Consider the following 144179-nt stretch of genomic DNA (forward strand, 5'->3'; position numbering starts at 1 on the left):
CACATATAAAGCAACCGAAAAATGCAGATAGGTATTTCGATGTCTTAACAACCAGGCAGTGGAAACACCTTCTGCCATTTCACTGTAAAATATCAGTGGTGTTAATGAATGTTTTTATTAAAATTATGCTGTAGTTAAGAGTATTAATACATTGGGTAGGGTTTTTTTTTTGATACAGCAACAGAAGACTCAAAGTCATCTGTCAGATGGCATCCCCCCCCTCAGCTCCTGGGGGAATTCAGGGTCTGTATTCTTCCTGAACCTCCCTCTGTTCCAAGCTGGGTAGAAACAGGATGGGAAGCAGGAGATACTAAGGAGATGTTGTCTCTCGCCTCTGTCATGTAGGGGTAACACTGAACGGAGGAGTGGGGGCTGTCAGAAGAAGACTCCTCCCTGGCTCTCCTTTGAGGAAGGGGAGAGGCAGTAGGCAGATGGAGTAGGCCATTCAAGGAATGGTGTACTAGAATGGACCATGGAGATGCTGGGAGGGCTGGAGCTCCTCAGCTGTGAGGACAGGCTGAGAGACCTGGGAGAGTCCAGCCTGGAGAAGAGAAGGCTCCGGGGAGACCTTAGAGCCCCTTCCAGTCCCTCAAGGGGCTCCAGGAAAGCTGGGGAGGGACTCTTGATCAGGCAGGGGAGCAGTTTTACACTGAAAGAGGGGAGATTGAGATGAAACCTCAGGAAGAACTTCTTTGCTATGAGGGTGGTGAGAGCCTGGCCCAGGTTGCCCAGAGAAGCTGTGGCTGCCCCATCCCTGGAGGGGTTCAAGGCCAGGTTGGAGGGGGCTTGGAGCAACCTGGTCTGGTGGGAGGTGTCCCTGCCCAGGGCAGGGGGTGGCACTGGATGATCTTTAAGGTCCCTTCTAACCCAAACCGTTCTATGATTCTATGGTGTAGGGTGTAGGGATGCTGCTAACCTTGATGTGTTATCTGGTATCACTTGAGAGCATGAAGTGGGTAAATTGTCCCAAGCAGAATAAATATAATCCAAGGGCATTAGGACATTTCAACCTTAAGCAAACGAGCAGATTGACTAAGTATTTTTAGGTATGAAGGAACAGATAGTTTTATCCACTAAGACCTCTAATACTTCATCAGTGGTTTATACAACTTGGCTCAGTCACATTCCTGAAAATTAGGAGTTTATTGTGCATCCACCTAGTGGGTAGAGTTTGTCTCTGAGTAGTGGCTTGTAAAGCCCAGAAGACTTTATGACAGTGTGAGAACTCTTTCCACCACTGCAACACCCCCGAAATAATGACCAAAAAGAAGATAAGCAATTAGATTTAGGCAGACAACTCACCTTTTGGAAGTGTTTTGCAGCTCTTGGTGAAGAACCTTTTAAAGCTACATCTTGTCATTGCTACCAAAGATTTGGCAAAAGATCAGACTAATTCTTCAGGCAAACTTAAAGCATAACTCGAGCCCATGTGCCCTCATCAATCTCCCTTTCAATTAGCCTGATTCAAGCCATTCAGACAATGGTGACCTGCACCAGTGATGTGAAATGAGCACATCTGTGAGGGCAGAATTGTTTCCACGAATGCCTAGAGAGCACAGAGGTGATCCGATCAGGTTCTCTGATCAGGTTCTCTGGAAACTGCATGGATTGATACCTCCCTGAGACAGCAGCAACTTATACCCTTCAATATTCTTGAAAGTGATGAAAACTCATGAATATGTGGACAAGGGCTTGTCTGTATCTATCTATATCTATCCTGAGTCTCAGATTCACTAGTTGGTTAGTGATTGAACCATGACACGAAGATGTGAAATACATAAAAGACATCACACATACGAGGGTCATAGACGTCGGAGGAGCTATTTCATATAGAAAAAAATAGGAGAAGTCAGAACGACTCCAGAGCCCTTTCCCAAGCCCCAGCCGCCTTCTGTGTACAACCACATGAAGTTCCATCTGGATCAGACCCAAGCCGACTTAGTTCAAGCCTTCTGCCAGCTTAAGGTGTTCTCTTGACTGCAGGAAAAGAGCTGATACCTCATCCAGCATAAAGACTGCTGGGAAAAGTTACTTTTTTACCAGTTTTTGAAGGCACTTTTGCTGACAAAAGTTTGTTCAAAAACATGCTGTAGCACATTGCCAAAATATATCTGATCTAGCACAAGGAGCCCTAAAATCGGATGTACCCTCTCCTACATCCATCCGTCAACCCTTGCTGACTGGGAGAGAAATGTGGATTTTTTTACTTAAGTGCTAAGATTTGGCTTATCTGCATTTTTGCCAGTGTATTCAAACCAAGCTGTACTCCGGTTTTCAGGGTGGCTTTTGTTTTGTTTTGTTTTGTTTTTAAGAACGTACTAGAGCCATTGAAAAGTTCTATAGCATCATCTAGTGGTCATATCGAAATTTACAGCAGCCTCCTGTTTCACCGGTCTTACTCAGGTTTCCTGGCACCAGCGCTGACTCCAAGGGAAAATGTCAGATAAATTCCTTATTTCCAGCTGTCAGCCTGGGGGCTCTAAGGAAAGAAAAAGAAGATCCTTGGATTGGAAGTTGTGTTACGCACACACAGCTGGCATTCACAGTTCAGCTGTGGAACAAGAACATAAAATACCTTATTGCAAGTTTTTTTGCCCATTAGGTTACCCCAAAGAATTCTGACGTCGGAGTTTAGTATAAAGTAAAAGCCCAGGATCAGAGCCTGAATTTAATTCTGATGTACTCAGATGAAATAAACTGTAGTACTTGACTTTTTTATTACTTGTCCAAAGGCAGAGAATCAGAACAGGAATCCAAATCAGCTCCAAGGCTGAGCTTTTAAAATTAGACTAATTAGAAGAAAATGAAACAAAAATCCAGGAGGAAGGCACAGACTTCAGAAACCTGCCTTCTGCAGAGCTTGGCTGTTTGCGTTCCCTGTTCTGGAGGGGCTTGTCTTCTGCTGCCTTCTTGGATGCTTAAGATTTCAAGATTTCAAGATTGGTTGTGCTTAATTGTGTATCACATTAATACGTGTAAATTAGCCTGCAGTGAGGTCTATGCTAAGGCAAAAAAAAATTACCCCATGGCTTTTATTTAACTCTAGGCTACAGTTTAAGGCTTTTTTATACCCGTGTCACATCTAACGGCTCTCATCACTCTCCAGGAAAGACCACCCCTATTCCTAGGGAGAGCAGTAGCTCCCTTCACCACCCAAATGGCAGGAAAAATTCCGATCATCGCTCCCCAGGCTCTTCTGCTGGATGGTTTCCCATGATCTGCCGTCCCCTATGAGGAAGCACCCTCTTGACGCTCCCCACAAAGTCCATGGAGCATGACCTGAGCAGCGGTGCGGACAGGGACAGGATGAACTCAGGTTATGTGGGAATTCAAGGTGGCAACAGGACAGAGAGCTGGGTGGGAAGCTGAAGGAGGCATGCTTTTTGTCAACAAAGATTATTCTTATCTTCCCGGTGAGAACGAAATACAACAATTAGATGATGGAGGGACTGGAACACCTCTCTGATGAGGAAAGGCTGAGAGACCTGGGGCCGTTCAGCCTGGAGAAGGGAAGACTGAGAGGGGATCTCATCGATGCTGAGCAATATCTAAAGGGTGGGTATCAGGAGGATGGGGACAGACTCTTCTCAGTGGTGCCCAGTGACAGGACAAGGGGCAACGGACACAAACTGGAACACGGGAAGTTCCATGTAAACCCGAGGAGAAACTTCTTTCCTGTGAGGGTGGCAGAGCCCTGGAAGAGGCTGCCCAGAGAGGTGGTGGAGTCTCCGTCTCTGGAGACATTCAAACCCCCCTGGACACGTTCCTGTGGGACCTGCTCTGGGTGACCCTGCTCTGGCAGGGGGTTGGAGTGGATGATCTCCAGAGGTCCCTGCCAGCCCCACATCATTCTGTGATTCTGTGAAATGACTCGAGCTGAGTAAGATCATGTGCCACATTCATTTGAGGAAATGACTCTTTGGAGGAAGCCAGGAATATTTGGGAAGCTGAACATTTTTCCCAGTCAAATCAGTGAGTCCTCAGAGGTTCTCATTTGTCAGGAATTCCTGGGGACTAAAATGAATTCCTTTCAAACCCATTTAAAACAAAACATCTGTTTGTCTTGCATCCCTTTGATAATCCAAGGCCTAATTTTTTGGCAACTTGGGGCGGTGGACTAGAAAGCCCTGTCCAACAACAGTTGCCGCAGGCTTTTCACTATGGAAATATCTACCATGTTTTCCAGGAAAATATTCTGTTTTAAATAATATGGTTTCCGTCGTCTCTCAGCTTGGTGATGTGACGTCTCTCCGTACACCATCACTAGGTCTCATTTCAAAATAACACTAGCTTTGCTGTGCAAGTATCTGCCAATACCAGGCATTTCTCTCTTCTAGTACCTGTCCGTGCCTATGTTTGCTCTCCTCATGCCTTTCCTAGGTCTATAGCACCAGGGCTACGTTGCAGAAGTGACTGATTTGGTGAAGGAAGTATACGTTAAATACACACCTTAATTTAATCAAATAGGTTTGGAATTTGTTTCTAGCGAGTTATTCACATTTCTCTAAACAAGACTGAAATCTGTTTTTCTTGAAAATCACCCTTATTTCCTCCGTTATTGCGAATGAAACAGCAGAACCAAATTACTGTGTTGTATACCAACACGGAATATCAATTAGAAACAACAAGAGTGTTATTCTTTCCCATGACAGAGGCAAAATTAGGCAATAAATGTAAGGATGATTTATACCTCCTGTCTTTTATTTTACTACATTCCTTTCCAGTTGTCTTGTACCACAATTTATTTTTCCTGCTTACCAATAAAGACTAATTTATTTCTTTGAGAAACATTTTTGCTGGCTCTCCTTTCCTTCCTTGCAAGGAACCTTCTCCCCTCCCCCTTCCCTTTCCCCTCCCTTTTATTTTTTCAGCCTCAGGAAAATGGCTGCAGCTGGAAGAAGATGGATCACAGCCCTCTGAAAATTCTCTCTGCAGTCTCTGTGTTTCAAGAGGTGAAGATATCTCCTGATTTCAATTTCTGAATTAATTGTTTACTCCTTCCAAATGGCAAAAAAGCTGTTTTGGTCCAAGTTTCTAATTGATGCTGTCATTTTACATACTCCACATCAGCTAATCTGGGCGCTAGCATCTAGCAACAGATTTACTGCTTTGGATGTTTGTGCCTTTCTTTTAATGAATCTTTGCCATTATGCTGATTTTTTCTAATTAGTTATTCCCACTTATTCTCATTTTCATCTAATTAAAATGCCATGCTAAAAATATAAGTGAAGATTTAGTTAATTTGTCTTATAAATGGATGCATAATTAATGAAAGATTGAAAAAAAGCCAACTCACGATGTGATTCTGGTGCTTTTTTTTCCCTGCAGTTTGCTCTTTCCCTCGTGATGTACAAACAAACAGCCAAGAAATTTCCTTGAATTGATAAGCAGACTCAGGGCTGTATTTCAGTAACTATCTCTGAGACCAAATAGAGATTATATTAAAAATTTACTATCGTCTTCCTACATTAGACAATTGTTTACAACCCTGATGCTCTCAGGAATATATTTATCTATTTTGCTTTCACCAGATTTTAAATATGTGTTTCAGTGAGCGGGGGTTTGTGTGGTCTGCCTCAGAGGAAGGAATTCCATTGCCTTAGGAAAATAAGGTTGTTGCCTTTGGCAGTGAGTGTTGTTGAAGAGGTGATGATGAAGACAATGTGTCTGTAGGTGCTGAGTACTAGAGACATCTGACTCCATCATCAGCTTAACCTTCACCCTCTGAGCTGAAGATAACAGGAAGATGTGAAGATCTGAAGACCTGAACTAACCTATGAGGTAGCTACACCTCCATAATATCACTATGAAAATGAAAAATGTAAGTTAATTCAAATTTCCCTGTTTCAGGTCTGATGGAGGGGGGTTGTTTGTTTGTTTATATATATATATATACACACCTTAGCATTGGTCCTGTAAGCAAGCCTGCCTGGGAAATTAAAGTATTGTCTGTGGTCCTCCTCTGGAGAGCTCTGATCTGAAAGGGTACATCTGGGACAGCATCAGGTACCCATTTACACATCTGATGTGTGGGCTTGCTCCTAAATCAGTATTTGCACCTTGCTGGTAGTTCATCTTCTTTTAATATTAGGAATTGGAAGTCTGGAAACATTGGATTTACACTTGCCTTTGTAGCCATTCACCCAGGTGGGCGTTCACGGAGCCAGCCTCATGGAAAAATGACTGCTTCACCTGGGGAAGAAAAACTGCGTATGGTAAATAGCCCACCTCAGCTACGAATCTGGTAGTTCCTAAAAGAGAAGCCATTGGAATTTATTTGGAATATTATTCATTATCAGTTTATTTAAATTTAAATTTTTTTTATTTTTTTTTTGGTGCTGTGTATGCCCAATGCAGTAGATTGCTCCTGTCTGGTGAATAGAATAGCGATGCTGACATTGCTAATAGTCTTCCTTAATCTTATTTAAAATGTTGACGTGCCTGGAGGGCTGCTGTGACTCCAGGCCTGACACTGACACCACCGAAGTGCAGTTGGCATCACACAAATCCTCCCCTCGCCCTGCTCAGGGCAGCAGACCAACAGGACTGGATTCCAAGCTGGAAACACCAGCACAGCGATTTCTCAAAGGAAAGCTGTTGTCCTTAAAGTCTTCCAAAAACTTCAGAAACTTTTCTTGTTTTACATTATTTACCATTTAGTGTATAGCACATATGTCTTTTTTTTTTAAATCAAATAGCTCAAAAATTGATATGAAGCAAGCATTATGTCATTAATTTTCTTAATTCTTTATTATAAGTCTTTTGAGAAAGCATGTTTTGCATCCACACTAGTAATTCATATTTTTATGACTGCCCAGACCAAGCTTTGCTCTAGATGGCAAAGCAGGAGGACAGTTTTTTCAGGCACGATAAAGTTCTACACAAACATCGAACCAGTCAGTTTGCTACATGTGACCTGCCATGAGAATGTAAATATATGGTATCTCTGTGAATAATGAAGAAGTTTATTCACATCTCGTTACCTTGGGCACCTAGAATGAAGTCACTGATGCAGGATGAATGACTGGTATTTCCCATTAGGAGAATTCAGAGTCTCCTCCTTGACTACAGAAAAGCAGAGAGAGTTTAAACTCCCATATTGGACACTTACTTCAGTGATGGTAAAAATAGCCCCCACTGTTACTCACTCCTTCATGTCCCCAACCAAAAATTCTGCCCTAGTGTAATTACGACTGTTGTGTCATTTGTTTCATAGAATCCCAGGTTTCCTCCATGTATCTTGTTCCCTAGTTAATGCCTTCAGCAGCCTTGCTTTTCAGGTGAGCTTCGCTGCCCATTACCTCAATTAGAGCCTTATATATATATATATGTATATAAAAACAACACAGTTCTTGGCATTTGCCCTCAGGATTATTTTATATAATGTTTTCTTTCAAGAAAAAACAAGTACCAGTGAGAACATTTCTGAAATTACTATATAAAAATTGCTAAAAACAATATTGATTTTATTTAATGTAGAAGTATTTTTCTATGCCTAAAGCTAAACTTACAATTTCAACTCCCTCTATAGTCAGTCAAGAGCAATACCTCTCAGTGGCGTATTTTAAATGAGTTACTTTCTGGATGTACCTGATTCTCTGCTTTGGCTGTCGAGGGAATCTGCGTAGAGAGAGGCTAATGTTTGAATGTCCACAATTAGGTTAGATAAATCCAATCCGTAGAAACTTAGTGAAAGAACAACTTAATTATTTGAAACCTCTGTGAGGCAACATGATTAGAAAAAGTGTCCTCAGATCTGTGCTAATCTCTGATGAACACTGATTGTTTTTCAAAAGCCTTTGGGTTCCTTTCTCAGTAGTGGAGCCAGAAATGTGACCATTGAAAAATTATGCTGAAAGACTAGAAAGTCTCCTTAATAAATAGACAAGATGGAAAAAATTTGAATTGAACTGATACATTTCTTTTAAATTTACTGTCAAAAGTTTGCAGCCCATTTTGACTTGCTCTCATCCAGGGTTTAAGGTACTTTAAGCACACAAAGACCAACCAAAACTCTCAGAATTACTTCAAAGGAAATGGGCATTTGTGATTTTTCTCATGCGAAAGAAAGACTAGAGAGATAAGAAATGATGTGTTTGTTTGCCGAGTGCCCTTTTGTAACCACTGCTTATCTGAGAAAAAGCAGCTGAAGATTGTGGAGCCCTAGAAGTAGGTGAGGTGAAGGTAACCAGGCTGTTTCCTTTTGTTGGAGTGTAACTTAGTCAGACATGGATTTTATCAGTGGAGGGGTGGCCTTTGTGTTCCCTCTGGAGTCTACAAGATCATGGAGGTTTAGTAGGAGACTTTAGGTCTTTATAATGGCTGTTTCCATGCAGGACAAACAGACACTAAAAATACAGCTAACCAGGCATTGCGTGGCCTGCGACCAGGCTGATTTGGCTACCTCCAATGCTTTTAGGACCTGAAGGCTGCAAGCGATTGTCCCAAGGCCAAAAGAAAAAGGTGCAAATGGCAGGTATGTCACTGCTGCTCCTTGGTGGGCAGCTGGAGCTCTTCTCCAAGCACCTCAGCACTAACCTAACCCTGCCCGTGCCTCTTCTGGGGTGAGCTCTATGACATTGCTGTCCCGTCTTTACGTGAAGGAAAGGGAAGGTGACAGCTTGTATGAAACACAGGGACAAAAAGTTGATAACGTGGCTGTGCAATCATAGAATCAATCATAGAATGGTTTGGGTTGGAGGGGACCTTAAAGCCCATCCAGTGCCACCCCCTGCCCTGGGCAGGGACACCTCCCACCAGACCAGGTTGCTCCAAGCCCCCTCCAACCTGGCCTTGAACCCCTCCAGGGATGGGGCAGCCACAGCTTCTCTGGGCAACCTGGGCCAGGCTCTCACCACCCTCACACCAAAGAAGTTCTTCCCCAGATCTCATCTCAATCTCCCCTCTTTCAGTGTCAAACCCTTCCCCCTCCTCCTATGGCTCCCCTCCCTGATCCAGAGTCCCTCCCCAGCTTTCCTGGAGCCCCTTTAGGGACTGGAAGGGGCTCTAAGGTCTCCCCTGAGCCTTCTCTTCTCCAGGCTGAACCCCCCCAACTCTCTCAGCCTGTACTGTAGCACCTCAGCCCTTTGGGAGGGTGGGTTTATATCATGGACAGCACAGATTTGGCCATTTTCTGGTCAGACTGATCCCTTTTAAACATGCTGCTGCTGCTCCCCAGGCCCCACGGGGAGGACAGAACATTACTCATGGTTTGTTAATCTGGCAGCTCCATGTCAGGGTCACTGGAGAGAGGGAAGGACCTCTGCGTCTGAGTCACCCTGTTTTACCCAGCCCTCACCTTTCATGATAAAAGCCCCGCAGCCACCAACACCTGGGTCACAAACCTTCATGATGCGGCCCTACTGTGGCATATGTGCTCTTCTTATAGTGACTCTTTCCCTGAGTCCAGCAGCCGCCGCAGCGCAGAGTGGAAACGATGCCACTGGGGAAGATGTCTATCCCCCTCTGTGGGACCTCGCCCCTGAAAACCTGCTGGATTTCCCAGTAAAGGACAACAAAATTGTCATCAATGCTTGGAACTATCGAGAGCGACTGGGAGTGTACAAGAACTTGCTGAGCTCTTCAGCCAAATATTTTACCTCCTTTGGACCCCACAATTTCGGCAATATTCTCTGGGGATTACCATTGCAGCATGGGTGGCAATTTCGTACAGGTATGAGTTATGGCCTTCAGCTGCTGGAACACCTAAGTGTTTACTAGACCCACGTTAGGTCATTCTTCCCAAGGTTTCTGCCTCGCAAGCCCAGTATAGCCTCAGACCGGGGAAATTTTGATGTACTGAGCTAAACTGCCAATTTGAAAAAGAAATCCTGGATGAAGGGAACACCCTTACCTTGTTGAGCAATAGCGATTAAACTTCCCAATAGGAAAAGGTACTGCCACACACAGGACCGGTCAGAATCCAGAAGATCTGTGCTTTAGACGGCCAATATTTCAGTCAGCTGAAAATCTTTGAAAAGACTTTCCCAGTTGCTCTGGCTTACAGCAGGCAGATTTCAGGGCCTGCACTCTGCAGTGCTGGGCTTAAATTGTTAACTAATGTTAACCAATAGGCTTTTTTTGGGGGGGTTGTTAATGTTGTGAACCTCTATTGGTGGTCTGAGTTTCGTTTCTAATACAGGTAGTTGAAAGTCCACCTCTCCCTCTGAGAATTTCTTTCCATTTGCCCTTTTTGATCAGTTTAGGAGTAGCCTCATTACTTTCTAAAGACGTTTTTTACAAAAGTTAAAGTTTTTTCTGTTTGTTGGTTTGGGTTTTTTTGTGTCTCATTTTATTTTTTAAATTATGACCAACTTCTATTGGCTCATCCCCCAAAAGCTGGGTGTTATCTGGGGCAGTCGTTCTCATTTGCTTGTTGGCCGTGCCAGGGAGGCAGAGACAGAAACCTGTGCGAAAGGTCCCTTGAGGTTAAGGCTGCAATATCATATCGAGGGCTTTACCAGAGAACCTGTTCTCCCACACACTGCTTGGCTTACAGCAGGCAGAGAAGCTCTCCATTCAAAGCCGGAGTTGACCTGCCTTGTTCTAACAACCAGGAGAGGTGGGAAGTAGGGAATAAGAGTCAGTGATGTTCTCAAGAACTTGTGCCGGGTGGTAACCAGGCGTAAGCAAATGCATCTCTCTGCCTGGTGTTTTCTTTATTGGCTGTAATCCGTAGTTTTGTGAGGTGGTGGCTTGGCTGAAGCTGTGTGTTTGGCAGAAGACAGGGATGCTGCAGCTGGTGGTGAAGGAAGGCTGCCAGCATTTAGTCACACCAAATGGAAAATTTACTGCTAAGTCAAAATGAGGAAAAGGAGGTAGAGTAAACAAAATCCAAGCAGGCGACTAGCTGGCAAACAGACAGAAGCAAGAAGAACTTGGTTGGAGTTTAGGCAAGCTTTTTCCTCTTTCCCTTCTTTTTGTATAGGAGAGGAAAGAGGAGATAAAGAGGGAGGTTGATGCAGCAGCAGAGTTGACCCAATGTGTGGCAGAGGCAGAGATGACTGGATGCAGAAGCTACCCTCGGGTGGTGACCTGCTGGAAAGGATCTAGTTGTGTAGTGTGGCCTCATCCACAAAGTGAAGGTGTGCCTGGTTGCAGTGACACTTCCCAGATAGAGATGAGGGACACGGTAGGTGAGAGGAAGATCTGCACCTGGTTGCACAGACAGGTAAAGACCTGCTGTCACCTGCCAAAAAGTCATAGGACTGTGTATTTTTGAAATTACGTGATCAGAAGGTTAAAAATCTAGTGGAAGGAGAAGTATCATGTGTCTGGGAAGAGTTTTACAGAAAAAAAACCAAAACAAAACATGAGAATTTGAAAGATAAATAGGTAAGGGGGAAAGAAAGCCGTAATTTTGGTGCATACAGCAGCGAGGTCAGCAACTGGCTTAACCTAATCCAGACAGGCAGCTGGGCTATATCAGAGAGGAATGACAGAAACATTTGTATATTGACATAATAAGCTTGGGCAAACAAAAGCAGGATTTGAGTTTGTGGTGCAAGACAGCAGATCCTTGAAAATACTACAAAAATTGTTGAAATAACAGTTCTCTCTGGTCGTGAAAATTATGTTGCTGAGAAAATATTTTTATGGATTTGATCCCGTATAAACCATAAAAAGCAAGTGAAGCTGTTACTTAATGAGAGTGGCACAAAGATTTGCAATAATCTACTCATGGACGTAAAACGAAACCTGTAAGTTGCCTAAATTTACAGCGGGGACAATGATGTTGAGGCAGCAGAGCCGATAGGAATGAGACTGTGGAAACAGAAATTGTCACTCGGGAGATGGAGCTAAACTGAGAGTCCTGCCCACACAGACTGAGGAAACTGGATGGTCTCTGCACCCGCTTGGAAGAACTGACATATAGAACAACAAATCCAGGAGCAAGAACCTTAAGAAAGATTCAGGTGGTATTGTACATCTGAAGAGTAGGAAAGGATGTACCTATATTTAAGAAGAAGGGAAAATGGGATAAGGAGACAAAAATATTTATTGCTCTTACATCAGTAGTAGATAAGACATTAGAGTAAGTATAGAGGAAAGAAAATTTAAAGATATGGAGCTAAATAGAAAAAGGGATAAAGCGCAGCTTATGTGAATCAAGGGTAGATTGCGTCAGACTAACTTGATATCTTCTTTTATGATATAAGTGGTGTTTTACCAAAGTTCAGAAATGAGTTTCCTCCCTTTGTAAAATCAAAGCATAGAATGAAAGCTTTTAATGACACTTCACAAAATAAGAATGAAACAGGGAGTTCTGGTAAAAGAACACCTGAAGGAGAAATTAGTGATGAGCGTTGCTAAGGGAAGTTCACAGCTAAATGGCGGATTTGCTCAGGGTTCTTGAATTATTCCTGAGAACAACTGCATTTAGCTTTTTCATTAACAACCTTGCCACAAAAAAAAAGCAGAGAGATCTTGCTGATGAGGCTGCACAGACTTGTTAGTGACATGCAGCTGGGCGGCACTGTCAGTACACAGAGCTTGGGTAGACCTGATGGCTGAAATAACAGCCCTGTTAAGTGCAGGGAATAAAAGGGAGCAGAGAGAACAAATCTGCAGTGTAGTGGGGTTAATGCTTCCAGCTCCAAGTAATTTATACATATCTTATCATTATCACCGCTACATTTTCCCAAAGCACCAAGGCTAACAATCTTTGGTAAATCTCATGTACAACTTTGCCTTCTTTTTCTTCTTTTTCTTTATCCTTCTCATTCATCGCCTTTGCATGTCAGTGAACTACTGCTGCCTACTTCTGATGTCCTGGGTGGAAGCAGAACCTTGGGAAAAAATCTTTCTGTAAATATCAAAAAGACCATTTTTCATAAAAAAAAAAAAATAAAAAAAATCCTGTTGAGCTGCATTCCTCACCGCTGCAAGTTCACGCTCTCAGTGCTGTTACCTAAAGCCAGAGGCTTGAGCAGCCAGCGTGCCCCGAAGCATGAGCTCCATCTGGTCAACTGGAGGGGATAATTAGGGTACTCTGTATGCACACGGTTCATGATCTTTTCTTCTCCAGTAAAAAGTATCAGAAAATTTGGGTTTGTTTTTAAAGAATGTAACGAGGTTTAGTTCTAATCCGAGAGAAACGAGGCTGTTGCTATTCAGGTGACTTGTCAGAGGGTAGGTGCTCTGCGGGGTAGGTTTGGAAGCTTCTGGAACAGCTCAGGTCATCGGACCTGACCATGGCAATTTCATGCCGTGCACTTAAAGCACCTTCCTGACTCACTGCACGACTCCTTACCACATAATGGATACGTGCATTATGCTGCCAGGATTTAGGCTGTTTCTCCATGTCACGTGCTTACAGTACAACATTCCTTACGGGCTGTTGCCAATAATTGCGGAATGCCTTGCGTGTTTGCCACAGCGCGGATGCTTAGAAACCCTGCTAATCAGCTACAACAACGTAGCTTCACAGTAAGGCCGTGTTTGTACACATCATTAAACCGGAAGGGATTCTGTATCACCCAAGCCAATTAGTTGAGACAATTACTAGCATATTTAATTTGTGCTATTCTGCTCGTTGAGCAGCTCCCCCGACACCCGCAGCCCTGCATCTACTGAGAGTGACACATCAGCCATGCACGTGGTTATATCCCCATGTGCATGGACGTTTATCTCTCCATAAAAATACCACTCTGATGTCCTACTTCCAGACAGTTCTGTAAATTCCCAGAATACATTTACAGTGAGGAACAAATCGAACCGTAAACCACAATCAAATTACTATGCACTGCGTGAAGTATTGATGGAGAAATTTGGCTAGTCTTGGAACAGCAGTTCATGAAGCAAAACAACAGCAATTGTTCTGCTTCTCTGAGGAAAATTCTGCATGAGTTACAACTCTATGGTTTTTTTTTCATCTCTGTGGGAATTCTGGTGTGAAAAAGATTGAGAAGTATTTGGTGTATTATTTCATTTGATTCAGGCAGATTATCAGATCCTTCCAGGGTGACCTCCTGTGGCTATGAAGATGGAGACGTCCTGTGCATATCTGTGCGGAGCTGGTGGTCCTGTAAGTATGTGCTATTACGCTGTTCTTCTCCAAAATATGTGTCCCACAAGGCAATTTAGAATCTTTCTTCCCCTTAGGCTTCTATATTACAAAGTAATTTCAGTGCTATGTAATTCTCCATTGAAAGGAGGCCATTAAGGCCAGGCTGGATGGGGCTTGGAGCAACCTGCTCTAGTGGAGGTGTCCCTGCCCATGGCGGGGGGGTTGGAACTCGATGATCTTTAAGGTCCCTTCCAACTCTAACCATTCTATAATTCTATTTTATGAAAACTTGCAGCCAGGAACTTAAGTGTGAGGGAGTAAATGCAAGTTAATTGACTTTGATAACTTATTTGAGGAAGGAAAAAAATGCAAATTTGTGGCCTTAAAAATGTTTACACTGCAAAAAATGAATGTAAAAATGTGGGGGAAACAGCATGATGGGTATCTATATTTGTAGGCATTTGTAGAAATTATAGTTTCCAGTTACTCCAGAGCAGATTTGTTCAGTTAGGATGCTAGTGCTTCAAACTAAATCTCAGCATGAGAATGTCAAGCAGGAATCTTTGTGGTCCTTGCACGACCCTCGGTAATACAGGGTTTTGATACCTTCGATTGCAGCTGCACGACTTCCCTGTGGTCAGTAGGCTCCAGGAAATGGAATAAAGGTAAACCTTGTGCCCATGACATCCAAATAACATTATCTTCATACACTGACATTTAACCAGCAGACTTTCAAGTATTCAGTTAAAACTTGGCTAATACTTTGACCTGGTGTACATGAACTATGAGGCAATTTCTATTCACTTTAGTATTGGCTTTCAACTTCTAGTAGGCTGAAATTCTGTTAAATGTTTTTCATTATTCCAGTAAGTAGCAACAAACTGAAGACAGTGACAGAGAGAGAGAGAGAATTGTAAAGATCTGAATTTCCAGTGTCAATGACCCTGACATTTTCAGTGTTTTCCTCAATATCTCATTATTTCCTCAGTATTTTATCCTCAATACACACCCAGATAAATCAATCTTCCCGAAAATGGAAGCGGGTGGCCAGCAGTAGGTGCTCTCTGGGAGGGTGTCCCATGCAGTGACAAGTCACTGGGGTCATTGCACAGCCCGGTGCAAGCAGGGGACCTTCCTGGAATAGAAACCACCACCTTCACTTTCTCAGCGTTTACATTCCTGCTTCTCACCTACTTCTAAGCGCTGCACGTTTGCTTGATACCAATTTTGTTGCCTCCGGAAAAGGGATAAACTCAGCCTTGATTTACCCTGTTGCAGCAGGAACGTGCACGAAGTCTTTCAGGCTGCGCAGAAATGGCTCTCGTTGTTCTGGGGATGTGGGTGGTTTCGGCTGGCCTTCAGGCATGAGTGCTCATGTCAAGCCAGGAATGAGCTTAAACCAGAAACTCACATTTAATACACCCCAAGGTGTATGAGACACGCCCTGCTAAAGAACTTCAGCCCTTTTTGCCTAGAATAATATCCAGTATAGTCCTTTCCTGCGTTGTTTTCTGCCCTCTCGGTCACCCAGGCAGGTACAAATAGGTCATATATGCAAGCCCGCTTCAAAGAATGTGAGTACTTTCTGATGTGGAATCCCGGTTACACCATTTCTCATGAAAATAGAGAACAAGAAACAAGACCCAGCTTAGCAATGACTCCCAGTGCGACACTGTCTTCTCCTCACTTGGGATTTTTCCTTGCTCTTCTTCATACATTTCCATACATTCCCAGCCAGGCCCACATACCGCAGGTGGAACAATGGTTTCCCATGAGTAGGACAGGGATACGTGGTAGGTGGCCAGGTTTTGATGATTTTGGTCCTCAGTGCTGGGACTGTGTACAAAATACCTGGGCACTTCGTGGCCCTGAGACCAAGCACAACCAAGTGACTCCTCATGGTGATGGCTCTGGAGTACCCTCCCAAGAGGGAGAACAGGTTGCTCTCCAGCCTCTTCTTTACTCAAAGTTATTAAACTTTGTTCCTAGAAAGAGGACACAATTAAGAGGAGAATTTAAAATCCTCCTTTCAAATGAGGAATATCAAATAGCCCTACGGGCACTTTCACTGGAGATGTGGTCCAGCACCGGTGAGAACCGAACCTGGGTTTCCTACATGCTGGGTCTGACTGCTCCAACTTCTGGATCAGACCCGAGGAAGCCATCGTCCTAAAATAAATCTAAACAAACAAACTGAGGTCATTTCCAAGAAGCTTTCAGTGAGGGAAATCTTTTTTAAAAGCAAAATTATTAGTTTCCAGTAAAATATCACTCATATTTTATTTGCCTTTTCCTTTCTTCTATGGCTAGGATGCATAGAAAAGGTTTTTTAATGAAAACAATACTCACGGAATAAACCTTAGACTTTATGTACTTAGTTTGCAGCTGATATTTGAGAGACTTTTGATGTCCTGTCTGTGACAACCTATGAAGATCTAACTTTTTTTCAGTTGTTCGTGCTTTCCTGCAAAGTATAGCACACTGCCAGCTCATGCAAGGCTATTAAAGGACAATATTTAAATGAATATTAGAAAACACATCTAAACAATACAGATATCATCACTAGTGCATCTCTGTACGTACGTCCAGCAGCTGAACAGAGTTGTTTCAGTGGGAATTTGAAAGGGCTGCGTTTGGTATGGGACAGCGTTCATTTTTCTTACGTGGGGATTTATCATTGGCTTGTGGTTAAAACCTCCTCCTTTTAAATTATAGGTATGAACTACTACCTGGCTGTCATCCCCTTCCTGGGGGCGGTGGAGGCTGGTCTCTTTGGGCAGCTGCAGCACGAGATAGAAATATTGCCACCCGAGGAGCGAAGCGCTGATTTCTGTTATAGCGTTGCCGACTGCCGGTCCCGCATCCCCGAGCTCATGGATGAGTGGAAAGCCTATTTTGAAGTAAATCACTTTAGTGGTTTTTTTTTCATATTTTGTAGGAAATTATACCAGAATATTACTTTTAAAAATTATTACTGTTTTTTGTAAGATTCAGAGAGCTTGGTTTGCTTTCAGTAACAGCTTGGTATAAAAGTAACAAGAAACAGAAAAATTGAAAAGCACAACATAAAGGGAGTCAGAGATAAAAAGGCCAGTTATTTGTACAGATTATGGATTTTTTTTCCTTCCTTTAAGATAATTCTGTGTTATTGGGAGTTTGTCCCAAGAGACTGTTTTGATAACAGTTATATTTGTATTCTTGCTATGCTGCTTGTGTTAGCAATGCAAAATCAGCATGTGAGATGGAACATTACCCTCGAGAAACGGCCTTGCGTTGGCTTTATATGGTTCATTTATTCCTTTGAACATCTAAAAAACTGAAAATGCTGAAACTTCATTCAGGACATTCATTTATGCAAGTGGATATTCTCTTTCCTCCTCATTCAGCTGTTCCCTAATCCCAAAGACGATGATATTTCTTACTTAATAGACTCAATAACTGCTTTTATAGGTAGACTTCTATATTCAACATTTTGTGGGTAGTCAAATAATTGATAATGAACAGAAAATTTGCACCGTAAGTCCTTCTTGGCAACTGTGAATGAAGGTAGAGGTTTTAGGAGCAAGACTGGATTTGTTTTCTTACAATTATTTTTCCTAAGAAGTATGTTTCAGGAGTTGTTATAAAAGATCTACTCCTCAAATAGCCATAGTGACAACCATCAAGAATCATTTCCTTATTTTCTGAAAATCTTCAGAAAGTTGTGGCTGAAAGAGTATAAACAGGTTTCAAGGGACTCAATATTGCAGCAGGGAAGCTTCCGTGGCACTCAGATACAAAAGTCCACTGAATTATTGTGTCAGAATACCCAGATTATGTGGGTAAACCCCTCACTGTTGAAGTCAAAGAACGGGAACTCCAGTCAGCTTCAGTGGGGACATGTATTCACTTTATAAATCTACATTGATCATCTTTTTCTCCCTATGTCAGACATTATAGTTACTTAGAAAGCAACACATCCTAAGTACCTAAAGCAATTTCCCTTAGCTTGCAAACTTTGTATTTTGTGAAGTGTGTGTGGAAGTCTGAAAAATTCGTTTGGTTTAAACCACCACCCTGTTTCTCTGCCTTTTTTCTCCCCCTGTTGCTGCAGTATCTGTTGTCTGTGGAACACAAAGCTGGGAGCCCCGCAACCTTCTCCTCCTTCGAACTGGACAATGCCCTCCGTCTGATGTGGAGAGCGCACGTTGCCTCCATTGCATACGCGCTGCCCAAGTTCCAGGACAGGTACTGGGATGAGAGAGGTGGCTAAAGGGGAATCTTCCCACCTGCATAGCCCTTTGGAAGGATGGTTTCCCAACAAAGTTGGCATGAGTCTTCTTACTTTAGACCTCTACTCTTTAGGTTCTCCTCTTCCTTTGGCTCTCTCGGAGCATGGGATGACCAGTAAGAGGTGGTTGTCCCAGCTGCGATGCGTGGGCTGGCTCTGGGCTTAACAGGAGATGCTGGTTCCTCTCTGGGAGCTGCAGCCAGAGTCAGGAGCTGTGACTAGTCTGGGCAGAGGCAGCCACACCAAGAAAAATTAGATGTAAAATGCTGAAGTAGGCTTTAAGTCTCTGAGACCTCTCAGGATTTTATACTGAACAAAACGCATTGGGGATAAATGACAGACTAATGTGTTCTACAGTGGATTTCAATTATCTGTTATGTTTTTCTTCTTATCCCTTTCAGCTTAAAATATCTCTCTGATCCAGAAGCAAATTTTGGAGAAGACTGGGCTAATGCTGTAGATTTCATTGCAGCCACACACTTCTCTACGGACTTACAGACCACAAACCAGTTCCAGACCTTCCTGCCCCAGCGGATGCTCGTTGAAGGGGATGTCCTCCCATCCATTAGTGGCTTCAGCCCACAGCAAAACAGAGTCCTGCTTTCACTGAGAGCCCTTCACAGAGCAAATCAATTAACAGGTATGAGCCTGACATACAAATGTCTGTAGTCCATAGATATTTAATATATTGTCTCTTTCTATACCTTTCTCCATATGAACACAGTGATTTTTTGATATACAATAGTATAAGCACTTCCTAAAGACTAGCAATAAAACAGTACAGCTGAAAATACAGCCATAAGTAAACAAGGCACCAGAGAGCAGATGCAGTGATGGGGTAACGCTGACGATACGCAGCGAGGATTTCACAGGAGACAAACACATCCTTTGTTGGAACAGAAAACCCTACTTTTCTCCCTCCATTTTTCATAAGAACTTTGAAAACACAAAGACTAGTTTGTATTTCACTAATTACATCTGAAATCATTAAAGCTGTAAATGAAGTTATTCAATCAGCGGAGGTTTAAAAAAAAAATGGGCAAATGATCATGAACAACAGTTTCTGTGCCCACAAGTGTTCTGGTTTTGGGTTTTGTCTCAATCTTTGGTCTAAGAGAGAATATTCAGACTATCCCAGCATAATACCTGTCCCAGCAAAACTGGATCCTTAGACAATGTCGGAGTTTTGCTAAAGTAAGTTGTGCATCCCCATCCAGCGGCGAGACACAGAATTGCACGCTTCTGAGGTTTCAGCTCATTCGTAGGTATTGCTGGGTTGGATATTTTTGCTTGTCCTTTGTGAAGGAAAGTTATTTTGAATCTTAAAACGAAAATGCAGGATAAAAATACACTGAAAAACTAGTATCCAGAGCTACGGCATGTGCTTTTCACTGAATTTCACTGAATTTTTAGAGTTGGAAGGGACCATAAAGATCATCTAGTCCAACTCCCCTGCCGAAGCAGGATTGCCCAGAGCATGTCAGAGCATGTTACTCAGGGCTGCATCCAGGCGGGTCTTGAAAATCTCCAAAGAAGGGGACTCCACACCCTCCCTGGGCAGCCTGTTCCAGGGCTCTGGCACCCTCACAGGAAAGAAGTTTCTTCTCTTTGTGATCGTTGTCTTTTGTCCATACATTCCAGTGAAAATTCTCTCACTAGTTGTATGTGTAGCTGAAAAAGAGGTGCGATGAAGCTGTTCAGTGTTACAAAAGAGCATCCTTGCATCGCTGAGTTCTTCCCTCACACCTCCCACACAGCATGATTCCTCGGAGCCTGAATAAGGATTTTAGCAGCTCCATCCCATGACTGGTAGCCTGTGCCACAGCTCAGGGTTTCTTGACCTACGACCAGGAGGGGAGGGGGACACAGCAAGGAAAGCACCACCAGCAGAGCAGCGAGGAGGGAGCAGAGCAGATGAGGGCAGCAAGGAGGAAGAGAGGAAAAGAGGTGTGGATGATGAAGATGATACAGGGAAGGAAAGAGACGGATGAAGAAGTTTCATGCAGGTGCAGCCTTCATGAGGTCCGTAGCTGAAATCCCTTGCCTTGCAGATGAGAGACCTTCCTGACCCTGAAGGGAAGAGCTTTGCATTCAGCTGAGCACCAAACGCCAGCTAACTCAACCCAATGACTGCTTTGCAGATCAGAAAAGGAGCTTTAAACTAAATTTGACTTGGGTCTGGAGCCACAGCCTCAGCGGGGACCTGAAACACCAGATCCTATTGCTACAAAACTCAGATGGCAAAATGTGACATGCTGTTTTTGTAGAATCGGATTCCTCAAACTTTTAAAGACATCCCATGTGGTGTGGAGTCCTCTTCTGGTGCTGCAAACTTCAACAGCAGGTAGAGGGTCTCAGTACCTCTTAGGATGAGACCCTGTCCAACCCAGAGTGAGATCTGATCTCTTAATTCAGTTTGATTACTCTGCTAGTCCCGCAGGGACCTGTACTAAGAGAGTGCTGTGCTGCCTCTAAAGCTTCTTGGCTTTAGAGCAGTTTTGTGGGCAGTCAGAAGCTTCCCTTTTTATGCTCTACCCCTCAGCAATATTTACAGGCAGATGCCTTGTTATTCAAGACCTTTCCTGCAGTCCTCCTGTGGCCCTCCTAGGCAAGAGGAGCATTTGCTGCCTTCTCCTCTTAACTCCTCATCTCCCTCCTACAATACTGTGCAAACTCAGTTCTTCACTGGTGAGGCCTCACCTCGAGGGCTGGCTCCCGTTTTGGGCCCCTCACCACAAAAAAGACATTGAGGGGCTGGAGCGGGTCCAGAGAAGGGCAACGGAGCTGGTGAGGGGTCTGGAGCACGTGTCTTGTGAGGAGAGGCTGAGGGAGCTGGGGGTGTTCAGCCTGGAGACAAGGAGGCTGAGGGGAGACCTTCTCACTCTCTCCAACTCCCTGAAAGGAGGGTGTAGCCAGGGGGGGTCGGTCTCTTCTCCCAAGGAACAGGCGATGGGACAAGAGGAAACAGCCTCAAGTTGCACCAGGGGAGGTTCAGATTGGATATTAGGAAAGATTTCTCCACTGAAAGGGTTATGAAGCCTTGGCAGAGGCTGCCCAGGGCAGTGGCTGAGGCACCATCCCTGGAGGTATTTAAAAGCTGGGCAGACGTGGTGCTGAGGGACATGGGTTAGCGATGGTTTTTATCAGAGTTAGGTTGATGATTGGACTAGATGATCTGAAAGGTCCCTTCCAACCTAGACAATTCTATGATTCTATGATTCTAAGTATCAGCATAATTTGCTGCTTCAGCTTGAGGCCTTAACTGGCAGAAGTGTAAATTCTTGGTCGCTTTAGAGTAAAAGCAAAGATGTGCATGATTGTGACTACCTGGCCAAGCCGTGAAGCTGCGTGCAACTGGAGAACAAGACCTTAACGCGCCTCTTCAATCATTCTGACTTGCAACACTGGTGACAAGGAAACAAGCCCGGTTGTCTATCGATAGCAAAAGGATCCTGGGCTGAATGAATGGCCCGTGTCTCCCTGCACAGTCGTAGGCAATTATTACCCCATCAGCACGCTCCGGCTGTGCCTACATTGCCCTGGCCCCAGGAGAGCGGTGGGGGTTTGTTGCCAAAGGAGCGCTCCGTCCCTCCTGTGCCGCGAGCTGCGTGCGCTCCACGCTACTCTGACACTGTCCCGTTGTGTTTCTTCCCAAGGAGGACTGCTGCTGAAGCTCTGGCGAAGGGCTATGTCTACCGAGGCAGGAAGAAAAATGGGCCGAAAACTGATTGAAGACTTGGCTTCCAGCCAGAAGTTTGACCCGTTGGAAATGTATGACGATTCCAAAGGAGTGGATTTGACAGCATTCAGTTTCTTAGATAAAAAGCAGTTCCAACATTAATTGATTTAATCTTTCAGCAGATATGTGTCTGGTAATCTGGTCTTGGTAATTTCTTACAGCAGGATTTCCTGGGTAGCCATGTGTGCATCCCTCTCATATTGAATCGATTTTTTTATCCTTAATTTTCCTAATTAGCTCATTTGTTTAACTCATTTTCTTATAAATAAAAACTCTCACAGAAAAACTTATTTTATTACTTTTTCAGACTTTATAAATAATGCATCATTATTGCAGACAAAATTAAATAAAGGCGGACACTGTCTGAAAAATATGCCATAAATCTCAGGGAGTGCAGTTAGTTAGAAGAGACTTAGCTGAAATGTAAAATTACCAAAATGAAAATTGGTTCTGTTTTACCTTAAACAAGGACAATTCTGTTTGAGACTGTTTTTTCCCCCCCCCCCATATACAGGGATCCCACCAGAGATGTAGTTACACAGGTCCTTGATGGTCTAACGGATGATCATCCAAAACTTTTCCTTTGAAGTCCTGATCCAAACCCAATGCCTCAACTGTTTCCCACCAAAGTTGTTATTTTGAAGACCAGCTGCAATCAGAGGGACTCTTGATCAGGGAGTGTAGTGATAGGATGAGGGGTAATGGCTTTAAATTGAAGGAGGGGAGATTGAGATGAGATCTGGGGAAGAACTTCTTTGCTGTGAGGGTGGTGAGAGCCTGGCCCAGGTTGCCCAGAGAAGCTGTGGCTGCCCCATCCCTGGAGGGGTTCAAGGCCAGGTTGGAGGGGGCTTGGAGCAACCTGGTCTGGTGGGAGGTGTCCCTGACCAGGGCACGGGGGCTGGAACTTGGTGATCTTTAAGGTCCCTTCCAACTCAAACCATTCTATGATTCTATGATTCTGATTCTAATTTGAAGCTCTCAGGCTTTTCAGATTAAATCCTTGAGTACAGATGGATCCCCTCGATAGGCTGCTTTCCAACAAGTGTGTGCCTCACGGGGCACTTTGGAGCCCATCCTGAGAGGTCCTGAAGCAAATGAGCTTGTTCTTTAGCAGCCCTTATGTGACCAACAGAGATTTCTGGTATTTGATTCATTTCATTTGACTCTTACCTCAAGAAAACATTGATCCATCTATCGATGTGTGTGGTTACGTAGTCTGTAGAGCCACAGGAGGCTTTTCCATCCCCCCATGTCTAACCCTTCTCATTGCAGCTCGTCACACGTTAGATGTGATTATGGCACATCTGCACTGTGCATCCTCCCAGCACCTGCCACGCTCAGAGCCAAGGGCTGATCCCAGGCATCTGGGTGAGAACGTGTCTTGGGAATTAATTACAACTTGGTGTCAGAGGTTGTTGGGAAGTGGGACAAGGCACCCGCAGGCAATCAGAGGTTAAAGTTCCTTAGGAAATTTGCTGATTTGGATCCCTTTCCCAATTTGATTGGTCCTTTCTCCCCAAACTTGCATAATATTTGCACTGCAAATTAAGAAATAATTATCAAGACATTGAGCGGTTAAACACTATTCTGTCCTTTAATGTCTCAGGACAAGGGTTTCAGTTATTCATTGTCATTTTATGGATAAACTCTTAATGTACCATCATTAGCTAACAATTTTCAAAGGAAATGCATTAATGAGGCCTAAGAAAATGTGGGAGTTTTTACCTTAATTACCTGGTTCATAGATCAGAGTAATTAGATTCCAACAGACTTTAGGTATAATCCAAAAATAATTACCACAGCAGCCAGCTGTTAAAATATTAAGTTAATTGTGTTCCAGAAAAGTTTGAAAAAATTTTTGACCTTTTCTGTGGTCAACTTAGATTTAACCTAAGATGTGCTTGGAGAAAACAAAAAGAGCCATTAATACAAACAGGGAAAACAAATTTACAAATTGTAAACTGCTAGAGTTGAGGGGATATTTTTAGAATGCATTTTTTGAGTTTATGATGACATTAGGAAATACTTTGGTATTTTGAAAATGAGCCATCTTTCTTAATATAGCAGTGGGTATTTGTGCATTTCAGACATTTTTTCCCAGGCCAGCGTGCCAGCCAGTCAGGTAAAGGCTTTAGAAATTGGCCAGCAATTGCCCTTGGGAGGTTGAAGCACATGAGAAAGTTTAGACAAAACCCGGGATGGTGGATTCTTCCAAGCAGAGCAGGGTCAGATATCTTGGAACAGAAGAGATGAATCCCAGTAAGAAAACATACAGGTTCCAGAAGACAAGCGGAGAGGAAAGTGCCGAGAGATGGCAGCTGCGGTATGGTTAGGGGTCTCTGGAGATGGATCTGGTCTGGTGGGAGGTGTCCCTGCCCAGGGCAGGGGGTTGGAACTTGATGATCTTTAAGGTCCCTTCCAACCCAAACCATTCTGTGATTCTATGGGGGAGCACTGGGGCACTCTGATTGCTAGTTAGTTCTGGTAAAAGCTGCCAACTACCACAGCGGGGGCTTGGCCAGCAAGGAGGACTTGCAAAGCAGAGGGGGTTTTTCTTACTCAGCGTGACTCTGGGGTTTGCAGCCCCATTTTCATGCCTTTTACATGCGGCATCTCTTTGCTGAGGGCTGCTCGGCGTCAAGCAGGGCCGGATTCTGTTCCACAGAGGGGCAGTGATAAGAAAGCCTAAACACAGCTGGATGCAGAGGTGCTGTGAGAAGAAAGCTTTGGCTGCAGCTCCAGAAAGCCAGAAGTCAAACCCCTGTACACGCTTGCAAATGAAGAGCCTAAGGGGATAGAAGCAAACAACGTTCAGAGGGAAGGTTAGAAATGGACACACGATAAAGGAAGAACTTGGGAGAATAACAAATGCACCAGGAAAGAGCCTGACCATCCTCAAAGCTTGGGCAATAGGGCTGAGCCCTGTGGCCCATGGGCAACCACTGCCCTCCTCCCCTGAGTCTGCTTTACCCTCCATGGTCCCTAATCTGCACAAAATTATTTGGGTTCTCTTCCTTTCCAGCCTGTGCTCTCTAATGCATAATTAAGCGCTTTGTGCTGCTGGAAAAAAAAGCACTCTCCTCTACTCCTGCCAGGTACGGAGGGAGAGCAAAGAGGCTCTTGTCCAGGGCGGCCTGTAACCTGGCAGGGAGGAGGCTTTACTGGGAAGCAGAAGGTGTAGCTTTGGACCCTCTCAGAGAGAAAACAGAGCTGAACTTAGTGTAAGTACTTGGGCTGTTGGTGCATAATATGAAAAAAACCCCAACGTTTCCCAAAACCAAACTGCTCGCTTCCACTTTCAGACGCTGCCCACCCCTCGGTGGGGTGTTGTGAGCTGTGGACCCCCAGGTCCAACTACCGAAGGCGGTGAGATGCAAGATAACACGCTGTCTTTCCAACATTTCCCTCACTCGAATCTCGGTGGCTCCAGGAGGAGCACGTTGCCTTTCTCAGATCTCATGTTGAGCCTTCGTATACGGAGTACAAGCGGCTGGCACCTGAAAAAGGCCTGATATTTCCTTCAGTTTAATTTTCAGAAGAAAAAAATCCCAGTTTGGTATCACCTCTCCCACTGCTGTTTCATTTTTGCGGTGATGCTGGACATCAGAGCACTTGCTGGGCTCTGTTCTGTTTTAAGTTTGAAGCGCTTCCAGCCCAGCTCCACAGAGGCATTTGGGCTCCTGACACCCAATGGGATGTTTTCGATACGTTTAAGATGTTGAATACGCTTGTAGATCTCAACCTGAACTCATTTGGGGTCTAACCTTCTGGACTACAGATGAGACGAAATGGGTCATGAGGCATCTTAAGAACAACTTGGGTGGGGTGAAGGGCAGTTCTGCCCCAGGCGGGGGCTGGTGGGGATCCCCAGGAGAGCCCAGGGGAGCCCAGGGCTGCAGCGCTGCCAGACTCCACCGGCTGGAAAAGGCTGCTCCGGCTGGGAAAGCACAACCAGTTACTCAAAATGGAGCTCAGAGGATGAGGAGTGGAGGCGGAATACCATAAAGATTTGTTACAAGGCATTTATACCTACTTTAAAAAAGTCAGTCTACTGATGTAACATGTTTATCTAGAAAAAAACATGATAATTTTGTAATGGTTTTTAACTCCTTCATGCTTAACTAAACTCTCCAGGACAGAAAATGCAATGAAATAAAATCCTTAATGTATCTCACTTCCCTCTGCAAACCGTTTGCAGCTGTGGGAAGGAGCTGCAGGACCCGTCAGCATGCATTTTTGCAGGCAAGGGCTGCAGCAGGTTCGGCGGGACAGACAGCGGCAGCATAAAGCAGCCCCGAGGACTGGAGAAAAGCGTCATTTTAGAAAGAAGGTTATGAGGTCCATTGCTTCATGTGCGCGTGCTCCAGCACCAGGGTGGGGGGTAGTCTAATCTGGTCCCCAGTTGAGTTGGTGGTTGCCATCTCCCACGGCCACCTTTACCTTTCCCCCAATTACTGCAAAATTTTGGTGACTTCATGCCTTATCCAGCAGCTCTTGGGTTTTCATTTGGTTTCGGCACCTCCTGTGGTGGGGCGTTCCTTATTATCAGCCTTCTGTTCTTCTTCAAGGGTATATTCATTAGCAAGGCATTTATTTATACCAAATGTCTAGTTTCACAGTGCCTTTTGGCCTTTTTACAGCTCTTTGTTCTTAGTGAGAGATTCTACCTTCTAAAATATATTTTACCTTTTCAAAAGTACATTCTACCTTCTTAAAGTACATCACAGGTACAGCACATGAGGACAAGGCACTTTAGAATCATAGAATCATAGAATTGTCTGGGTTGGAAGGGACCTTTAAGATCATTGAGTCCAACCATCAACCCAACACTGACAAAACCCACCACTAACCCATGTCCCTCAGCACCACGTCTGCCCGGCTTTTAAATACCTTCAGGGATGGGGACTCCACCACTGCCCTGGGCAGCCCATTCCAAGGCTTAATAACCCTTTCAGTGGAAAATTCTTAAATTCTTAATTTTCTTTCTCAAATTCTGGAGGCATCAGGCCCTAAAGACACCATGTAACCATTTCCACATAGTCACATTTCTTAACACACAGGCATGCTAAAAAAAGAACAGAAGAAAATTTAAAAAAAAAACCCCAACAGCAACAACCTGCCACTAATACATGAAGTAGAAGCAAGAAAACTCTTTCTCTTCAGAGACTATTGGTTTTAATATGGTGTCAAGGAATTGAAAGTTAACATGGTACAGGCGCATCAAAGTGAAAAAATGTTCGGAAAGCACCTGTGCTGTCTTAGGAGAGGTAGGAAAAGTATCAAACGTGTTAAGTGAAGAGATACCCAGAATAAACAGAGGCTCCTTAAGGGGAGGAACGTGGTAGATAAGTGTTTGTTTGACACCTTGTATTTAAACAAAAGAGCTTTTGGCATTTAAAGAAGAATGCAGGGAGAAGATCCTTCTTATCTTCTCAGGCACAAAGGCTGGATATATAAAATATGTGCATGTTGATCACCCAAACAGAAAATGCCATCTCACTAAGGGCTTACGCACACATTGAGTGCTCCTGAGCAGGCCTTCGGTGAGAAAGCGCTGAAAATACTTCTCAGCATTAAGAGAGATAAGCCTTTAAGCTAACAGGTCTGTGCAAAAGCTTATGCCAATCTTTTGCAAAGCAAATAGCTTATTATTTAAATACATGTGTATTCTCCTCAGGCACAGCGATTGTGGTCTGTGTTCGACTGAAAATGGCTTTTCCCTCTCGAATGCAGCCTCCTTGAGCAGTAATGTCTGGGAACGATAACCAGGTCCCTCAAGGATCCCGGTGACATTATAGGTCTGTCAAACAGGTACTAGCAAACCATACGGAATCACTGTGGTCATCTGTAGGGAAGGGAATCGCAATACTTACTGAGTCTTAAACATCCAACATGAGCCTTTTACTAGGACTTTACTTCGTGCCTCCTCCCCAGCTCCGCTTTCCCCACAGAATCACAGAATGGTTTGGGTTGGAAGGGACCTTAAAGCCCATCCAGTGCCACCCCCTGCCCTGGGCAGGGACATCTCCCACCAGACCAGGTTGCTCAAAGCCCCATCCAACCTGGCCCTGAACCCCTCCAGGGACAGGGCAGCCACAGCTCCTCTGAGCAACCTCTCCCCAGCGAGGCGAGAGGTCCTCTCCTCGCAGCACGACACCGTGGCCTCTCTGCCATGCCAAGGACTCAATGCAGATGCCACTGCGTCACGTAAATCAAGCGGCCAGCCTAGTTCTTGTTTCTGTGACAGGACATGGGGTTGGCTCATGTGCCTGAGGAAAAGATACTGGAGACATCTCTGCCACTAATATATTTACAAGGTTCATAAAATTTGCCACCTTTACTCACGTGAATAAAATTAATTGAACTCAGTGAGGTTGAAAACACAAGACAGGATCATTGCATGTGACAGGGGCGGCAGAACCAGACTCCTTATGTCACGGGATCTATGCAAGGAAGAGAAATTTCTTCTTTGGAAGTATTTTCAAGGGGAAAACTTGCAAAAAGAACTGAAAAGTCTTGGTTTTACTCACAAAAAAATTCCCAGATGCTTTTATAGAGTGTCTGAAAGCAGCTCAGGTTTGTCGGGAAAGTAACTGCATCCCACCCTGTTCACATCCCTCCTAACACCTTGGGCATCTAACAAGAGCCTTGGTTTTTCAGCTCTCACAGCCTCTGCTTGTATGTCAGATGCTCCAAGTCCTCAACCATCTTCATGACCCTTTATTGGGCTTGCACCAGTATGTCCACATCCTTCTTGTACTGGGGAGCCCAGAACTCAACGCAGTGGTCCATGTGTGGCCCCACCAGTGTTGAGCAGAGGAGAAGAGCCACCTCCCTCCATCTTCTGGCACTGCTGTCGTGCAGCCCAGGGGGCTGTTGGCTCTTCTCTCCTGCTTTCTACCTGCAGAAGTCAGGCTTCTGGTACTTCAGTGAAGGAAAATTGTGATAGTAACATACATCTTTCAGACATCCAGCAGAGGACAACATCGCATTCAGTAAGAAAAGAAAAAAAACAAGTCAGTAAAATACACAACAAATTCCTTTTATTTAAATACCAGACTGCATTTGCTGGCATAACAAACTGGGCTGTTTTGAGCTGCTACAAAGAGAAATACAGATTTTTGTAAAAAATGCTTAAAATGTATTTCAAATACCCACAAGTGATGTGTCAGCCAGTTACGAATTTTGTACACACCTGCAAGCCTCCGTATGAACTAGTGATATGCAAAACGCTGGATGCTACATATGCATGGAATCAAAGCACTCTGAGCGATATTCTTAATACTTAAATTGTAATTGATTTTAATGAGGGTGAACATTTATCTTGAATAAATTAATGTGAGACAATATTGAGAAATTCTAAATTAATTTGCATTAGTGAAAATTAATAATTCAGTAGAATTTTAATAGGCAATTCTGAAGATACTATACTGTCTGCTTGAAAAGACTTTTTCTTTAAAGTATATTGAGGCATTTTTTTGTGAGCCTTTGCTTTTTAACTCCTCAGTAGGACTGAAAATACGGTATGTCAAGGCTTTCTAAACACGTTCCCTCTCTCCACCCTGCTGTCTGGGATTTCTGAATGTGCCACTCTGATGGAGCTGCTGTTGAGTCTGGAAACTCCTGGCACATCAACTGTGTATTTACACATCAGTCCTCAATAGCTTTCCTTGAGAGTCAGAGCGCTGCCAGTGGGGGTTTCATGTGCCCTAGATCTGGACACACGACACCACCCTCACAGCAAAGAAGTTCTTCCCCAGATCTCATCTCAATCTCCCCTCTTTCAGTGTCAAACCCTTCCCCCTCCTCCTATGGCTCCCCTCCCTCATCCAGAGTCCCTCCCCAGCTTTCCTGGAGTACCCGCCTTGAGGGACTGGAAGGGGCACAAAGGTCTCCCCGGAGCCTTCTCTTCTCCAGGCTGAACCCCCCCAACTCTCTCAGCCCCCCCTCACAGCAGAGGGGCTCCAGGCATCGCAGCATCTCTGTCGTGGCCTCCTCTGGACCAAAGTAGATGGGACAGGAATACGACAGCTCTAATATCAACACCAATTAGGTACTCGCTGCCAAGCCCACTGCGATGCTGGTCTGTGCAAGGAGAGGCTCTCCCTGCCACTGCTCGGCGTTCCCAGGGTAGGGCAGGGTGTTCTAGGCCAAGGACGTCTTGTATCTTTTCAGATACCATGTCACCATTTAGAATCATAGAATCATAGAATCATTTGGCTCTCATTTTTCATTTTCAGAAGTATACAGTAAAAAGAAATCCTTCAAAGCAAACATTTGTTTTGTTTAAAAGAGAAGAGAAAGTGCTGCTCTTGCTGTGCCCTCTCTCCAGCAGGGCAGTGTTGACCATTTACGCATGATACAGGGGTACCACAAGGTGCAGGTGAAGCTTTTCAGAACTGCTTTTCCCTTCTTAAATGTGCCTTTTTCTCTGTTGGGAGGGCTGGCACTAACACTACTCTTTCTGCTCCAGCTTCTGTCCTTCCTTCCTGGTTGTGTTTTCATCAAATTGCTGAACCTAATAACAAAATACACTGCTCTAGTGTGATTCTGGACAACCTAAGCTGTGCAAGGGGTCATGGAGATGGCACCCCGGGTCCCCCTGAGCAGCACTTCCCTCCAGGAGGAGTGGCCTTGCTTTCCAGGGTGAGTTAATTGTGGTGCAATAGTACCCCTTGTGCAATAAAGCATTGCTCACCTGTCTGAAAGAGTGGTAGAACCTGTCTGTTTGCAGTTTTGAGCCTTAACCTGAAGCATATGTAACTGGCTAAAGAGATGGATGTTCACCTTGGACAACCCTTCATTCCCCTCTCTGCCCTTCCCTTCTCCAAAAACCAAAGGAAACAGCCACATGGCTGATCCAGTGAGGGATGGTCCCTTTGCGTATGCCCTACTGCGGTTCAGAAAATCAACTAGTATTTCAGGTGCAACGAAGGACTGGACTTGGCATCACTCTCTGAATTCGTGAATAAATATGTACAGAAGAACTTTGTCCCTTCAAAGGGTCATGACACATTAGCTGGTTTCACTTCTTATTTAGGACGAGTAAGCAGTTTAGTTTCTCAGGGGATTATTATAGTCAAATTACAGCCTCTTATGCTCTTCATGAGACAAGAAGGACACTTTCATGAGCAGCTTTTTTATACAGTTGCGGTCGATCTTAATATGTGAAGGGCACAGCTTCCTATTTGTTCCCAGTTAGTTCCAGAATTATTTTGCTTCAGATGTCTCTGAAAACAAACAAAACAAAATGACAGGGTGAAACAGGAAACCTTTACATTTGGATTTAAAAATTACACAGAGAGTGCAGGTGAACGAGCTCTTGAGTCAAATTAATGGCTGCAAGTCAGGGCTCATCTGTGCCGTAAAATGGTTTGTCAATACAATTATACCAGCGATGCCAAGACTACAGCAAAAGTAAAGCTAATATATGACTCCTGCCCAGCTGTGCTGGCAACTTTGCCTAAGCGTGTGAAACTTCTACCAGTGAGTTTTTCTTTTACTAGTTTAGCTCATGCAGTTTAGGGACTTGTTTGACCCATATGGGGCGAAAGGGCGCCTTTAGCCAGTGTACGCTGTGACGCCAGCAAAAGGTTTTCCCGGTGTTTCTCCGGTGTGACTGCACCCGTGATGCCTGTGTCATGTTGTTGGTCTGGCGAGATGCAGGCCTGGAGGGTAGTTAATTAATAATTTAATTTCTATTTAATATGCCAGAATGCTAAGACTTCACTGGTGCGCTCTGTTCCCAGCTCTGCCACGCTACAAAACCACATGTTTTAATGTGTCCTCTAAGGGGATGGCAAGACCTCTGCAGATAGAAGAACACCTAGATAATAAAGATGGTCTTTTAGTCTTCCCTGCCCTTAGGGAGGGAACTGCTTCGAGACAGGCTGCTTGAGGTCCTGCCTGTGTCAAAGCGAGGAACCGAATTGCAGCTCTCAGAGCAGCACGCTATTTATTTGCTCCCTCTTGACTCTTCCCTTCCTTTGTAATCACCAATGATTGTACCCTGGAAAAGAAAGCTTCGGTTTGCATTTTAAGGAGTAGTGAGAACAGCTGGCAGTAGAATAATTACATAACAATGAAAATTAGCAAAGTATGTGATGACCCCAAATCTGCATTGAAAACTACTTAAAAAGGAGAGGGATTTTCAAAGGTTCTGAGAACGTACAACTCCAGTCACAGATTTGGGTTCCTCACCTCAATATCCCCGAGGCTGCAAAGTTGGCCTCAGCCTTTCAGCCAGAGGCAAGGGGGGCTACGAAAGAAACAGCTATCTTAAAGTTAAAGGGTCGGTGGTATGAAAGCTCAGGACAAATGTCTCAGAAAAACAATACAAAAGGATTAATGAAGATGTGGTGGGCTCAGAGAGGTTGGGTTTCAATTGTAGCACTGTCTGTAGCCTTCGCTTGTGCAGGAACCAACATCCTGTCACAGCCAAGGTAAACAAACAAGTTCCACCTCAGTCTGTTTCATACAATTACTTTTTAAAAAATCAGTACAAATTGAAAATATAGAAAAGTACTTCACTCAAACAAAGCTGCCTCAACTGTTGAGCTCACAACAGCAGGAAAACACAGCTCTGTAGCTTTTGCATTCCCTATTGCATCTCTACTTTTCCTTTTTTGGCTCCTATTTACTAAGCACCCAGGCTTAGTCAGCTGAGACCCTTCCTTTTTCCAGCACTTGTGTGAAGCTCAAGTCCAGAGAGCAACCTCCTGAACCAGCTTGACACCAGTAGCTGTTTTCAGCTCTCTGGGTAGTTGGACCGTGTTGCTTCTGTCCTTTTCCAATGAGGATGCTACAAGCAGTTATCAGCGCTGGAGGCAGAAGCTGCCTTCTCTGGCTTTGCTGTTGTTGGTTGTTGTTGGGGCTCCTGCACGCCTCCACCTCATTTTTGATGGGATGAGACATTACAACAGCATCAGAGCTACCCCACTTCGTTGCAATCAACATTTTCTCTCCCCATTTTTCTTGCACTCAAGAAAAACTGCTATTGACATCTTTAATGCCTTCTAAAAGACTGTCAAACTGAGGGCTTTCCCTATTAAACCCCCCCCCCCCCAAAAAAAAACCCAAACCGAAACCAAAACCCAAAAACCCAACCAATAACAACAACTACAAAAAAAACCCAACCAAAAAACCCCAACCAACTCATGGCAGTAGAAGGAAAGAAATTGTGTTGCTGAAAAGAAAGTCACACATTTCAAATGTGTTCAGGGTTTTTTCCTACTTTCTCTTGAATCTTTCATGAAAGGGTAAAATATGTTAATGGTGGTTGTTGCTATAGCAAGCTCAGGCATCTGTAGCCAAGTCCCTTGTTCATTGCTTATTGTTCTGGAGTGATGAGGTCATGTTAACATCGTTGACCCTCTGGGCACATTTATTCTATCAAAATTAACATAGCAATGACCTGAGGCAAATCTCTCTTCTCTCTTTCTCCCTCCTGCTTGGGGTGAGGACGGTATCACCCTGGCATGCTTTGGCCCTGACTGTGGAAAGATTTTTTGGGGGCACTGATGAAACACTGCAAATAATACATAGCGATGTTCTGAAAGTACACCTGACTGTTGAGGTTTACTGCTGTATTTCATTAAAACAATTTTTCCCTCTAATGACTCCATTTTAAAGTAATTTGGATCAATAGATTTCATTTTGATAGATCATACATACCAAATAATTAAAAGTAGATATTAATAAATAGCATAAACGTCCTGAGGAAGGGAGGGACCGTGGCTGGAACATGGATGACTGATGAGTTCTTGAGGTAGAACCAACATGACCAGATGTTGGACATTTGGCACAGATGAAAGGAACAACTCATTTTTCTGCATTATTTGCCTATAAGTAAGCCTAAACCAGCTAATTTCATTATTTTTAACAGCCCCTTTAACTAGTTGTGTAGCGTACATGCTCAAAAGCTGATTTTTAAAGCCCATCAGTCATTTTACCTGTCTAGATATTTTATGGGACTTTTGGTCTCGTTAAAGTTTAATTTCATATGCCCATAACAACTCTATATTTCTGAAAATGCTCACAAGTGCAAGCACAGAAGCCTGATAGACATTTTAAGTGCTGGATAAAAGCCATAATGGAGGTTTTTGTGATGGTCGGGGGTAGACCAGGAGTCTGGAGGAGCTACATGCTCCTTGGGTAGCTAACGATTTCAGAGGGTGGATACTTCTGTCATCCACCGAGGACGATAATTTATGGGATTGCTTCATAATCCAAGACAGACAGTGATCTCCCTCAAGGCAGCAAAGGTCCCTTCTTTCATGTTTTGCTGGAGCCCTCAAAGAAGACAAGTAATAAAGTGAAAACTTGCCTCTATTGATAGGGAGTTCAAAGGGCAGGTGGATAACAAATTAAAGGAGCTAATGCCACGACAGTAAGTAATGTAATTAGAGGCTGATCCTCTGGGCTGGCATTGCTTCTTGAAATTGTGCTTTTCCCTTAATGTCCACAGTCAAAGGACTATTTTGGTCAAAAGAGAGTCCCATCCTCTTTCTTGACTTCTTTATGTGAACGAGCAAGTCCCCATCCTCAGCGACATGCAGACTGAGGAAGTAAAGCGTTGTGTGAAACACCCTACTTTCTTGCATTTTTCAGTCTTTGCTGTAACTTTGGAGTTTCTGTGGCTGTGAGCAGGGGAAGAGATGGCTGCACAGACACCAGACACATGCCCTGTCATGTTTCTGAGGGGTTTGAGCACTTCAGAAAAAAAAATAAAAGCTTATTTTAGATTCAGTACTCAACTGGAATAGAAATGTTGTGGTTTTTAAACATTATATTTTAAATTTTTTTAAATTATTTTAAAATAAATACAAAATACATTTTGAAATAAAATACCATTTCATAATAAAATCATTTTTTAAATCCCTGAAAGACAACATTTCACTTTTTGCTGGGTTTTCAGGGGTTTCTCTTAACGAGAGAAGCTATTCAGCTGAATCAAGTGAAGTTCATAGAAGGTTCAGCTATGAGTGAAAAGAGCTGGGGCTACACAGCTTCACTCACATCCAGAAAAAAAAGTCTAATCTGTGTTTAGCTGGAAACGGTGCTTGGAGCTTTGCAGAAAGAAATGCCCTCTTCACTAGCTCTTTATGTCTCTGCAGACTGACAAAGCAGAACCTCAAGGATTTAGTGAAAACAGAGATAATCCCTGAAAGCTTTTTAAGAGACAAACCTTAGTTATGCACGACAAGGCTTTCGCTTCCAAAAAGAGAAAAGGATTGCATTTAGAGCACTATCATTTGTCACAGCAAACTGGCACAAATCAGAACAATTAGACAGGCTTCCTGAGACAAAGCCTTTCTCTGGGTTTCTGTGTGGTTTTGGAAGGAGAACTGTTGGTCTAATTAAGGTTTTGTCTCCACCTGCAAAGCTGGTCTTGCCCATGCATTTCTACCATCGGAACAACTGTAGGTACCACTGTGACAAAAGTGACATCGCCAAGAGGACAGGACAAGGGGAAATGGTTTTAAATTGGAAGAGGGGAGATTTAGATTAGATATTAGGAAGAAATTCTTTACTGTGAGGGTGGTGAAGCACTGGAACAGGTTGCCCAGAGAAGGTGTAGATGCCCCATCCCTGGAAGTGTTTAAGGCCAGGCTGGATGGGGCTTTGAGCAACCTGCTCTAGTGGAGGTGTCCCTGCCCAGGGCAGGGGGGTTGGAACTGGATGATCTTTAAGGTCCCTTCCAACTCTAACCATTCTAAGATTCTATGAAGAAGGACAGGGGTCACAGGTGGCAGCTCAGAGGTGTCCTTCATGCCTTGTTCACAGAACATTTAGGGTAGTGGCAGCTTCCAGGGGAAACCCTCCCTCCTTTTGGGCAGCGAAGGTTATGGGCCAGTCTGAAAAATCCCCCTGCCCTCACTGGTTTGCGTCTGGAAGTCATCACAGGTCACACTCACCTTCTTCCTTCAGAGAGAGCCTGCTTATTTCTGACTGTGGCATCTTGAAATATTTTTCTTATGTTTTCAATTACATTTTCATCCACATAGTCGTAGTTGTGCTCTTCTTCCTCTTCCTTTTCCGCCTCACAGCTTCCAAGTCCCTGATCTGTTAGATCTGAGTAATTAGCAAAAAATAACTGTAAGGAAATTGAAGACTCTGCCCTTGCCCCGAAAAATGTACAATTTCTACAGACAACCACAAAGGCAAAAAACAAAGGGATCAATGTTCTCCTCACTTTTCTGACTTTCACAGAGGTCTTAAATGACTTGCTCAAGTTCCTGAACAATATCTGTGGCAGATCAAGAATGAAACCCAGTTGAGCATTTAATAAAAAGAGTCTTCACTCTTAAGAATTCCTCTTTCAGTTTTCACATCATACTTGTGCCTCCAAGTCTGTGGTGAAACCAGGTAACCTGCTGTCCACAGATCACTCTAAGGCTGGATAAAATGGTTAAAAAGTGTGATTGCTGACAGTGTAAAAGCAGGCAGTGAAAATTGTCTGACCATACCAAGAGAAGAGCGTCCCCCTGCCCTGTGCAGCACCCACCATCCCTCCTGCAGATTTGCTCCCATGCACTTGTGTTTCATTGCCTGGAGAGACGAGCCTCTGCAGCTAGGAAACCGTGGTGTTACTTTGGGATTTCCAAGAGCCATAACCCCTAGTTTCTTCTTACTCAGAAGGTGAAATAACGGAGATGCAGGCTTGAAAGTGGTTTTGAGGTTAAACTGAAAAGTTTTGAAGTACCTTTCTTCCTGGCCACCTAGACCAACCTGGGCAATACTGAGGAAAAACCTTCCAAAAAATGGTGGCCTTTTCCCACAAGGGCAGAGACCCTCATGGGAGGCCTCTTTGCAGCTTTAGAGCCAGGGTGGGCTCTGCTCTGAATCTTGGCACAGCAACAGCTTCTCACTACAGCTCCGATCGAGAGCTAGAGGTCCCAGGGTCTCCTCCTCCCCTGCTGGGTGGTCCTACTGCTCCCCTGGGGCTAGAGGGAGCTCCACAAGATACACAGGACCACTGGTCATGTGGACCAGGACCTGCAAGGCTTGGTGGAAACATGAGTGCCTCACGTCCCCCTTCTGGAGCCACCACATCCCTTGGCCCAGGCTTGTGGTGGGCAAGAGCCACTGGCAGTAGGACCAGCAGAAGTACAGAGGTTGCCCTGCTGGGAGCAGGTCACCCTTGGGGTTTATTAGGAAGCCTCACATTCAGTGGAACTGAGAGGATATCGTGTTTCTAAAGCAAAAAGTTTCACCCGAAATGGCAAAAGTGTGAAACGCTCCCTTTGTTACAGCGGTTTTGGTTCCTGTTTGGTTAATTAGCTGTGAGGCAATCTGAAACAACCTGCAAACGTGCACAAGGCCATGCTTGTCAAACAGGCCCTTATTCATGGAACTGGGCTTCTAAGACAAGAATCCTCCCAAGCTTACTCTTGCGACCACTGTGTGCCCCTTCACCAAGAAAATAGCTGTATACTCTCTCGGCAGTCTCCAAACCCCACCTGTGTTCTCCCTGAGACTCTCCATGGATTATTCTCCCCCTGAAAAACTGGGTAGGACTCATTTCTTTCTGAAGTTGTGATCCTCTCCTTTATAGATTTTTTTTTTTAAGGTCAGAAATAACCATTAAGTTAATGAAGCCGCTGTCTGGCCACAGCAGAGCAGAGTTCATCATAGACCAATTTACCTACAAGGCTACCTGCTACTTTTGAGGAATGAATAAATTAGCAAAGTATTTCCAAATCTAGGCATCAAAATGACAAAAAATAAGCCCAAACCCCAAACCTATGATGAGAAATTTAATGAGGATCCCGCACACACGTGGCCACTATCTTGTTAATAAGAATTTCCAGGTTTGTAGTTCATTTGCAAGTTGGCTGTGTTTGACATCAGTAAAAGTAAACTAATGAATAAAACAGTCACTGAAAGAATAGGCTAATCCCTGTGATTCAGCAGGGGAAATATTGTTTGTGCGCTTAGACTTGCTAATATGGATATAAAGTACAGATTGCTCAAGGATGGCAGAGCTAGACTTTCCTCTTTCCCAAACACATGCAAACAAAATGATACGCTTCTAAGCAAGACAGCTCAAGGAGAGAGGAAATTAATGTCATCAGGCCAGAATAAATCACAGCTGTCCCCAGTCCCAAACCTGTGTAGGATGTCTTCTGAAATGTATATATTTACACTTCAATAAAGCATTAAGCAATGAATGGGACAAGCTGAACGATCCCAAGGGAGCTCTGAACAGTGAAATCAATGCAACCTGCTTCCCTGTTTGAAAAAAAAAATCTATTAGCCTCAACACTGAATTACTGAATCAGTTATGTTGTCTCAGCCCACTCGGAAAACAAGGCTTATGTCATCGTGCTGTCTATCCATCCATCTGTCAGTCTCTTCAGTACTTTTAAAAGTTGGGTTTTTTTGCCAATTTCAGTCAGATTTGAAAAGGGGGCAGAAGTCTCAACGTGGTTACAAAAGCAAGAGTGGAATTAGTTCCTCTATTGAGAGAAAAGCATGCAGAACACAGCTGTCATACGCTGAGTTTGGCTGCAGGCAGCAGGATAAATCAGCCGGTGCATATTGGTTGGCCACTCAACACACACATAGCTCCAGACCTGCTCTTTTTCATTTTGTGGGGGTGCCATAAGGAGAGTTTTGGTTATTGTCAGGGAGGGAGGAGAGGAGCAGGAGGGGACAACAGACCTGAATATTTATTAAACCAAATTTCATTAATTCTGCTCTTCCTGGAACAATTTGTGTAATTATGTTTGCCTTTATAGTGGAAGGGTAGTGCTCTGCAGACAAAAAATTTCCCTTTATCTCACTTGTATCATCGAGAGGGTAGGATTTGTTTTTTTTTTTCCCTCGGAATATTCTTGCTGTTTTTTCACGAATTTCAAGGTCACAAACAGTTGTCATAATTGTCCATTCTGCAATGGGCATTTTCAAAATGTAGGGGACAGAAGTAACGCACCCCGTCGGGACCCCTGCTTGAATGCAACCAGTGATAGAAACCCCGGCTCACGTACACGCAAGGCTGCACACCTCAACGCCCCTGGCTGTGACCACAACGCGGTTTTATACCTTTGGTAAATATCTCCATTCAGGATTTATGCTGCATAAATTAACGTTCAACCACATAATAACATTTAGTGTTTATTTATGCCTAGCTTGAAAACAAGAGTTGTGAATTATTATGTGCAATAATATTCTGGACTAAACACGGCAGAACCACATCCTTATTTCTGCACATCACCTAAGTGAAAATACTGAGAACTCAAGGCATTTGCATAAGAGAAATCTATGAACAGTAGCATTTTATTTGCTCTGGGCCTGGTCCTGATGCTCCTCAGTGCTAATGAGGACTAATTCCTGTGGGAGTGCTGCTGAAAGCTATTGAGTGATAGCAGAATCAGAGCCATTAAAACTAATGGACTGTTCCTTGAGCTGGTATCCATCAACCAGTCCTTCTCATGATGAGGTAGCATATCTTTAAAAACTGTTAAGTGCCACAATCAAAATATTTCATTTGCACTGTAGGGTTGCAATTCATATATGGGAAATGTTGATCTCCCTCTGGAATCTACTAATGCGTTGTTTGGAAAAGTTTACTCTTAGATTTAATTTCTTAAAAAAATTTAAATTTCCTGAAAGCACATACATTGACCTCTTTCATTGTCCTTTCATTCTTTAATTTTCTTCTTTGTCACTTATTTTCTGGTCTATCTTGCTGCTTCTACTGAATTCATAGAGGCTCTAATTTCCACTGTTGCACTACTGGACTGGGCACTGGTGAGGCCTCACCTCGAGGGCTGGCTCCTGTTTTAGGCCCCTCACCACAAAGAAGACATTGAGGTGCTGGAGGGGGTCCAGAGAAGGGCAACGGAGCTGGTGAGGGGTCTGGAGCACAAGTCTTGTGAGGAGCGGCTGAGGGAGCTGGGGGTGTTCAGCCTGGAGAAAAGGAGGCTGAGGGGAGACCTTCTCGCTCTCTACAACTCCCTGAAAGGAGGGTGTAGCCAGGGGGGGTCGGTCTCTTCTCCCAAGGAACAGGCGATGGGACAAGAGGAAACGGCCTCAAGTCGTGCCAGGGGAGGTTCAGATTGGATATTAGGAAAGATTTCTCCACTGAAAGGGTTATGAAGCCTTGGCAGAGGCTGCCCAGGGCAGTGGTGGAGTCCCCATCCCTGGAGGGATTTAAAAGATGAGCAGACGTGGTGCTGAGGGACATGGGTCAGTGATGGGTTTTGTCAGTGTTGGGTTGATGATTGGACTGGATGATCTGAAAGGTCCCTTCCAACCCAGGCAGGTTTTCTATGAAAATGAGGGAAATCTGTAAGGATTCAGAGCCTATGCTTTCTTTCCCCTGCTGCACAACAAGTTAGAGTATAGTTAAAAAGAAAGGCGATTGAAAATGTTTAAATATAGTTTACTAACTTGCCATCCTATGAAATCATGTGATCTCCTTTTTTTAAGTCATTTAACCTTTTTTAAAAACTTATTTCAGAATACGTGTCAGCCAAGAACAACTTTTGTGTTCACAGCACAAAAACCGGGAAAACAAGTCCAACTATTATTTTAAAGATAGTTCCAGGACCATAGGAGCCAAAGGATCTAATAACAGCCTTGCCCTAATCAAAGACTGGCCTGAAGTGCAAAGATGGGAAAAGCTGCCATACATGCATACATTAAGGATTCCTAACTCATGTTCCTTATCCCTATGCACCTAATTCAGGGCACTGGTGTGAGATCCCTGTCTCATCACCAAATAAAGAAGATTTTTTTTCAAAATAATTCAGCATTCTATGTTTTCCTTTAAGGTTCTGGGGATATTATGTTTAATTAATTTTAATATTTGGGTTAAAGCACAGCCCCATAACCAAATGTATTGTCCTAACTGCTGGCACAGCAACCTACAGCACAAGGGCGGAAATTTTGTAAACCATCTTCATTGCCAAATTTAGTAGAATTTCTATATGCACCTTAAACTGCAATCAGAAGGCCCCTTCCCTTTTTTCTTTCTCCAGCCTCCTAAATCAAATGCCTAAAGTCAGAATATATAAATATCTTCCCTAAAACATCCTGACATCAATAAACAAAACCAACATAAACACTTTTTTATTGCAGTCTGTAACAATTCCAGAAGCAATAAGCAAGAAGATCAGGTAATGTTTCAGAAACTCCACTTAGAATAAATTTCAAGGTTAAAGAAAAACTGATACAGCAGATTTCCGATGAGAGTTCTTATGCTGCAGATATTGCTATTATTTCTAATGAATTCAAATTCAGTCAAATATAAGAAAATAAGATAATATCTTTAGTGGCCAATTCAGGTTTAATTGCAACAAAGGAAAAAGGTTCAATTTCTTAGAAACAGAGATAACGAATCCTATTTTTATTAACATGAGCTCTGCAAGGAAACACAATGGAGGCCTTAAAACTGAAAGAAAAACTTGTTGCTTTTCTTTTCGGAATGATCTGGCCTTTGGTAAGAAATAGTAATTGTGTCTGCAACTGTTTTTTTTGAGAGCACAGATTCAACATCCTTATTAGGAATTTGAAACAGGTTGGTGCTCTGGAGGGTGGCTTAACATCCACCAGCAGAAGTTTAAAGATTAGTCAGTGAATGGTGCATTTCCTCCCACTCAAAACCCACAGGAGTGTGTCTGTGTTATTAGTTTTGACATATTTTCTAATCCATTATCTCGCGAATTAGCAGAGCAGAGTACAGTCTCTGGAACAGGCGAGCTCGCTGCACGCAGCAGTGTGCTCATGGGGATCCCTTGGCTGCCCAGGAAGAACTGCTGTATCACCTAATCCAATCTCTTGTATAATTCTACAGTTATCTTTGAATTAAACCCAATAATTTTGGGCTACACTAACACACATCTTTCAGAAAAGCCTTTAGCTTTGATTTGGGTATGTCAGCATACAATCCATCACTTCTCTTTGGTCTAGGTTAAATATGCCAAGCTCAAACTCACTCTGCACCCAAATTTAGACAAAGTTTGTACAGGGATATACTCCAAGGCAATTAAACAAGCAATTTCTTAGCCATGCAAAAGAAGAAACATAATGATGCTACCAGTTGATTTTGTGTGTACTAAACAGAGGTATTAAGAGTTTGTTTGAAAACCCTCAGTCACAAAGGCTACTCTTTATCCAGTCTTCTGTGTGTGAGTAGTCTAAGCTAATAAGGTATATAGTGTGAACTTAAAATTAACTAGTTGCAGCTTTCATGAGGAACGAGGCAGGAGACATACATTTTGAAATCAAGACCATGGCTGAGAACTGGGCCAGCTGAGAAGAGTTAGTGCTGAGAGTCTTTGCAGGTCCAGCGGGAAGCAAACCTTCACCAGCCCTAACACCCCTTTTTCTCTCATACTTTTGGCCCTACACCCAGGGCTACCAGCAAAGCACAGGTCTCTAGTCATAAACTCAGGGAAATAGATAGGAAAAATCAAACCAATTGATAACTAAAGTTTAAATGAAAGGAGTCTACTGGAAGCAGGAAGACCTAAGTCAGAGATCTGCCGTTATGATTGATGCGTGGTTCACAACCAGCGGATAAGAAAATTCTGCTTTCACAGAAGGGATACCACAACAAAGGTTGGGATCTTAATGGAATGAAGGCCAAAGGAAATAGAGCAAGAACAGCTAAGAGAAGATAATTTAAAACTTGAAAAAGTCCCTAGAAAAGGCTTTCTTCTCAACTAAGCTGAGAATTCGCCTTCCAGAACTGAAAACAAATGAAGAATTGGATAAGAAAAATCGACTTGTGCTAGAATGTGAAAAAAAGTTTGAAAAAGAATCAAGTGCTTTTGGAGATTCTGAAAAAGGTTTACCAAAGACATATAAATAAGGCTCATTTAGCACTACAGACTCGAATCAAATCGTTAAGCAGTGACAAAATGGAGCCTGTAAAGAGATTTTTTCAAAGCCACAAATAAAAAATTTGGAATTATCTTTCAAAGCAGCCAGGTACCAAAATACCTTTCAAAAACTAATCCCCAAATAATCGACTTCCACAGCAATAAGGATTAGTGAATATTCAACACACCACAGTAATTCTTCACTACAAAAGTTGTTTATGTTGTCTTTGGAAGCTTCAATATGTGTAGTTTCAAATAGATAGTCCTTTTCAGGAGTCTCATGCTGAATGACAAGACAAAAAAGAGAAACTTTAAGGGGAAGTTCTTGTATTGATATGAACGATCCGCTAACAAATGCTGTGAGGATGAGTATTTGTGCCTTAGTCTTCCAAATTTTCCAGTGTTGTAATTAATGGGATGCGTTCTTATTTCAGAAATAACCTGTGGCCAACAGATTAATGAAATCAATTTAATTCTTTGTATTAACTGCAAAGTCTTTGGGATTTGTCCCTTATTGTCTAGCTTCTCAACTTCAGTACATTCTGAAAATGGAAAAACTTGAAAGATAAGTAGAAAAACCAACCAACTATCAAAAATGGTTGGGAAATTCAAGCAAATGGTGACTTTAAAAACAATTATCAATCAAGTAATTTGCTCAATATTAATTTTTTCTTCAAAATACAAAAGCGTGAGTTGAAGATGTCCAATATATCTCCATCTCCAATATAAACTGCTTGCTCGTCTAATACCTGTTGGAATTGGCATTTTTTATAACAGATGATGTGTAAGCATCATCCTAAAGCAAAAGCAAAGCACATCTTTTCAACACGTCTGTTCCTAAAAACTACTGAATATTCATGCTGCAGTGTCAAACAGAGTTTAATACCATGCTGCTGTTGAGAGCTTGGATTAATTTGCCTTACGGCATTTATGGAGAAAGGACAGAAAGGTTCACTTTTCATCTCTTTTTGACTAAGCCACAGATTCCGAGTGAAATCACGCAAGATAATCCTGCATGTAAATAATTTGTCAGGGCCAGGGTTAAGTTTTGTTATATGAATGACTCAAACCATAGAGTTTAACTGACCTTTAATCACACCGGTATCCACTACTGTAGCTTTCCCAGTCGTGATGTTCTTATTCTCATGATGCACCGAATCGTTTTGACAACTAACTTGTAATTCTGAAACACCGGCACCTTGACTTGAGCACAATTTCTTGGCGGTGTCTACACAGAAATTCTGAAATGACATAGAAGAGCGCATTGGCCTCACATGTAAATTGTTACTCCAGACTGGATGCTTTCAGACACATAACACGTAAGAGCAACGTTCTTTGGGTTACCTCGGTGAATTTTAACCACAAATCTTCTATTTGTCAAAGTCAGTCATCAATCACCAGAATGCTTGTCTCTGGGGCACGTACATCACAAAATAAGATGAGCAGAAGGCACTCTAGGGGAAGAAATTACCTTTAAAACACATCTCCCGTCTCTCTTTTCTTTGTTTAGGTGTACGGGCTCACGTAAACACGAGGAGGCAGGTTTACGTGTGCCTTTCGGTTGATAGAGGTTTCTTTCTGATTAACTATTTTTATTGTATCAATTGTTCATTTAATGAGTTCTGTTATATATTACATCACAGATTCATATAAAGTCTGACATTTCAATTACATCTATCCAGTAGCATTTATAGCATGGAGAGTATAGTTAGATGATAGGAACAGGCAATTATGGAGCAACTAATTATAGTGTTATTACATCGCAGAAAGTAAGTTACGTGGCTGCAATACTTCCAGCCCTTGAATTTCATGCTTGATACATACATTTTCGTAATTCTGGGGTTTTTTTGAACTGTGAGGTATTTGTGTCACAAATACTTTCAGTCAAATACATATTTTTCACCTGTGTAAATCAGAGTCAATTAAAAGTGTCACAAAGTATATCTTCAAGTGAAGCACTATAGTAGCTGCAGCGGAGTTATAGTCCAATTGCAATCACTACACCAGAAAGCATATACTTTAAAAAATAATCAGTACAGGTTTTGCATTCAAAATCAAATGTAGGTTTCTCTCAGCCGTCCTAGTCAGAGAGAGAAGGTCGTGTCGGTAAAACTGGCAGCAGTTACACAGCGACAGTGCCTGATCGTTCCAGAATCAGCCCACAGTTTGCAAAAGCGCAACGCGAGCCCACATTTTATGATAATCTGCCCCTTTTGCAAAAGGTGTCAGCCAGCAATGTCACTGGGGATTGAAAGAGAAAATCTGAGGGAGTATATTAAGCGGAACAGCCGAGGATGAAATCCTTGAAACGTATGGACAATTTTCCTCGGTGGGTGGGTCAGGATGTGACATAGGTGGAAGACCCTCATTTTTCAGTTAGAGGAACCTGCAGTAGTTTTATCCGTTTTCTAAAATAAAGAGTGTAAGCTCAATGTGCAGGGGCTGGCTGAGTTACAGGATGTGATGCAGGTCTGTGCAGTACAGGCTGCACGATGCTGGCCAGAGCTCTCCTTGATGGCAAAAAGCCTCCGAGGTCAAGCAAAGCTTCAGGCAGTGCTGTAAATCACAAAAAACCTCTGGGATCTATGCTAAAAGAAACACAGCTGAGAAATATTTCGCAAACAGGGCAGAAATGGCAGAAGAAGTTCTTCACAGCAGAGAATTAAAACAAACCAGTGGAAAAGGCACTCTTGGCAGTAGGAGGGTGGTGTGTGGTGGAATAACTTCACCGGGGTTCCAGGGCCTTTGCCTCTCATTCACCAGCACAGCATGGACCTTCTTTAATCTCCAGTCCTTTTCTTGACCAGCAGCACCCAAACATGCCTGTGTCCACCACCCCTTTGCTGCACAGTAATATGAACACACACTTTGCATTGAGATTTGTCCAGCTTTGGCTCAGGGGAAAATGCATGCTTAAATAACCATTTTTCAAAGCTGCCATGAAACTTGTCCTCTCCCCAATATCAGTCACACCTGTTTATCACAAATGAAAGGTCTTGGGAAACATTATTATTCATAGGCAGATTCTTCCTGCGTTGGAGTTACTGGGCATCCTTAGCACACAGCTTTCACTTGAGAGTCAGCTTTCAGGTAACGAGGGAACTTTAATTGTATTCAGACATAAATAATGAATTCTCTTATTTTCTAGTCAGCTCCTTATTTAACATATAAACCCTAGCAATCGATAACATCAATGAGTATGTTCAGATTATTTGTTTTGCATTGCTTTAGCTAACTAAAAACAGTCCTTGGTATCAAACCAGAAAGATCCCCTCGTTAGGAAGAATGTAACTGAAGTTTGTGCTAATCTTATCAGCCACCAGCAAAACCACCTGCTGGGATACAACGCTTACCTGGGGCACCCTGCAAGCAAATTGAAATATGCAGAACTCAGACATTTAAAAAAACCAAGAAGATTACACAAACTGGATTGTCACTTAATCATATGCTGAAATCTGATGTTGCTTTAACATTCTTAATAGCACTACGGATAACAATTATACTAGAGACCAACAGGGATAAAATGCTTTTCTTAAACTCTACAAGAGCGAAGTCTTACAGTTGTCTTTCAAGCGCTAAGCAGGCTTAACAGCACAGGGTTGCCAGCTACGTGGAGTCATTGTTCCACCGATTTAAAGAAGTCAGGATATCAGCTGTGGTTTTCGGTACTGTTACTGCCAGAAGAAACACTTAACTCGGTTAAAAACTCGTGATCTGAAACACAGCCATTTGTTGTAATGAGGAGGAAGTGAGGAAACCCTGAATCTCAGCATTTGGAAAGTCCAGCCGACAGCTACAGGCGCGTGAACTAGAAACGTTTCCCCATTTAGGGCTGAGCAGTGCCCATCACACCTCCAGCTTTGCCCGTTGCCCAGAAATAGCTCAGGAGCCGAAGCAGGAAGCCGCGGAGGGGAGGAGGTGTCAGCCTGCGGGTCCCTCTCAGGAAGCAGGAGGTGTTGTATTGAACAGGGTACCGACCCCGTGGGAACTCCAGGGCTGGAGACGCACCCCTTCAGTAAGAACAGGAGTTTCGGCATTCTGCAGAAGCTGGGAGTGACCGCAGGGTTTATCCGAGATGCACGAACTGAAAACAACACCGTGGCAAACTGGGTTTCAGAGCAAACGGTTTGAATTAATTTCCTTTGACTACCTGAAGGGCGCAGAACCAGCATCTGTGTGCGTGTGGGCACGAGCTCCCCTCGGCGAGCAAGGCTTCCCTCCACCTCCAGGAGCAGTTCTGATGCTCACGCATGGCACAGCACAAATAGTAACGCTTTGCCTACCTACAGCCCCGCTCACACAAAATCTGTTCCAAAAATGCCAATTTCCCCTGCAATTTCCCCTGCAATTTCCCCTGCAATTTGAGCATCCCCTTCTCACAGCCCCAGGGTGCGTTCTCTTCTGACTTAAAAAATTCAGGCTACGGGCAGTTGCCTCCCTGTGACTATTTCTTTCATTACTGTGTCTAATTGCCTTTTGAGCATAATTTTGAATCTTAACTTACATTTCTGATAGCAACATCATGTGGCAATGAGTTCCAGAATTTACTTCTGCGTTGTGTAACATTTCATTTGGGTTGGTTTTTTTTTGTACTGTCCTACCTCCCCATTTCATGCTGCTGCTGTAATCCCTCTCTACTCATTTTCTCCCTGCATTCAGGTTTTTACTCTTTTTTCCTGAGTCACCTCTTCTTCAGGCTGGAGAGTTTCTTGTCTATTTAATCTTTCCTCTTATGGCAGCCAAATTGCAACCCACTTGCAAGGTACAACCTAAAACTATTGGAGGCAGTCCGTACACCAACGTACTTCAGACAGCAGCATTTGGTCACAACTACTCAGTAAGACAAGAAAATAGCACAGGAGTTCTTACAATTGAAAAAAAAAAAAAATTCAGAGGGGCCCAGCAACCTTTGAGACAGAATAGCAGAAAGAGAAGCTCTTAGAGCAAGTAAGAAAAAAAAAAAAGGCTGTTAAATATGTTTACAAAAAAAAAGGAAATAATACATGTGTTCATAATACACGTTATTGTTTTGGTTGCTTTTCTTCTTCTTTTTTTTTTTTTTTTTTTAATGAAAGAAAGCCTCAACAGCATCTAGAACATTCAGAGTAAGGAAGGAGAAACAACATTTGTTTAAAGTACAGAAAAATGTGGGAGTAAATATAAAACGAGCAGCTGTCACAGTCTCTGAAAATGCTGTGAGAGATGTAGTGGCATAAACCAATCTGACAAAACTATGCTTTTCCAGACAGAAAGTCAAGCTGTTCTATGATTACAAATGGCTGCGGTGAAGAGGAGTACTCATTTGTCGGAGCAATCAGTGCTGGACATGGCACTACACCTTTGGAGTACATTTATTACGAGTCACCCGTGCTACTAGATACAGATCATAAACCTTTTACTGCAATCTTTAAAGACAGCCTGGAGTGGTACTCACTGCTGCCTTCAGAAACTCAAGCCAAAACTCTAGATATATATCTTCGCTTTGGCATATACTGCACCGGTATATTTATCTCTAAAATGCTTAATTGCCACACGCACCTTTCCACCAGAAAAAAAAAAAAAGCGCTGTATACGTAGAATGAAAGTGTGATAAATGTTTTTGCAGTCCCAACGCATTTCACTGTTTCCAGAGAAAAAAGGCCATTTATCCCCACAAGCTACAAATGAAGATTCCGTAAGGCAGCGCTGCATGGACGGGGAAGCCCAAACCAGGCTGAATGAAGCTTTAGCTCATAATATTTTTGAGCATATTTTAAGGAAATTATGAGAAGGGGGTAGAGAGAAGCATATCAGGCTGAGCGGGACAGGGTGTTCATAGTTGTTGATTTAAAGAGAAGACTTCCTGAGTTTCAGAGCAACCTACAGAACGACCCCCTGCCTGTATCATTTTGCTCCAACCTTCATGATACCCACATGACTTTCTCCAGGGACAGCTTAGACAGCAGTGAATCAGAGAAGAATCCCAGGTTTTGATTCCCGTATTGTACCAATACAGAACCAGGGTAAGTGCTACCACAATCAGAGCCTTAGACCATCCTGAAACACAGATTTCCAATATTTTCCAGTTTGCAAGAGCAGGGGCTGGGGTAACTATTCTGATTCCTGATTTGCACCAGTGTTGGTCAAAATAAAATTTCACCCACTGTTTGACTAGAAGTAGGAGTGGGTACTTCCACCTAACAGACAGGAAACACAAATTCAAATAATGGGAATACACACATGGAAACTGCTGACACCTCTTAGGAAATTTGCGTTATTACAGCAGAGAGTTAGGACTGATTTATTCCACTTGAAAGGAAACAATTACCTTTGGATTATTGCTGATTTCTATCCCAAGGTAGTCTTCCTGCACGATCTATTGGCAAGGCAACTTACCTCGCACTTCAGGGTAATTTTTGCAAGGGCAGAGTGTACCCACAGTTAAGGGACCTGACAAGGGCCTATGATTTTGTAGTGAAGAATTTTAACAGTCATCCCCATTGCACTGATTCCGGTACATGATATCAAGCCTTCATTTTCCACAGTCCATTGGAGTGTGAAAAGGAGAAGAGCGAGTTAGAAGATGCTTCAGAAAGGCCATGGGCAATAAAGAGGCTCCTCATTTAGCCTCATTAACATACAGGATGGGAACACTTTGGAGAATTATTATTTGCCTGCAGAACTCATAAGGTACTATAAACTAGAGATGAACTATTTTTGCCAAAGAAAGGGTTATATCATTTCAAAGACAGGAACAAAATTTCATTAGTTCATGAGTTTTCTCTGCCTAAAAGGGACGTGAAACATCTGATCAAATTAAATTTTTTTGATCAGGGTTCGAGCTCTAACAGGTTTCTCCCTCACAAGGTACTTTCTGTACGTGCCTACAAAATCACAATTAATTCGACTTTCATTGTCAGTAGTCTGGGTTTTCCCAAGGATTAAAAAGGGGGAGGTGATGTCATAAAGTCATGATAGGTTGTAGGCAGATGCCACTGTGGGCTCATTCTTAGGGTTCAAACAATATATTTAAAAAGTGGTATTTTTCCCTACAGTAGGGACAGAATTAGCTAATCCTTGTTCAGAGCTTGAATAAGAATATTCGGATTCAAAAAACAAAACAGAAACAGAAATACGACAGAAAGTCGTGTTCTATCTATATCCATTTCTACAAAGCTAAAGCAAATAAGGCACCAGACGGAATGGTCTGGGAGAAACCAGCGGCACGGGGACGGCTCCGCGCTTTGCCCAACCTGTCGTTTATCTGTGAGCTCGAACACATGTTCCGGAGACACAGGGACTGAAAAAGGGTAACGGGCGATGGAAGGAGCCGGTGTGTTTCAGGGGGCAGCGGGTACCACTAGATGGCTGCATCCCCCGCCTCATCCACACAGCATCCCTGCCGGAAACCTGCCGCTGTTTCGCAGTTGTATCTGGCACCAGGCAGAAAGAAAATGTTCTCCATCAGATTTGACAATTCCTTGGGGCAGTGATATGTGGTGAAATGTTAAAATCTGATAATTAAACAGGGTGAGGTTTAATAATTGCGGGGGGGGAATAGCAAGTGGGGGACAAAAAGGGATCCAGCCAACAGTATGACCTTTAAAGAAGGGCTGTTGCATGTGCACAGTACATGCTTTTCAAGGAAATTTCATGAGGGCTTTTAAGGAGGTAATTAAATACTGCCACTCTTCACTGACAGTTCCCACAGTTCAGGTAAATTTTCTACAGCTGACTGAGGCAAAACAAGTTGCATTATGTTATCAATAAAAAACACGCAAGAGTGTACTGCTGTTACATTCTACTAAAATTCTTTGCTTGCTCCAGAAATTCAGAGCCCCAAGCTTTTTGTTCTTAATCCAATGACCTTCATGTACTGATTCACTGCTCACAGTACTCATTGAATCATTTATTGCTGAATGAGATCTTTCCCTTTTCCAAAACCTGCCCCAGAACAGTACAGAGTACATCTCAAGAGACTTTAAAATGAAGCTTTGCTACCAAAGGGTCTTTTATGTCCATGGGTAACTAGAGCTGTCAGCCTCTTTTCCCAGGCATTTTCCTCCTGCTCTGTGTGGAGCAAACGAGAACAGAAAACGATGCTGGGCACCCCTGAGTGGCCTGGGATGAAACAATGCTGTATGAGCCAGCACAAAATCACTGGGCTCACACATTCACCAGTAAAAAAGAGTATTTTAGCATTTTTTTTAACAATAGTTCAAGTGCAAAATACAGAACTGCATAACACCCTCCCAGCTGCATCTCTTCCCTCTCCTCTCCCTGCTAAATACATAAAGGGGTGTGTGTTTGATCCCCAGAGCCTCAGAGCAGAGAACAGATTTTTCACCTTTAATGTATGTGATGTTTGCATTACCTTTATTTTTGCAGATATGTCTTTCCCCTAAGGCCGGTCTCCAAAAGCCTGCCTTGGCTGCCAGGCACTGCCCAGCGATTGAGCCGCCCCCGTGGGCACTCGGCTACAGAAATCAGGCCTGGGCTGCCTCAGACTGGGCAAGGCAAGGCAGTTAGTAGCCACCTGTGAAAATCCTGGTTTCCATGGCACTGGCGGCAGGAGAAGGCAACCGTGAAGGGAAGCGAGGAGAGGACCCCGTTGCTGGATGGAGAGTGCCGTGCCTTAACCCCAAGGCTGGCTCTGCTCCTCTCCTGGACTACTCACCCTCCCAGCGCTGGAGCACTTGGGAGAAAAAAAAGAGAAAATTTACATCAGAAGATGTAAATTATTAAGCTCTGGTTGTGTATTACCAATGCACCTCACCTGGGCAAGTGGAAGTGCTTGTTTGTTCAAAGACTATGAAATGTTGCATTTTGTGAAATCACCACTTAAGCAGAAGATGTGAATTCTTCTCATTTATCTTAATGGGACATTAACTGGAAATTTAATTACAAGGGAGAGCTAATTATCTGCAGGTTTGCCAAACTGCAGATGGAATCTACTGAATAGAATGAAATCTGAGTGCTGAAGCCAACATGAACGTAAGTGCAGTTTAGCGAGGGGAAAATTTGAACTGAAACCAAATGAAAAGAACAAAATTTCCTGTAGCTCCTGACACAGCACCTCAGCCGAGGCACCTCTCGCTGCACCGTCCCCCGGCTCAGACTTCGGATCTTCTCTGCCCCTCAAAAATGAAGTCACAGCCGCAGAGGTTCAGGTCACAACACTTCTCACTCCAGACTTTTCCTTTGCCCTTCCCCTAAGGGGGGACCGAGGAAGAGTGAGGACAGAGCAAGGTGATCCGCTCCCTCCGAATGCACTCTCAGCCTCTTGCTATTTTCAGCTCAGGGAATTTCCTGCGTTTGACGTAGTTTGTCTATTACTGACCCTCAAAGGGTCTCTCTTCCAAGTTTTTTGTCCAGTCTCCCCTTGAACTCCTGATCCGCTTCCAGCCTTGTTCTGGCTGCCCTTGATCTGAATGCATCCCGCTGCATTTCCCTTAATTGTGGCCCTGCAGGGAGGTGTGGGGGGAGAAGATTTTTTTAAAATAAATTGTTTTCAAGTCCTTACTGCTGCGCTGCCCTTCCCAGCCCCGGTCTGCAGAGCTCATGCTGTGCTTCCTCTTACTGCCTGACAGAACCCGCCGAGCCTGGCAGACAGCATCCTCGGGAAGGCGGCAGGACATAGCCCGGGGAGGAATTAAATACTTGGGACCGGATTTGGACCTCAGAAACCGGGTGTAAATCCGGGGTCACGCAGCCCCAGTTCGGAAGCGTTGCTCTGGATTTGCTCAGTCATGGCTGAAATCAGCATCAGGCTTCTGGTTTTTCAAAATCATCTGGTTTCCAGACCACAGTGGGGGTCGTAACAGAAGAAGCAGACGGAAAAATGGGTTATTTTATTAGTAAAGTGCATTCCTATTCTAACAAGTATTTCTGCAACGTTTCGATCTCTCTTTTCAAGAATTTTGCCTCCTCACACACATATAAAGGTACTCAGAGGTATGAGTATATCAATATTTCAGCTTGCCCACTAGGAGCTACTCTGTTTCAGCAGAAAAAAACTACTCTGCCCCATTTTTCACTTCCCTCTTTGTTCTTTATTCTCTGACGTAATTTTGAAGCTCTGACACTGAATTCACTCGCAGCTGTGTTACCCTGCTCACTGGTGCTGGGCAAACCCAGCCAAGTCACAGAGGGGTTGGGTCAGTGGCAATACTGAAAAATGCCCTGGGGAGGAGCTGGGTTCTTCCTCATGGGAAAGGACATTCACATCCTGGAACTTCTGGCAAACGGGGAAGTGCCTGCCCCCCCAGAAAAGGTTCACTTCGAATTGCAAGTACCTATCAAAACTATTTGCGTGGTGAATCCCATGGTGAATATAAGGTCTGTGTTTGATGATCTTGTTAATGTTCTCACACTGTCCTTGGGGAACATCAGTCTTCAAGCTTCCTGGAAGGACCAAAAGATCCCTTTCCTTCTCAGTCCCTGAGGCAATCTCTTTCTTGTGTTCTCAGCACATGCCGTTATCCTGATCCACCTTGTCTCCTGGTGAACGCCTGGCACTGATGATGAAGCTGACAAAACCGTGTTCAAATCAAACAGATCTCAGCAAACCGGTTGTCACTGCCTGTTTGACCTGTTCCCAGCCACCTGTCTGGAGCGGTTCCCTTGTAGGCCCCCTTCCAGTGACAATGTCCTTACCACTGCTATGGTAGGTGGGATGTGAACAGTCCATTAAGTAAATACGGACACTTTGCAAGTATAATTAAGAAAACCGTGCTTCTACAGGAGCCAACAGCTGTGGTTTATTTTTGTTGGACACAGAAAGGCCTGTGATAAAACCTTTTAAGGTATTTAAACATTTAAGTAATTTTTAGACCTTTAAGGCAGATTTTATTCTCAGTCACAAGACAAATAGGTCTTCTTTCACTGTTTGTCTCTTTCTGATATTGGACAATTTCTTCATTGTGGAACAATACTCCGGTTATAGTAATGGTTGTCTTGCTTGGGTTAAAAAGATAATTGGGATTTCATTAATCTCACTGAAGACTTTTTGTCACATCTGTTCGTTGAGTGCAGCAGCTCAAAAGGAGAGCAGGAAGTTTTAGCTGTGTTAAGTATGCATTGGTCTTAAAAAGTAACGATACCCTGATAAAACCTCGGTTGATAGTTCCACCATTCTGCAGATGACACTATTGACTGTGTAGCCCTGGAAGTGAATGTTGCTTCCCCCCAGTTCACATTCATTTGTGTTCTGAATCTGTCCAACTTCATGAAATATTGCCCAAACTTTGCATACAGTCTCAATGTACTAAACCAGGCCTTTTAAACCACGTGTTTAATACTTTTCTGGAAGACCCCATGCGCAGAATACATTCTAAATGATAGGTATCTGCATTTCCTAACCAAAATAATGAAGGAAATAATTCCTGTACTATGTTTACAAAGCCCAAGAAGATCTCCACATTGGTGGTTTTTTAAGCACCATTGCAGCTGGCCAACGCATTAAACAGCCATTGGCACGGACAGTCCTGCTCTGTCCCCTCTCCAGGCACAGACACGGCTGTTAAATCCTGAGCTCCCGGGACAACCACATACATCTTCAGAGGGCTTTGCCACAATGATCACAGATACACGCCAGACAGAAGATTCTTTGAGCAAGTAAATAATTGCTTGGTGAGCAACGCTCCAAACTCTTGACAAGAAAGCACTTTTCAGCTTGCTCTGAGGACAAAGAGCTGTGTAACTCTCATGAGTCAGATCACACAGGACCACTTTGGTTTTCTCAGTGCACTGAATTACCTTGGGAATTCAGAAAAGGCTTTATTTCTGCAGTCTAAAATTTGATCTCATTCAGTCTTTGAACCAAACTTAATTGTTCCTTTGCTTTTCAGCTCAGCAGCCAGCTGAAAATGCAATGCTGTCTTCTCCTGAGGCCTCACGCTCCACATTCAGATGGTCAGCCAGGTCTATTTTTCTGGTGTGGATACTTTCTTCTCAGGAGATAGAAACTGAGATGTCCCCAAGCAAGTTCACAGAAGGTTTTAAAAGAGATTATTATGACATCAATATTGTGCCAGTCTTGAAAGGTAATACTTGTAATCCTATTACCTGCACAAGAAAGACAACTTTCTCACTCTGGCCAACAGCAGGTAGTTCAAACACACAGACTAGATCCCCTCAACGGTCTGTGTCACACATCAGATTAGCAGTAGATCTCCCATGCCCCACGTCACAGAGGAGCTCGTAGGCAGCATCACAGGCTCGTCTCCCAGATCTACCAACTCAGCTCTTGTGCTTCAGCTCCAGGAGCAAAACCACACTGTGTCTGACCAAACTGGCAGCGCTGTCAGCAGCAGGATTTTAATTTTTTCTCAGCTGAAACGACTGCTGTTCTCCAGCCTCCCCTCATTTCCTTCATCTGGTTTGTTGGTGGCAGGCAGGAGGGGACGAGGTCAGTCTCTGGGATGAAGCGGCAGGAGTTAGTCATTGCTGCCCTGGGAAAATGCCCAGCCACGAGCCTGGGGCTTGGGCAAGAAAGACTCACCACAACCAGCTGTGAGAAGTGATGTCTTTCTCCAGAGCTGCTCTTTTCTGTGTCCTTCACCAAAAACATAAATGAGAAGTTTGATGCTGTAGAGGAGCACAGTATTGAGCAGATGCAAAAGTCATAGAATTACCTGGGTGGGAAGGGACCTTTCAGATCATCCAGTCCAACCATCAACCCAACACTGACAAAAGCCACACTAACCCATGTCCCTCAGCACCACGTCTGCCTGGCTTTTAAATCCCTCCAGGGATGGGGACTCCACCTGGGCAGCCTCTTCCAAGGCTTGATAACCCTTTCAGTGAAAAGATTTTTACTAATAACCATCCTAAACCTCCCCTGGCGCAACTTGAGGCCACTTCCTCTTGTCCTATCTAAATGTTCCAGCACCAGAGAGACTGGGCTGTCTCCCAGTTGTGCCTTCAGCCAACTGCCGTGAGCGGATTGGGGCTGCTGTAGATCATGCAAACAAAGAGGCAAGTGGCAGCAGAGGAGTGATCTGAGCTGAAACCAAACAGCAAACCTGAAGTGACCCCTGCCAAGTCGAGGAAAGATGAGGTGGCCAGTGTTTGTTTCAAGCTGGTTGAAAAACGGCTTGCTGAGAGTTTTATGAAAGCAACACAAATTCTCACAAGCAGTTGGCTGCTTTTGGCTATTGTTGTCTTCCTGCCCCAGTGAGAAGCAGATTAATGCCAGAAAAATCTCTAATCAGCTGGAGTGAATTAAACTCAGTGTGCATCCTTGGGTGAGCACAGCCCTGCACAAGTGTCGGTGTTTACGGGAGCAGAGCCTGAGGGGCTCTGACCCTGCCAACACCTTCACACGTATCTAAGTTTACTGTGGCAAACAATCCCATTTGGCACATGGAAAATCTCACCGTGGTATCGTACAAGCCTGAGAGCTGGCAAGACAAGGACCTTGGACTCAATGTTTCCTACAGCAAAGCATATTTGTGGCACTAAGGAAATGATAGAACCTAGCCGAATAATCCATCACATACACAAACTTTGTATGTCTTAAATCAAAAAGTGTTCAGGGAAGGAACTATATTTTCCCACAGATGGAGTTAGTGTTTAACATACTGTGGGTGCTACCAAAATTCAAATAATAAGTAGAGAAAATAACCTGACATCATTTATTTATTTGCTTCTTTCTGGATTTATGAGATAGCTAACAAGAATAAAAGAAGGTACAGTTTGTTATCATTAATTCTGTGGTTTAATAGTCTTTTTTTTTTACTTAGATGCAGAAAACTTCAAAGCCAACAGACCCATCTATGTTTTCTAGGTGCTTGAAAAAGCATTTGAAAGCTTATTGAAATAATGCAGATCTCAGGTTAGCCTCACCCTCCAACACTGATTTCCAATTCTTGGCTAACAAATAAGCTCAACAGCAGGCAACACTGCATGTGACAATGGCTCCTGGGAGAAAATTCTCTAATCTACCCAGAGCTGGACTAAAATCTCTCATTAATTTCATATGGATCACCAGAGATCATCTGTGGGGCAACAACAGTTTGTGGATGACAACCCCGATTGTCCGCAGAAGCCTTCCCTTCGGCACTACTCGTTTCCTAAGACACACAGCCCCAGATTCTGCATTCTTGACCGAAATTATGGAAACAAAGCTCTGTGAATCAAAAAGCTGTGTCATAGGCAACCTGAGGATACCCCCGATGCCTCCTTTTGAGCCAGAACTTATCGGGTCAGCAGCTTCCGACTCCTCCTAGCCCATTTGGCTACCTCTATAACCAGCATGTTAGCAACAGAGAAACACCCCCCTCCGGTGACAGTAACTGGCTCCTTTTTGAGGCCCCATTTGACATTGTCACAGAAAAAAAGAGGCTTTGATGCAAGCACAAGCGAGAGCCAGGGAGGAACAAGAAGCCCCACTTGCTCTTTTAGAGCTCTTTGAAGCCACTGAGTTTCACCATGCTCTGGCTTGAGCAAACATTTGCAGGAGGTGGTCTGTGTGGGTTTGTGACCCAAAAGTTTCATTTTAGGTTTGGAAGGGTCTGGGCGAAAGAAGACGTTTGGGAAAAAAAGGAGTGAAAGATTTACCCACATCTTTGGAAGGTTCAGGAAGTCTTCACTCAGCTGCCTGAGTTTCTAGTCCGAAGTAGGATTTCACTGGAATTTTCCAGTAAAATTTCTAAGAGGTTGAATTTTGATCTATCGTACGTATGTTTGAGATTAAAATAAAGCAGAAAGAAAAGATCTTGTATTTTAAACCAAGTTGTTCCAATACTTTTAGTAGTTTATCAGTTTTGCAGATTAATTTAGTAAATGTTGCATAAACATTTTCTAATGTCTTAGAGCTCAATATTAGTAAGACTGCAGTTGCAAACTTTCCTTTTTTTTTTTTTTTTTTTTTTTTTTCAGAGAGATGGTTTGCAACATTCATGTAGTGAGAGGAAGAAAGCAGAGGCTATAAAATACTCTGCTGATAAAAGCAGTATTACTGCTAGAAATTTCTAGGTTTAAATAGTCCTCATCACATTTCTCTTACAAACTTAAGAATATTCTTTATAGCAATTTCGTAATGTAGCTATCTAAAGCTTCTATATTAAGCCCTGGATTCAAGCAGGTATTCATTTTTTGTGACTTTACAGGTACAATTGGTACATCGCTCCTGGCAGACTGGCAAGATAGCACACAGGAATTATCTCATTTAACTGTAGATCAATGCCATGACTGCAACTATAAAATTGTAGGCAAATTGTACAGTAACTACAAGGTTATTATCAATCACTTTTAGCTCTGCAGTGGTGCAGGAGAGAGAACAGATACTGTAATAGGCTCTCTGCTGAGCACATTTCATTAATATACTCTGTTTTCTTCCTGAGTCTTGCACATCTCTTTCCTCCCCATGGCTACTTTTCTCTTGCTGGTGGTAAAAGTAGGGAAATTAGCCCAGGTTCAAGTACGTACGTCAGGATCAGTGATGCTTTTCTTCTTGGGTGGGGAACTGGCTGACCCGCTGGGAAGCCTGGCATGTGAGGAAAGGCTGAGAGAAGTGGGTTTGTGCACCCTAGAGAAAAGAAGGCTTAAGGGAGCCCTTATCACCATGTTCTGGTATTTAAAGCGTGGCTACAAAGATGGAGACTCCCTTTTGACAGAGTCACATGGATAATATATTGGTCGAGGAACCATCCCTGGAGGTATTTAAAAGATGGGTTGACATAGCGCTTAGTGACATGGTTTAATGATGGTTTTTATCAGAGTTAGGTTGATGACAGGACTTGATGATCTTAAAGATCCCTTCCAACCCAGACAATTCTATGATTCTATGATTCTAAAAGATGAGGGGTGATGGGTACAACTTACTCCAGGGGAGATTCCAACTGGACACAAAAGGAAAATTTTTCACAGTGAGAACAATCAGCCACTGGAATAACCTTCCCAGGGAAGTGATGGATTGCCCATCATTGGACACTTTTAAGATTCAGCTGGATGGGGAGCTGGGCCATCTTGTCCAGACTGTGCTTTTGCCAAGAAAGGTTGGACCAGATGATCCTTGAGGTCCCTCAATGTGGGCATCATTCAAGAAAGAACTGTCTGGTGATGATCTCTAACTACTTCAGAATCATTTTGCAAAAATAATATCTAATAGTATTTCATGAGGCTATTCTAACACAGAACTTTTCACTAGGCTTTGATGTAAATGTATAGGGACACATTACATCCTCCTGATAAGTGCATCCTTCCAAGGACAGCATTAATTCAACCTGAACAACAAACCGTTGACTTAAAAAATACTATAGTTGCTGCGAATGCAGTTTGTAGGCTGATGGTTCAGGAAACTCTGTGTCTGGGATCTGAGTCTATTTTTCTCCCGAAAAAAACTGCAGAGAAAAATTGCTGTCCGGAGATTTAGTTCAGGACAAAACAGGTCTGCCAGCCAAGAAACCAACCTGCTGAGTGACTGCGGGCAAGTCATCTGCTCTCTCTTCCCTCTCCATCTACTTAGAGCGTGAGGATGTCTCCTGGAGCTGCAGCTCGCTCTATGTTTCTGCAGGGCTCAAAGACCCCCAGACCCTCCTGCCACACAGGCCCATGGGTGTTCCAATGACTGTCAGTATCAAGAGGTCTTCACCATCACACCGTTTCTTGGAGGAATTTCATTTCACCCAAACATCCCACTGCTATTTTCCAGTGATTGGCCCAAGTGAGTCCCCAGGTGTGTGAAGCCCTCCAGCTGCCTAGAAACTGAAGCTACAGACAGCTGCAAGAGCATGAAATACCTCCCAGGATCTCATAGATAGTCCTTCCCTTCTCTTTTTGTGTTATCCTTATACAATCTTCTTGTGTAGCCAATACAAAACCAATGTGGAAAAAAAACCCCCTTGCCTTAGTTCATTTGTCGTGATAGAATAGACAAATGCACACACAGATACAGTTATATGCTTATAAAATATACATATTTTGAATATGGAATGCTGGAAACTTTCTAAATGAAGCAGGAGTCTGAGGTCAGGAAAATTCCACTGAGTTACGGCTAAGGGCGCAAAGATGAGTTGATTTAAATATAGTCTGCCAATAAAGAAACCTGTTTTTATCTCCAAACATACTATTGAAAGAATCCTGTCTTCAGCAACCAACTTCTCTATCATCAAACAATGGTGGCCTTGCTGAAATGTGTTTATAAGAACCCCAATATATTAAAACCCCTGAGAAAAATGTGAAATTGGTTCCTCAAGACAAAGAGTTGCCTATTTTGACGGTTCACCGTATATTCTGGTCACCATGACAATAATTTCCACGCGGCTCAGGGTGTTACCTGGGACACTGCGGGGACCTGATTTACAGGAAAGAGAAAGCAGAATGCAGTGCCCTGTATTCCACTGGGCTGCCGGGCAGGTAAGCACCGCAGAATATCGAGATTAAATGACAGGCACAGAATCAAACTCTAATAAGCAATAGGATCAGTTCATGGCTTTCCCTACTGCCCGTGTTCCACATCAGCTTTCCATTTCAGCTACATCAACTATAACACCAGCCTTAACCTCGATACGCTTTTTTTTCTGCAGATTTTTTTTTTTTTCAGATTTTTTTTTTCTCTCTTTCAGCCAGAATCATCTCTTCTTCGCTGTTTGCAAACCAGGCAGCCCTCTCTCACTTTTAGCAGCATTTACATGCCTACACAGCCGTCCTTCTGACTCCACGTTATTTTATCAGAAGGAAAGGCTAATAATGTGTAACAATTAGCATCCGAGCTGGATCAGGGCTACGTGGAAACATGCCTCAGGTACGGCTAAGGCAAATGCACCAACAATTAATGCCAAGGAGAAAACTGACCACTGAACGCGGAACAGTCTTCACGAAATTACTAACACGAGACCTGGAAAGTAGAAGCACATCAGCTGGCTTAATTGCATGGCTCCTCTGAGATGAAGTGCCCCATTAATGGCTACGTGTCTGGTGTGCAGGCAAGACTGTTGCCAAATCCATCACTGTTCAGTCGAAAACCCGAGGGTGAAATTCTCCGCTGCCCAACAAAAAACTTACGGCTGAGAGGGAGGGAGCTTTAGTGGCTTAAAACAGTCTTCTTATCATCCAAGTCTTAGCTGCCCCAGGAGCTATTGCTGACATCGACCACTTTTATGCCCTGATACCTTGTTTTTTACCCAGACCCTTCAGAACCGAGGGAACATTGCAATGAAGTACAGGAGCTACCGTCCAAGGACGGATTTATTTCCGTCAGGCGTAGGGAACAAGACATGCTCAGCGGAGGAGCGGCAGGAGAGAAGAGAGAGAACAAAATTAGGGAAGTGAAGAGGAGCCATTCAAATTAACTCATTGCATCTGTCTGAAGCCATACAAAAAGACATAATTTCACCCAAGAGCAAGCCTTCCAAGCGGCAATTTATTTTCTAGAAACTATTTAGTGGCACACCACTACTTGAGAGCCTGGTACTTTACATACAAATAAAAATGGCAAGTCCCTGCACTTCAGCGTTGTCATCTAAATTAGACTTTTGAGACCAAGTCCTCTGTGGGTATAAATCAGCATAGCTCTACTGATGCTGGAGGAATTATTTATGCACCAGAAGGGGAAATAGTATGGGGAAAAGACATCTTTTGACCGTAAATGGTATGGGAAAAAAACATTTCCTGATTGTAAAACACCAACCTGGTCCTAATTGTTTTTATTTAAATTATTAATCCTCTGGGCTTCTCCAGTGACTCAATGATTTTATAACATTTGCCGATCTGGAGAACCCATATATAGATTCATAAAGTGATAGGAACAGACCTTTCAGCGCTCAAGCAGAGGGAACAGAGGGATGAACCACATAAAACAAGGGAAATCTATAACCAAGGCTTCTGGGCTCCTTTTATAAAACTCCTGCAATTCTGGCTTTAAAGGCCACAAACGCCAGCAGGGAAAATGGTCATAAAAATTAGATATGCTCCCATTTAAACCAAAAAAATTCCTTTAACTACTAATTATTGTCGGAGCCGGTGTATTCTCTGAGCTTTCAGGTCCCTTGGTGGAGATTGTAAATCTTTCTAAAGAGAAGCAGCAGCAGCAGAGAAGGCACGAGCACGCCCCTCACCCCACCACCATATGCTGTTAGTGTCCACACACGGGATGTAATCTCCTGCCTGAGTGCGGATCGGTCACAAAAGAGTGCTAAAAAATTAATTTTTGCTGTAATGGAACTTAAAGCCTTGTCAAAAAAAAAAAAAAAATTAAAGTGGTACAAATTGCAGCCAGAAGGAGTCGTACCTCTAAACTCTTAGAGAAGAGCATCTGAGATGTTATCCATCAGGATCCCTGGACTCATGGCTGCCCACGTCCAACGTTGCCTTGGAGCCAAAGCATTTCTACTTTATTGCAGCCGGTTATGATCCCTTCAAACAGAGGGACTGCAACTGGGCTATTCATCTTTCAATAATACATTGGTGGTCCTTCAAAGGTGATACAATATTGCTTGGGCTTTTTCCCTTTTTCTTCTCAGGAAACATTAGGTAATGGTACTTTTACCTGCAGACATGCATCAAGGCAGTTCACTCATGAAACATTCCTTGGGAATGTCGGAAAGCCAACAGCTTATGCTCCCATTTTCTTACCACCAATTCCTTTTATTTAAAAATACCACTGGCGCATTCTCTGTTCTCAAAAAAAAAAAAAAAAAAAAGAAAAAAAAATCTAAATAGGTCCACAAAAAGTAAATCAAAAAAGCAAGACACGTGATGTTAAAAATAAACATTTAAATATTTAAAGAGAAAAAGATTTGCAGTGGTAAGAGGCGAGGTAGCACTCTGAACAGAGGCATCAGCAAACACTTCGTCCTCTGGAATTCTACCAAATATGGTTTCTGAGGAACTTTTTGCTACTCATCAGTCATGTTCTACAAGTTGAGTGACGGTGATGCTTCCCTAGATTGCTCAATTTATTAAATGGGGATTTTATATCACCCCATTTATTGCAAGGTATAAAACACAGGCTAAGTGGCTAAAAACCTTTTGGCAGATGTACTGCATTTATTATTAGACTGGGCAGAAGTGAATCAAATTCAGTGGTGAAAAAGTGTGCTCTTTCTGGTTTTGGTTTCTTTCTCCAAAAAGTGTTGTTTGAAATAATGGAGATGGCATCTTTCCTTAACTGAGCAAGCTGTTAAATGAAATGCAATGATGGGTGCACAAAAATGCTCTCGGTGGTTGTATATCAGTAGATAATCCTATCAGCTTTGAAAAAAAGTCTTATTCAAGGCTATCTCAGTCTGTGATCTATGAGCATTTCAGCTCAATTAATAGAAAACTCTAACTTACTAGGTCTTTGGTGAGGGTTCCCAATACAGTGTTGTGTTTTGTAAATCATAATTCTCTATAAATTAAACCTATTCACATGCATCTTGCAGATGAAAGAGAAATGTTAGTGAAGGAAAGATCAGAAGGTAACATGAAAGAGAAATAAATTTACTTTATTGCACTTATTAATGAAATATGGACCCTGTGCGATTAGTAGCTGGGGACACATTTATTAAATACTGAAGAAAGAAAGAAATTCAGTACAAAATTATTCTGTGGATCATTTCATCTACCATTGAAAATTATCTGGGACAGAAGTTCAATACAGTGAGATGCTTGTGTAATAAGCATAAATGAAATAGATTGATAATGTTCAAAAATAAAAGGAAAGCTCTAAAATTTTGTACTTCTGCCGTGCTACATTTGGCAATATCCAGTGAGGAAGGAGAGGGAGAGGGAGAGGGAGAGGGAGAGGGAGAGGGAGAGGGAGAGGGAGAGGGAGAGGGAGAGGGAGAGGGAGAGGGAGAGGGAGAGGGAGAGGGAGAGGGAGAGGGAGAGGGAGAGGGAGAGGGAGAGGGAGAGGGAGAGGGAGAGGGAGAGGGAGAGGGAGAGGGAGAGGACCCATTCAATTCTACAACCCTATACGTGTGGGGCAGAATTTTAGCAAATTGTTAAAATTTATTTACCAATGAGGAAAACCATGACACGTGGATGCTCTCTTATAGTTGAAATAGAAGCTGAACAGACATGCTGACATGAGCGATGTTTCTCTGTATAGATATATATATTATAGGTATCTATATAGATATATAAATATTCAAAATTTATGATTATTTTATAGATATATCAAAATTTATGGCAGGAATACAAGCCAAATGCATTTATTGAAATGCAAATGGATTTTTCAAATGCAAATTAATGTAATTAAAGTTTTCTTTGTCACAACAGAGGTATTAAAAACTTACTGGAATTGTTTTTTAATTCAAGCTCATACTTTACACCTTCACCTGGAGTGAAGATGAAGTGTTCAGAAATCCTTATTATTAGTCTTGTTGTGGGAAAAGCACAGGGCACGCTATAGGGTTTGACTGCAAAAAAGTAAACACTTTTTTATCTTTTCTGACTTTTTGTGTGTGTGCATGTTTGCAGAGGGCAAAGGATATTCTTCAAGAATTTCAAGACTTCAAGGAAAGATTGAATCACTACCCAAACACAACCTGTTTTAAGTAAGAATTCGAAAAAAAATAATAAAAAAAAAAGCCAGAGCTGTCACTTGTGAGTGGTCAGTGTTTCTTATGCCTTTGAAACATACGTGGATCATCCCATCTGTGCCCCTACCTCCTGTTATAAAAAAAGCTATAAAAAGCAGAGTGTTGGGTGAAAACAAGGATCTGTTTTCAGACATCGTACCACCCAGCGCGCCCTTCAATTTCTGGCACTGCAAGAGCTGCGGAAACAGGAGGATGAGCTTACAGCTGAATTCTTACCTTACATCTTTGTCGAGAGAGAATTAGCATAACAATATTCAGTTTTAGTTAAGAAAAAGTTAATTTGAGAAACACAAAGATTTCCCAGCCCTACTAAATAATTCCGTTAAATGCTTATTTACACATTTTCCCTGAACATCTTCTCACTTCAGTAGGAATGAAATGCGCACAGCAGGAAAGCACAGATCCTCAAACCTCTCTTGAGGGTCTACGTGTAAATTAAATTATGTTTATACCTGTTTCTGTGCAGGAATGGACTCCATCCTTGATATGAATATGGCCAAACTTCCAGACCCTGTAAGACTCCCAAACAAGGCCGAGAAACTAATGCCACATACCTGGGAGAGCCCAAAGGCTCTGGAGGAGCTCATGGGCTGGGGATGAATGCAGTCCTCTGAGAGTGTGATTTTTCCGCTGTGGGTGGGTGCATTGTACGTTCCAGGATGACACAGGGACACTTGAGCCTCAGCTTTCCCTGCCAAAGCCGTTCTTCCTGAACCAGTGCCTCAGGTCCCTCAGACCTTGTACCTGGACAACCCTGCAGTGCCCTGATCACACAGCCATGGCATCAGGGCTTTGCCTGAACCGCTGATGGGCCTCCTGGGTACCAGGCAGGCACGACATGGTGACCCTTTCCCTATGCAAAGGCACTAATCACAGCTCTGTCATGAAAAAGAGATGCCTATTACTCAGTTTGGGTTAATTACTATGCCATGGGTGGATTTCAGCTCCAGATCAAGGCTCAAAAATATACATAACTACAGGTACCTCTCTACATGTCCCACATGTCCCACAGTCAGGAAACCTCATCAATGCAGTTAAAAACATGATTCAGCTAACCACAGAGCGTCTCCTTAGCTCTCTGCTGACAGCACAGGCCATAGCAGAGGCTTAGAGCCACAGCAGGCACGTAGCCACCTCACCAAAGGCGCCTTCCTCTGGAGCTGGGATGTCCCAGCCCATGGGTCATGGCAGCATGTTGGCCCAGCTGGGAAGAAAACACACTCGCTATCGTCTTCTCCCAAAACAAATCTTCCAAATTCACACCTCTTGGAAGAAGTTTCAATTCCATAAAAATGAATGGATGCTGTGTTTCCTTAAACCGAGTCTGCGCGTGTCCCGGGAGGGCCATCTATCTGAGCACAGAGAGGACATGGGCACCAAAACGCAGTCACAGCCGAGCAGCTAGACCCACTGCAGAGCAGCCAAAAGAGCGCTCGTAGTCCGGGTTTCGGAAAGGAAACCATTTGGCACTGCCTAATGAAGAGTATCAGCTAAAAACCCAAACCCTCCGACAGGCATTTTCACATCAGAGCGTTTGGTTTCTCTGTGGTTGCATCTGAACGACGCTACAGGTTGAGAGAAACCCAAGCACGACACTCTGGTGGGGGGTGCACGCTGCGTGTGAGCACGTCCAACATTCGTAAAGGCTTTTTTAAATCTACAAATTAGTGTCACAGACTGTCATTCTATTACAACCGTGCTGTACCTGCAGTCAGGGTGAAAAGTTGTATTTACAATTTGAAAATTGCAAATACAAATTACATTTGTACATTTTAAAACGCCTTTACACTTGAAGAAGTTATGAGAAATATGATGGCAGTGCTCGGCAATGTGTCTTTTGAAATAAGCTGGAGGTACCCATTAATTTGAAATTGTTAGCATAATATTTTATGCCATTAGGTATCAAATCTCTTTTTGCAATTACATGAGAGATCACAACCAACAAATAAAGAAAATGTGTTTAGGTGCTCAGGAAAAACAAATTCATTTAATCTACAGTCCATAGAAATTCTAGAGTCATATATTACTGTTGCTGTTGTTATTTTTGAAAGCTGCTATGACTTATTACTCTAAACATATAGCCACAAATTGAAAACATGGATTAAAATGTCTCCTACTTGACCTTTTCACAGATACTCCATGAATATAAATATTAATTTTATGCATTCAACAGCTGCTGATCAAGCTATGTATTGCGAAAAGTATTGTTTGAAATATTATTCCACCATACGAGTTACACAGTTCCACGGCAAACCTTATGGGGGTTTTATGCTAATAGGCACTTCACAAACCATTGCATAAACTCCACAAATTTACACTCCGTGAGTGGCTGTGATGACTTCTGGTCTGTGGCTGGATGATTTTTGCACTTCATCCATACAAGAAATCCTCTTTGACACTACCTCATCACCCGAAACAAATCTTGACTTTTATTTATCCATCCAGAGACGAGAAGTCAGTCAGCTACTCAGGCATAAAACTTTAACAAATGAATCCACAGCAACAAAACCAAAGCAAGTCCTTTCCACTTGCTCTTGGAATTTTATTCCTGTTCACATTTCCAGCACTTTCACTCTCAGCCTTGTCCCTATTTCTCCCAGACACCGCAATCTCAGCGGAGACTAAGCTGTCTCTGCGTGGCACAAAGCAAAGTGAAAGATGGTGCTGAGCTGCAGTGACTGAAGGCAAATAATGGCAGCACGGATATTGTCTCAAGATGGCTACTAAATTCTGGCACGGGTTTCAGCCTGTCCTCCCTTCTGCGACTCGTCTGGTTGAGGCACTGAGGGAGACAAGATTGCTCACGCTCTTCTTCCCAGGGTGCAGATCTGCCACGGGCGCAGATCAAGCACACAAACGGTCAGCCCTTACGCTCGTGCAATGAATTCCATTAAACTTACATGGGCCTTGCAAGACACAGTTCACGGGTGCTCCGAAAGATAGGTATCTCACGTATCGCTCCACATGAAGGTCCCAGAATGGTGAATGAATTAATGAAATACTAGATATTCCTAAACTTTGGCTAGGTTTGGGTGAAAACTGAGAAATAAATAATTAAAATAATTTTATGATTTCTTTTTCACACCCAACACCTACTAGATGCTAACAGCATCACTGAATGTTTAGTTTATCACAAAATCATTTTCATCCTGCATCAGGACACTACCACTTCTCATCATCTGGTTTCTTAGGAAGACCTTCCTCTGCACGTATATCGAGGAAGACTGGCTTTGTTGCAGCTAGGACTACTTGTCCTCTAGCCCTACTGGACTTGTGGGTCATCTCACAAATAAAAAGCTCTTGGGACCTAATAAGAAAATGTTCACTGCCATGACTGCAAAGACTCGAATGGCTCTGATATCCCAGCACACTGGTGACCCTAAACTGTGTGTTCTGAAGGAGGGTTGGGGGCTGCTTGAAGTTGCCATAAACTTGCTTGCCCATCAGTTAATCAATCAGGCACACTCATGTCCAAACTGGGAGCTGCGAAAGGACACACCATACCCTTTACAGTAGCTGCAACAGCTTCCCAGCAGCTGCTTTGCCGCTCTTCATCTTCTGCCAGAGCAGACTGGTGATTTTTCCCAACTTCTATTTTCCTCAAAACAAGTTGCATCAAAATTACATCCTCAGGTCCCCCCATGATTTCTTGTAGGGAGTGCTGACTATTCATATCTATAAATGACAGGTTTCTTTCCTAGTTTATAACCATAAAATTCATTGGCCTGATGTTATCGGATTATTTGCTACTCGTCCCACAAGGCAGTGAAAACAACTTTGTACCTCCATGTTTGCTGGCATTGAACTACTCATTAGAAAGTTTTTTAAGTTTTTAAGAAACTAAGTTTTTAAGAAACTAATTTAAGTTCCTATTCATTGCAACAACATTAGTGTGTCAGTGAACATGAACACTTTCTGAGAATTATCATTTCAGCTGCCCTAGAAAAATGCTACCTGTACAAACTTCATTTTTTAATTTGAATCTAAGTCATACTTACCCTGATGAAGTATATCGTAGTGAACCGTGGCCTGCATGGAAACACACCACCTCCCTCTGCTCCTCCCATGGAATCGGGGCCTCCAATAAGCAATTTGTAGATTTTTACCCATCAAACTCTTCTAAATGGCATTTATTTGAGATGCATTTCCAAGTGCTTTCAATCTCAGCTTGATTATTCGTCTGCCTTTATAACCCTCTCAGCTGTTTTTCTTGTCTCTGGCTTTGCTTATAAAGCCACTGTCTTTAAGCACAGTAAGTTAGGGTATGAATTTTATGGTTCCTTGCCAGTAACTCTCTTTGCAAACACTTCTACAGCGCAGTGATTGCCTTGGTTTGAAGCAACTTAATCCCCTCTCGATGCCACCTGAAATACCAAATCCTTTCCACATACTGAGTGACCACAAAAAAGACCACACAGAAAACCAAATGAGCTGTAAGCAAATTCACAGCCTAGCACGCTTCTTGATGTAGACAAGCCACCTATTTCAGTTAATTATTCGCAACTAGGTGGGGGTGATGATATACCACCATCCCCGAGAAGAAGTTTCATTTACTCTTCCTGCTTTCGCTTTCGCTGTCACGGCTCTGCGGCTGGTGTCAAGGCAGTGAGAGCATCTTATTACAGCAACGGCCAAATGTGACACGCAGCAAGGATTAAAGTGTTATCCAACTTGTACATGCATAAGCAGGCTCCCTGGAAACAGAATTCAGACTGATATTTTCATTTTCAAACCTGCATTTTCCTCCATCTGAGCAGTCAATGGAGCATCTTCCTTTCTAAGTAAGATCCAATTATAATGAGAGCTTGGATTGACAGGAAACATTATTATAACTGAATGAGCTGTCAAATCCATGATTAATAAGGTTTTTCATTTACGTTCAACAATAGCAGCATCAGACCACTGGCATATTATTATTCAATAACTCATAACATTCATAAGAAGGCTTACTTTCCTTTTTGTAGGGTAGAGGGAGATCTCTCACATTCAGATGCTCATATGGGGCAGAAGTGGTTTCAATATTTCATGAGAGGATTTTATCTCTGTGTTTTCTGACGACACAAACTAACAAAAAGCCTTATGCAAAATCTAAGCCTGCAATTTAAGGACTTGGTTTCTGTTTTCCCCCTCACTTCCATAAGTTTGTGTCCACACTCTTATTGCTCGAACCATGAGGACAGAGAAGGAATATCAGTAAGACGTTTGTAGCCTGGGTGTCCACATCATCAGGTGTTGACAGTACGGAGTATAAGGAGGAGACAAACCTAGACCTCTGCGATCCGTCTCTATTCAATGAGGTGCAAAACAGCAGATCAGCAGCAGATATTTCATGTTAAGCACCATATATTTATGCATTTTAAAATCATTGTGTGTGGTTCAAGCAGAGCAGATTTTTTTTACTGTGCACTGCTTTTTATTTTTTGTGTGAGAGACCATGAGGTCAGCATAGTTATGAATTAGGATATTAATAAGAGGAAAAGAGCACATGTAGAAAGAAAAATCTTCCCCCTTCTAAAAGCTTTTTCATAACAAAAACGCAATTCCTTCCATCCTACATAAATTCTGCTTTCCTGTCCCGTTTCACAGTTTTATAGAAGACAACTGGATATCCCATTTTTCTCTTTCACTAGTTCTCAGTTTCCCTTTCCTGGCTTACCTCCATAATCCGTTCTTCCATCCAAATGGTGGTGTTGCTCCATCACTGCAAGTAATATAAATGATTTGGCTGTAAAAGCTGTGTGCTGGGGCTGACTTCAAAAAATGGCCTTTCAGTCCAGCATTCATTTATACCTCATCAGTTACATCCCACTACTTTTTATCCAAATATGATCTATCAATAAAAAAATATACATAACCCATACTGTAGCAGTTTCTTTCCTCATTTTCCCCCTCGCTGACACCTTGCATGCTTGCACAAACTAACCTTTAATGTACAACTTTCAATTTAATGTTGTCATTTGTCAAAAAGTCCCACAAACTGGGGAAATTTATGGAGGCATTCCAAGAAGCGTCTGAGTTTCCATCCATAAGACTTCATGTCTCGAAATGAACTGCCACATTCTGTAAGCCACCAGGTGAAGACAAGGCTTAAGACACTGAATATAGCACAGCAGATCATAGAATCATAGAATCATGAAATGGTTTGGGTTGGAAGGGACCTTAAAGATCATGGAATTCCAACCCCCCTGCCCTGGGCAGGGACACCTCCCACCAGACCAGGTTGCTCCAAGCCCCCTCCAACCTGGCCTTGAACCCCTCCAGGGATGGGGCAGCCACAGGTTCTCTGGGCAATCCGGGCCATGGTCTTCAGCACCCTCACAGCAAAGAGTTTCTTCCTAATATCTCACCTAAATCTCCCTTCTTTCAATGTAAAACCATTACCCCTTGTCCTATGGCTCCACTCCCTGATCAAGAGTCCCTCCCCATCTCTCCTGTAGGCCATGCAGAAGGTAAGAACAAAGGCTGATATCTACTGTAAGAATAATCTATGAAGTGGTTAACAAAAGGCCAAGCTTACAAAGGTGACAGTGAACCTCAAGTTTAACACCTTGCAATGTTAAATGGGGCAAGTTCACACCTCTCTTCTCTCGCTTCTTCCTCTTTCAAATATCCCTGCTTCAGAATCCAGCTCTCCTAGACAACTAGCCTGCTTTTTGGACATCCTCTGTAAATTAACATCCAGTTGGAAATTCTTAAGCAAGGTTAAAATGTACCAGTGTCCGGGAATCTCATTGTTGTTGTTATTTTTATGTTGTTACTGTTGTTCCTATCGTGGTAGCCAATGCACAAAATGCTGCATTCATGCAAAACTGACGCTTGTCTGTATAAATATCCAAGGTGGGAAAATGAAGCTTTGTGTCCCATTTCATAGACAGAGGAGACAGCTACATGAACAAGGTGCCACCAAGTAAATGAGCATGGGTTTACAGCTCATTAACTACTCCATGGCAACTGTCTGAGTGGTTATTGCTCCAGAGTAATTGTGAGGTAGCTCTGACCCTTACCGAAAGCCAGGCAATGTATCTTGCATTTACCTGAGATTTAAGCATCCATATAAAGTAACTAATGAGCTGTAAAACCACACTCTCACCTCACGCACCGCAGTTTCTTCATGTATCTTGCGGCCACGATATTTATGTGATTTGTCTGGTGTCACCGAAGCAGCGTGTGACAGAAGAGGGAATGTGAAACAGACCCACTGAGCTCCTGCAAAGCTCACTCCTCCTGTGGCCAGAATTGTCTTGTAGAGCTGCTGTTCAGCTGCTTGGCACATCTCCCTTCACATGAGACTCTCTTGCCCAGAGAAGCTGTAGCTGCCCCATCCCTGGAGGGGTTCAAGGCCAGGTTGGATGGGGCTTGGAGCAACCTGGTCTGGTGGGAGGTGTCCCTGCCCAGGGCAGGGGGGTTGGAACTCGATGATTTTTGAGGTCCCTTCCAACCCAAACCCTTCTATCTATGATTCTATGACATGAGATCAATCCACAAGCAACCTCAGCCACTCATTTCCTCACTAATACTGGAGAACATGCATATTCCACTTATGCAAAACAGATGGATCTGCAAAAGGAGCTTCCAGATACAGTTTCTTCATTTCACACATAAAACATTATTTACTTCTTTTTCCTAAATTCAAAGTTTGTTGGTTTTTTTTTTTTTTTTTTTAAAAAGCGATGAATTGGGAATAGATTTATCCTTTTTTGTTAATCAGACTTCAACCCCAACTAATCTAGACTCCAATTTACTGCAGAGTCTAGGCAGCTTGTAGCCCCTGTGTTGCCTGTCAGGGTGGTGCATGGCTTGCCCCAAACTAGCAAGGAGGTTTCTTTCTTTTCCTTTTTTTCTTTGGTGACTCCTATCAACCGATATTCTATTAAGACCCCATCACACCCCTTCTGGTGGACTGTTGGTACAAGCCACCGCCTACAGTCATTGCAAGCCTGAGATCCTTGCTCTGATATTTCCAGTGGCACCACGGAAATCACAGCAGAACAGAACACCCTGTGCCTTCTCAAACCCCTTGTTACTTGCTATTTAAAAAAATAAAAAAGAAAAAAAAGAGAAGAAGAAACCCATGGGAGGAAAATCTGAACCACAGCATCACACCGTATTGCCATTTAAAATATTTACCAGTAAAATTAGTTCGTGTCCTGAGGTAGAACAAGAACATAATGCTGTTAAATACCTCGACAAAGTTCACTATAAATTATACACCTCTATCCATAAAGAAGGGAAATTAATTTTCTCAGTACAGACATTAAGTACATTGTTTTTCAGCCTTTAAAAGCTCCCTCATATAATAATTGATAAACCTCGCTATTCATTTTATTATCAACATGCTTTTTATGTCATGTCTGTGGACTAACACATTCAAAACGCAGAGAGGAAAAGCCCAGGACTTGGACTGTCTTGGCAAATTTTAAAGGATTTGATGAGTCTCTCCACATCACTCTCTGTTTCCTGATAATCACTCAATTCCTCCCTGCCAGAACTCTCTGGAAAATGTGAGTTGTGCCTACAGATCCCTTGGGATTTGACCCTGCTGTCACACTGACAGCAACTTTCTCATTTCATTTCACGGGGCAATATATTTCAAAGCATAATCCCAGCCCTCTGGGATGCTTCCAGTTCTGGGATGCCCAGCTCTGGCAGTACTGCAAAAGCTTGAATTTCATGAAGGAAGGCATAATATAAATGGGAAATATAGGTGTTTTCTTTTGCATTGACCACATATAACACTTTAGTGATGCTGATGAGCATCCTTCATGGCTCTTGGTTCTGTAACCATCCCTGGGATCAGTTTCAACCTGGGCTGACCAGTGCTTTCCCAAGCAGTTCCCGGGCATGATTTGGGGGTTAGAGCACCCCAAGACCCACTCCCAGTGCGCAGTTTGCAAGCAACCACTCAAATCTGAAAATGGAAAGAGTTGCTTTGGAATCCCAGCTGAAAAAAAAAACCCAAACATTTCAGATACCCCTCAAATTAAATTTTTGGAGAGTTATTCTGCTGCAGTGCTCCCTAGAATTTTGGATTTATCTCTTTACTTTTTTGTCCTGCTTCAAAATTATACATAATTATGTGATTTTTGTTATGTTATGTACTTTCTGCAAGAGAAAAAAAAATGTGCCAGCCAATTCTCCCCTTACTGACATCAATGGCTTTTGGCTCAAACTCCTGTGTGGGATTTTCCTTCTTCTTATCAAGAGTTCCATATTTTTATGTGGTCCAATTTTTTATTTCTTCTGGGTATCCTTTTTATTTTGGTATTTCCTTTCTTTTTGTTCTCCAAGTAATTCATTTTTAGCTCTAAATTAAGCAATTTGCTTTTAACCAGTTGGCATTTTCATCAGTCAGCATATCCAAATGTTCATCTGTACCTTCCTTAATTTCATGTACTATATCAGCATTTCCTGTAGCAGTAATGGCTCTCTGCAATGAGACTCACACCTCAGATTGCCCTGCTAGTTTTTCAGGCAATTATCTACTGCCTGTCCTTCTGGCAGGCACAGTGCTATCTTCCCCACTCTATTTTTGTTTTGAGAGTGACATCAATCCACAGTAAGTGCCTACTACAGACTCAATGCTTCTCTGTGCAAATTTTAAGCTTTTAGTATTGTTTAAAACAGAGAGAGGTCTTAGTGCCAGCTCTCCATACTGAAAATATCAGGCAAGCTCCAGTCATTTGTTAACTGGGGCGTTAGGGTTTCCTGCTTCTCTAAGTCCTTCCTGTTGGTTCATAGAGAATCCATAGGGTACCCGGCAATCCTGGTCCCCCATCATCCAGAGGAGAGAGCTTCTCCAGCCCCATAGAATCATAGAATCACAGAATGGTTTGGGTTGGAAGGGATCTTAAAAACCGTTTAGTTCCAACCCCGTGCCCTGGGCAGGGACACCTCCCACCAGACCAGGTTGCTCCAAGCCCCATCCAACCTGGCCTTGAACCCCTCCAGGGATGGGGCAGCCACAGCTTCTGGGCAACCTGGGCCAGTGCCTCACCACCCTGGAAGCATTTCTTGGTTTCTTTTGCAGAAAACCCCACAACATGAGGTGGGATGGCACATGCACAGGCTTCAACCCAGCCTGGCAGCAGAATGCATACAGGGTTCCCAGAAAATGGTCATGGACCCTGGGTATGGACATTAGCTGTAAGGATCTGTGCAACAGAGTACCAAAGTCCTTCAACTCGGACTGTCCAACCTACAGCAGAATTAAGTGGCTTGACATTTGTCAGCATCTACAGCCTGCTCTGGTTTTTCTCCTAAAAGCCTAGCTGAGGAGCAATGTTCTGCTGAGGTATGGAAGGGGTGTTGCTGGGGAGGGAGACCAAAACCCATGTGTGACTTGGGATGTCTCCTCAACTCCTACCTGAAAATGCCTGTGGCCTCGGCTTCAGCTCACTGCATGAGAGAAGAGCAAGTGGGGGAGATGTGTTGGGAAGAAACAAGGGAGGAGAAAAGACAAGCCTGTCTGAAAGCAGTAGAGATGACTGGGGAACTAAGATATACATTGTGGAGGGGTTGAAAGGTACATGGTAAGTGCAGTGGGTCTGGGTGAAATCAGGCGTACACATGGCACAGGAGGGGTGTTAGGAGGAAACAGCCCCCATGGCACAGTGTGGACTTGGAGGAGCGAGAAGCTGCAGCGCAAGGAGTTGGGGGGATTTGGGGCCTGGCTCATTGGCTGGGGTCGGGATTTTGAGGGGCTTCAAGAACTTGGCCACAATGACAACGTGGGGTGGTCATTATTCTGTAGGGGCTGAGCTTCCAACCTTCCCATGGCTTACACGGGATTTATTAGGGACTTACAAAGCTACTGGAAAACATCGGGGAGAAACAGCTAGTGGGATGTGGGGAAGGAGGGGGAGGAAGGGAAGCGGAGGCTCCAGGGAGAGGGAAACCCCCTCTTCCATAAGGCAGAGAGAAAAAGGAGAGGAAGAGGAAGCACGTCTGCAGCCCAGCAGCCTCAATGCTGCACCTGCCAGAGAGAAACCCTCTTTCTTACATTTGCATATGCACATTTTTGCATCTGCTAATGAACCACGCTTACCTCCCCCATCTCCATCCAGTGCCAAAAGATTATTAACTCCTGAAGTCTGTTCCTACCTACTCCTTCCTGGCTGCCCTGCACGCATTTTCTAATACATATCTATGTAGGAAGGCTGGTTTCTTGCTACATGGCAGAAATATTTGTGTTAAATCTACTCCATAAGGGCCCTAAAACCATGAAAAATGCTCTGGAAGCAGAAAAGAAATAGTTATGAGGAAGGAAAGGAGGCGCTGCAGGAAAACTCATTTGCTGAAAAAATGTAGCTTATGTCTTATCAATTTAATTCCAGATAAGTCTTCATTTTGCTGTGAAGACAGATGCGATAAATATGTTAATGGCAGATTTCGATAGTTCAGTTTGTAGAACTGCAAAACCAGATGGAAAGTGATAATTTTTCTTTCATTTTAATTTTGAAATAAAAAGCAAGAAAGCAAGAAAGTTCCTGATATCGTAACACTGTAATGACTTTTTGAAGGATAATGGACCTTAGCACAGAATGATGATTAACTATCATGCCCTGATACTTCCAGTTTCCCTGGCTGGAATGCTCTCGGCTTTCTATCCGGAGCCAAGCAGATTACTGCCTGTGACGGACTTTCCCAGTTCCTCGTTCATAAAGGGATTCAGCAGCAATTCTAACATGATGCTTGTGTGCATTTCACCCATTCTGCTGTTGCTCAGGCTAGATCCATGCCTGAGCAGACCACCGAAAATAGCCTCGGATGGAGATAACCTCTCTTACTGTGTATCAGGAGCCAAATACCGCCTTTCTTAACTCCTTAAGCAGGGCACTTGTTGCCCCCAGGGTATTAGGAGTATTGGGACTAAACTGTGGCCTTCCATGCCTTGATTATGGTTCCCCGTAACTGATTGTTTCAATAAAAAAGAAAGCCATTGAGGGACATATACTAACACCTTCTTAAATCCGTAGGATATTTACTGCTTGAACTGATAGGCAAAAAGAAAGCTAGAAATCTTCTTGCTGCTTGGATCCCCTTGAAGGGGAGAAAATGGTAGGTAGGAGGTAAAAAGCCCAAGGAAATTTCAAGGAAACAATTTCCAAGCCTCTTCTCTTCAGGGTCCTACCTGAAACATTTCTCTGGGATTACTTGTTTTGTTATATTCGCCATGGTGGTTCTAACTGTGGACAGAACAAGCACATCTGGCTTGTTCTTTTTAAACAAATTTTAATTTCAAGAAGGTGGTGTCCTGACTGGTTCCTCCCACAGGAACCTCTCTCCAGGAACAACTTGGCAAGAGCAAGAGGTGCTCCATTCTCAAATCAGTAGCATTCACTTCTAGGGTTTTAGTAGGTTGCTCTCATTTTCTAGCTAAGGTCACAAATCAGAAGCTGAATGACTTAAACTATTTAATTCAACACAGAATTTAAAGTCCCCCGAGGACCTTATTCCAATGATTCCAGTGAGGAAAATGTGGATTTCTTGTGAATGACTGCTTGTATCTTAAGTTTTACCATTAGACAAAGGGTACAATTGCTGTTTGACCATCACCACCCTCAGCTGGGGGTGCCAAGTTGATAGGGTGTGTGGTTACAGGTGATATTTGGTTGTTAGATAGATATCTGATATTTATATTGCATAGATATCTGACACCTGAAATATTAGGTTAATTTTATCATTCGATACTTGCTATTTTGTTTCATTTATTTAGTTTGCATATGTTTTCTTGAGGGTTTCCTTTCTTTATTCCAAGAACGATGAATGCAGAATTGCACACATAAGTGGTCTAGATGTTTCTTATCCAAATAAAATGATCAGCAGAGAGGGAAAGGGAAAGTCCACACTGCACGGTGGAGGGGAGAGGAGAGGTCCCCAGGCTCTGCAAGCGAAAGCTGTGTCAGCAGGATCCAAGCCAACTTAATTAGCCCTGTGAAGAGACTGGGCAGAGGGCTCGGTTAATGCAGCAATATCATGTTTGAGAATTCACCTGATGTCTCTGGGCTTTGCTGAATTGTGCAAACGGACGTGTCTCCGCAGCATCGCACCTTGCACACAAGCAGAGGCATCAGCTGAGGTTCCAGCCCACGATGGCTGCTAATCTCATATAATTCAGTCATTAACATGCCTAGAAGTACACAGTGAAGCACACGCTGCCTGGTGCCTCTCCTGGCCCTGCTGTTCCCTTGCCAAGGTCAGGGGAACAGCAGGCAGGGACAGCTGGAGCCTCTCTGCCCCCGCAGCCTGGCTGTGGGCTAGGAAGCCATCAAAGCACAAGCCGTGGCTAGAGGTGACCCACCCTTGCAGAGCATCCTCAGGTGCTGGCATTAAAACAGCCGGATCTTAGTTCTCTGTGGCCTTGTGCAGCAGCAGCATTTAATCCTGGAGCACGAAAGCCAAGCAGAGCTTCCCAGCTGGTGGGCACGGAAGTCATTGACCACCCTCCAGCAAGAGGCCAGATGACCCTCAGCGCCTGGCAGGGAGCCGCCAGTGGGAGGACCACGGCAATTCGTGCAGCACTAAGGCTTATTCTAGGCTGCCACCTTGTCAGGCTCAAGTTCAGCTCGTTAGGACATTCGTCTGTTATTTATGCAAATAAGTCTATGCATAGTCACAAAATACACAGAGGGGCCATTTCTCAGTTTGGCACAGCCTCCAGCTTTCCAAAACCTCAGACATCCCTGATAGATGTAGAAGACAAAGTGGTCTTCCCTGCTCGGCAGAGAGGCCGAGGCAGAACTTCTCCGCTACCATCCACGTCTTCTCAAAGGATTCGTGGTGCTTGGGATAGAGAAGATCATGCGTTCCATATGACTTTAAACCTGTTATGTAACAACTCAGGGTGTTTGATCTTATGAATAAGGGATCTCGACTTGTTTCACCTTTCCAGGGAAGGAGATTTACGAATCTGCATAGCTCAAAACATTCCGACTGCAGCTTATTATTTATTTATAACAAGCACATGACAAAAAAGGTCTCTCTCACTCATGAATGTGCATCAGAACCTCAGCTCAGCCCCCTCCTGAGCTTTCTGCTCTCTCCTCACTTTAGGAAATTATCTTCTGCACAAGTCTAGTCTAGAGTCAGCATCTACCTCTTGCTCTCCACACACAGCTGGAGGAGGTCTGAGTCCTCCTGACAAGGGTACAGGTCTACCAGAAACACAACTTTAGGGAATTCTTCCCCAGTTCTGTACTCCAGGCCAGTACCAGGTGGACGGCTTTGCCTGACAGCTCCAGGGACCAGTTTCTCATGTATGGTCCCCAACATGATGGCTTATTTAAGCTGCCACAATCACACACAGAATCACAAAATGGCAGGGGTTGGAAGGGACCTCTGGAGATCATCCAGTCCAAACCCCCCATCCAGACCAGGGTCACACAGAGCAGGTTGCACCGGAACATGTCCAGGTGGGTTTGGAATGTCTCCAGAGACGGAGACTCCACCACCTCTCTGGGCAGCCTCTTCCAGGGCTCTGCCACCCTCACAGGAAAGAAGTTCCTCCTCATGTTTAGATGGAGCTTCCTGTTCAAGTTTGTGCCCATTCCCTCTTGTCCTGTCCCTGGGCACCACTGAAAAAAGACTGGCCCCATCCTCCTGACACCCACCCTTTCAGTATTTATAGGCGTTGATCAGATCCCCCCTCAGTCTTCTCTTCTCCAGACTAAAAAGACCCAAGTCCCTCAGCCTTTCCTCATCAGAGAGATGTTCTAGGCCCCTCATCAACTTCGTAGCCCTATACAAGGTTCGCTGTAGAAACTAGCAGAAAAGAAGTTTCCATAATACAAGTAAAGATGGAAGAAAATGACACAGCTTTTTGCTGTATTACCCTTATCTGAGGGACCTGCCTTACCCCTTCACTTCTCCTATGGTTTGTTGTAGCCATCTCCCAGGACCTCTGTGGAGCTGGGAACCTGCATGTGGTCCTGGAATTGGCCCCGAGGGGAGGAACTCTTCCAGCAGGCAAGGAGAGGTACTCACAAAGGCTCCCCCTCCCGGGTGGCTATAGTTGGACCCTAATGTGACAGTAACACAAAAAATAACTTTCCCTAAACACCCCAAAATCTAATTCCACTTAAAATTGCATTTTAAGTGCAGCACAATTGCAATGCAGAAGCCTGAATGTGTTTCCATTTTTTTTCCTTATTCCTCTGTAGGCGATTTGTATTTGCACAGGAGAGCAACTGCAATGTAAATTAAAAATCTTCTGGACAGTCTCTCTCACCTCCATCAAGGTGCCTTTCTTTGATTCTTTCAATATAGGCAAGGAAATTGGGGTGGGTTGACCCCAGCCAGCAGCTGAGCACCCACCCATGTGCTCACTCACCCCCCCGACACCAGGATGATGAGCTCATCAGGAGAGGGAATAGTGACAGAAAAAGCAAGAAAACTCATGGGTTGAGCCTGGGAAACAGAGAAAGCCCCGATGCTGTGGGTGCGCTGATGGGCAATCGCCAAAAAACTGGTGTGTTATCAACGCTGGCTTATTCACAAATCCAAACCACAACGTCTTAAAGGCTGCTGTGAAGAAAACAAACTACATCTCAGCGAGACTCAACACAAAAAAAATTAATGAACAAATGCATTGCCTTAGGCTAACCACAAAGCAAATTGTCCTAGAAGGGGCACATCTTTCCTAACGTCAAGTGCTCTTCTACAATGGCTGCTTTTTTTATGCCAAATCTGTTCGCCACTCGGGTAAGTGCAAAATCACACGGTCAAAAATATCTATACAACCTGCCTTCCAGTGAATTTAATTCTGCCATTTCCAGCTGAGCAAAATTACTTTACATCATGAAAACATATGCTTCCCCTTAATAAAGGTTTAAATACAGCCACTTCGAGCCTCTCCCTTCACTTTAGCATTGGTGCAGTAAAGGATTATCCATGCAAAATTGTACGGCCAAGCTTTCTGCTGTGAGCCGGCATGGTTCCGTTGTTTTTCAAGGATCAATTAGCACACACTGGAGATTTTAGCCATTGTTGTCTGCAATGGCTAATTTGCCTATTAGAGGGAGCTGAGAGCCATCTGTGTACATGCCATAAGGATGCACCAGTGAAAGGGAGACTGCAAACTGGCAGAACGTGACCTGTGGTGGTAAGAGACTCAAAGAGAGGGTGGGACAGCTTACCTTTGGAGCCTGCGGCACATCAGACACAGCATCCTTAGGTACTGCAAAACCAGGGTTTGCTGCAAGTGTTGCTGGCTTTTTGGGAGGCCTGGGCGGGGGATGAAGGGTTTGGTTTTCATATCTTCGCACCATGTAGTACTGCTCTTCGCTGATCTCCTCCACCGTTGTCTTAGTTGCAGGAGGTACAACTGCCTGGATGTCTTTGCTGAGCAGATGGACAGACATGTTTAAGCGATACACGGGGATCTCCCAGCTCTCCACCGGGCTGCTGGGGCTACTGACCAGCAGATAAGAGTCTGTGATTTCTTCTTCAAGCTGCAGACCAGGCACGGCAGCCAAGACATCTTCCTCAACAGAGAGGTCCCTCACGGACACTTTGACGTTAAAAGGCAAACGGAATTCTTTGCAAACCTCCGAAAGCTGGTGCTGTTTCTTGTCATGAATCACTTCCACAAAGCCACCTTCCAGGTACATAGGGAGGAGCACTTTCTTATAGGTATCGCTTAGTATTTGTTCACAAGCTAAAACATCTATGACTTTCTTTCTTCCCTCGTACAGGACTTCACTAGTCTGGCATTGCTGAACTAGAAACTGATCTCCAACCGACACAGAGAAAAGCTCTTTATGAGGGGAATCAAAGGCTTTAGTTGCTACAACATGAAGCTGTTCCTTTTCACTTCTTGCTATCTCTAAGTCATAGGCAGTTGGAAACTCCCGAGGTCTCCTCTTGAACTTTCCTTTGTAGCTCAGAGGGATTAAAAAATATCTTTTGGGGGAATCGCTTCTGATCTCAGAGGCTAGGACTCTTGTTGCCTGGTACTTTTTGTAGATGACGATCTCTTTCCCTGTATGCAATAAGTTATAAGGTTTTTGGCTTCCTGAAGGCCCTTCCATTATCTCAGCAGCCATAGGAAATTCCTTGCTTGTTCTCTCAAATACGTCTTCCAGAGACAGTGGCTGAACGAAAGAGCTAGTATCGTAACAGTCTGTTATATCCTTGACCTCCACATCTAGATCTGAGAGGATATGAACTATGTCCTTTCGAACTGAAAAGAAAAACACATACATTAATTTTTGTTCTCAAACCGACATTGGAATAAAATACACACATCCTGTTGGCCAGATACTAAAAGTACCTTCCGTGAAGTGTGCAGCTCTACGTGTTAACATGCACAGTTAATAGGACCAGTCAAAGTCTGTTTTAGGTTGAGATATGCAGTTATCAGATATGTAAGAGACCTCACAAAGAAAGAGAGAAACAAGAGGAGATGAGAATGAAGTGTGCAAGTGAAAAAAGTTTAAGAAAAAGGAAAGTGAAAAATAAGTACAGTTCGCTGTTTTTCTCACAGCACTTCTAAGTTTAATCAGCTCCTTATCTTATCAATCTTTTTTTCTTGAGTACAAAATGTATTCATATTATTTTATTTCACAGTAACATGGTTTCTCCAAAGAAATGGGCGGGGGGAACATTCTTAATGAATAAATAACATTTGAACCCATCACCACATGTTGTTGCTGTGGCCAGTCTGGGATAAATAAGATATTTTGATATTATAAGAATAATTAAAATGTTTATAATTATTAGAAAATAATACCACTTGGAAAAAAAGGCAAAACTTTTGTATAACAAAGTCTACATTTATTGTTAATGAATGAAAGAATTTCTAGTATAATAGTCCTCTGTGGAATTCCTGCATCCTTTTCTGCAGCATCTGGTTTTATTCACTATCAGACCTGAGCCATTGTGTTTAGCAGTCTGACAGGGAACAACTCTTTTATCACAGCTGAACTTGCAAAATTTTGGATGCAAAACTTCCAAGCACAAAGCTGACCATGCAATTAAGGCTTGTTAATGAATTTGGCTCCAGACCAGTGACACCACAGATCACTGACCAGGGCAGTAAAATTTAACAAGCAAATAATATTTAATGACTCTCTTCAGCAAGACCTATTCTGCACAGGCCTGCACACAGGCCATTATATCCTGGATTCACACTTCCTTGGAGCAGGACATACCAATATTTTGTGCTTAAAAGTTGGTATCAGGTGCATTTTATATGATAGAATTTTATGACAGTGACTTGGGATCTTTTATTCCATCTTTGTTTTTGTCACATTGACACCTCCAGGTGATAAACATCCCAAGTACCACCAGGGAAAGTCAATGAAGGAGGAATGACTAGTAAAAATGAAAGTTTTCTATGAGCATTTGGGGGAGTTCCACACACATAATTTGTTCATTACTGAGAACAAGAAGTGTAGAGAATTCCTGCCCACAGCCTGTGAAAATATAATCTGCCATCCCTCTTATCAGGAATCATTTTATTGAATTGTGGATAGTATTTCTCATACTTTATCTTGTGTCTATTTATAGTTCTTCTATAAATGGTGAAAATCCATTTTTCATGGTCCACAAGAAAGTAGTTAATTGTGTACCATGAAGCCTACTTTTCAAGTTTGTATTAAATAGTTTTTTAGGACAAATCTAATGCTTCTTAAATGTAGAGCACACTATGAAACATAAATGGGCATGGAATAAAATCAACAAATATAACTATCACTGGAATGTCTGATTGGAAGACAACTGAACACCGAACATTTCTGAATCTTCTGAAAGCTTTTTAGAAATATTAAATTCTTATTGATTCTGCACATATATCTAAGGGGATATAGGAATACACCTAAGTGAATCTGGCTTTGGGAGATGGGCTGGATTCCTGAATCTAGCTAGAGCTGTAGAAAATGAAGCATTTTATCTCCTGAAGATATACTTTCCAAACTCTCACATTAAATCACACTGCAAGCACAGCTGAACATCTCACGATAAGCATTTAAGAACTACAGTATATCGTGCTAACAGTCTCTGTCCACTTTCATTCCTTTCTCTTTTACCCATTTACTTACATCATTCACCCGAGAAAGCTCAATCGTGTAAAGATTTCCTGCTTAATATCCCCAAGAATGACATATTTCTGTTTGGCTTTCGTTTCTGTGGAGCTCACTGGTTTGTTTCTAGTAAACGCAACAGGCAGCAAAACCTTCCCAAAATCTAAACACCTGCCCTTTAGACTTTAACAGGGTGGACAGTGCACCAGCAAGTAGAGTGGCAGCAGGTTTCCATCTGCTGCCTGGGTTGTCCTCAAGCAAGGTCAAGCATTTCAGCTTAAGCTGTTTTTTTGCTTAGGTGGGTATCTCAGCTCAGGGAGGGACACTACGCAGGCACACGTGGGCTGTTGCTGTGGCTCGGCTATTCCAGCCACCAAAACTCAGGAGAATGTCACTGTGTGCTCATCCCCTTGTGCACCTTCTAATTTTTTTCCCACGATTAATTTCACTCATGGGTTTAAAGTCGGGCATAGATATAGACATTGGTAAGAACAGAGCCCAGCAGTTTCAGAGTTTTGGTGAAACAACTTGAACACGGATAATGTGTAAAATGGACAAAATAATAATTTTTAAAAAAAATAAAAACTTGCAACACAAATTACAGCTTTTAAGGTTACTGGTTTTCTAATACCTTCCTGCTTCCTCAAACCTAGCGGTTACAGAAATTGTCTGTGAGTCCTTTCTGTTTCTATTCTGTTGACATTTATTTCTGCAATAGAGTAAAATAATATGGTTTTGCTTTCTGCTGCACCCTCATTCTGAAAATAAACAATAGTGGAATGTGTTACACCATGTATATCTATATGCTTTTTCTACCCCCCAGCCATAGCCATGAACAATCAAAGCCCAATCTCCATGGCCAAAGTCTGAGACACAAAGAAAGAGAATCTGAGAACTGAACAGAATTCCTAAACTCCGCTTTTTCACTATGGAGTATATTTTCTCTGAAATGAGGATTTAATTGTATTAATCAATAAAATGGCAATGGAAAGAATCATAGAATCATAGAACGGTTAGAGTTGGAAGGGACCTCAGAGACCATCGAGTTCCAACCCCCCTGCCATGGGCAGGGACACCTCCCACCAGACCAGGTTGCTCAAAACCCCATCCAGCCTGGCCTTAAACACTTCCAGGGATGGGGCAGCCACAGCTTCTCTGGGCAACCTGTTCTAGTGCTTCAATACCCTCACAGGAAAGAATTTCCTCCTAATATCTAATCTAAATCTCCCCTCTTCCAATTTAAAACCATTACCCCTTGTCCTGTCACTACATCTCCTGACAAAGAGTCCCTCTCCGGCTCTCCTGTAGGCTCCCTTCAGATATTGGAAGGCTGAAATACAAGGTGACTTCCTGAATTAACAGCTAATAAATTAATAAAAAATGCAGTATTATTTTTGTTTTCCTTCAACTTGGAACTAGCATCAGTGGCAAATATGGGTCAGGAATTCTTGACCAAACTGAATCCTTCCTGCCTATTTTTAGCAACTTTTGTGTGTTTAAGGGTACTTTGCTATACCAAGATGAACAGAACATTGACTTTGCTACTCACATTTCATTACTGCCTGTACTTCATAGACAGGCGTGAGAACCAAGCAGCCATCAAAGTTCTCCGGCAGTGGATTAGAGCAGTCCCACATATGTAAAGTGTTGGAAAGTTTGACGATCCGGTTTCTGCACTTCGGGATTTTCCATTCTGCAATCTCTTTGAGGGTGTAGATCTGGTCATCTTCACACTCATAGAACTTTCCTTCTTGTGAAAGGGGCAAAGTAAAGGAATGAGACTGGTTGTTTCTGACCACGCCACAGTTCACGGCCATCATTCCATCCACCTCTTCCACTGAGTTGAAGGTGATCTGCTCACCACGTTTGATAGTGAGGTTTCCCAATTTTATATCCTCAGGGCTGTAGAAACATGGGTGGCCAAATCTTGTTGGCCCAATAGAGACTTTTCTTGTAATTTCTTCAATGCTGACATATGGAGTTTTATCTGCCACAACCTTATAAAGACCTACGAACAGAAAACTTGCATTATAAAAAGGGAAATATATAAAGGAATCTATGCCAGATTTTAGACTGTGAATGCAATAAAAATGGGCAGCAAAGCACATAAAAAAATTCATAGCTAATGACCTGGTTGCTAGAAATGTAACTGTATAAAGATAATATTAACTACATGACACAAGTCATAGGTGGCTGGAATTAGCCTTTTATACTCTGCAGGTAATTTCTGACATCCAACGCTTTTACATCCGTGGTAAAAAAAAGAAAAATGTTATTTTCTTTGCTTCAGAAAAAAAAGAAAAAATACCTTAAATTCTATCTGTCTTCTCAGAAAACTAATCTTCAAGAAAAAAATGCAGACAAGGTATGAGGAAGAGCAACAGTAATGTGATCAGTGAAATCCAGAATGAAGTTTCTGGCTAAATATTGAACTAACTATGCATTCTTCCACACACAGACCGGGGATTCCTAGACCAAGTTTAAAGGCACAACACAAATGAAAAAGTAGCACCTAAAGATAAGAATGAGCAAAATAAATTGATTTTAGCATTTCTGGTAGCCCAGACCACCAGATGGAGTAATTCAAAGTCTGGGTCTTGCAGCGCTGTGGCCATCACAAGGCAATTAAAGTGCTGAAGTTCTGCAAGGCAGGAGCTGCATCTGCGCTTCCTTGTCCCCTGGGGACATTATTATTTCATGTTAATCACGCCCCTCGGAGCTGCCTCATTAAGACACCACATCGCAAGAAAAATATGTACATTTCTATATTTGCCTGGGTGTTTTTATAGAGGAAGATGAAGTGGACGGTTTAGAGGTAGGGTTTAGCTGAGCTGTGGGATTCAGCTGTCTTCTTCCCCTAGCACGGCAGTGCGAATGCTGCCTCATGGAATTATGTTGCAGCTTCCTGGGACAGGCATCGACTCTATCCCGAGTGAATAAAACTGAATTTAGAGGTTATTCCCAGGCCAAGTTTGCAAGCCAGGGGACCCATGCACAAATTATCTGGTGTCTGCAGCTACAGTGACAAAGCAGCCAAGCTCCCAGGGAGGTGCAGTGAATTTTCTCCTTCCTTCCCCCAAAGCCAAAAAGCAGAGACCTCATGGTCCCTGCTGCTCCACACTTTTGCCTTCTCTGGACTGCACAAAGGGCACCATATCTTTGGGGTAAAGGAATAGGATAGGCAATAAGAGGAAATGGCCTTAAGTTGCACCAGGTGAGGTTCAGATTGGATATTAGGAACAATTTCTCCACTGAAAGGGTTATGAAGCCTTGGAATGGGCTGCCCAGGGCAGTGGTGGAGTCCCCGTCCCTGGAGGTACTTAAAAGCTGGGCAGACGTGGTGCTGAGGGACATGGGTTATTGGTGTTTTTTGTCAGTGTTGGGCTGATGATTGGACTGGATGATCTTAAAGGTCCCTTCCAACCCAGACAATTCTATGAGTCTATGAATACTCCCACCTTGGCAGTTATGGAGCATGGGATGGGGACTCGAGGACTGCTGCTTGGCATCATGAGAGACTCTTTCATGAGAGCTCCACATTTCATGGGTGGTTTCTGCCATGTCTACAATGGCAGAAGTCTTCAGTGTCAGACTTCAAATGTCTTTCAGTGACCCATCCACCTGCCCCTGGTTGTCTCGTGTGGGAACTGGATGCAAACTGTCTATGACTCCCTCCCTGTGGGAACCAGAGTGTGAGAAAAGGGCAGGATGCCCCAGCAGATACTTGGGTCTCTGCAGGGTGGGATGCTGCCAGAACACAGTTCCTGTTGGATGTTGGGAAGACACTCACACCCTTTTCTAGACTCTTCTGACAGTGGGATTAATTAACAAACTAGATCAGGGGATTGCTTCAGTTAAAAACAACCTCCAAATTGTGTATTTTCTCTCACCCATTTTCCCTTACCGAGTTTCACCCACTGGCCCCAATCAACACAGCTGAGGGGCCTGCATGGAAGCAGGGCTCCTTAAGAAAGATTGTGGTTTTTTAAAATTTTTTTTTTTTTTTTTGCCTTCCCCCCCCCCCCTTTTCTTTTTTCCTGCAGAATTGCTGTGATTCCTGTTTCACTGTGACAAATCCCACTATCTTCACTTCACAGCCTCAACACCCTTCTTAAAGGAGATGTTATCAAGATTCTGTCTGTGGAGTAGCTCTTAACTGAATTTATCATCAGATTGGGCATGTTTGGTTCTAGGTATCCCATGAGACCACTGGGATCCGTGGTCTAACTAACAGCTCTGGGGGCTTGTGGGCAGCCTAAACAGTAGCAGCCTATTTGATCTGCTTCAGAGAGAGTCACCAGTTGTGCCCGTGTAACAGCTTTCTGCAATCCTGTGCCTCCACAGCTGTCTTTTGTCGACAGTTGGCTTTTTCTGTGTGAAATTAGTACCCTTGTGCAAATGCATCCTCGACATTTCTGTCCTCACTGCAGCACTACGGGAAAGCCGCCGGGCCTTTTTCCAGGCTGCGATGAAGCCACATCCATGAACGTAACCAGTCCAACTTCAACACACTTTTCTTTCTCACTGGTATTTTTAATGCTTCTCACAGCTGTTTTTAAAACAGTTATTAACAAGCAAGTTCGTTACCCCAGTCCTAATCACTAGTGGAGCTGCCAGTGTGGGTCAGGGCAAACCAGTTCATCAGCAATTAGAAAATATCGCAGTGACAAGGCACCAATGACAAACTGGAATTGTGGAAAAGACAGCATCCCCCAAACAGTGTTCCAGCGTCATGCTTTGCAAGCACAAGATGGGCATCATCTCCTGGCAGTGCTGGGAGAAAGCAAATAGGAATATTCTTCATAAAAAAATGTATTCAAAGTACACATGATGTATCCCAAAGGCAATAACTATGTTTACCCATCTGTGATACAGGAGCACGAGCATTGCCCCTAGAAAACCTCCAGAATTGCATTGAAAGGCCTCCATAAACTCTGTTAAAAACCCATTCCCAGTTGAAAATACTTGGCAATGTACAGGTATGAGAAATATTCTTCTCTATGTGTTTGACAGTAGATTCAGGCTCTACTAATCTTGCTGGGACTACGGAGCTATTTGGGAGCCAGATATTTCAGCAACAAACTGATGAGCATCCTGTGCCGGAAAGTGGGTTTCATATGGAAGTGTAATTACCAGATCTTATACAAAACTAGACAACTGATTATCCCCTCGGGCCCAGGCAGACTGACTTTGTCAGGGTTAGGAGCAGAAAAATCTTCTCCTTCTGTTCTCTTGGTTTTCTTAATTTCGGTGACAGAATGCTTGCATGGGCAACTAAAGAGCCACGTGGCCTTGCATACTCAGCTTCGCTAATGATGAGACCCATGAAGGACCAGAAGCACCTAATAGCCACCTGTTTATGCTTACGAGTATGTAAAGTTCCATATGTTTCCCTCCGTATAGAAAAGAGGTGAATATACAAAAAGTTACTGTGGTATGTACGATGGGTGAAAGCCACTGTGGTTCCCACCTAAGTGCCGTAATGGTCCTCTTGCTATGATATATATTTAAAAAAAGAACACAAAACAAACAAGCAGAAAAACCAAACAACATTATCTGAAACCATTCAGAAGCTCATTAAAATCATTATGAACCAAATTACAAACCCAAATGTTTTCCAGGCCTAAGATAGCAAGGAAATCTCCAGAGTGGGAGACATATGGTAAGTTTGAGATGCTAAAGTTTGGACATTTTGAGGTCAAACAAAAATATTTTTGTACTTTTTTGTAAGTCATTTTATGACTGAACCAAATTCACTTAGACTTTCCTAGGAGATCTTGGTGGACTACTGGGGGAAAAGACAGATGGAAATAGCAAACCCAGAAAAAAGTCCAGCTGGTTTGTCCAGAGCTGACATTATTGCTCCTTAGATCTACTCTAAATGTAATCTGGTCTACAACCAACGTGCACTAATGTCCAATAGTTTTGTGGAAAATTACAGATAGAGACAAGAATAACTGCACATAGACAATAACCTCAGGAGTACAGAACCAGCACAACACCCCATGAACCCTCTGCACCCAGTGGCATTTCACTAGGGGAGGTGCCTGCCTGGTCATCATATGATAATTACTAAGGTCCAAACTTAATCAGCCTGTCATTTCCAACAAAAGCTTTGGGCATTGATGTACACATCTGTAGAGAGAGAGAGGGTTTGGGAGTCTGAAAATATTATTTTTGCTGATGTGGGAGAGAAAACATAGCCCAGGGATCACCCATTTAGTCCTGTGGGAAAACAGGTTTCAATAGAAAGGCTGAGGGACTTGGGTCTGTTTAGTCTGGAGAAGAGAAGGCTGAGGGGGGATCTGATCAACGCCTATAAATACTCAAAGGGTGGGTGTCAAGAGGATGGGGCTAGTCTTTTTTCAGTGGTGCCCAGGGACAGGACAAGAGGGAACGGGCACAAACTTGAACATAAGAAGTTCCACCTAAACATGAGGAGGAACTTCTTTCCTGTGAGGGTGGCAGAGCCCTGGAAGAGGCTGCCCAGAGAGGTGGTGGAGTCTTTGTCTCTGGAGACATTCCAAACCCACCTGGACATGTTCCTGTGGGACCTGCTCTAGGTGGACCTACTTTGGCAGGGGGTTGGACTAGATGATCTCCAGAGGTCCCTTCCAACCCCACAGCATTCTGTGATTCTGTGATAGAAGGAGGTTTTTACCACCTTTTATAGAGCAATATATGCATCTCTACTGGTTATAGAGTGATAAAGTGTACCTCACTGTAGCTTTATGGCCTTCCCATTTTCAGTCTTAATTGGAGTCCTGAAAGGAAGGAGTATCCTTTGTATTCTCTCTTTTTCTTTTCCCCACAGAAAACTGAGAAAACCAGGAGTTAGGCTCTACTAGTAAAGCAGCAAGCAGCCTTCCAGGGAAAAGAGAATAGCAGAAAGACCTTCTGTCCCAGAGGAGCAGCTTTTCTTCCCCCGGGTAATGCAGAAGACTGGGAAGAGCTCAAAGGGACAGTCCTGCTCATCTACATGTCCATTTGACCACGTAGGAAGGAGCAGCAGCAACTGCCAGGGACCTCCTCAGAATAGGGACAGCCCAGCAATATTTTTGCTGAGGAGGGGATATATAAAAGAACAAAACAAAATCATTTGTGCTGGCACACAGTTCGGGTGTTGTGCAAATTACCCATCCCTGCCAACTTGTTAGTAGTGAAAATTGTAGTTCAAAACGCTGTTAGATGTAGCCACTCAAGTGTCTAGAGTAAGAGCAGACTTCTTTTTTTCACCCCGTGTCTGAGCACAGAAAGAATAGCCTGGCCCTCTGAGGCATGAAGAAGAACAAATTAGAATGAGGGTAAAATGAAATAAAACAGATAGTGAAGCTGCGGTTGCGGCGGTTTCTCTAACGCGAAGGGCAGATTAGGGCTTTATCAAGGATCTGATTTGCCAGAGCAGAAAAAGAGAATTCTGTGGCCTGCAAATAGGCTCAAAAAGACAAAGAGTAAGGCTCGTTTAAAGGCAATGAGCCCGGTTCTTCACTCTCAGAGACGCTATCCCCAGAGTAACCTAAACAGAAGAGTTGCTTATTTATGCCAGTACGTGCTGGTGAAAGGGTACCTCAGCCCATCACGTGCAAATGGTAAGTCACAGCAGAGGAAATGGAAAATTAGATCAAAGCAAAAGATTTGTTTGCATCAACACTGGCGGGAGAGGGCTGTACGTTCGATGTTAATACAGTGCCAGACTCCCAGGGACCCGTGGATATTTTTATTAAGGTAAGTCAATGGCACTGTGAAAAGGTCACCTGCAATTCGGTTCTGTGCTTTGTTCTGGGGACGGGGGCAAGCCAGCAACGCTCTCGTGCAATGCCTCCTTCAGAGTAATAAAGTAATAGGGTGAAAAGGAAAAAGGTCAAGAAAAAGCAGAGGCTGGGACACCCTGACTTCGTAAAGCAGAACCATTCTCCAGCTAAGAACCAAATGAGACAAATGACAAATTTACCTCTTACCAAAAAGCTCTTGAATGCAATAAGAGTACATATGCAGAGAGAAAGCAGAGAGCTGTGCTCCCTGTTGGGCTAATAAGAAGTGTCATTATACCCCTCTTCAGTGCTGCTGTTCAGTAATACCCGTCATGCAGAGGATAATAATGATAAATTTCAGCAAAATGATCTCTGAATTTATTTTCCTAGTGAAATAACCCAGTTTTCTAGAACGCTGGTTCAGAGGGTTTATAAGTATGCATGCAAATTGTAGTGATTAGATCGAATTTGAGAATGTACTCAATAGGGCAACAACATCCAAATGCCAAGTTGTAAAATTGATCACTTGAATCCAAACAAATCCAGATTTGCCAAGTTGAAGCGTTTGAAATCACAAGCCATTCTGTTCTAAAAATCAGGAGATTCAACATTAATAAATGTAGGATTACAGTTATCACTCAGTTGTGTTGGATTTTTTAGGATTCAAAAGTTAAAACCCATCTGCCAATCAAGACTTAGAGTATGATTTCCTGTATGTATATATATTTTAGAGACAGAAGAAATTTTAATAATAGCAAAGAAGCTTGGATTTCAATGAAAATACCAAGTATCTTGAGAGTTCACAGTACAGCAGTGCTTCAATAGCCACAGATAATTAAAATGTCTTTGATCACTACATTTGGGTCCTGCTTGAAAATGGCATTCCAAAAAATTATTTTAATAATTGGCCATACAAGTGGTTCTGATTCACCGAGTGAGAAAAACTTGAAAGTAAATTGAGGATCTGCTGGGGGAAAGAAAATTATTTATAGGAACTATTTCAGAGAGAAATCTGTATTTTGGAGATGGAAAACGAAGACATGGCAGAAGATATTTTCCTGTGGAGTTCAGACGAAACATCGCATTCCCGTGCACTTTTAAATTTTATTTGCTTCAAGAAGTGTGTCTGGTCTCCCTCTGCAGAAAAAGCACGTACCAGTTTGGGCACTGCCATCACCTAAGCCATATATATGCACCCAGTTTGCCTCCTCCGCTTCCCACACATGGATATTCACAGTCCAGCACTCCTCCCTCTGCACCCCAGTCACTCTGCTATTGAACACAGCTGGGCCCTGTTTCAAATTTCAAGTCCATCTTCCAAAATATGGATATTTTGGGACTTGTCTATAGAACAGCTGAAGTGGTTTTTAAGCAGAAGAACACATTCATTATCCTCTAATCCTGTTTCCAGGCATGGAGCAGCCACTTTGGCCACTGGAATTAAAATAAATCATTAAAATAAAAACAAAACATAATGAAGTATTCAAAATACTTTCCATCCAAAATAATAAAATAAAAATATAGTAATAGTAAATAAATTCTAGTCTGAGTACACAGCAAGGAAGACTTCAGCTCAGACAAAGTTTGGCAAAGTCATAAGTAACTGAAAAGATTCCTGTAATAATTCTTACAATGAGTGACCTCAGGTACAGAAAGCATTACTACCAAACATTATATCATAAATAATTTCTATCCAGGTTTGAAAAAGAGCTGTAAGAGATGAAATTTAAAAATGAGCTGATTGTGTCTAGTGCCATCTGATAAAATTGTATCTTTGACAGCTGAGTTGTAACCTCAAGCAAATATCAATCAAGCCAGCAAATCAATAAAATGAACAAAGGTGATTATTCAGAGTTATAATTCCTCAGAAACATGTATTCATGAAATACTATACCAGGAAAATTTAGTGGTAATTCCACTTTGGCTGAAAACGGGCTGACTTCATTATTCTCCCAGATACTTGCTATGAGCTTATTAATTTTGAAGCCAATAACTTTAATGACTTCTCCTGTTGACAGGCAGCATTCGTTTCCAAACATTTCATAGATGGAGCCTGAAAAGAAATACAAAAAGAAAGAAAAGTGTTATTCAGCTTTTTCTCACTTTGTCAAGTGTCTTTACCTCTTGGAATGAAAGCAAAAATACTTAAAATAACTTACATGAAATAATACTTATCCTGTGATCACTAACCTCATTTTAATTTTCTTCCTTAGTGTCAGGAGAAAATCCATCTCATGACTTCAGTGTACACATAGATGAGTTCTATGTGTACACTGTTCTTAGATGGATGTAAGGAACACAAGGTCTGAAAAACCTGCATTTCCAAGTTTTTAGGCCAAAATGGAATGAGGCAGAGCACAGGATGGCCTGGGTCATCGGGTGGGAAAGATGCCTCTGCAATAACATGTCCCGCAGGAAACACCAGACTACAACAGAAGCCAAAAATCATAGACCCTAGAAGGTGCCCAGGGAGAGGCCAGGAGGCATCAGGGTGCAACGAGCATTTGAGCTTCCTGGAGTAACAGAAAACCTGAAGAAAGCACAACAAATCGGAAAACTGGCAAACTACCAGGGTTAATCCCTGCCCCACGCTGGAACAAGCCTACTGATTCTGACCTGGAAGCCAAAAAAATTCCTTTTTTGGTCTCTGATGTTCAGAAGTGTGAGGGCAGGAACAAGGCAATCCAACCAAACGTTTCAGGGCTTCCTCAGTAAAAGCTGGACCTGCAGCTTGCCCAGCCAAAACCAACCCTCCCTTCTCCATTCGAGCTGTGATCAATCTCTGCTGTTTCAGAAGCGAGGGCAGGAGGAGAAGAATAAAGCAAAATTAAAACAAAAGCCAAGTTATGCAGAAGAAGTAAAATTCTTCCTGGTGACTGCAGGAGATTAGCAGAAGCTTTGAGGCATGGGGTCGATTAACTGTATATAAGGTCAGTGCAGCAAACACATGGTGTTCCATTTGTAGATAGAATTGTGCTGAGCAAGGAACATCAGAAACATTGACTTTAATCCCAGCTTCCATTCTTCTGATGTTGGGCAGCTCCTTCCAAGAAATCACTGAGCTCCCTCCTGACGCGATGTGGAAGTTCCCTTTCTGGAATCCCAGAAATTTCATTTCCCTTGTGGTGAGAAACCTTATTCTCGTTTCCACTCCCCATGCACTGGTGAGCATATTCATTTGCTCTGCTATTAACATCACTCTGCTACTTAAAATACATTCTTTTTTTTTTTTCTCATTTCCATTTCTCCTTTACCCAAAGGGTTTGCAAGGTTAATTTTGCCCTTCTCTGGTCACATTTTTGACCAAACTCTAGAAGACACAAATTGTCATTTTCTCCTTTGAGAAGACAGATGTTCCTTCCCACAATCCCTCTCATAGCCCTTTCTTGCATCTTGTTCAGTCTAAAGTATTTTCTTTTTTTTTCCCTTTTAACCCAGGCAGACAGAATGGTCTCAAAATGGTCTGTTTAAACCCTGACCTCTGGCTATGTAGTAGCAATCAATAATTGAGATGGCCTGTACCGAAAGATTGCCATTGCCTGCAGAACCCACTTCCCACAGAAAGTACCATTCTTTACTCCACAGCTCTCCTGGCAGCTAGTGGGGAGGAAAAAAATCAAAAAACTGGTTTGGGGTTGGTTTTTTTTTTGCTTTCTCCAGGTGTCATACCAGAAATGCAACTATTAGCCAAGTGATTTTCCTAATGCTCACTCATGATTAATTCCAGCCTGGGCTAATAAGCATCTCTTACTGAATCTGGAGTATATCTATCAGCTCCACTGCAGCACCTGGAGATGACAAATTCTTGGTCACCACCTCCACCTCACTGGAAGTCACCGGGAGACCAACCAGAGCCAAAATTGCTCTGGTTTTAGCCCAAACCCTCGACAGAACGCCACAGAACAATGGTGTTGTGTCAGGGCAGGAGGATGAAGGAGGGTAACACCAAGGAACTGGTCAAGTTCACTCTGGTGTGAGGACACGTCCATCAAACCTCTCTGATGCTTGTGCAATGCTCTCGCAGTTGAGATGGACACCAGGAAACCCCCAGTTGCTCCCCTGAAGAAGTCAGGTAGTGATGCATATTTTTAACCCTATGTACAAGAATCTAGGTTAAAAATTAGTAATAATTAAGAAGTCCCATGGCAGATGCTTTTGGCAGGCTGGATGTGGCAGCATTTCCTCCTTTCCCTTACTGGGGATCCTACATAGGATCAGGGGGACTGTTGTACGTGGGCTCTAAACTCCCCCAGCGGGCTACTGCCTTTCTGTTGCACACCAGGACGGTGATCAGCACGGAGAAATTCTGGATTATAGTGCCACACAAAAATATCAAACACAGTCAGGTGAAACAACACGCTGTTTATGCATCCCTTCAACCAATCTGCTACTAAAGCAGAAGACCAAGGGAGCCGCTGCCCTTTAACTATAAAAGAAAAACCTGGTTTTCTTATTGTAAAGATAGTGCATCCTTGTTTGCTCTCCGTCTAGTCCCTGAGCAATTCAGCACTGACTGACTCACTCAGATGTCTCCACTGGGTATTGCCGCAGCTCCCATCAGCGGGCTGGGGGCTGCTCCAGGAAACACAGGAGGAGTCATCATCGCTCTCATTGCTCTAGCTGAGCTCCGTAGGATATCTTATGACAGCCAGAAAGGTGTATGTGCCACAGTTATTTCATATCAGAGCGAGAGGGAGAGAAAGACTGAGCAGCCGTGAAGAGGGTAATATTCCTTTTGTGCCGAACCACCTCGCTCCTCACATCAGCCGCAGCAGAGATCACAGGCAACCACGATATTATTAGACACAGGGGATCCCAGAGGACCCAGCGTGATGAGCTCTGCATTATAGAAACATGGAAAGATGAGCAAAGAATTCCAATATGCTCACCCTCGAACAAATATTTTTGAAAACCTACTCAAAACAGGAGCTCATGGCTTCTAGAGACTCTTTTTTCTCCAGTGCAGATTTAGATCCAGTTCTCCAGATTACCTCACCTGGAAATAGACCCCTAGAAGCCATTTAACATATAGAAGTAATTACACTGACTAATTATGGGCTTCAGGCAGGTTTTCTTTCACCTCTGCTAGATGGCCTTGGCAAGCGTGCCCTCAGTGCAGCTGGGACCCATGGTGCAGCCATCTCTGAGCATGGGCATGGAGCCACACGGGCTTGGTGGCCTCAATGGCTGGGGTTGATTTTCAAATAACATTGGAGCTGGAGTAGAGCAAACCAAGAAACAGCCCCCAGAGGGAGAATGGAGCAGTTAAGAAGCTGAACTTCTCAAAAAAAATGATGTGACTGAAGAAGATCTAACTCCTACTGCAGTCTGTATCCACAGCAAAGTGGTGCCACCAAGAAATAAAGGCGGGAGTCAGAGGAGGGCCCTGTTTCTGATCACTGAAGCGTTCTGAAGGACTTACTGCTTTTATCAGGTTTGCTTTTCCTCAGGCACACAATAGCTTAACTACAAATCCTACTACAGAGAGTTTGGGAAGTCCTGCCCTCCATCACAAAATAAAAAGTATAAAAAAGTGCTTTTTTACAAAAAAATGAAAGGACTGATCAGTTAGTGATGGGCCCAAGGCTGGGTATCCCATCTGGCAATAGCCATGAGAGGAGACTAGCTCTGCCAAACACTCAAAAATAGGTGATTGCATGACACAAAAATTTGCCTTTGACAAAACAATCAAAATTTGCAAAACATGAGAAACGTAGATAACAACCTACACAGGGTAAACAGGGGCCTGGCACTGGTAGAGGTGGCAGAGAACCTAAAACGCTACAAGAAAAGGGTAAAATACACGAGAATCATAAAAGAAAGTACCTGAGGCAGACAAGCATATGGAGTTCAAGCTGGAGTCTACAAAAAGCATTACATGGAGCTGCAGGCTCTGAAACATCAAGGGCCAAGATAATGCATTCAGAAAAAAAGATGGATTATAAATGCCAGACTGCGAGCAGCAAACTGCGTGCACAGAGCAGACACACAGGGCTGTCACAGCACCACAGCTCTCAGGGTCTTTCATCAGAACAAAACGTAACATTGGTGGGGAAAACAAATGGATCATTCATCTAAAAGCACCAGTTTTTGGAAAAAGTGAGATGAAAATTAAAACTTAAAAAAAGAAAAGCCATGGTTTTAATTAAAACGAAAAAGAAAATCAACGGAGATGGTTGTCTTACCATCAAAGAAATAAATATTACATGGGTGCATAATCCACTGGTGGAGATAATGCTTTGTAATAATACCAAGGAAAGTGAACCCCTTCTTGAATTAAAAAAAGAGGAAGAAAGAAAAGATACATTTTTAGCATTATCAAGAAGGGAAAGGGTATTAAGCAGCTAGGGAGGATGTTTTAAGTCTTCTAGAAGAGAGGAAAGCTTTTAGCAGAGTAGAATTGGCGAGTGCCTGAGAATCCCAGGCCGCGTGGCCATAGGAGGGTACCTTTCATCCCAGAGGAGAAGCTGGACAAATTCCTGGCACAAGCCCTGGGTCACAGAGCTGTGCCACCACGTTTTCCACCCAATTACGGAAGTCAGAGACCAACCTTCAACAGCTTTTCAGTAGTAAAACTCACTTGAGTGAACAGACAGACAGATAGATGTATATACATGTAGGTAAATAGATACCGACCCAGATGACCGTTTTCATGAGCTACTTGTAGGACTTTAATTACCTCTTCCTTTGCCGGGCTTTTATGAAACAGACCAAGAGGCTGAAAGATTATGAGGGTGAGATGTTGGGAGGAGGGTGTCTAACAGACCGAGACCGTGATTGCAGAAGCCTCATTTTTAATGATACCAGGATTAAAAAAAAGAAAAAAAAAAAAATCATTAAAAAATGAAACTCTGCCAGCCATTCAAGAACAGATTCATTTGGGGGGGGGGGGGGGGCAATTGCACATACAGTATTGATTGTAATTACATATTTGTCTGCAACTAGATTGCCTTAGCCCTGATTTTAGCCCTCGCTTGGCTGTTTGCCTGGAATAGTACAATGAAGATTACATTCAGACAAGAAAAATGTTACCTGTGTGATTTGTCATTTAGGCATTTGCAGCAAATATTTGTGCTGATAAAAGGGAGGGAGGGAAACTGCATGGCTTCCAAAAGGGACAATAAAAATTCTTTTTTCCTTTAAAAGCCACAGTAATTAGTCTTAAAACATTGTGAAAATACCTGCTGTGTGACAACGTGACCCTGAAAGATTTTACTTCAGTTGTGTGATGTGGACTCACACAATATATTGAAAAGTAAAATTAAAGTTAAAATGGACCTTTTAGTACAGTTATTTGTTGTTACACAACAGTGTTTTTCCCACTCAAGCCGCAAAGAAAGTGTAAGACATTGAAAATGTAAATCAAGTAACCTTAAGGACTGAGTCATTTTGATTTGGGAAAGATGTATGCAATTTAATGAAAAAAAAAACAACATTTTAGCAGAACCCAGAATAAAGCAGCTTATTTACAGTGATCAAACAATGCCCCCGAAGGCTGTAATTAAAGAGCTTGTTGCCTTTGAAACCACCTTTTCTGGATTGTTACTTTGTTCAATAAAAAACACATTTATATCCTTTCATAAGCTCATCTCTGGTTTGACAATCCATATTAGCAGCCGCTGTGATCACATCAAAGCAACGGTAACAATTGGTTCAGTATCTTTTTCCTCCATCTTTCCTAAAACGCCAAGCAGCCACACCACCGTCATCCCTAACGTGAGCCCTTTGTTTGGTTTGTTTCTCATTATAGGTACAAGAAGAGTCTTTTGGTATTAAAAACAACAATATAAAACACAAATACAGTGAATTCCTGAGATGGTGACTGTCATTGCTCATGTCAGGGTGTATGACAGTACCACCGGGAGAAATATTTTATAATACAGGGTAGAACAGCAAACATCTCAGCAATATTTCCCTTTTTCTTCCCGGCAGCTTAGAGCCCTGCTCAGTGACTGCTCTCGGAGGGAGGGAACGCTTGGCTGATGCCGATGGGAAGTTTGACTTAAAATCAGAGCCACGACTGGGCAGCAATAACCCATCACTCCCCTCCATCTCCCTTTTGCCCAACGCCGCCGGGTGGTTTCACAAGGAGGGCTGGGGGGGGGGGGAAGGCAAACAGGACAAAAGGCTTCACTGAGGTGGCACAGGGGACCTTTCAGGAGGGCTGGAGCTCAAGCCCGGGCTGGCTGACTCCCAGTCTAACCATCTGTCTGCTGCAGGGCGCCACAAAGCACTTCCAAATATCCTCCATTCTCTCTTCTTTTTCTCTTTTTTTTTTTTTTTAACAAAGACCAAGCTTTTCCCCTAACAAAATGGAATCACTTTGCAGGCCAAACACTGGGCATTGGCTCCCTCGCCCCGTGGGTTTTGAATCCTTGCAGGAAAAAAACCCCTCTCTTTCATCTCTGAGTAGCACCCATGGAATTCATTGGGGCTGGCAGGCACAGCGGGCTGCGAAAGAAGATCCAGGGGGAACCTGGCTGCTTCGCAGGGAGATGATGAAAGATCTGACAGGCCCTGAAAGAGTAGAACTTTGTCCCAACGTCCTTTTCCCACTGCTCCTGTCTCCACTATTATGCTGTCATCGGTTGCCCATATGGGTGCTGGCTTGCCCGCATCAGAGGTGACTCTGTGTCACAGGGGCTGGTGGAACGGTTCTGCTCTCGCACAAAGGCATGACCCCCCCGGTGCAGCCATTCAGCCCCAAGCACAATAACCTGCTTTCCCCTACCACACGGCTCAGCTGAAATCAGGGTTTTATGAAGGCTGCTGCGGGCTCCCACAGCAACATGAAGGGCATAATGTATCTACAATCAGCGTCAATAAAAAAGATACCGTTCCTTATGGGCATTGTTTGGGGGTTAGCCAATTGCTCAGAGGTTGTGCTCTTTGGCAAGAAGAAAGATCTATTTTAAAGTTGCAGGGAGGAGAGTTTTGCTTAATAACTTTAATCATGTTATACTCTGATCAAGCAGTAGGGAAAAGCAACCAATTTCTGATGGTGAGAAATTAGGTGTCTTTTTTTATTTATTTTTTCAGTCAAATACGTCCTGAGCACTGAGGGTGCTAATCAGCACGCTGGGTTTTCCCCACCAAACTCAAATAAATTAACATCTTGTGGGGAAGATACAGAGTGTCCCTGCCCATGGCAGAAGGGTTGGAACTTGGGGATTTTAAAGGTCCCTTCTAACCCAAAACATTCTATGGTTGATTCTATGATTCCCATCCCTGGAGGGGTTCAAGACCAGGTTGGACGGGGCTTTGAGCAACCTGGTCTGGTGGGAGGTGTCCCTGCCCAGGGCAGGGGGGTTGGAACTGGATGATCTTTAAGGTCCCTTCCAACCCAAACCGTTCTCTGATTCTATAAGGTAAAAATCATATGCACGATGGCAGGCAAAGAAGGAAGGAAGCTCCAGCTTCTGTCTCCAACTCTTTGCAAATAGAATAAAGCACCTATAAGGTTTTTACCCACCCCTTCCTTCCTACCCACCAAGAGCAGGTGAGCCCAGCTCCCCCCCTGCCCACACGGGGCTCCAGAGGCCCAGGGGGTGGCAATGGTCACAAAGGCAGCGTGAATTTGTGTAGAAGATCCTCTATCAAGTGACAGAGTACCTTACTGGGCTTTGTAACAGCCCTTCTCTCTCTAATGTGTCCTAAGCCACAAAAAGCTGCAGGTTTGGTCCATCTGGGACACAAATCCTCCAGGGATTTCAGCTGCTGAGCTGCTCCCCCCCAGAGGTGAACTCCCATCAAAAGGCTCCATGCATAGAGGGCATCTTATCTTGATCAGACCTAATTAGGCTGCAAGAGGGTCTGATTTTTGCCAGCACAAACCCATCAAATAACAAAAGCTGTAAGATTTATCTTTTGCCATATAAAGTCAAACTTTAAATGTCAAGTGCTTTAAGCCATTTCAATCATAATGGAAATTTTTAAAAAATTACTTCTGCAGTTTCTGATTTATTCTTTTCCTGATAGGTTTATGGCCTTTTTTTTTTTTTTTTTTAATACTTTCCTCTTATTCTTCTCATCTATCTGGAGGGCTTGCACTCTGCATGTGGCAGCAGAGCTTCGTGCGTGCAGCATCCGCTATAATGGAAAAAAAAGCAAGTGAAACCACAGCTCCAAATGCAACATCTCTGACCTTTTGTTTGGGTTTACCCACACATGAGTCGGAATTACTGCAGCAGTCAAGAGAATGCCAAAAGCCGCTGTTGAGCAGCATTGGTCACTGCTTTAGTTGTCCGTGATTTGTTTTGTTTCATTCATTTTCTTTGCAGTGTTAATTACTTTGACTTAAGGCATGTTTATTGAAGTGCATGTTTAACAGACAATCTGTGCTTTGTTGGACTAGGTTTAAGAAGGCTGCTTAAAATCTAAGTTTCAGCCAGAGTGTTGGGCACCTGGACACTCCGTGTCTCACTTGGACACCTGTGAAATCACCTGCTTTCCTATCTTATTTCACTCTCTGCACCTCTTCTTTTTCTTTCCCCCACCATCACGTATGCCTGTTCTGATGGCTTAAATCTCATCCTGCTGGAGGAACATGGTTATGCATCCAGTATCCCAGCCGTGTAACATCTAGCACCTTCTGGTGAAGCCAAAAACTGGAAACATCTTTAAGCATCTTCTCCTACTGAGATGACATCGTGCTGCCCCTTGTGCCATTACTGCGTGTCCAATGGAGCCAACCAGAAACAGTGAACCTGGACTAATGCCATGTTCCCTTGTGCATAGATCGCCAGGTATTGGAAGAAAAAAATATCCCACAAAAGCCCTGAAACTCCAGAAATGACACATGGTCATGGGCTTGTCTATCATGAGAATTTTATCCCAGGATCTTCTCTCCTCTGTCCTTTGTTATAGAACCATAGAATGGTTTGGGTTAGAAGAGAATTTAAAGATCATTCAGTTCCCCCCCCTGCCCTGGGCAGGGACACCTCCCACCAGACCAGGTTGCTCCAAGCCCCCTCCAACCTGGCCTTGAACCCCTCCAGGGATGGGGCAGCCACAGCTTCTCTGGGCAACCTGGGCCAGGCTCTCACCACCCTCACAGCAAAGAAGTTCTTCCCCAGATCTCAGCTCAATCTCCCCTCTTTCGGTGTCAAACCCTTCCCCCTCATCCTATGGCTCCCCTCCCTGATCCAGAGTCCCTCCCCAGCTTTCCTGGAGCCCCTTTAGGGATTGGAAGGGGCTCGAAGGTCTCCCCAGAGCCTTCTCTTCTGCAGGCTGAACCCCCCCAACTCACTCTCTCAGCCTGTCATAGTTGTTAGAGTTGTCACAGCCTGTTATAGTTGTCCCCTTGCCTTTCCAGAGCCCAAGATTGTGAAATTTCCCTTGTTCTTTTTATAGGATGGCAGGGAAAGGGGGCTCCTCCTGCTGCAGAGCTCCGCATCCCTGGGGGCCCAACAGCAGCCGGGGACCCCTCTCCCCCTCCCCACTGAGGGAAACCCGCACCTGGAGGGCAGCTTCAGCAAGGCAGGGCAGGGGAGTGGCCCCGGCATCGAGACAAGGCAGGTGATTTGGGTTTTCTGCCCACCTCCTGCGCCATCCACGGAGAGGTCCAGAGCTGAAGGTCACGGAAAGAAAATCCCCACAAGGAGATCCTTGAAACAGCTTCGCCCTCAGCACCAGCCACCCGGGGTCAAATTTTTCTCACTGCATCTGGATGAGTCATCCCGTTGAGGGCAGCGGCAGGAATAAAACGAGCAATATCTGACCCATAAAAGTCAGGTTTTGTGCTCACATTGCATTCACTGAAGGGCACTTCCCTTCTTGTTCAGAATAAAACATGTTTCTGAAGGAGTCTGAACAAGTGCAGGGGAGTTTCAGTGGTACATATTAATAGAGAAAATTTACTAGCACGCTCTGACTGCTGACCACAAAAGAGAACTCAAGCTACCTGTTACTCCAGCGGTACCCAGGACTCTGGCTCCTAACTATTCCGTCAAGAGTAAGGGAAACAACTATGTTCAAGGGGGAAAAAAGCCCTTCCATTTTTACAGCCAGATTTGGCTTCTATCTCTGTAAAAAAATGAGACAAATTTTCAGGTGCAAACACAGTACTGCAAATTTCTACCATTTCAGGTGTAATTCTCCCTTCGGCATTCACTCAAGCCAGGCGCCGCCCACTAAATGCAGCAGGTCATTTTGATTGATCTTCCACCTCTAGGAAAGACAACCCTAATTATCTTCATCAAAGCTGTTCACGCTTTAACCTCTGTTTAAATTGTCTCACTGCTTTTTGTAAGAAAAGGTGCCTTTATCAGTGCTGAAGAGGCATCTTGCTTGTTTTATTCATACGTATTGCAGACCACATATCCTAGCTTTCATGGACTCATTGGCTTTTCACACTGGTAAGGGAGCAGGATTTGTTCCCTCTAGGTTGGCTTAAAAACAGGAGAAAAATCTACTCCATCCTACCTGAGTGTTTTCTGACAAGAGCGATGTCTTGTCTAAATTAGGATTGGGGCAGTTGAGTCTTGATATACAAGGATTTCTCCACTATTCCACTGCAGTTATGGGGTTAACAGGACTTTCTGGATGTGGTTCCATCACCCTGCTGCTGGCTCCGTGAACCCGTTGCTCCCCTGAAGGGCTCACAGAAGCACAGAATGCTGGAAAGATGCTGTTTCGCAGTAAACAGAAGCAGAAAAGATGAAATGGAAACTGCGGAGGCAGCGAGCAGGCGGGGATACGCGGCCGGCAAAGGAGAGCCAAGAGGAACCACGAGCCCCAGCATGTTCCTGTTCTTTATGGTTCACCAAAGAGAGTTTTGCCATGGAATTATTCACATTTGCCAAGACAGGAGCGTATCTCAAAGGGGTTTGTCTGGCATCACCCCTCACGCATCTCAGAGAGCCCAGAGAGGGCATCCCCATGCCACACTGAGCATCTTCAACCCCCTTAGGTCCAGAAGGGCATTAGCCAGGGATGTCTATGTGACCCCACTGCTGTCTCTTCCCACCTTTTTCTCCCTGTGCAGGGAGATATGGCACTTTCCAGAGCCCCAGGAGAGGGAGCAGAGCATGGAGCACCACATCCACAGCCGTGCTGCTTCGCTGCACTCCCAGCCCGCAGAGCTGGAGGCTGCTGGCTCGCAGAGCCCTTCTCCCCAGAGAAAAAACACACAGCAGAAACGTTCCCCGTGAGATTCAGGGGCCCATCATAAAATGGAGAGCTCCCAGCACTGTGATTTACACCACAAAAGTGCTGCTTGTGAACAGCAGAGCTGCAGAGAGCAGCTACCATCTCCCCCTGTACCACGGCAAGTCCCAGCCCTAGGGCTCCTAACCCCATCGTTGACGGGAAAGCATTTAGCTTTAGGGGGATACAAAAAAAGGCAACGTGGGATTTCCATTTAGGCAGAGCAAAAATGGGAAAGCTGAGGGCAGGGAACGCGGCTAGTGGCAAGAAACGCCAGCAGAATGGGTGTCCTGAGCAGTTCTACATTTTTCACAATTAAGGTTTGACACTTTTTACTGTCCTGCCACTGGTTAAATTAAGCCTGCAGAATATTAAATTCAATTACCCATAAAATAATTACATTGGTATTAAAACAGACATAATTTTTGCAACCCAGAGATGAAAGCCCGTACTTGCATGCTATCTGTAAAAATCAGCGGCCATCCAGTACTTAGCTCACTAAGCATCAATATTTACTGAAATGTTCAAAGAAAGATATTCAATCAATCAAATCAGTTTCCAATGGAGTTTCTGTAGTTTAATTTTTTAATAACATATTTTAATGAGCTATTAAATTGCCATGTACTTCAGCCTGCACTGTAGTTCCTTTCTAATCAGTGCTGATTACCAAGATATTTGTATCTGGCAAACTTGTTCTCATTCTTTAATCAGCCTCCTTACTCCCTTCAGAGGTTCAACAGTCTGGTTTCTCTAGCTGTGATATTATGACTGCAGAGTCCAAACCAACACCAAAGCCCAGGCGTAGCATGAAAAACACTGAAACCATCCCAGGGAAACCCTTCCCTCTGCTTCAGGCCGGGACCAGAGAGGCCAACAGGAGCAGAGCGTCCCTGGAAAGGTGTCCAGGTCACACTATTCACTACCAACAGCAAAAGTTCAATTGCCCGCAGCTTCCCTGGCTGAAAGTATTCTGAATAGAAACAGGGTCTATCCAGGCCTGTCCATTTGCAGTTCGGGGAGTTACGGTTAAATAAATCACAATTCCATTTATGGGACATATTTTTTTATAGGGCAGAAGAGAGAACAATGATGGAATGGGCGTACACATTTTTGGGTCTGAAAACAGAGCCCTCCATTGCATTTGGTGTAACACGGGTATGAAGGCAGAACTGGATCTTTCAGAGCTTCTACCTTGCTCAAGGGCAAGAAAATTCCCACTCTTTCCCTGGAGCTTGACTTTGCAGCTTCTAATACAAATACCTCAGCACATGGGAAAATATATATCCCTCCTTACAAAGACCTACAGCATTATGCTTTCCTTACGCTTCCACAGATACTGAAATTCTGTTAAGAAGAGTAAGGCTATTTTGTATGTTAGACCGAAGTGCAGTGCGTGAAAAATGTTGCTTCCAGATAGAGAAAATGAAGAGTTTCGTCCCCAAGGTAGAGAACATGAAGAGTTTAATCCCCACTCCTTGTCTTCTCACCCATTGATGGCTCTGGCCACCTCGGGTGGGCTGCTGCAGCTGTGGTGTGGCAGCTCGAATGGATTGAGTACGTTGTTAATTACTCCAGTCGCCATTCTTTGTACCTGGTTAAGCTGATATTAAGAAACCTTCCACTTTTTTGGGGGGTTGTGGAGAGGAGAGATGTACATATGTACAAATTCTCCCTATTTAAAATTCTTTCATCAGAAAATTAATCACCCCTTAATTGTGATGTGTGACTGACCAGTTTCAAACAATCCCATATAATGCTTTAAAAATATGCCTTCTCCCTTACTGTCTGCACGTTGTGCTGAGAATGGTTAAAGATTCCTGTGAAACTCAACTCCACAAAACAGCTCATCCAAGCAGGACTCAGCAGAGCAGGTGGACTTTGTAGCCGGTTGGGAGCTACTACAATCAGTGCCAGAACGCTCTGATTAATAAGCAATAAAGACATGTTCTCTGCCGATAGACCTGTCATTACCCACAACTTGATGTACTGCACGGGGCAAGAGAAATCAAAAGGGTTGCTGGTGGGGCGGGGGATCTTCCCGAGGAAGGACTAAAGAATGGTTGTCCTAATGGAAATGCAAAGTGCACAAAGTGGTTCCACTCTCCTGTTTAGCAATGTAATGGGAATTACTTCAGGTGCTGCCTGAAGCGCTACCCCTCGCTTCAGAAAATGCAACGTAAATCATAATGCAATCACAGAAGAGTGTGTTCACCCCCTGCTGCCAGGTGTGAAGGAAAGGAAAATGTTCCGGAGAGCTCTGGCATGGGAAGAGAGCTCAGGGAGGGAGAGGAAGGGAGAGTCCAGCCTGAAAAGATCTTTTGTAGCCCTACATCCTGCAAAGCTCTTAGGCACAGAGTGTCTTGAGCATCTCCAGCTTCCTCAGAAGGAAGGAAAAAGAGGGGAGAGGAAACACCATGAGCCTGCTAGTGGACATTGGCATTTCCAGCTGTCCTGGGGGATGTGCCGACTGTGAGGGGCAGGAGCCAAGAGGCACACCTGTGTCAGCCTTGCTTGGTGTATGAGCAAGAAACACCTGCAAGTACTAGTGCTGCATCCAGCCTGCTGGTGGAACCACCAGTGAGTGCAGCTGGGAGGAAGCCACCGGGAGCAGGGGGCAGGAAGAGGTGGTGCTGCTGAAGACTGAAGAAGCATCAGTGCAGCACAAGGGCTCTCGCTTTTAGTCCAGCCATTCCCAGGTCTCTATAGCACGTACCACTCCCTTCCAAGGCCTTGTGCACGCATATGCAGCCATATATATATACATATATACATAAACATGTACATACAACTGGTATTTATACTACCTCTGCTTCTTAGGTGTGTGGAAAGAGACAAATATGGTGGCTACTCCAACTTAAGGAGGTGATCTTCCCCTTTTTAGTTTAAACTTCACTCTTCATCACTTAGGTAGTAGCCTCCTTATCAAGAAATTAATGCAGTTCAAATTCTTGGGTTAGTTTAAAATGTATGGAGCACCTCCCCTATGAAGACAGGCTGAGAGAGCTGGGGTTGTTCAGCCTGGAGAAGAGAAGGCTCCGGGGAGACCTCATAGCAGCCTTCCAATATCTGAAGGGAGCCTCCAGGAGAGCCGGAGAGGGACTCTTTGTCAGGAGATGTAGTGACAGGACAAGGGGTAATGGTTTTAAACTGGAAGAGGGGAGATTTAGATGAGATATTAGGAGGAAATTCTTTGCTGTGAGGGTGGTGAAGCACTGGAACAGGTTGCCCAGGGAAGCTGTGGCTGCCCCATCCCTGGAAGTGTTTAAGGCCAGGCTGGATGGGGCTTTGAGCAACCGGTCCGGTGGGAGGTGTCCCTGCCCATGGCAGGGGGGTTGGAACTCGATGATCTCTAAGGTCCCTTCCAACCCTAACCATTCTGTGATTCTGTAAAGCTTGAACAGGCCACACGCCAAAGGTCAGAAAAAGCATATTTTCAAAAGTTTCTGGTGGTTTTGGACAAGTTTGTTTCACAGAATGCCTTTTTGTGTATCAATCAGAAGAACACGGACAGTGCGCCACCATCACAGCTTAAGTGTGCCCTTGCCTGTTTTCTTTCAGCCCCAAGATGCTGTTCTCAAAGAGGGAAGAGCTGCCCACTCCAGCCACAGTGCTGAGATCCCAGCTCAGGCTCTCCATGGCCACAGCTAACGGTGGCCACCTCCTCTCTCCTCCTCCTATGGTGCAGCATGGGGATTTTCAGGTTACTGTCAAGATAGATATTGTGCATCCTGAAGCAGGTCTTTGAGTGAAGATGAATCAGGCTTCAGCTCATTTCACGAAGCCCTGTCTGTTTAATTCAGTGTGACCCCAAGTTCTCCCTAGCAGCGGCAGGGAGGTAACTTTCTTTTCCTTGACTGATACATGGGATTAACACGGTGTTTTCACTGTCATTAAACAAAGTCCATGCCCTGACCAAGCGCAGCACTCCTCCCTCTAGTGCAAAACTCTTTACCATCCTTCCACTGTGTTTTGGGCACAAGTAGAGCCCAGCACTAAAAGCACCATAAAAAGATCTGCAGCCGGAAACCCCTGGAACCAAAATATTGCCCCTGTGATGCTCCTGTCTAGCTCATACTCATCCCTTTGATTGTTGCACCACCTGAAGTACCCCTAAAAGTAGTGCAGAACTTCAGGAAAACCTTATGGTCCCTCATGGTCACTTCCCAGACTCCTTGGTTCTTTACTTCTGAGACAGGGAGCACCTCTCCATGCCAACCCCAGGGGAGCAGAGCTAGGATTAATCAATTAACCTCTGCGAGGTGATTTGTGGTTGCTGGATTGATGGCTCTGTGTGAGAGCAAAGCGAATTCATGACTCATTCCAGTACTCTTTCTAGGATATGATAAGGAGTAACTGCAGCTCCTGCCTCACTGCCTGTGAGAAGACCAGGCACACACCAGACCAAAGCCATCTCCAAAGCCAGTGGTCATTACGCTGGTTCTTCAAAGGAAAAAATTGCAGCTGGTGGGAAGCTGCCAGGAGACAACTCTGCCAGCATCCTCCCTCTGCCTCCCCCACATCCCATTCCCAGGGGGGACCTGGGGTCAAAGACAGACTTACAGAGCCCCGCTGCAAAGCACCCGAATATGCTCACCTTGGAAATAGATGCCCGACTGGATTTGGAGGACCCTTGGAAGGGCTCTGGGGTCCAGAGAGTGAATGAACTTCTCCAGGGTACACGCCATGGTCCGCAGCAAGGCAGCATGTGGGGTTGGCACGTAAGGACTGGTGAAGAGCTTTGGAGGAGGCAGCAACCCTCGCAGCTCGGTGCACGCTGCAGCCGGGAGAACCGTGGGGTTTTGCGGCGGAGGGGAGGAGCGGCCACGGGGAGGGCCTTCTGCTTCCTCTCCTCCATGGCTGCTTCCTCCCAGGGCTGCAGATGGATGGGTTGAGGCGGGGGGATGCTGAGCTGGGGCACCCGTACCCACCGAGGGTCCGCACCGGGCTGGGAGAGGTGCAGGGGGTGGGTACTGGGCTTCGGAGAGGGCAGGGGGACCTGCCACAAAACTCCTTCTCATCGGTGATGGTTATCAGCCCTGTGAAAAGACGACACTGAATATCAGCCCTAAAGGGGGGAAAAAAACATCATGTCTGGGTGGGTTTGGGTTGTTTGGGTTTTTTCTTGGAGCACAGCAAAATAGCTTGGTGTTTGTTCCCTTCAAAACCACAAACCGCCTTTGAAGAAAAGAAATGAAACCATTTTGTTCTGATGCTTTTTGCTGCCTTAAATATTGTACCAAAATTTAAGACATACAAATAGAATACAAATGGCTTCATCATGTAAATGGACATTAAAACGCAATGTCGTTACACAAAATAGCCAAGAATTTTTAATGTCACCGGTGACCTGTGGGGCTTGAATTTGAGATGCTGCAACTGGGGATGAATTTTCAGAGGCTACTGCCCAGTACCACGGGAAAATCAGACTGCATTGAGAGCAAACCCATGCTGGTGATGGTCCCAACCCTGCTGTTCTGAGCCCAATCAAGTGTTATTATTGCGGCAGCGCTCCTCTGAAGAGTGAGACCATGTCGCAAATAAGTGGCAGACTCAGATCACCAGGAAAACTGAGGTGACTGTGATTTCGTGTCCCCTTACACCACCCTCCTGTTTCCCTGAGGTGTCAGGGAAAGTAGGAAGCGTGAGAAAATGGCGAGTGAGAGCCAACTCCTTATTTTCATAAAGGTCAGTAGCTGCATTTCATCTATATGTAATAATTTGCAGGAGACAGGATAAGCTTCCTCACGTATTAAAAACAAAAGTGCATATCGTGGGTGCTCAGGTCTTTGAGCTGTCAGCCTAACTGGGGCGTTTGGAGAGTTTGTTAACTTGGTCTTAACAAATATTGTTCCAGAGAATGCGAAATAGGTTTCATAAGCGAGGAGCCTCCAGGTGTGGGGCTCACTATTGGCAGCTGCTAACGCTGCAGGTGCTGCAGGAAAAGATGAAAAACAGGACTTTGGGTCGAGGAGTGACAGGTATCAGCAAAAAGCAAAGGAGGGAACATGCACAGCCAACCACTCATCAACTATTTTAACACAAAAGATCTCTCGTCCTCTCCTCCCAACAACACACACTTGAAATTAAACAAGTATAATTGAACTGGGAGAGTAGCTGGGGAAATAACACAAATTCAGCGGCAATTGAAAGACCCATGTTGCAAAAAAGCTGGTTCTTACAGGGCACAGAGCAGTGCAATGTGTGAGTGGTTTCAGCTATTTCAGTGGAACATCTTTATACGTTTAAAAATTATGTGCGCAACTCCAGCAAATCAAAGCCAATTTTCTTGCTGTACTGGCTCCCGAGGTTGTCGGGTGTTGTGTCAGCGCCAGCAGCTGGGCTTTACCTGTCCACATTGCTTTGGTCTATGGATAAAGAGCCCCTAAGGCCATTTCTTCTGCTCCTGAATTCACTTCTATTTGGCTGTTCTCTTCAATAACATTGCCAGGAACAACACCACAAAAAGCATTTAACACGAACTGCAAACGCACATAAAAATTAATAACTGGTTTCAAAATCACTTGGATCCAACCAAGCAAATGTACAAACAGGCGTGGGTTCTGTACAAGAAAAAAAAATCAGAATAAACCCTATTTTATGTCGCTGAATCCAGCAGCCCCAAGAGTTTGGAGGAGGCGCCTGGAGCTCCACGCTCCCCAGAGCAGCACGTGCTCCCAGCGGGCAGACACAGGGGCATTGCAGCACCTTTACACATAAATACACTGCCAGAAACCACAGCACCCACACCAGCACCAGTGGCCTCATCCTGTCCCCCCCTCCGGCATATGCAGATGGAGATCTGTTAGTGAGAAATATATATGTATGTATATATGCGGTGTGGATCCCTCTGGGACCCTCTAGACCCCCATGCACACACACACAGAGGAAAATAATTAGAAATGGAGCTGAATGTGAAGCCTGTGCCAATGCGGCACAGGGCATGGCCAGACAAGCATCTTGGCCAACAGCCAGCTTATGTGCCACTAGTCCCTTTTGTCCCCTTAGCCCTCTAGTGTCCCGCCTTTGTTCCTCCCAAAAACCACCTTGATTCCTCCCTTCCCCTGCCTTTGGTTCCACCCCCTAAACATCCCACAGTAAGCCTTGTACTGTCCTGTTGCCCTGCATCCCATCGTGAGTCCCATATCTCTATGTATAGAACTCCCACAGTCTGTGAGGCGCTCTGGAGAGCCTCTCCCCTCACCTCATGTGATGGGTCTCACCCCCAGCTCAAGGGGTGATCACCCTTCTGCGATGCCCTGAGGGGGGCTCTGGGCAGGGCCCCGTTTCTCTGATGTGTTACTGGGGTGCCCTGTGCCTCCTCAGTGGGCAGATGAGCTGTTGATGGGCTTATGGCTCTCCTGTAATGTGCCTGGAAATACCCTAGGCAGAGTACCTCTGTGGTTTCCCCACCCACCATTGTTCCTCTGTGCTCTGCAGAGCACAGCTTTTTATCACACAGCCTAAGAAAACCAACCATCTTCAGTGCAATGAAGGAACTACATATACACTCTTCTGAAGTTGCAACCCAAATCAGGACTCCTATCCACTGCTCATGTGTTATCATCAGAGGAGCCCTCATCTCTGCTAGCACCTGGACTGGTACACAAGAACCACTGACCAGGTCTCCCAAATGCTCTGAAGGAGCTTTCTCCAATTTGCTGGGCAATGCCAACTGCAGAGAAAAATAATTTGCTGTCTCCAAACCACCCTTGATCCCAGAGTGGAAGATTATCACATCATCATCACAGACTGCTGGTAATAAGGGGTAATTTGGGAGGGGGAGGGGGGGTGGTTTCCTCTTGGAGATTAAATCCTTAGGAGGATCTTGACTTGAAAAAAATTCATAGAATCATAGAATTGTCTGGATTGGAAGGGCCTTTCAGATTGTCCAGTCCAATCATCAACCCAACACTGACAAAAACCCCCACTAACCCATGTCCCTCAGCACCACGTCTGCCCGGCTTTTAAATCCCTCCAGGGATGGGGACTCCACCACTGCCCTGGGCAGCCCATTCCAAGGCTTGACAACCCGTTTCCTAATATCCATCCTAAACCTCCCCTGGAGCAACTTGTGGCCATTTCCTCTTGTCCCATCGCCTGTTCCTTGGGAGAAGAGACCGACCCCAAGTCCACAAAGTCCTCGTGCAGCCACAGCATCGGCAGCTCCTGCTGCTCTGGAAGGTGCACACAAACAGGGACCCAAGCCGCCCCGCAAGGAGAACCCCCCACACTCATCCCCCAAGGGGGGTGGCCAGGAACCAGCTGCAGGGGAACATGCCTGAGAAGTAGTGGTGGGCTAATTCAGAAGAACGGACAAACGGGCAAACCAGAGAATTCTGAAAGCTATTCCCAAGACTATTTTTCTAGCGTGCTGAAGAACACTCATTTGTTTTACTTACTGGTTTTCAGGAAGCCAATAAAGTGTTTCCAGTTTCCAAATAAAATCAGTTCTGAGCCTGTGAAGGTTTGTGATACTATTTTTTTTTTAAGTTCAGACCATTCTCCAGATAAATGCAGCCATTAGTTGAGCTGGTTGAAGGGAATCTTTAAAATGATCCTGTAAATATGGAACTAGGCATTATGTCTACAGGAAGACATGCCCCATATATTAAGCTTACGAACACGAGGGAAATGTATTTGATACTTGAGCTGGCAGAACTGTAATTCCAAAGAGGAGGATGCTTTAGGGAGCCGGGGAACAGCTCAGCCCTGGGTGTGAGTGAGGTTTGTGCTGAATGGATACGCTATCTTTTGAATCAAATTTGAGGTACTGCAGGAAGTTCAACACACATGTATTTTTTTCTGTGGTAAGGTGGAAACTCCACCTGTCTTTAAAAATAAAATCGGCCTAAACTGTAGGGAATCCTCCTTGACACAGGGGCATTGGGCTGTGAAATAATCTCCCAAGGGAACAAGTGGATACCTGGGATGTTTAGGCCTTTAATAAATATAGGACTATAGGAACCATCAAGAAAATTCTGATAAAGAAAGGGCGATAGGTCATCTGTTCCTACAGATGATCAGCTGTAGAGCCACCCCTCATTCACAGGAGTCTACTGGCTCCATCAAGTCCAGTGAACAGTGTTATATGGGAACTGCTCCAGAGGTGAATCCAGCATGAAAAGAAGTTGGCTTTTTTTTACTGTTCCTACTTCCTCAGGCAGCCCCTGCTCACGCTCCCCCTGGGATGAGGCAGTTTGGGTAGAGGACTTTTTAATCCTGCAGACAAAGGCATAGCAAGATCCTGCTGTAATTTAAAATATGGAGCTGTGTAAAAAAGCGAGGATGATTACCCACAGAAACTTATACCATTTCACCACCAGCTGAAGCCCACAGATAAAGATGAAATCTGCCCTTCTAAAGATATTACCTTGCTCTGCTCCAAGTTTTTGGACTTGCAACAAAATTGGTTGGATTGAAAATCCAAACACCTTCACAAAGCGGGCGGTCACCCCAGTGACTTGTGTTGGCTCCTGGCTTTAAAATCGTGGAACATTTTAATGCCCTGTGATTGCACGGTGAACTTTCCTTTATGTTTTCAGGAACTGTGTTTTGGGTTCTTTGACATTTCCTTACAGCTCGGCAGAGAGATCTTAGACGTGCTCTTCATATGAAATGTAAATGGCTTAGCAGGTGTGAACAAAAGACTGTCAGTAAAAAGCTCCTGAGCCCAGAGGGTTGTTTGCCAATGTTCGACTCCAGCGAACAGTCTATTGAAGAACCAGGATCCCCCAGTGCTTTTAAAAGAACTGAGGCACATGTGCACACATTACGTTTTGAAAAATAGTAAGTTTTTTGGCTGACTGTTTTTATGGACTGAACAATAATAACCTGTGGGTATTTTCTACATTTTATTGAGCAATTCTGTACCCACTGGAGTCAGAAAGGTCTTTCCATTGATTTTAATAGGGGTTGGAATAGGTTCCTAATAAGGAAGAGTTATGGCTTTCAGCTGGTTGTGGCTTCCCATAGAAACACCTTGCTGATAACGGCATTTTAAGTTACAGTCTTGCAAAGAATATTGACATGAATTTTTCCAAAGTTTCATCAACAAAGAGTAATTGCTTCGCATACATTGATAAACCAGAGGAAATATTTCTCCAGAACTCTCTCTGCAACTATTGGTGTGATTATCTATGATCTTCATAAATACATTTAAAGTTTCAGCACTGTGTATGAACTGGACACTCAACACCCTGAAAAGTCCAAGCGCTGCATAGACAGGCAGCTCTGCTAATGTGCTGATCCACCACAGCAGGAGGGACATGAGCTGAGACGTCTAAACTCTGCATCAGTATGGACTCAAAATCACAAGCTAAAAAACCCCCCATCTATCAACAGGTATTAATTCATGCTACCTGTCTTTACAGATATATTAAGGTGATTGATTCTTAAGTGGTTATAAAGTATTTTGAAGATAGGGTAGTGTGCAAATGTTTGATGCAGTAGGAGTTTGGGGCCTTTCCAAGGCAAAGAGGAACCTGTCAAAACGGTTGTTTACACAAAACAGGCCATACAGATCACCCCCAACTAGAGATATCCATTTTTATTTAACAGCACAGAATGTGAACTCGTTATTCCCATGAGAATATTAATATCTCTGTATGTGGCATCACACCCTAATATCTATCCAGGCACTTGACTGATCCTCAGCATTCCAATCACTAGGCAAAAAATTAAGCATTTTTCGTCTCTACCTGCCATACTCAGTTTGGCATTATTTTGCAGGAGTAGACCCATAGCAGAGAAATTACTACTTGTCCAGGGCTACCTGGAAAATCTATGGCAGAAGCCATGGATTGTGTCCAGATCCTGGACACTCAAGTCCAGCCTGAGTGCTGTCACCACAGATCTAGTTTTCTACTCTCTCTGAAAAAAAACCCAAAACCAACAAAAACCACCAAGAAATAGGAAAAAAGTCAAAACCAAGCACCTGTGCAGATTTCATTACATGTCTGATTTCTGTGGGTGGTTGCTTTTTGGGGGGAAAGAGAAAGGGAGGGAGGGAACTAAGGAAAACAACCATCCCACAGTTTTAGGGAGACACACAGATCCATTAAAGATTTACATTGGTAGGAAAAATTACTTGAGATAACTTCAAATTACAAGAAGTGTTTTGAAATATGTTTGGCATATCTTCAACGTATTTTTGACAGCTGGAGACATGTCGGAGAAATTTTTTGAATTAATTTTAAATATCACTCTCTCCCTTTGTGATTTCTTGAGTGGGGTGTGCTGTAATTTATTTTTAAAGAGGCAATGTAAGTTTCTAGATGCTGTTAAAGGAATCCAAAATAATTTTTTTGCACCCTGCCACTGTTCAAAGAAAAGGACACTGAATTCATTTAAATATATTTGTGAAAGATTGATTTCCCCAATGGAATTTACACATCTACTTTCACTAATTATTCCTGAAGTTTCATCTATCAACTGATAATTTCCTACAGAAGGGAAGAACAACAGTTTAACTTTCCCTGACAGCAAAGAGCTTTAACAGAACTAGAATGAAAACTGGCATCTCGCACGCCTTACCTCTCTAATGGCTACATTACCAGAAAAAAAGATCACTAATACCCCCTTTTTATGTGAATATCAGAACCCAGAGTTTAGTCTAAGCAGCCAGGAAAAGAAATCAACAAAACACTTATTTTCATAATGATTACCTTGAATTTTTTTGTTGCCCGTAATATTTATCTTAAATGACAGACTTGTTGTCTGACTTTCAAATCAATGATAAAGTGGTGGCACTAAATATACTTTCTCATTTTTATTGGAACTGAAATATCAGCTGTCATTTAAAAATACATACAGAGACAAGCATTTCTCTCTCCTTTTTTTGACCATTAATAGGTACCTTTCTAAAACAGGTACACATAAAGATGCAGTCTGTCAAGCACAGACTATTTTATTGGCTTGGTTTTGGAAACAGCTTCAGAAAGTTGGCGAACAAACTTAATTGCAATTACTTCTACTCTGCGTATGAAGTTGAGCCTAAAAGCAAATTGTTTCTGCAGCAAAGCTGGGTGCTCATCAAAGAATAAAGGCTCCATATAAAATGCCGTTAACATGCGCCAACGTTTCAGATAAATTGATTCTAATTTCCTACCTTTTTCAAGGCGTTGATATTACCCTGCTGTAGGGCATTTTGGTTATCGTCGTTACTTTACCATATGAAAGCTTAGATGCATTTGCTGCTTAAGTGATCTGCATCTATGGCCTTGTTCCAGGTGTCCCTTTCTCTTTCTTAAGGAGAAGCCATATAAAGATTCCGGTAATTGGTGGGCCTCTTTCTTGGAGTGTATTTTTGGAAATACCCAGGAGAACTGAACATGGATGAAGGGATTTGAAAAAGCCTAAGCAAGCTGTGGGAAAACAAAGATCTGAAACAAAGAAAGGCTAAAGGGTTTGTTTTAGAGGAAGAGGCAGACTCTTGGCTGGTACCCACCACAGTTTCAGCGCATGGGAGAGGAGGGCACCCAAGGAGGTCCCACGACTCCTTGTCCCCCGGGACAGCAGGGCGGGAGGCCAGGACCTGGCTGCATTTTATTGCAGGCACTGATACAATTTGTGTCGTATGTTTTTTTTTTTACTTATCAGCCATAAAGTTATTTGGTTTCCGAAAAGGGTACCATTTAAGTGCATTTAAATGGAGGTTGGTTTTTAAATTAATGCAGAATCTGGTACATTTGGCCATACAAAGATCTGGGAGCAGTGTCAGCAACATGCATTTGCTTCATATCAAGCAAAGATAAGCCCTCCCCTCTTTTCCTCTCCCAGTCCTATTTCTCCCTTCCCGAGAGCAGGGGGTTGCCTTTCCCACCATGCCCAGTACCATTGACATAGACAGGATGGTCACCAAAGCCACTCTGATGTCTTCAGTGGGGCACTTGTCCTCTCCTCTACCTCACACAAGAGAGAAACGCAGCACTTACCATAGCTGTTGGCCAACATCTCTTTCAAGTCCTACGCAGTCTTCACCAGCTTTGTGGCAGACTGCAGCAAACGGGGAGATCACTGTGAGAATCTAAGCCTGTAGAGGCTCATTTGGGATAAGTGCTGGAAAACAAATGCATTTCCCTATGGAATCAGTCAATAAGCCTGTCTTCCTCCTGTGGAGGAGGAGAGCACGGTGGCTCTTCTCCAGAACAACCAACAAAAAGACTGCAAACCCCAATTTTTTCTTGAAGAATCCATTTATTCTAACTTTTCTAGTGAGCATGTTAGCCCTTGCCTATTACAATACTCAATCCAGAAGCTTCACCATGTGCTTTCTTACCTATTATGGCTGTTTTTCCAAAGATAAATAAATCTCATGACTTCTCATGCAGAATGGTAACTTGCTGAGCAGCGTATACTGCATCTTTTTCTTCTTGTGGGCAGCTTTGCAATATGGAACATATGTTATCATCCAGCCAAGGCCCTTTCACCTTGTCTTTCTCCACAGACTTAATTTAAATTATCTAAGATTTCAAACAGCCTGTGAGGAAACATCCTGGGGCTCTCACTTTGGAGTTTAAGTCTTTCTGCCAGCCTTTCATCTCATTTTCAGTTTGCTGCATCTACATTTATTTGACATCCAAGAGCATTTGTGACCTGTGGGCATCTCCTTCAATGTGTTCCGAGCACATGTTCTCCTGGGTGAAGCATACAGCACGGCAGTTGGACCCGTCTCCTCGCCATACTGTGAGAGAGCCCAAGCCATGGGGTGCCAAGAGCCTGTGGGGCACCACGGCATCCTGGACCTTCTGGTCCCAAGTGTGTTGTGAACCAACAGTCAGCATGAACAGATAGAAACATTTTGAAAAATGAAAGTCTACAGCTCCCTTCACATCTCTCTCAGGAACGTATTTAAAAGTGTTCTTGTAGAATTATGTCAACAAATTAATTCAAACAGACTTCCCATGGCCAGAGGATGAAACCTGAACGCTGCAAAGCCATCGCTTGCACCTTAGTCTATTTTACAAACAACATATTTTGCTCATTTATTTTTCTGCTTCCTGCTCTTTGCTCACCTACAAACCCACCGATACTGTATGGCTGAGGACAAGCTTACTAAGGAAGATTTAATACATCGTACAAGAGAAGTTACTTTAAAAAGAGGGAAAAACCACATCCAATCCAAACACTCAAACCCTTCACAAAAGAGAGAATAAAATAAAACCAAAAGCAGAGACACAGCACAAAACAGCTCAAAGGTTGAACAAAAAAGCTGAAGAAAATGTGCTGATTCCTGTATAAAGGTACCGTTGAGGATGCTGCAGAGCTTCCTAAAACCAGCAGATCCCCGGAGCCCTTGCTCATCCCATGAGAGCCAAGCAGCTGCCTCTCAAAGTGCTCTCCCAAAACACTTCCCCTCTCACCCCCGCAGTACTGTTCTCAATATAAATTTTCTTCTAAGAAAGGAAAAACACACCCAAACCATAATTATGTTAACAAACAAGCATCGGAAACAAGCCCGAGAAGCAGCATTTGGCTCTCGATTAACTGGGGAGAAGGGGCTGAGATCCTGCCTGTGAAATCATGCCTGACCTATAGCTTACATCACATTTACTCTACTTCTCCTCATTTGTCCTCAAAACTAAGATGAAGAGCATCTGAACAATCACACCATCACACCAGTGTTTTTCTCCTCCTTTTCTTGATCAGCAATGGCAAAATTGCACCTTGTATCACAGAAATTGCACCTTGTGGGCCTCAGGGCAGCCAACCGCCAGAGTCCAAAAATCAAGTGGAGATCATGGGTCATAAAAGTCTCTTCTCTGTGCTAAGCCTGGCTTGGGGGATTATTTTTTTTTTTTAAATCTTTGATGATACCTACTCAGATCCCTCCTTTATTGAAGGAGATGCTCACTTTAACTGCCCTTTTCTTGCCTTGCGCAGCATCTTTCATCCTCAGCGGCCTAAAGCATCTGTTCAACCTTGCTCGACCACAAGTACAACATACACTCAATATTTGGAACTGTTTCACTGACTGGGGGGCATCCAGGACTTTTATTTGCTTCTATATACTTCATAACTGTGTGTTTTTTGGGAAGCTCCCGTCTCATCTAGATTTTTTTATTCTCTCCATCTTGCCTAACCTTAAACCGAAAGCCAGTGCTTTCTGTGTTGTTCCCCAAAGAACCAGCAAAAAAAATGTTCCTAATGTCATGCTGATCCCAGAGAGTTCACCCTTTCTCACACACAAAGCGTATAAATCCCCCTGGGCAAAAGCAAAAGGCCTTTTCCCTGGGCTTCTGGCCATCGCTATCGCGTCCCTCACACCTGCTGCCTTCAACCCACATTCCAACAGCTTACCTGTATTTAAAGACAGAGGCTGTTGCGGGCGGTGACTCTGACTACTTAAAGGACTATCATTTTCGAAAAGGTCTGCGAGAAGCAAGGCTGTTATTTGAAGCAAACAAGTGCCTCAAAGGACGGCACGCCGAAGCACAAACAAAGCCTGTGCTTCTTCCCTGATTTTTTTCTTTTTAAAGAAATTTTTAAAAGCCTTTGCCACAGACAAAACCACACAGCTATTTTCTCACAGCCGTAATTGCAGCTCACTGTCACACCAGCTGAACCAGCTCATCTCGCCAGAGGAGAAATATCAGGAGAACCTCTACTGCGCCCAGTGCTTTTACGCTCCGTTTCCAGCCTCACCCCCAAAGTTGTCCGACCTGTGGGAACGGCTGCTCCAACAACACGGTGTTCCTTCATGCAAGATAAGCTGGAAACCTCGAGCATTTCAGAAGAGGAAACTCAGCAGCAACCCGTTTATACAGTTTGAACTGCATCACCCAAAGCTCCAACGGCAGGGCTTTTGTGCAGCAGCAGAGGTTGCGGCGGTGCCTCAGCCTCCCAAGCCTGCGATTTCCACCTAACTCGGAACGAACACGTACGCCCCTCCAGCAGGCAGTTTTAAGCATTTACAGTAAATAGAGGCAATTTGGTGTTGCTAATCTGTATCATCAGCCAGTTTCACAGAATCACAGAATCACATGGAGTTGGAAGGGACCTCTGGAGATCGTCTCCTCCAACCCCCTGCCAGAGCAGGGTCACCCAGAGCAGGTCCCACAGGAACGTGTCCAGGTGGGTTTGGAATGTCTCCAGAGAAGGAGACTCCACCACCTCTCTGGGCAGCCTCTTCCAGGGCTCTGCCACCCTCACAGGAAGGAAGTTCCTCCTCGTGTTCAGGTGGAACTTCTTATATTCAAGTCTGTGCCCATTCCCTCTTGTCCTGTCCCTGGGCACCACTGAGAAAAGACTGGCCCCATCCTCCTGACACCCACCCTTTAAGTATTTACATGCATTGATCAGATGCCCCCTCAGTCTTCTCTAGACTAAAAAGACCCAAGTCACAGAATCACAGAATCTTCATGGTTGGAAGGGACCTTTGAGATCATCGAGTCCAACCACAAAAACAAAACAAAACAAAAAACCCCCCAAAACACCAAAAACCCCTCAACCCACCAAACAAACAGACACAAACAAACAATCTCAGCCACTAGAGCATGCCCTGAAGTGCCATGTCCACACATTTCTTAAATACCTTAAAGTCCCTCAGCCTTTCCTCGTAAGGGAGATGCTCCAGGCCCCTCATCATCTTTGTAGCCCTCTGCTGTACCCTCTCCAGCAGTTCCCTGTCCTTCTTGAACTGGGGAGCCCAGAACTGGACACAGTGCTCCAGATGGGGTCTCCCCAGGGCAGAGCAGAGGGGGAGGATGACCTCTCTCGACCTGCTGGCCACACTCTTCCTGATGCCCCCCAGGATGCCATTGACCTTCTTGGCCACAAGGGCACATTGCTGGCTCATGCTCATCCTGTTGTCCATATTTCATAACAACTGCATCCTGAAACTGGGGAAAAAGGAGGATCCAGCACCAGGTTCTGCACTGAAGATAGTTGGGATCATGCGCCCAGATGGGCTATTTATGGTGCCCACTCATGGACACAGCAAGAGGGTCAGAAAGACTAATAAAACATGAGTAGCGAGACCTAATGGCCTTGGCTGCAAATGAACTGGGATTTCACCTGCTGGGACTTAAGTCCACACACAAGATTTGTAGCAAAACAAATGTCTTGCCATATTTTTCTGAAACTTATCATAGTTTGCTTTTTATGGCTGCTATAAAACCCAACTCACTGTGGTTACCTCGACAGAGAAACTCTAAAGACACTATAAACTCTGGCTCCATGTTTGCTACGGGAGAGCAAAGCGACAGTAACTTTCTTCAAAATTTCAGGACTTGGCAAAATAGTGTGTCATTCTCTACAAAAGATTAGATACACAAAAGAAAGACAAAAGTTTTCCACTGTGAAATGGGAAGAGCTCACACTGGTTTGCACCTGGCAGGAAAATACACACGTATTATCACAATCTGGAGGTACTGCGTTTGGCCAGATGCCTTTCTGTGCTCATTACCAAAAAGCTCCAGGGTATTCCCAGGCTTGCAGAAAGATCATGTTTTGGTTCCATGGCCAGAAGAAGGAGGGGTTTTTTGCTGGTTATTTAATGTAGTCTTCATCTTTTCCTGCTTACTTAGTGAGGATGTGAAAAATCTCTGAGCAGATGGGGGTTTCAAATTTATCTTGATATAATTTGTGAAGTCAGGAATATTTTCTGATCCAGATGGAAGCTAGAAGGGTTACAAAAGACTATTGAAATCAAGCTTTTGTATCTCAACAAGCCACAAAAACATCTGTCCTTTGTTGGCCAAGACACAGTTAATGAACATTATTATTAGGTAAGCATCCTATTGTGCCTGTCATCACACATGTCAATCTCTGCATAAATCAGAAGTCTAAACACAACAGCAGGGAAAGAATTAATTTCTGAGAAGCATGGGCCAAAATAACGTTTATGCCTGTCAACCACCAACACCATCTCACATCACTCTTTTACTCAAGCTGAAAGAAAAGGCATCCAGCAAGCTTAAAATAATTTAGAAACATTTCTTCTATACTGTCAGCATCTCAAATTGTGTTCAAATAGAGCCTCTGGTTAAAAAAATAACAACGGCAAGGTTTTGCTGCATAAAGTTGAAGCAAAATGTATAGGGCTAAACTTCTGCATATGCCGAAAGTCTCACCCTCAGTACACACAATCTATTACTAGCAGATTATTCAGCCTCAGAAGGTGAAGACTTTAGTGAATATTCACAGATACCCTTGCCTCTCCTGGATCTGCAGAGGTTAGAAGCCCTTTGGCTGTTGAACAAAGGAAGAGCACTAGCAATAAACCACCACAAAGCTGCTTTTGTGAGATTAGGATCACTTAACTCAATTCAGAACTCTACGTGACACAGGAAAGTACAGCAGAAAATGAGTTGCTTTTCTTTTCAGTACAGAGCAGGGCACTATAAAAGCAGCTTTTACATCTATTTCAAGATATCAGGGTTTCTTCTGACACAGCAGCAGAATGAGGCTTAAAAGAAGCCCTTTATACAGGCATTTGTCAGCCCAGGTGGCCTGGCCACGCAATGATCCTCCAACATTTTTTCTCAGGCTGCCCCTTCCTTGTCCTTTAACATCTCAGTTCCCATTGGAGGCTCAGTGACACGGCACTTGCCTGCCATCGCTTCCCCGCTCGGCTTTCCGAGACCTTCGGCGTTGGAAATTGTTAACCCGGTTGAAATAGCACGCTCCTGCAGTAGCTTTTGCTTTCATGTTTCTCTCAAGAACATTGTGTTCCTTAAAGCAGGACCTTGGGCAAGGCAAGGACATAAGAAGTTAAATAATTCTATTATCTGAGCAACTTCCTGAATGAAATAAATCCCAGTAACTGCTTGCAGAGACTGAGGATACCAAGCTTCAAGCTTCAAACTTATGCCCGTGACCATTTTCTAGGAAGGCAAACCCTATTTCAAAACTGTTGTTTCTTGATGGCAGTGCTTACCCAGGAAGCAGGAAATGTAAATTCTAGGATCTCATCGACCAGCTGGGGCCTGATCTCTCAGGGCCAGGATGAAAGTTCAAAAACTGGGTCTCTTCACACCTGATTCTGCTGGAGCTGGGTCACTATGAACAGGGAAGGCAGATTCAGAGGGTCAAAAAAAAAAGAGAAAAAGAAAAAAAAAGAGAAGGTGGAAAGAGAACCTTTTTCCACACAGGGTGCTGAGGTTTAGTAGCTCTTGTTTTAGCAAACTTCAGAACTCCAATCTCCATGACATCGCTTTAGACACCTCCAAGGATTTAAGGTGCATGAGGCCTCATATGGTCCATCAGTGCTGGATCCTAAGATCTGGTTACTTATGGAAAATTCAGACAGGTTGAACACATTCCTAAGTTACATCTTTGGTTACTCATTTATAGACAATGAACCAAAGCCATCCAGGCGACACTCGGAACCCCTTCCACTAGCAGCTACAGAGACTAGGACACCAGAGTCATCACGTCTCGGTTTTAGAGCAAAGAACCCCTTCTCGCACAGAGCAATCATGTTTTTTGGTAACTTGCACACTCCTTTGGTTCCTTTTGTTCTGTGACATTACATCAGTTTCGACTTCATTCATTTCAAATTTGAGTCATCTCACGCGCCTCCAGGGATGGAGTCTTTGGTGTCTCTTCTTTGTGCTCTGACTCGATGCCCGTTGGCTCTCTCTGTATTTACTGCTTGTGCTGGTCCTGCCTTCACTTCTGAGGAAAGAAGGGCTCATGGAGGCTGTAGCCACTTTGAGCAAGTCTGTGCTAACATTGCAGCAAGGGCAGTAGCCAGCAGAAAGATTCCGAGGAGTCTTGAAGCCTATGGGACTTCTCCACAGCAGGAGCTGCTGACACGTTGAGATACCGATGCTGGTGGGTTTTCACTGCCTGAGGGAGCAAAATATTAATCTCTTCAGGTGCCCAAGGGGAGGAATATTCCTCTCCCTCCATTCCACAGTTCACTTATGAGTGATACCCGTTCTCCCTCTGGGTCAGGTTCTCATAAACCCCCAACTTCTCTTTCTTCTGTCTTGCACAGGTGTAGGAAAAGGATCCTGGAGCAGCACCTCTCTGGGGAAACAGAGCTGCCACAAGGAAAGCAAACTGTCTTCTCCTGGTTTTATACTAAAAAGCTGATTCTAATATTGCCTTTTGCCAAAGGGCAAAAAAGAGACAAAGACACACCATTACTGAGAATGATATTGCTGAGCTGCTTCTCACACACCTTATTCCCTCTGCGTCCTTTTCCTCAGCCTGGCCAGGAAGAACTTCCCACAAATTTTTTCAATCACAAGTTATTTCAGAAGCTCATCAGGTCACCCCAGTCAGCTGCAGCTACAGAGATTATGTGTCTCTCGGGGTCCGTGTACAACACAGGCAGGGGTCCCATTTGCAGAATAACCACCAGAGTTACTATCTCTTCCAGCCGAGGGGAACGCTCCAACATGGATCCAAGTAGTGTCCTGCAACACCTGGATTCACACCGGCATTTGCACCAGTCATGCCTGATGGACAGGGGAAACTGGACACAAAGACCTTACCAAGGGTTGTGAAGTACTGACAGGGGTGGACCCCACCGTCCCCAACACACAAGCTCACCCTGAAAACAACTGTTCATTCAGCCTAATGGGTAACGCTACATTTTTGATCAAGAAAGAAAAACACAAACATAAAAATCACTCTGGTCAATATGGAATTTGGCTTTTGCTTTCCACAGCCTGAAGAGCTCTCGTCTCATCTGTCAAACAATTCATCTAGACTTCTAGACTAACCTTCTCAACCCTCTTCACTGACAACAGAGGAAGGTCCTTCCAGAGGCCAACTGATCCTTCCAGAGGCCAACAGGTCCTTCCGATTCAGCCCCAGACATGTGTCTGACAGTCAGATGCACCAGTCTGTGGAGATGGTACCTTGTGTCCACAAAACGTGGTGACCAGCCAGCGAGCTTCAGATGGGACATCCAGCACTTTGATGGCCAGAGTCAGCTGTAGGCCATGGCCTCACGAAGAAAGCTGGGAACGTTGCAATTCTGTTCCATACAGCTTATAATTGCCTTTCCAATGTGGCAAAAGAAAAAAACAGCATTTTGAGTATCAAAAACCCAGCCCCAGTGAATGTTTTCAAACCTGATTTGCTTACCTTGCAGTTCCGAGGTGGGAACTAACGTTGGGTGACAAAAGACAACGACTTTTTTGTAGATGTGGAAGAGGTGGAGCTGTATGCAATACAAGCGGAGGCACTGAAAAAAAATCTGAGAAGCAGAACTTCTCTAAACATTTCTCTGCCATTTATAGCATTGGATGGGTAATTCCACTTGTCTGAAGTAAAGGAAGAAACTTAGGGCATACAGATGACATGCAATCTTCGCAAATAGCCCCCAAATACTGAGGTGAAAAAGAATATAATTTCCTTTTGAGATTTTCCTTATCCAAATATATCAGTCTTGCAAACAAGAATGACTCCTTAACAAGGACAGTAAGTGAGAGGGTATCAAAATAGGAAATAATATTAAATAATCTTTAAATATAAGTTTAATTCACTCTTACTTTACAGCATATTTAAAAGCACCTTATCATTAGACTGTCAGTTCTAAAAAAGACCAACAAGAGCCTGGAGAGATTTTAGCTGGTAAAATATGGGAAACCTTGTGAACAAATGGATAGAAGCTGAGCGAAAGCACAGTAATATTTTGTACGCCACAACTATAATCAGAATCTGGCATTGGTTTATTCAAATTTTGCTTTCTTGGAAGCAAAGCTTACATGTTCGTAAACATCAAAATAAACATTGCTTAATTTTACAATTTGCTAAACAAATACTTTTTTTTACCCTGAAGGGCATATGCAGAGCCATCTATTTGTCTGGCAGTTCTCCTGTTGACCTGTGCTTCAACATTTTTTTTTAAACAATTGGTTCCCTCACAATTTTAATGGTGCTTGAAAACATCTTCTGATTTTGTGCAAGTCATAGGCAAGGCCATTTTGATGCGTGCCCCTCCTTACATAGTTTTTTGTTCAGTACTTAACTAATGCAACTGTGAAAAACTATACATTTTTTCAGGAAAATGTTTTGATTTTGGTCCTGTAGTTAAAGACCTTCTATAACCGAGTTGTTTACATGAATTTGAATCACAAGCATGTACACAACAAAACCACGATACCAATGTGTCTTGGTCTATGCATAAAAAGTATGTCTTCTACTTACACTAAAACATACAAAAAATAAACTACAAAAATTGTTTACACTTGATTTCAGCAAAAAAAGCTTTCTTCAAGAAAAATGATTCTTCTTTTTTTCAGCCATCAAAAAAGGAATGCAAGTAAACAATAAATACATGTGCTTTCTCCATATAGACATATTTACACTTGAGTCTTTGGCTTATGTTTAAGTTTCTTTATAAAGATCTTTATGTGATCCAGCCATCATTGCACATTAAAACAAAATAAGCCAGTTTTTTTTTTTACTATATATAATATATATATGCAACACTTGAAACGTATAAAGAATGAACCTTACTATCAACCTGCACTGTTATTGTACTTTAACCATGTATCAAAAGAAAAAAAAAAAAAAGAAAAATTAATACCATATAGGAAATATTGATACATGCAACAGATGGTCGCTCTACTGTGATTGAGAGACGGCTGCATATACGAACACTGAAAAGTCCTAATTTGCGCAAATCTCTTCTGACTCTGGTTCTCATTAAATAGTATTTATGTGGCACTAAATGTTGATACTGTATACAAGCATAGAAACAGATTGAGTTCTTTTATTAAGATACACAACTTCATAAGAAAAATACTTTGCATTTAAAATTTAAAACCCCTCCCACCCTCCCCCCCCTCTTCCCCTAAAATCTTTCTTCACAGGATCAAGAACTGTTGTCAAAACAGCGTATTGAGATTCGTGTATTTGGTGAACTTCGTCACATCCATTCCGACTAAGAGGACTCCAAGTACTCCAGCGCGACATCGTAGCAGAAGCGATACTGCTCCTTTAAGGGGAAAGAGGGGGAAAAAAAAAAAAAAAAAAGAAGTTAAACTAAGATGCTAAAGTGTTAGCAGCAATACCTGCAAACTAGAATAGTCTTTGCTACCGACTGTGCAATTTTAACTTCAAGCCTGACATGCTTGGGTTTTCTTTTTTTCTTTTTCCCCTACTACACAGTATGTGACCAGCTCCGAGTTAAAAACTCACCCCAACCAACAAACTGGAAAAAAAAACCCCTGCCCGTGAAACGCAATGATTTGCTTCTCTGATTTTTTTCAGCTTCTGAACCGGTTTATCAAACACGAGAACTTCTCCTGTCGGTTAGAGCATCCTTGCAGTGAAAGCACCTTGTCTCTGATACACCATTTATATTGAAGTCAGTGCCTGCTGCTGGATGGCCACGGAATGGCCAGGGAACGGCCAGGGAATGGCCAGTGACACAAAGCTGCCCATTTGGACCCTCGTGGCAATGTAACGTCCCAGATGCACATTTAAAAGAGAAGTTAAAGCTCAAAATCTCATCCTGGTTAGTATTCTCCTTAACTCAGGGCTGATACCGGGGGAGAGGGAGGGGGTGGAGAGGGGGAGAGGGCAAGAAGAGAAGAAAACCTGAGGAAAATAATTTAATCTCTATCGTCCCTACGACCTAACAACATGAATCTGCTTTTGTGATTTATTTTTGTTTGCGAAGGAAGGCAGCGTGATCCATTAGCAGGAAGTGGTGGGGATATCTTCAAGGCTTTATTGCGCTGCTCATTTTTGTTATCTGATCATGCTGCTGAATGTAGGGCACATGACAGTGCTGTATATTGGTTTTCCTGGTTTGTTTTCTAACTAACGACACAACAGCTGCTGCTGTTTGAGAGTTCTGAATAAAAACCCACACAACAGAAACACGTAACTATGGAAATTCAGTAGCTGCAGATTAAAGCTACAATGGAATCCAGCACTCCTTTGAAACGAAATATAAGCTTACAGACCATTTATCAGAGACACACGCTGTCTATCTCGGCCTCCCTTTACAGGGACACAGGTCATGTTCCATGTGATGTGACCTGTTTTCCTCAGAGGAGTGAGCTGAAATCCAGGCAGCGACTCAGTCGGTTGTGTCTCAGACGCCGGTGGCACAGCAGATTGCAAAGTATCTGTGGCAAAGCCAGCAGCACCTGAGCCCAACCTCACTGCTGCTGCTGCTACAGGATGCTCTACCTGTTAACATTTTAACCATCTCCTTAATTTCTCACTTCCAAGGGTTGGAACCGACGCACGATAATTAAGCAAATCATGCCACAGAAGGTACTCGATACCAAGCAAGCAGTGACGCCTGGAAAAAAGGGCAATGTGGGAGGAGGCAGCTACAGCCATTTCGCTCAATGTGCAAGTTCACGAGGTCAGAAGCAATTTTCACTACGCATAAACCGCAAAACCTTTTTAATTTCAATTGGCATCCCTGATTTGTGTGCTGCAGGCAGCCATCTGGCTGGAAAGCGAGACTGGCTGCTGGCAGTGGGAGAGCCAAAGGGCAGGGACTCCCCAGCGCTGTCTAACCTGCTCTATCATTCACTCACAGGAAGGAAAAAAAGCCCACTTGGGAGAATTTTTTTAAGGACCTTCCACAATGCTCAGTTTCTGTGACTGAAGTCATCCCACGGATGGATACACACTCGTACTGCACGCGTAAAAACTGACCAGAAGGGTGAAGAGCCTTTTTTGTACATATAAATATTTAGTCATGTGGTTTTGCTAATTCAGGCTCATACTCTCTATATGAATTTATTGTTTATACTGTTTATTCTTTAGGTTAACTGTTGGACTCGATGATCTCAAGGGTCTTTTCCAGCCCAAGTGATTCTATGATTCTATACATTATTTTTCAACCCATTAGATCCAAGTCTTTGATTTTAAAGTTCTGAGGTATCATTTTGACTGCTACAAATCTGAGCAACAATCACTACCATTATTCAATACAGCTTGCAAAGCAGCAGTTGTTATTAAGCAGTAAAATATTCACATTTCCAGCTACTAATTACAGCTCCAGCTACTTTACAGCTTATTCCTACCAAGAAGAAATGCCTTGCTCTGTAGAACTTCAAGATGGTTTGCATGAGCACAACCCGCTGCAACCTCTCTTCAAATAGAGGGGGTTATTTTGGGAGATTAAAGTGCATCCTGTTAACTCAGAATGTTTTCCGTGAAAAACACGGCACCGCTACAAGAAAAGCAGCTCAAAAGGCTCAGCCTGGCCTCTCAGGATGCTGATTTGTGTGTACACTCAATAAACGTCCCTCTCCTCTTGGTGGCCCACCATAGGTTGGCTCTGGTTTGTGGGCAGAGGGCTGGGGAGGCAGCTCCCACAACTCCCTGGCTGTTTGAGGTGACCCCGCCGGGCCGGCGCTTACCGGAGTTTCTACCATGTTGGGTTTACTGTTCCGCAAAGTCTTCACGGCGTGGAAAACGTCCACCACGTTCTGCCTTTTCACCGTCTCGACCACGATGCCGATGGCACAGAACATCCCGCTCCGGCCACCCCCATTTCTGTGCACAAGGAGAAGAGCTAGTTAAACATCACTCTGGCATAAGAGAGCATCCAAAACGCCTTTCTGTTCCCTCGCTCTGTAGCCAGAAGTGATTCCTGTCTCACGGGGAGACCAGGCTTTCACAGCCTCCTCGCAGCTCCACTGGCTTTGGTCTGAGACATTTGCTGTTTCTGACCCTCCTCTCAATCACTGCTTTTGAATTCTGCCCTTACAGCCCACCCTGCTGCCCAGCTGTGCTATAAGCCTAATTTATTAGAAATAAAAGACTAAGTTGAATGGCAAGTTAAAAATTAAACCCCAAGCTGAATGGCAAGTACATCATTCTCCACTCAGTTCTGGAAAAAGGCTCACTTAAATTATCCTGTGGCATGAGGATTACCTAGCCAGAGTAATGCCAAGGCATCACTGATGTGATATCTTGTTGACTTTTGGGGACACTTCTGAACAATTTGAATCTTCATTTCAAAGAAACTAAGGTAGGTATTTCTTCTTCCTAAGTTTAAATTAGCCAGAAGATTCCACAGATAACGAGGAGGGGTGGGCAGAAAGGGGCCACAAGTTAATTCTGACCATTTAAACAGAAGCCTTTTTTTTTAAAGTAAGGACAAATGCATAATTCAATTTCTAAGTTTTCAACTTAATATTTAAATAAGGCAGAAGAGAGATTGGTCATTCTCTGCTTAAGGAGAAAAAGATGTTCCTTTTTCAAAACTCCCAAACCAGCTCCCATTTAAATACCAGGTTCAGATAAGGAGTCATTTACCAACAACAGTTTTAGGATCATGTATTGTATTATAGAACTTTTCTCTGATTTCATATACCCACAACTTTCAGTCTAAAACCCTCAAAATACAGTAGGCCTTCTGGAAAAAAAAAATGCAACACAGGTTATGCAAGAATAACACAAAAAATACCCATTTGGCACTTAGCATAAAAGACTTCCTTACTGAAACCACACAGAGAAATTGAGCCGTACACGTTTTGTACCTGAAAACCATGCTATTATGTACAGAAGGAGACAATTCACAGTATCACTGTAGTATCATGTCCAAAATACACATTCCCATGGTACCTTGACCTGACTCAGACAAAGCCAAAAGTTGACCAAAAGCCAATCTACGGTAGCACTGGTACTTTATTGTTCATTTTTTTGTTGGCTTTTGTTTGTTTTTTTTTAATAAAAGAAACAAGGGCATGTGCAAAAGAATGTGGCCATAATAATACTGCTTGAACTTAACACAAGAACTAACTTAAAAGCATTCATTTGAAGAGCAGCATTGTGACTTTCTCCCAGTTACTCACAGGCAATGGATGATGGTCCGGCCCTCCCCTTCTTCACATTCCTCTTGCCATTTCTCAACCTGGAGAATCAGCTTCAAGAAGGATCTCTTGGAAGCTGGTACATCCCTGTGAGAAGCCCAGCCCAAATACTGGAATTGCTGCACCATCAGATAGCCCTCCTGTGGCTGAGGGAAATCAAAGAGTTTTAGGTGAATAGGATACCTTTACATGTTGGTTTCGAACATAAAAACACAAAACTAACATGGAAGCTGAGTGTTTATATCATGGACAGACCCCAACATGTATATATGTTGCGTGGTAGGGTGTCCATTAATTTACATCACTCGAGCTCTAGGAAGATGTATAAAAAAGGAAAAAAGGGAAGCACACTGAAGACAACACCACAGTTTATCATCACTAATGTAACCTATCCTGAGTTCTTCTAAATGGACAAATTCCCTAGATCCTGTGTGTCAAGGTTTTTTATCCTTAACATCAACAATTAATTAAAAAAGTCATTGTTAAATTCTGAGACTTACAGAAATGAAGAGACATACCTCTGGTTCCTTTGGCATGAACTAACCCCATTATAAATAAACAACGGGTAATATTGGTGCACAAATATGACTATTTTCTTTGAAATCTTCCCTTTTTGCCAGACTACGGGAATCGTGAGAGGCTTGCTGCTCTGAGCCTTCCATGTGCCAGGTGCACATGAGACTGTCATGAGAAAGGCCTCAATAACTGGAAGAACAAACACCCTATTCAGTTTCTTCGAGCTGAAGATGACAAAGAGGAGCAGGAGTGTGGGTTTTAGAAAGGGAAGAACAGCTGAAGAGATATTTAGAAGCAGGACGTAAAGGTGAAAAGGCATAGGGGACAAAGAGAAGGAGAAGAGTAAAAGCCCAAAACAATGTAAAAGAGAAGAAATGGAAAAAAAATGAAAATAAGAAATGAACTAAAAAAAGAGAGGAAGTCTCAAAATACAACAAAAAAAGTGCCATGGCGTAATATTTGCCAGTGTGTCTACACCTTAGCTTCCTGTAGCTTCTAAACAAGGTATGAAGAGCTGAAAACATTTTTCTTAGCTTTGAATATAAGCGAAATAAAGGTTTGGATAAAATACTGGCCACGTGCAAACTGATGTCTGCACTTTGAAACATGAAAATGTGACCAAAATAAAAGAAAAAAAAAAAAATCTTTGTACACAGAGTAATCAGTTTTCCCCACAGCTGTTCTTCAACATTAATGAAAGTTAAACCAAGTACCGATTGGTGGTGCATAAGTTCATTAATGGTCAGTAAAACAGGGGTTGCTGGTTAACTGTACATGTAACACTGGCACAAGCGTCTGTAACTCTTTACCTGTAGGCAATATACGTGGGACATTTATAGAGGAGAGCTAGAGGGGGAGGCACTACGTGGCAAACAGGGTTTGAGGAGATGCTGCAGCAGTGTGAAACGCTGCGGGACACCAAGAAGACACGATGGTGCAAGGTGTGAAAGAGCTGATGAGAACGTGAGGCCGGTGCTGCTACTGGGGTTGAGAAAAAAGATGATAAACACAGGTCGAGGCACGGCGGGGCAGAACCCTGCAGGGGCAGAGGAGCTTTCAGAGCTTTTTCACATGCCACTGTGCAGGGTACCACAAATCCTCCCTTTGTGTTGTGGTTCTCACATCTCAGGCTGGGAAGGCGCTGGCTGCGTACCCAGACTCAGCCCTCCTGTTCTTGATTCACCACAGAAGACGTCTTATGGAAGCTAAGCAATTAAATACCTGTCGCTACACGGTTCGTTACAGGGATATTTCCTTCCCTGCACACCGAACACACAGAACACTTCTCATACATCTTCCACTCAACAGGGAGAACATCACAGAACAACAGTCCTTCACCCTACTGCTCTCTCTGCTTAGCGTGCAGCTATGGAAAAGTACTAGAAATTAGTATCGGATATCGACACTAGACCAACTCTTCCTGGGTAATGTCTTAAGAACATTAGCATTTTACTACTATTCAAAATTAAAGCCCACGAGAGCCTAGAGAGTGTTAAAAATGTCTTTTTTTTTTTTCCCCGTTACGTATTGTTATGATAATGCTTACTCTTGTGAGATTGCATATCCTGAAAATTCGGTTTATGACATCGCAGTCCATGGAGCACGACATGCATTCCACCTGGATGGGGCCGTACCGCAGGATCCCTTCCTCGGGCCAGTACTGCGGGCAGCCCTGCGCCAGAGCACAACCGCGTTAATTACAGGGTGAGCTACAAGGTGAGCATCGCCCCATTCCACTGCAGGCATCTCACCTGACCTTCACGGGGCAACTCCTGCTAATTAGCTGCCGTAAAGCAGAGAGTAACTGTAAAGTCACTGCACCGTTCTACATTTTGGGTCTGGAGTGATTAAAGCATGCGATGGCACACGGAAAAACTGGAGCCCCAAACTGACCTGTGCTAAGTCGACTTCATTTAACATCACAAGAGAAGTGCAGCCGTAGTCGTACACTAATCTCCAGAAATCTTTCACAGTGTTTGGTAAAGGATGCTGTGTGACAATAAACGCTGCCGGCTGCCTGTAGCTCTGCAAAGGCAAAGGGGTTTGTTAGCACCGGCAGAGGAAGCTCTTCATAACTTCCACTAAAGGCTGCAACAGAAAAAACCATATAAATAGAACAAAGCAGTGACATCAATTACACCAGATTTCACCAACGCTGATGTTAAAAATACATTGCCGTTGCCAGTAGGAACAAAGAGGCTGCTCTGCCCAGGTCTGTCTTCTGCTCGGTTACGGGCCAAGTATTCGGTTCTGATACTCCTGGGGCACTGAGGAGGCTGGGGCAGCTCCAGTCCAGGACCATGTCCTGGAGACCCGGCAGGAAACCTTCTCCCCGTGCCCCAGAGGTCTCAGAAGGTCACCCCACCCACGGCAGGTTACACCTGAGCTCTGCGACCCCTCCGGGGGCTCGGCTCAACCCCAAATCCTGTTTCGGTGCCACAACCACAGGATCACTCCACGGAACGGACCCTCGGGATTACTGGGGCCGGTTTCCAGCAGAAAGCAGAAGTTAGGCAGCAAGATACTATTTCCTGCCCGGATGCCGTTTCCTGCGTGCTGCCTCGTACACAACTGCAGGCTGGGGCTTCCAGCCTCGCACAGGCTGGCTGAGATGAGACGGATGGCAGAGGGGCCAAGTCCCCGCCGCGGAGGGATTTACCAGCAGGAGAGGAGAGATCAGAGGGTTTTTTGCAGGCACTTTGCAACGATGCACGAAAGAGCTCTGCAGGGAAGGAACGCGGACCTGACCTGGCAAGGGAGCACCCACGGGTTAACCTGAGAAACAGAGTAAAATGGTGAATCTTCTTGTAGGCGGGTGGGACGGTCAGTCACCAGTTTGGAGATGAAATGCTGGGACTGCTGTACGCAACGCAGAGATCCTTGTGTTTATCTGCTACTAAAAGCGGTTTGGCTGGGTTTTTTTGACTGAAATAAGTTGAGTAAATTAACCTAGGAGAAAGACCTGGCAGCTAAACCCCTTTTGGTGTGGAAGGTTGCTCGTTTGAAGGTTGATGTGAGGGTTCTTCGCATGGAACGTATCACCATAACCTCAAAGAGCACAGTGCGAGGCCCAGCAGGAAAAAATACAGCTTTTTTTCACCCTTCTAACTTGTTGTGAACTGTGAAAATAAACAAATTAATGCCTTTAGCATCAGTACTTATGTGACAACAGACTAAGGAGGCTGACAATTTTCTTTTCTCTGTGTTTGCTGTCTTTTTCTAATGCAGGAAGCCCATGGGGGCAGCAGGACAGACAGGCAGCTTGTGTCCTGCTTCCAACCACTATCGACTCTTCCCTTCTATTTATAAGAAATAAAACGCACCAGCTGATGTTTTCCTAGCTCTCCTCCCCATCCTTTCTGGTCTTTCCCGAGATGAGAGAACTAACTGAGATTGAGATGATCAGGTTTTCCAATTGAGCAGGCAGGAGATCCGCTGCCACACTGGGAAGCAGACACCTTTTTGTGGGAACACCGGGACAAGTACATTGGGGAACAGTGAGGAAAGTTTCCATTTCTGTTTTGCTATCAAAAGTCCCCTTTCCTTGCCCAGCAGTGGGGTCCCTCTCTCTAAATAAATCAGCCTTAAAAAAAAAATAAACCAAAGCAGAAGAAAAAGGGCAAGAAAAAACTTCAAAGCTTTAACCCTGTACTTATAGCCTTGTTATATGCCTTCATTGGAATATATTACTTATTTTTTTCTTCACTGCTTTTTTCATTTTATTACTACCATTTCTGTCTTTTCCTTACTCACCTCTGATTGCTCACCCATTAATCCCTTGCTCGGCTCCTGTCGCTGCCACCCAGCCTGCGTTTCCTTCCTTTCTCCCCAAACCACGCTCCTCTCTGCTGCGCTGGCTGGGCCATCGCGCATCAATTTTATCCAGGTGCTTCATGCAATTTTAATTGCAATTCTCAACAATTTTTGTTGCTACCAAAATTCTGCTCATTGTTCTCATCCATTCAGCCCAGTGACTGGTGACTCCCCAGTGGGTTGGTCTCACACATGCTACTCCTCTATTTTTCTGGCAGAGTAGCTAATTGTGAGATTAAGGACTGTGTTTCGCTATAGCAGTTAAATAGCTCCCCGCACTAGCTCAGGCAGAACTCAGGGATGAAAGCACCACTCAAGACCCGATGATTTCTGCTGTTATTTGGCTGTTTTATTCCAGCATCTCTTCTTGAGGCCGCGGTTTTTGACAGCACTTCATTTTTGAGAAGGGGAGATGCTCCTGGAAACCAGGTCCCTTATTTAAGTATTTACTGTAAAGGTGGCTTTAGGGGCCTGACTCTGGAAATGCTCACGGCAGGGGCAGGCAGGTACCTGACAGCCCGTGTGATGAACTGCTTTATCGATCAGACACCTATAAGCAAGTTCACCTCCATTTTTCCCATTAAATTACCTTTTCCCCTGACAATACTCCTGTCGCTCAAACTTCAACCTCAAAGAGCTGCAACTCAAAAGATGAACAACAAAAACCCCAGCCCTATTCCCAAATGTGCCAAAGAAACATTTTCTTTCTCTTCTTTCCCTGTCTCTCCTGCCTCAATATCCATAGCCTTTTCTATAAAATAGCGATAACAAACTCATGCTCAGGCAGGTAATATTTACTTCCTGACAAACAGCAGAGTTTTGAGATCCTGCTGGGATTTGGGATTCAGAGGGCTGCAGACAAGAGCTTTGTATAATGGTGCTGAAAAGGGGAGATTTCCAGTCGGTCCCACAAGGATGCAAAAGCCTAAAGGTAACAAACCTTCTGAACAGGTAACACAAGCTGGTGGGGTTTCCCCCCACCCTTCCTCGTTAGGACTGTTTTACTGGGCACCACAGTAAGAAAGAATTACCCTTTCTTAAACCAGCGAGTGCTCTCTCTCATGTTACCCAGACAAAGAAGACAGTCTCTTACATCCATAAGAGCAGCATTGATGTAGTTGCTGCTCTCCCCGTCAATGGTAATTAAGAAAGGCAGACATCTGTCAGGTGGCAGCATATCCATGAAGCGGTTCTTGTCGTGGTTCCTTGGCAGGCAGGCGATGCTGCAGTCCTCCGCCTGCAGGCGGGGGGTCACAGAATTCAGGGTCTACGGGAGAGAGGATGCTGGCTTTAGCACGCTGGAATAACCTGCATGGGACCCGAGATTCCCCAGGCTTTAGTTTAAAAATATTGCAATATGGGAAAACGCGAGGCATTAGCAAATCAGAGCTCCCATCTGTTTGACGGAGGTGCTGGGGCTTTTCAAGGGGGGTTGGTTAAGCTGCAGGTGTAAAAGGCGCTCCGTGTACCCCTGAACAGATTCCGCACGACACCATCCCCTCCACAAGGAATAAAACAAAGAGCATCCTTTGGAGTCCTAAAGAGCTGTGTAAATGCCGAAGCTCTCTGTGGTTCCTAGCCACTGCTCTTCATTCCAGACACATATTTACTGCAATTTTATTCAAAGGCGCATATTCCATATTTAAAACAACTTTGCAAAGCACATAAACACGGGGTGCTTCATTTTGTGGTCTAAGAGTAAGAGACCAAATGCTATAAATGTGATATGAAAACTTTCTCTTAAAATAAATTAAATGTATCTAAAGGCAAAAAAATTGTCATCACGTGAAGAGTTAGTAGGGACTGCGAATACCTGAAACTCATCTTTGAGATGCGAAGAGTTTGTCTGAGAGTCTATTCTAATCATATCAAAATAAGCAGCTTTGAATTCACAGACAGGAATGGCAGTTTCTCCACACAGGCAAGCTTCTAGAATGGCATCGTGAATAAAGATGTACTGCTCCTACCAAATTAAGCAAAGAAACAAAAATTATAGCCCTTTAAAAACAACAGATCTTTCCCTCTTTTAGGATAAACAGATCTCCTCCACGCAGTAAAACTCAAATTCAAGGTAGTGTCCATCAATCCATTAAATAACGCTTCAGTACAAACACAATCTTGTCCTAACTGGGGTGCAGTTAACAAGGATGTTTTCCTCAGAACCAATTTAAATTCAGCAAAACTTTACAGCACAGGCACAGCAATTTATTTAATGGGAGGTTTTCCGTTTTCTCGTGGTGCTTGTGGATTTCTGCACATTTGCCACTGACTTGTTGGCTTTACTCATTTCTCGTTTTTTAGAAATAGCTTTCAGCTGTATAATTCTAGCAGAAAGTGTAAATTGCTTCAAGCACTACTAGTGTGAGTAGCAGCAATTATTTGGCACGTTGCATTCTCCTTACGCGTGTGCAAGCCGGTACGACTGACAGCCAGCCAGCTGCGGGCCACCAACAAACTCAAGGGTGTCCCAATAGAAACAGCACTTCTTCCCATAATTTTTTTTCCTGACTTGCCCTGAGATATTCTGAGTCCTGGACAACTCCATTACTATTTAAATGGGGCCTCCTGTCAATTTTTACACAATGCCTATTATATTTACTCACCCTGAGAGTAATAGATGTAAATCATGTCTATACAGGTGATGGGACAAGAGGAAACGGCCTCAAGTTGTGCCAGGGGAGGTTTAGGATGGATATTAGGAAAAATTCCTACACTAAAAGGGTTATGAAGCCTTGGAAGAGGCTGCCCAGGGCAGTGGTGGGGTCCCCATCCCTGGAGGTATTTAAAAGATGAGCAGACGTGGTGCTGAGGGACATGGGTCAGTGATGGGTTTTGTCAGTGTTGGGTTGATGGTTGGACTCAATGATCTGAAGGGTCCCTTCCAACCCAGGCAACTCTATGATTCTATAACTATGCCAGCCTCACCAAACTACTGTGGGCCCTAATGAGGTTATTAACAGCACAAATATTAACAAGAGCACACACCCAGGGACTACGGTGGTGTTCTGGCACCACAGCCTGTGCTGTCCCACATGGCTACGGAGCTATGGCCATCACTGTTGTCTAGGTGACCATAACCAGAACTTCCTGCAATTTCAGCTTTATTTTGCTGTGTAAGGACGAACCTCTGAGAGAAGATGTGAGGCGAGAGGCAAAAGGAGGAGACAGAGAAAGGACAAGCAGTAGGGGTGTTAATTCTCATGCAAGAGCAGGTTAAACTGGGATGGTTGAAGCAGTCACACTGGAATACTCCACCCCATGCACTTCCCAAAGGTTCAGCGTCCTGTAGCAGGGGTTGTTGACCATCAACATTTATTTTTTCAACTGCCACAGGTTGCAGCATGGAATAAAAAGGGCACCAAATTAATTACATCGATATGCCTGGCTGCCACCTGCAGAGATTTGCACGTGGTGACACGCGGAATAACTTCTTGGGTAGATGCCCCCATGGAGGACAGGAAAGAGAAGGGAGAAACCACTTCAGGTGACCTGTCTAAATAAAAACCAATAACCTACTGATAATAACCACTCAGGTGGCAGAAGGGGAGATGTTACAGCTTCATCACTAAAGCAATGGTTTTATTGCGGAGTTGCTGAAGGCATGATGAAAGGTAAAAATAGTAGAAAAGGGAAAAGGGTGGGCAATGAGGCCAATAAAGCAAATACAGAGTTGAAAAGGGAGATTGAAATGGATGTAAAGTCCCACAGGTAAGTCAAATTGTGGATAAAAGGCTGGAGATAGTCTAAAACTGGCAGCAACCTGCTGAAATTCCAACTTTGGGTTCCTGGAATTGCTGATACCAGAGCTGGGGAGAGACGTGGCAGACAGGCCTAATGCAGGGTCTTCTCTACAAAATCCTCTGTGCTTTTCCTTTCGTTACAAAGTCAGGTGGGCTCTTGACTGTGTGAAGAGTGGAAGAGGTGGCGGGGTTTGTTGCACCACTCTTGGTTTTGGACGCTGGCATTGACCAATGCTCCCCAAAGGACACAACCCCTCAGAAGGGGCTCAATGGCTGCTCTTTGCAGAGTAACAGTGAAATTCTGTGAATTTCACGTTTCAGAAAGCACCGGGTGCTTTGAAGGTAAAGGGCTGTACCTCTGTCTGTACCATGTTGATGCGACGGGACCGTAAGGCTTTGACGCAGTTGTAGATATCCACGACACCTTCTCTCTCCGCCATATCCAACATGATATCGATCACGATGTAACAACCTGTTCGTCCAGCACCAGCACTAAAAAGAATCAGTAAAGTTTGTTAGGAATAGCCCCGTGAAAACATCTGCAAACCTTATAAACCCATTACCGAGGGCATTTTTATAAAGTCATTCAGTTCTTTCATCACAACCACCATCCAATTTTTATCTTCTCTCCTTCTCTTCATAATGTCCTTTAAATCTTTCGATGTGCCCAAAAGAACCATTTTCCATCAGATTTGATCCTTTTAAGTAAAAAAAAATAAATTGTTTTCCTCCTTTTATCACCCAGATCAATACTCAAAGTAAAAGAGAAGTTAGTTAAACTGCAATCTGGAGGATGATTAAGCTCACGCACTTCAAAATATGACAGACCTTGTTTTTCTTTAATAAGACTAAGGATGATTTTTAAGTGATATGTTACAATAAGAAACTCCAGAGTACGTTTTACCAGCCAAGCTCTATGCTGGTTTAAGCAACACATTTAACAGTATCCAGAAGATTCTCTCGTGATTTATTTTGGTTTTATATGAAGCTAGACATGTTTTGCACAGTGAATTCTTAAAACCTGTAAAGGCTGAGTAACTTTATCTACAGAATGCAATTAAACATTTGACGGTGCTGAAAAAAAATTCTGTTTGTCAAAAGACCATGTCCCATCAACACAAACCTTGCAAAACTTGCACAGGAAAAACAACGTTCTGTATTTGTTGCCATTAACCTCATTCCATCTTCATCCATCTACTTGTTTACTTCGATTTGAATTAATAATCTGTTCAGACATTATATGCAACACCAAACTATCAGAGCAGCTGTATCTACCTAAAATGATAGCCTGAAGTATATGATTTAGCTGGTGAAGCTCTTGCAGGAAAAATAAAATCTCTGGCTATTCTATTTCGGAAAAGTGAACTAGAATCCAGTTATTTCCAAATGTTGCTGTAGACGGCCAAATCCTTCCGCAGTGTGAATGAGGCAATTCAAAAAGGGAACAACAAATCCAAAACACTTCAAAATGATGGATGCTTCGCAGGAGACTACTGTAACTGCTCACATCCACAGTCGTGGAAAAAAGATCAATCTTCCTCTTCTGTACCCACCTGCAATGGACAACAATGGGCCCTGCGCTGGGGGGGTTGGACAGTTTGACTCTCCGTATGAAGGAAAGCAGGCCCGTGGCATTGTAAGGAACTCCATGGTCTGGCCAGCCAGTGAAATGAAACTGTTTAACTTCACGGATTTCATTGTAGCCCCTCTGTAAAAGTAAAAAAAAAAATAAAAAAAAAAAATAAAATTATGAAATTCAAAGAATTCAATTAATAGACTAGATATTGTCTGAGTCAAATAATGATAACACCACACACTGATAGAATCGCTGTTTTCATCATTTCACCAATTAAAGCAATGACCATACGAAGCTTAAAGATGTCATTGGGGAGTTTTTTCATTTTGAAGTTCGTAATTTTTACTTTGTCCATTAAGTATGCTAGTTTTGCCTCATCAGATTTTTTTTTTTTTTTTTTTTTATAGACTTAGATGCAAATCGCATCGTTTTTCAGAAGTTTTGCTAATTAGGAGAATGACCTGCTACATTTACAGGCAATTACAGGTTGCAGAGAGGGGGGATTGGTCTCTTCTCCCAAGGAACAGGCAATGGGACAAGAGGAAACGGCCTCAAGTTGTGCCAGGGGAGGTTCAGATTGGATATTAGGAAAAAAAATCCTACACTGAAAGGGTTATGAAGCCTTGGAATGGGCTGCCCAGGGCAGCGGTGGAGTCCCCATCCCTGGAGGTATTTAAAAGCCAGGTGGATGTGGTGCTGAGGGACATGGGTTAGTGGTGGGTTTGTCATTGTTGGGCTGATGGTTGGAGTGGATGATCTGAAAGGTCCCTTTCAATCCAGGCCATTCTGGGATTCTAAGTATCATGATTTACCAGAAGACGACAATTGTGTCACATAATCTGCATTCAGAGAGTTCACTCTGTGATTAGGTGAGACTGACTCAGCGCGTTCAGGCAGTGGGAGATGAACGAGGGCCATGACTCATCACGTGAGCTCACTCGGCAGCGTGGTGGCTGCGGGGAAGAGCCGACTGTCAGGGAGGGGAGAGTTGTGGCCAACATTTCTGGGGAAATTTGAAATCCCAGGGTGAGAGGCGTGCTTTGATAGCACCAATGCAAAGTGTTAACTCCCACGGTGAGGTGAGGCTGCCTACACCGGGGACCAATGAAGCTGGTGGGGGGTCTGGATCACAAGTCTTGTGAGGAGAGGCTGAGGGAGCTGGAGGTGTCCAGCCTGGAGAAGAGGAGGCTGAGGGGAGACCTTCTCAGTCTCTACAACTCCCTGAAAGGAGGGTGTAGCCAGGGGGGTCGGTCTCTTCTCCCAAGGAACAGGCGATGGGACAAGAGGAAACAGCCTCAAGTTGTGCCAGGGGAGGTTCAGATTGAATATTAGGAACAATTTCTCCACTGAAAGGGTTATCAAGCCTTGGAATGGGCTGCCCAGGGAAGTGGTTGAGGCACCATCCCTGGAGGTATTTAAAAGACAGGTTGATATAGTGCTTAGTGACATGGGTTAGTGATGGGTTTTGTCAGTGTTGGGTTGATGGTTGGACTGGATGATCTGAAAGGTCCCTTCCAACCCAGGCAGTTCTCTGATTCTATGACCTGGTACTGTACAGGAACCGGTGCAAGTGCAGCCTCCTCCATACTCCTTTCTACCAGGGAAGAGGGTTTTGCTGAGCCCTTTCAAAGCGTGCTCACCCTTCCCAGCGTGAAGGTCCTGACGACGTACTCCGCGAGGGGCTCCATCTCTACGCAAGTCACTTTGAAGTCACCATAAACTTCTGTGTCGTCGGGCCAGTACTTGTAACACTTGACCTAAGTACAATAGGGGAACACATTTTACACCAAAGGAAATGCAAAGATTGAGGATACATTACTGTGTGACTTGTGTTACACCACATTTATTTCCAAAATGACCAAGTGCTCATGTGGCGTGTCATGGCTAATGGCCGCTCTGTCAAGTTAAGCACCAGCTACACGGAGTTTCCACTGCTTTACGCAGCCGTACTGAGATGCCAAATTCATTTCTAAATGGGCGTTTATATTTTTTTTTAAATGCTGAGCTATGGAATACATTTCCACTTATGTTAAACTGGGATGCATTTCGTATCAGCAATCAAACTGTTGCAAGTAATCCCAGATATTTTACATTATTCCCTGAGGGACGTGTTAGTGCTAAACTGTAGATAATTTGCTGATTTCTAGCCACTGATACAGAGGTGTGTTGGCTCACCACTGACGCTGCTCATTTGAGTGACTTCATATACAAATCTATGTTGGTGAAATACGAATTTTGGATTCAGACAATTTTTCACTACTCACGAAAGCAGCACAGCATCAGACTTCTGCAGAAGTTGGTTTTGGTTTCACACTCTACTGTAACCCACAACTCTCCCCCTTCACCCCTCCCAGGACGCGGGGCTGTCCTGCACAAGGCTATTCTCTGTTCTGCTGATAACACCTCTGGTGGCATTAAAAGAGAAACAAAACAAAGACTTACTCTCCCGACTTCCACTAAATTTGTGACCATCACAACGCAAGCCGATTGCTCCTGCCATATCATTCTCCAAAAGTCATACACAGTCTCGTGAACGGGACCTGTAAGAAAAATCCCAGGTAGTACTGCGCAACAAAAGAACCACTAAAAATAAAATCCAGCGTTTTTCAGGGCTGACACACACGAATGCACTTGTTCGGAGAACAAAGCCTCGTGAAACCACAACATCATACCATCACGTCTCCAGACTACATTATTACTTCTAATCAATGCTGAATCTCCTCAGTTTAACTGAATTACCACTTGAAAGAAATTAATAGCAGGTGTTTCCCATAGAGAAACACCAGAAGCTGCTTGAAAACTGCGAGGACACAGCAATGTGTGACTACATCTACAGTGACACTTCTAGGTTTGTTTTACATTTGTTAAATGTAATGTGTGGAGTGTGAGCATCTTCCGATGCTCGCTGAGGAGATGCCCACACGGAGAAGCTTTGCCTCCTGCCCTGCTGCAGGGACAAGACACCTTCAGTTGAGGGACAGAGGCTTTTATCCTGTGACAACCATCTCGGAAATATCTCCCTGAGCACGGTCCAGCAGCAGTATAAATATTACTGTGTATAACACACAGCTGAAGGCTCAACCTTATTCCTTCATATGCTAGATGGAAGGCTGCGTACTAAAGCAGCAATAATTTTTTGTGTCCCCTATATGCTATTATGTGCAATGATTTACATAGTAAAACAGAAATAAAATACAAATGTAGACTTAACTGCCATAGAGAGACTTCTTCAGACAGCACTTACACAAAAATAAAAAAACACGTGGACAGAAACTTGAGCATCCTGCTTTAAAACAAGCCTTTGGTTTGTCTTTCCCGTGTGCAGCTACAAGCAACCGAGGGCACAAATAGCAGGATATTTCCAGCCAGCCACCTGCTTGTACTTACAGATCAAATAATGACACGTCTAAATCTAATTATTTTTACTTTAATTCATAGCCTCTGATATTTCTGTGCAATCTTCAACTAATCTATTTGTTGTTCCTCATTGTGAGAAGTTTTATCAGAA

At 43.7% G+C, this 144179-nt stretch overlaps 3 protein-coding genes across 3 annotated transcripts in view; 1 reads left to right on the top strand and 2 right to left on the bottom strand.

Annotated features, from left to right (window-relative positions):
* Positions 1 to 8469: 8469 nt before the first annotated feature.
* C2H6orf58 (chromosome 2 C6orf58 homolog) lies at positions 8470 to 22119 on the top strand. The gene is given in 8 exon segments (XM_074144585.1): positions 8470 to 8476; positions 9292 to 9349; positions 9351 to 9673; positions 13940 to 14026; positions 16724 to 16908; positions 18102 to 18235; positions 18680 to 18918; positions 21935 to 22119. Coding segments are annotated over 8 exon segments (1218 nt in total).
* Positions 22120 to 35929: 13810 nt separating this feature from the next.
* THEMIS (thymocyte selection associated) lies at positions 35930 to 108958 on the bottom strand. The gene is made up of 6 exons (XM_074169025.1): positions 108868 to 108958; positions 93022 to 93180; positions 84926 to 85384; positions 80491 to 81536; positions 43936 to 44089; positions 35930 to 36090 (listed from the first exon to the last, which is right to left on the bottom strand). The coding sequence occupies exons 1-6, from the start codon at positions 108956 to 108958 to the stop codon at positions 35930 to 35932; spliced, it is 2070 nt and encodes a 689-aa protein (XP_074025126.1).
* Positions 108959 to 126932: 17974 nt separating this feature from the next.
* Positions 126933 to 144179, bottom strand: part of PTPRK (protein tyrosine phosphatase receptor type K) — a 310488-nt gene continuing 293241 nt past the window's right edge. The window contains exons 25-35 of the mRNA XM_074144586.1: positions 143114 to 143211; positions 142312 to 142428; positions 140649 to 140803; positions 139452 to 139587; positions 137169 to 137318; positions 136449 to 136622; positions 133436 to 133567; positions 133089 to 133214; positions 131009 to 131172; positions 129569 to 129704; positions 126933 to 127173 (exon numbers count right to left, since the gene is read on the bottom strand). Coding sequence (XP_074000687.1) covers positions 127120 to 127173; positions 129569 to 129704; positions 131009 to 131172; positions 133089 to 133214; positions 133436 to 133567; positions 136449 to 136622; positions 137169 to 137318; positions 139452 to 139587; positions 140649 to 140803; positions 142312 to 142428; positions 143114 to 143211 — 1442 coding nt within the window. The 3' untranslated portion in view covers positions 126933 to 127119. The remainder of the gene's footprint in view (positions 127174 to 129568; positions 129705 to 131008; positions 131173 to 133088; positions 133215 to 133435; positions 133568 to 136448; positions 136623 to 137168; positions 137319 to 139451; positions 139588 to 140648; positions 140804 to 142311; positions 142429 to 143113; positions 143212 to 144179) is intronic.

This window comes from Numenius arquata, chromosome 2 (assembly GCF_964106895.1).
Source record: "Numenius arquata chromosome 2, bNumArq3.hap1.1, whole genome shotgun sequence".
In the NCBI taxonomy this organism is placed as follows: domain Eukaryota; kingdom Metazoa; phylum Chordata; class Aves; order Charadriiformes; family Scolopacidae; genus Numenius; species Numenius arquata.

Excerpts from the sequence above, each read along its gene's own strand:
- THEMIS (XM_074169025.1), bottom strand. The coding sequence starts at position 108,958 with ATGGCGTGTACCCTGGAGAAGTTCATTCACTCTCTGGACCCCAGAGCC. Across the intron at positions 93,181-108,867 it reads GTCGGGCATCTATTTCCAAG|GCTCCATCTATGAAATGTTT; the intron begins GTGAGCATATTC and ends ATTTCTTTTCAG. Across the intron at positions 81,537-84,925 it reads AGTACAGGCAGTAATGAAAT|TTCGAAAGGACATAGTTCAT; the intron begins GTGAGTAGCAAA and ends TTTTCTTTTCAG.